General features: G+C 43.4%; 7 protein-coding genes, 2 non-coding genes and 1 pseudogene across 9 annotated transcripts in view; 4 read left to right on the forward strand and 6 right to left on the reverse strand.

The window, feature by feature from the left end:
• Positions 1 to 25368: 25368 nt before the first annotated feature.
• On the reverse strand, positions 25369 to 26559 carry LOC133914439 (transcription repressor OFP7-like). Its single transcript, XM_062357543.1, has one exon. It carries the CDS (start codon positions 26492 to 26494, stop codon positions 25643 to 25645), a length of 852 nt encoding a protein of 283 aa, XP_062213527.1. The 5' UTR covers positions 26495 to 26559; the 3' UTR covers positions 25369 to 25642.
• Positions 26560 to 35593: 9034 nt separating this feature from the next.
• On the reverse strand, positions 35594 to 35680 carry LOC133917227 (small nucleolar RNA R16). The gene has a single exon (XR_009909631.1). It is a non-coding gene; the product is annotated as a small nucleolar RNA R16 (small nucleolar RNA).
• A 49-nt stretch (positions 35681 to 35729) lies between these two features.
• On the reverse strand, positions 35730 to 35823 carry LOC133917229 (small nucleolar RNA R16). Its single transcript, XR_009909633.1, has one exon. It is a non-coding gene; the product is annotated as a small nucleolar RNA R16 (small nucleolar RNA).
• Positions 35824 to 37155: 1332 nt separating this feature from the next.
• Positions 37156 to 44852, forward strand: LOC133916678 (J domain-containing protein required for chloroplast accumulation response 1-like). Its single transcript, XM_062360462.1, is given in 9 exon segments — positions 37156 to 37961; positions 38323 to 38945; positions 39194 to 39516; positions 39672 to 39777; positions 40145 to 40230; positions 41209 to 41268; positions 41362 to 41439; positions 43963 to 44139; positions 44600 to 44852. Coding segments are annotated over 9 exon segments (1827 nt in total). The 5' UTR covers positions 37156 to 37626; the 3' UTR covers positions 44639 to 44852.
• Positions 44853 to 48191: 3339 nt separating this feature from the next.
• On the forward strand, positions 48192 to 52200 carry LOC133916679 (serine--tRNA ligase-like). Its single transcript, XM_062360464.1, has 10 exons — positions 48192 to 48447; positions 48537 to 48607; positions 48707 to 48874; positions 49172 to 49277; positions 50097 to 50290; positions 50814 to 50917; positions 51001 to 51184; positions 51273 to 51452; positions 51573 to 51794; positions 51879 to 52200. Exons 1-10 carry the CDS (start codon positions 48315 to 48317, stop codon positions 51891 to 51893), a joined length of 1377 nt encoding a protein of 458 aa, XP_062216448.1. The 5' UTR covers positions 48192 to 48314; the 3' UTR covers positions 51894 to 52200.
• Positions 52201 to 56770: 4570 nt separating this feature from the next.
• LOC133916680 (deSI-like protein At4g17486) lies at positions 56771 to 62626 on the forward strand. The gene is made up of 4 exons (XM_062360465.1): positions 56771 to 57050; positions 58304 to 58522; positions 61320 to 61607; positions 62132 to 62626. Exons 2-4 carry the CDS (start codon positions 58309 to 58311, stop codon positions 62365 to 62367), a joined length of 738 nt encoding a protein of 245 aa, XP_062216449.1. The 5' UTR covers positions 56771 to 57050; positions 58304 to 58308; the 3' UTR covers positions 62368 to 62626.
• Positions 62627 to 64139: 1513 nt separating this feature from the next.
• On the reverse strand, positions 64140 to 65638 carry LOC133916681 (homeobox-leucine zipper protein HOX12-like). Its single transcript, XM_062360466.1, has 3 exons — positions 65268 to 65638; positions 64827 to 65155; positions 64140 to 64702 (listed from the first exon to the last, which is right to left on the reverse strand). Exons 1-3 carry the CDS (start codon positions 65353 to 65355, stop codon positions 64427 to 64429), a joined length of 693 nt encoding a protein of 230 aa, XP_062216450.1. The 5' UTR covers positions 65356 to 65638; the 3' UTR covers positions 64140 to 64426.
• A 29292-nt stretch (positions 65639 to 94930) lies between these two features.
• Positions 94931 to 97439, reverse strand: LOC133914827 (uncharacterized; annotated as a pseudogene).
• Positions 97440 to 104331: 6892 nt separating this feature from the next.
• On the forward strand, positions 104332 to 107808 carry LOC133916682 (UPF0496 protein 1-like). The gene is made up of 2 exons (XM_062360467.1): positions 104332 to 106092; positions 107451 to 107808. Exon 1 carries the CDS (start codon positions 104933 to 104935, stop codon positions 106070 to 106072), a length of 1140 nt encoding a protein of 379 aa, XP_062216451.1. The 5' UTR covers positions 104332 to 104932; the 3' UTR covers positions 106073 to 106092; positions 107451 to 107808.
• A 35377-nt stretch (positions 107809 to 143185) lies between these two features.
• The window catches only part of LOC133914440 (protein SOB FIVE-LIKE 5-like), a 1404-nt gene continuing 410 nt past the window's right edge, over positions 143186 to 144179 (reverse strand). The window contains exons 1-4 of the mRNA XM_062357544.1: positions 144074 to 144179; positions 143876 to 143986; positions 143697 to 143765; positions 143186 to 143576 (exon numbers count right to left, since the gene is read on the reverse strand). The exon at positions 144074 to 144179 is cut by the window's right edge and continues 410 nt beyond it. Of these exons, the coding sequence (XP_062213528.1) occupies positions 143541 to 143576; positions 143697 to 143765; positions 143876 to 143986; positions 144074 to 144179 (322 nt within the window). The 3' untranslated portion in view covers positions 143186 to 143540. The remainder of the gene's footprint in view (positions 143577 to 143696; positions 143766 to 143875; positions 143987 to 144073) is intronic.

The following is a 144179-nucleotide window of genomic DNA, read 5'->3' on the forward strand; positions in this document are numbered from 1 at the left end:
TATGTCGCTATCGACAAATTCACTAAGTGGCCGGAGGCGGTCCCAGTCGTCAAGGTGACCAAAAACACGGCGCTCCAGTTTATCCGCGGCATCACCAGCCGCTTCGGTGTCCCCAATCGAATCATCACCGACAACGGCACCCAGTTCACTAGTGTCCTTGTTCGGGGACTATTGCGAAGATCTCGGCATCAAGCTTTGCTTCGCTTCCGTCGCTCATCCCCGGAGTAACGGGCAGGTCGAGCGCGCCAATGCGGAGATACTGAAGGGCCTCAAAACCCGGACCTATACCGTACTCGCTAAGCACGGAAAGGGATGGGTAGACGAGCTGCCAGCCGTGCTATGGGCCAATCGGACTACGCCAAGCCGCGCCACCGGGGAGACTCCGTTCTTCCTCGTCTACGGCGCCGAAGCAGTCCTCCCCTCCGAGCTCACTCTGGGCTCCCCTCGAGTGCATGCATACTCTGAGGGTGAGCAGGAGCATCAAAGGCGCGACGACGTGGACTACCTGGAAGAGCGCCGACGGCTTGCTGCTGTCCGAGCGGCTCGGTACCAGCAGAGTCTGCGGCGTTATCATCTGCGCCATGTCCGGGCCCGGTCTCTCGAGGTGGGGGACCTAGTTCTCCGACGCATCCAGTCGCGCGAAGGAATGAATAAGTTGTCCCCTGTGTGGGAAGGTCCCTTCACCGTGATCGCGGTCCCCCGGGCAGGTTCTTTCAGGTTGGCCACGGAGGAAGGACAGCCACTCCCGAATCCGTGGAACATCGAGCATCTTCGACGCTTCTACCCGTAGATTGTCGTGCTCGCGGTTCAGGTTAGCAAGGCCGGGGGCTTCTCCCTGCCCGAGCAGTATGAAGGCTTCGCCCCGTGGGGTAAGTCGCTGTCGCCCAACCTTGTAAATATTGCACATTAAGTTTTTCAATAAGCAATCGCTATGTCAAAATACTTTTTCTGGATTCCGCATGTTTAATCTGTCTGGTGAGGAACTCGGTTGTGCGAGAAAAAGTTCGCTCTCTCTTTTTCCCCGCTGACAAAAGAATCCCGATCGGTATGCATGCGAGCAGTCGCCGCTGACTTACGTCCGCCATGGTAGGCTGTGGTGTTCGGTGTCGTGACAGGCTCCCGGGCACTACCGAGTTTCGGGGTGCTCCGGGTAATCCCATCGCTCGAGCTACTCGAGTAGTCCGGAGCTCGGGCCCCCGGAGCGGGTTGTCGGTGCTCGGTCTGGTCTGTCATACCCGGGCGCCACCAAACCATAGGACCTCTGGGTTATGCCTCTGCCCGCTCTTGTCCGCCGGTTTGGGTGTTCGAGAGGTCTCGGGTCGAAAACAAGAGCAGTCTATAACAAGTACCGCACTGGCAGAGCGCACCAGACAAAGAAATCCTATTTTTTTTCTCTTAAGTCACAGGCTGGCGATCGCAAGCAGCTCGGCCGCGAGGGCTTTAATGCCCCGGCCTTTGGTCGGCCCTAAGGGTCCTCGGGTGGTCCTACCACTTAGGCTCGGGTGGTCGAGATCACCCGACCCTAGGAGCCTCGTATGCCTCTGGGCACTCGGGCACTCCGTTGAAAGAATCGAGTCCCCGGGCACCCGAGCTCAGAAGCACATCCCTCCTGGATCGATGAGCTGGAAGGCCGACAGCTGTCCGGTGAGTGGTTATATTCAGACAAGTCTGCTTTAAGTAAATTTATGTCCTCGAGTCACTCTCGGGGGCTCTCGCAGTTTAATCTGTTCGGCGAGGTGGCCTCCTCGCACGCAAAACCCTGCCGCGTGACTATTTTTTTCCCAGAACGACAGAACGGTTTGCAGAAAAGAGTAGCGTGCTCGCGATAACATCTGACCGAAGCCCTTCGTGGTGGTCGTGGTGTTCGGTCCGCTTTTAAGGACCCCGAGCACTACTGAGTCCTCGGGTGCCCTGGGTAATCCTATCGCTCGAGCTACTCGGGTAGTCCGGAGCTCAGGTCTCGGGGGCGGGCTGTCAGTGCTCGGCCTGGCCCGTTTAAAGCCCGGGCACCACCGGACCGCGAGGACTCTTGGTCACATTCTCGCCCGCACGCGTCTCCCTTCTACTAACTGAGTGGTCGCAAAGTGAAAAAGTGTTCATCAGGCACGGCGTGTTCCGCGCGGGATCAATCCATCTCCCGGACAAGGAAGTCTCTGTCTTTGTTCTTAACTTAGGCAATACGGATTCGTGAGAGCTTGAAGGCCGACTGTGCCAGTAGCAGCGATCAAAGACAACTTCGTCCTCGGGGACGGGAAGGTCGGGAACGGCCCGACTGAGTACTCCCCGGGACTTCGAAGCAAAACATCGAAAGAAGCATCAAACACATAGAGAAACTGGAGTTGCGAGCCCAGGGAAAAACAGCCATTTAATATTCACAGGATACTCCCAAGGCATTTTCTAAGGGTTCACTCCTACATCTACAAACAAAAGGAAAGAGGCTACAAAATATCTAGTCGGCGGCAGAAGCGTCGGCTGAATCCTCTGAGTCATCCCCGGGGGCTGGCGGCGGCGGCACCTCTCGCCTGAAGCCGGCCGCCACCTCAGCGGCGGTGCTCCGGACCGCTGCCCGGGCGACCTCCCCCTCAGCCTCGACCACTCCCTCCCGCGCCGGCTCCAGTGGGAAGTTCGGGTCCCTGCTTCGGTAGCAGGCCAGGACGTGCTCGGCCACGGCACGTGCCAAGCCACGTCCCTCCCGGGCAGCAAGTTCCTGGACTGCCCAGGGCAGGGTCTCGAGGCGCTCGCAGACCTGCTGTAGCCCCAACACTTGTCGTGCGGGGCCGTCGCCCTTCTTGTCGTCGACAAGCCGTCCAAGACCACCCTTCTCCACGGCCCGTCGCATCCGCCGGAGTATGTCCTCCAGCATATGCTCGAGGTTGACCCGCGAGACAAAGGCAGTCTCGATTTTCTCCTTGGCGGCCCGCAGCTGTGCCTCGAGTCCCTGGTCCCCGGCCGGACCGGGAGCACCGCCAACCACGGTGGGGACGGCAGCCTGCTTCATCTTGGCCACCATCTCGGACAGGCGCGTTCGCGCTCGGCCAGTTCCGCCTCGTGCTTCGCATTCTCCTCCGCCCTGGTAGCCGCGGTGGCCGTCGCAGCAGCAGCTTCGCCCTCTCGGCGACTCAGTTCGCCTTCTCGGCGACTCAACTCATTCTCCCGCCGGGCCAACACATCCTCCTCCTGGGCCACCGAATCCTCCCGGGCACCAAGATCCGACGCCGATAGCTCCTTGTCCACTTCCCGGACGGAGACGTCCTCCTCCCAGCGCTTGATTTCTTCTCTGATCTTCTGGAGATCGTCTTCCCAGCGCTGGAGATCGGCGCGCGTCTTCTCGGTCGCATCCTCCCGGCGGGCCAGCTCGGCTTGCCGCTCCTCCGCGGCCTGCTCCCGGGCTGCGACAGCCACCTCCCTCTCCTGCGCCTGCCCCATCCTGGCAAGGGCCTCGGCAGCTTGCTGCCTCGACGCCTCGGCCAAGCGGGCGGCGTCTTCTTGTTCCCGCGCGGCCTCTGCCCGCGCGGTCTTCAGAGTTTCTCGTTCCCGCACGGCTTCCGCGCGGATGTCTTCTAGGAGTTTCTGCTCCCGCGCGGCTGCCGCACGGTCCTCCTCCTGGGCGCCCGCCAGCTGCGCCTTCTCCAGTGCCAGGCGGGCGCACTCGGCTTCGAGCTCCCCCTCCTTGGCCTTCACCACTGCCCCCAGCTGCCCGACTGCTACTTGGACGCCTTTAATGGCGGCCAGGAAGGGATCGGCAGGCCGGCCGGGCACTGGGGGGGCCCAGGCTTCTCCGCAGGATGCCTCCAGGGGGGCCGAGCTCTCCGCCGGGCCTTGCGCCGCCATCCGCCCCGGGCTCTGCCTGACCGGGGTAGGCTCCGCCGGAGCCAAGGTTTCGGACAGCGACCGCATTCCCGCATCGGCCGCCCTGTCCGCCGGCCCCGGCAGAACATCCACCTCCACCATTATCCGCCCCGGACTCTCCGCGCCCGGGGTAGGTTCCGCCTCCGCCTCTCTCCCAGGGGCCACCACGTCAATTGGCATCTCCGCCGTTCCTATGCCGGCCTCCGCCGTTGCAGCGGGCAGGCTCGGCTCTGGCCCCGGCGCCTGCTCTCTCTCCGTCACAGCAGCGCCTGCAGCCGGCCTACGGGAGACAAGTGAAAGTTGTCAAAACTCAGTTCGGGCCGGAAATGCCCATGGAAAAGCAAGCAAGAAGACTCACCGATACCGCCATTTGGCCGCTGGGAGCCTGATGTCCGGGTCCGGCGCTGTCGGTCCTGACTCCTCCCGCCGCCTCTTCCGTTGGGGGCTCGGCTGAGCCCCTGCGCGGGGTGCGGGCGCCGTCGTGCGGGCCACGGGTGCCGCCGCACGGGTCTCGGTCTCCGCCGTGCGGGTCACGGGCGCCGATGTGGGCCCCATCCGCACCAGGCGCGGCTCCAGCACCGGAAATGCCGCCGCTGCCGTCGGCGATGGCGGAGAATCCGGCACTAGGATCAAGGCCCGGGGACGCTTTCCCCGATCTCCCGGCGCCAACTCCGCAACAACTTCAGTGGCGCCCTCCTCTCTGGTACGGCGGCTACCGCTTGAGGCGACCCCTTCACCAGCCTGCGCCGAGCTACCAGCGACCTCATCGCCAAGTAGTTCCTCCAGCCCGGGGAGTTCGGAGGCCTCAGGACTCCGGCTTCTTGGCCGGTCCACGGGCCCCTGGGCATCGAACTCCGGCAGCCCCGCCATAATGGCCACCCGGCTGGGGTTGGCACAGAGCGCCATCTCCGGCCACGGGAGTTCCGCCCGGCTCATATCCTCTGTTCCGGTGATCACCCTTGTCATCCCCCGTAGTTCCGCCGCCCCCAGATCCCAGCTCGCGCCAATCTGGGTCCTGGTGATGTCCTCCGGCCCGGTGTAGAACCAGCTCGGCCGGGCCCGTTCTCGCAGAGGCGCCAACCGATGACGCAGAAAATCCACCACCACCATGACTGAGGTCAGCCCGCCCTCGCGCAGTTCCAGAATGCGCTCCAGCACCGGCTTCAGTCTCGCATCTTCTGGTGGCGGTGCCTCCCACGTTGATCGCCGAGGTTCCGCCGCCTTCTCTGGCAATTCGAGGCGCTCGTGGGGGTCGATGTCGACGAAGAACCAGTCCCGTCGCCATTCCTCCCACTTGCTGCGCATCACCTGAGGAATATAATGGTCCCCCAGGCCTTCCCGGAGCCGAAGGTTGCAGCACCCCGCGACGTCCACCGTGGAGTGCCCCCTCTTCTTCCCCACCGGCCGAAGGACGAAGAAGTGGCGAAGCAGCGTCGCCGACGGCATCAACCCCACGAACATTTCGCAGAGATGCGCGAAGACCGCCAACGCCACGACGGAATTGGGGCTTAGATGCACCAGTTGAATGCCGTACGTCTCCAGCACTTGCAGAAAGAAGGCGGAGAACGGCGGCACCAACCCCGCTGCCACGAAGGAGGTGAAGAGGACGGTCCGCCCAGGGACGGTCGTCGCCGGCGTCAGAGTCGCCGGCCTCACCGCCACAGCACCCTCCTGACCCTCCGGCACCAGCAGCTTCCTAATCTTATCCGCCGCCTCCTCGTTCCTCAGACGAGACTCCGGCAAGATGCTGTCCGAAGTTTTGTCCCGTCGTCCTCCTCCAACCCTCGTCATCTCGGCAAGATGGGGGATGTTTTTTGGTGGTGAAAAGAGAGAGAAGGGAGAATGCTCCGGTCGCCTGGGAGTTTCCTGAGGGCTTCGGAGCACGAAGAAGGCAAGAGCACAAGTGCAAGAGAGCGTAAAAAGGGGAACGGACCGATCCGTTCCCCCTTTTATATCTCAAAATTTGAAAACTGCCGCCCGAACGGTTCGCTCGGCGAAGCGTCGCCTCGATCGGCGCAACTGTCAGGCGAATCCCCCGCCGATCGTGCGATGTCAGCGGTTGCCAGGCGTATTTTCCTCGATCTGCGCGGCAACCGCGCGTGCCGCCCGTATGGTTATCATACCCTTCGGAAGTTGTGTGGACACGCGTCCACTCATTTTCCCGTTGGAACATACTTGAGGTCTAGGTCCGCAAGGGCCACCCCTCGAAAGCTTGCCGCATGGCGTCCGCGCCAGCCTTGACCTCGGTCGCGACGAAGGGCCCATTCGCAGTCTCCGTCCCATCGGCTACCAACGGGCCCGGGGGCTACTGTCGGTGTATTTAGAACCAGGGGTCCCTAAGTCCCGAGGCCAGGCCGGCCATCCACCACATGTCACCACCCTGCAAGGTAGGTAGAAGCTAAGTCCCGGGAGAAGGTGCTCGGGGCCGCCGCTTCTGGTTCCCGAGCACCCTAGTTCCCCGATGATCCGCAGAGCCCAAATACCAAGAAGGAAGTGCTCGGGAGAGAGTGCTCGGGGCTGCACGTGGCAGCCCCCGAGGACTCGGTGCCCCGAAGGTCTCACCGAAGTGCTCGGGAGAGAGTGCTCGGGGCTGCACGTGGCAGCCCCCGAGGACTCGGTGCCCCGAAGGTCCCACCGAAGTGCTCGGGAGAGAGTGCTCGGGGCTGCACGTGGCAGCCCCCGAGGACTCGGTGCCCCGAAGGTCCCATCAAAGTGCTCGGGAGAGACTGCTCGGGGCTGCACGTGGCAGCCCCCGAGGACTCGGTGCCCCGAAGGTCCCACCGAAGTGCTCGGGAGAGAGTGCTCGGGGCTTCACGTGGCAGCCCCCGAGGACTCGGTGCCCCGAAGGTCCCACCGAAGTGCTCGGGAGAGAGTGCTCGGGGCTGCACGTGGCAGCCCCCGAGGACTCGGTGCCCCGAAGGTCCCACCGAAGTGCTCGGGAGAGAGTGCTCGGGGCTGCACGTGGCAGCCCCCGAGGACTCGGTGCCCCGAAGGTCCCACCGAAGTGCTCGGGAGAGAGTGCTCGGGGCTGCACGTGGCAGCCCCCGAGGACTCGGTGCCCCGAAGGTTCACGCAAGATCATTCAACGACCCGAAGTGTCCCGTCGTCAGGGTGTCATCCAGTCAAAGGCCTAATGCCGCATTTAATAGGCACACGCGGTCTGACATCCTGACATCCTGACATTCTCAGCTGCCCACGCCCCAGTGTCAGACCCTGCCATGCACTGGCAGGGGGCCGTGGGTCCATTAAATGCACGGGTCCCGTCCCGTTTCATCCAGGTGCCTCGGGATAACGTTGCCAGAATCGAAGCGCTCCGCCTGCCACCCTGCCCTGGCAGAAGAACAAGACAGGGTGGGCGCACTGGGCACCTCTGAGGCTGCCCGGTGGGCCCCTTTTAGGGCGCCCCGAGGCTTCCGCAGCGGCTGGTGGTCGAAGGCGCGCCGCATTTCTTCACCGCCCCTGTCACTTCGCCAAGATGAAATGATTACGCCTTTCTCCGTGGCACCTTGGCATTCGCGTCCCCTCTTTCCCATTCAGGATATGTTGAGGTCGGCGCGCCTATAAAAGGAAAGGATGGAGAACACTAAAAGAAGAGAGCAAGAGCCCCCGACCACAAGACGACCAAGAGACCAGACAACCAACAGTCTCCGGCGAACCAGGCCAAAGATAGATCGACAGACACTCGAACCATCTCAAGTTAAGCTAGAACAGAAGAGCCTCAAGCTCTTTGTAAACAGTTCTCCCCTTAGAACCAGATATCTCCTTGAAGAATCCCCTTCAAGGATAAATATAGCGCTCATACAGGAGTAGGGTGTTACGCCTCCGTGCGGCCCGAACCTGTCTAAAACCCGGCGTACCCACTTTTCCTTGCATTAGGGTGATCGTCTCCCACCAGCCATCGCATTTATTTCCGTTCCCGATTATTTCCCACACAAGCTTTTCCAGGATCATCCCCCCGGCCGAATCTCTAAAAAGGGGTCTCTCGGGATCCCTGCGACAGGAGTTCACTCTCCGACAGTGGGATGGCACGATTTGTGTGAGGATTCGGAGTTAGCAGGTCACTATAAATATTAGTTGTAATCTCTAATTTGTAAGTAAGACACGGAGTCGTGCAAGTCACAAGTTGAATATAGTCTAAAATTTCCTCTAGAGAGTTTTTGCCTTGTTTTATTGTTCTCATCGAGTTTCTGCTGTTTGACGTTCTATTTATTTCTCGTCGAGATACGCGAGTTCGTTCTCGCTGATTAGTACGCGACTCAGGACTAGCTAGGCGTTACTGATCGATCAGTGTGATCGAGAACAACACATACACAACGGATAGCTAGATTAGTCGTGGTTGAGCACGTACGACTGGTCGCTCGGGTGGTTGAGAAGCCTGATCGCTTATGTTATCGTGAATTCAGAGTGGTCACGCTCATGATTCAGTGATCGAACTCAACAAAATCTCTTCTCCTTTTCGGTCACAATCTATGAGATATCTCTTAACAAATTTTTTAGATTATGACTATTATAGTCAAATAAGTATGTACCTACAAACCTTCTGCAATTAGCCATAGATGCCATTATTTTCTCCGAAGCTTCTATTCTTCCGTCCTTCTACTCTGCCGGCCCTCTCCCGATCTATTCCAGCCATCCCCCCCCCCCCCCCTCGCCGGTGCCCCCTCCAGCATGCGCCCCCTCGCCGGCACCCCTCCGCTCCTCACCGACGTCGGCAGCCGACGGCCCATCAGCTAGCGCCCCTCCTACTGCCCCTCACCGACGCCGGCCCTTCCAGGTGACGATCTGACCTCTGACCTCCCGCCCCCCTCTCTCCTCCTCCTGATCTAAAGTAGTACTGTGTCCTCATGCTTGTATGGCTGCTTGCAAATGAAAACTTTTCTCCGACCACAAATTAAATTTCAGTAGAATCAAATTGCATTCCTACACATCTCTTTCTGTGTATATCTCTAGAAGCATGTTAATTTGGAGATATGCTTCCCATGTCGGATGCTTGTTTGGTATCACTGATGAACTTTAAAGATGCGGTTTAGTGTTGAACAGCATGATTTCTATGTACATGCAAGTATTAAAAACACCTATAGATAACCTTGCAGATAACTCATTGGAAGTTGTGTTTAACACTATCTGTAGATGACATAGACTATGCTTATAGCTAGCCCTACCTGTTTGACAAAAGTTCATCTTGCAATTTGCACAGTACTAGATGCGTGGCACAAGCTCCAGATTTTCTTTTACCGCAACAAATATACTACACTCTGTCACCAGATTTCTGAAAGGACATGCACCATGTGTTCTCGTGATCGGTAAACGGCAAATTAAATGTCGAAAAGTTTTTCACATGATCTCATCTGCAGGACTGCAAGCATATCATATTGCTGCAGTCCCAGTCTGTAGTGCAGTGCATGCGCCTGAGTTCTGAAGATTTCACATGCACTTGTCACAGTAACATTGGGTTTTGCTCTGCTTATTTCTATGCATCCCTAATTTCAGCGGAAATTAAAAGTTTTCATTGTCTTTCTGTAAATTTGTCATGTCAGTCTGTGAGTTTGCAGGGTAGATTTGAGGCAGGTTTAAATTTTCAAGTTCAGTCATTGTTACCTCTAGTTAATTGAACTAAATTGAACTATTTATGCCAGATTTTCTTGATTCATTTGGTTCCTCTGCCTCATACCTCGTGATTCATGAATGTTTGGTTGTGATAAATTATCTATGCATTTGTCTTGTCCATTGCACAAATCTGAAAGCTGTGTTTATAAAAGTAATACGGATAGAGATACGCAGAAAGGAGAAGCCAATCATGGCACACAGCTGGGTTTAATTTGCTTTCGCCATCAGCTGGGTTTTCTATTTTGCTGCATTGCTTGACATTTTTAATCTGGCATTTCATACACTATTGATCAAAGTGACATTCTATATTGATTTGCACTGTGTTTCTTCTATGTAGCTGTTCTCAGAAGTTGATGTGAAGCTAGTCTTCAAGGAAGTTTCATCTAATTTTTTACGAAGGCGCCTTGTAGGTATTGATTACTGTGTTAATAGAAGTATTCAATACCTTCATACTGTAATCTTTATATGAACTGTTGTATCAAGTGTTAATCGATGTATTCAATGCCCATCCTTTTATCTCTTCTTCTACTAGAATTGTTGCAGCAAGTGTGTAGGTTTTTTTCTTAAGTTTGACTAATGGACTCGCATTCTTGGTAGGTATCTTTTTTATCTTGTTGTTTTGCTTGTGTTTTTAGGCAACCGCTGTGAGCCGTTTTTGCTCACAACCTTTCTTCAACCTCCAGATCCTGCCCACCTCCCGCCTGCACAGTGACTGCTCTGCTCGCCTCGCTGCCCTGCTGTGCTCACTCCCTTGCCTCCCGCTCGCCTCCAGTCGACTCGGGCGGCGTTTTCGCTGCCAGATCCACGTCCACACCACCACCGCGCTAACTTGAATTCTCGCTCCTCCGCTCTACCACAGAATCCTAATCCTAACCTTGCACCACCGCCGCGCTAACCCGGGAATCGGCCACCGGTAACCGTAATCCTAACTCTGTCGCTGCTAACCCGTCGCTTAACACAAGTAAATTTGAGCATCTAAAATTTAGGAGGTGTGTGAAAGAAAAGGTCGAAAGAAGATATGGAAAAGGAAGGGATCAAACACCAGTAGGCCAAGAAGACTATTCACATCAGTCTCATAGATCTTGCAATCTGCATGTATTTTCCCTCCTTTCGAAATTTGATTAACAAGAACCTGTAGGGTTTATGTATATATACTAGTATATCCGAGGCATGATCTCTACGTATGCTTTGTTGATGATTTTGTACAGACGTGGAGAGATTTCAAGATCAGTAGAAGGCTAGTCTATTACATACATTAAAGAGCCAAGAAGTGGAGCAGTTCTAGGGGTTAAATCACTGCAGTTACTGTTCATATGGATTCCACGTATGTGTACATATATACACACACGTATATGTATTAGTATATATATGTATATATGTGTACATATATATGCATACATATATGTATATGTATATATATACATACACATAATTTTTCCCCGAAATTCTAGAAAAATACCAAAAGGAATAATAGTTATATTGATAAATCGGTTGAAATAATTTTGAATGCAAAGGAAAATATCTAAAACTCAAAAAAATATGAAACAAATTTAGTTAGGTTCGTATTATTATCATCTACATGTTAAAATTATACGTATGCATAAAAGTACAACTGTTTTCCCCATAATTAAATGAATGTGTTAAATATTGATAAATTTATAAATAAATATTGAGATGTTAAAAGATGGTGAATCTAATTTTTTTAGTCTTCTTTTGTCATGCTATGTACAACAACAAAAAAACAAGCGTGGCGTAGGCACGCCAATCTGCCTAGTATCTATCTACTTGCACTTCCTGTTGGTGAAGGCCTTGGGCCTGTAGGCACTCGGCGCTGGGGCTCGGCCGGAGTACCTAATCATTGTCGACACTGGCGTAGGAGGTGTCAGCGCCACACCACCCGCCGGGCATGAGTGGCATATCCCTCTTCCCCCTTAAGCGCACATGCATATAATTGGAATCAAATATGAAAAATGGTGAAAGAAAAGGTTAAATAAACATAAATATGCACTCAGAAAAACTAGGGGTATTATAAACATTACGCAGCCAAAGCAAATACCTAACCACCTCAGAATCTAGAATGCAAAACAACCCTCAGTTTTTTGGACCTCGATCTTTTACAATCCAACTTTTTAAAATCTACAATCTAAAAGTTATTTTTCAAAATCCAAAATTAAAATAAACATGCCCTTAGTCTCAAAGATTATGCGAGTACATCTTGCCTGCAATAGAAAGTTGGGATAGTATATTCAACGCATAGATGGGCGGAGCAAGTCCATATTTGGTCCTTAACTCTTGCCTCGATTTAAATTTTTTTCAAAAGGATGACAAAAGCATTGTCGATTTTTTCATACAAGAAGAGAATGGACTCAATTTATTAGTGAAACTAGACCTAAAAATCTCACAACTATGCGATTAATTGAGGGAAAACAGGCGAAAATCCACTATAGAACAAACAACTACGCCAAAAACAATAGCCCAAAAGGTCGATCCACCGACCACTTAGACACAACAACTGATAGAGATCGTAGTAAGTTATTATTGTCAAGCTTAAACAACAGCTCCGACCTCTTACGGCGAACCCACAACTACTACCTCAACCCATAGACTCTTCCGCGGGGGAAGAAATGTGCATCGAGTCATCGTTGTCGAGCCTTGTCGCACCCCGACGACATAGCATCACCAACTTCCCCAGTGCACAGCTAACCCAACCAAAAGCGGAGAGCAAACACAGTGAGACAAACAACATGACAAAAGAGATGTCCAAGCCCAGGTAGGCACAGAGAAGATACAGGGCTCCATAGGCGACGAGGGCTATCACCAATAGCCCCAAGTCTATCGACAAAAGACCACTACGACAAAGCCCCGGTAGCCGTGGACCAACGACCCAAGTAAGGCACATCCTCCCGGATCCAAGCCGACTCGCGCGGAATCGTCGAACCTAGCCGTCGATCGCCCACGACAGCCGCAAAACGATGGACTAAAGCCGCCTAATCCCGAAACGGTGGCGACCCTCCATGGAACACAGGCAACGTTGAAAGCTCGTTGTCACCGCCTTCTAGCCGAGGTGTGGACATCTCTGCGTCATTTGGTCACCACCGCAACATGTGAGCAGGCGCCTTGCCCATGTTATCGTCTGCCACCACGTCATCCAGCCACGAGGCACCGGATTCTGCCATGGAGGCATCAGATCCGTCACCACTGGAGACACCGTCAAGTGCATGTCTTGTTGAAGGGATAAAAGGGGGTATATGATGGGAGATAGGGGAGGGGAGGCTACATGGGATGCTGCTTGGCGCCACCATTGGTCGTCGCCCCCGGGCAACATGGAGGGAGGCTAAGTGGTGAAGGAGTCATCCCCCAAAGTTGGCACTCAGGACGACGTGGGGTCATGCGGTGTTTTTACTTGATTTAGCTTTCACCCTCAACTATTGTTCGGGTCAATTTACATCCCGCATCTTCTAATACCATCTAAATGTGGTCCCTGGTCCAGTTTTCTATCCTATGTGGTAGTGACGTTGTCGGCGTATCAGGAACCGGGGGTCCCCGAATCCCGAGACCGGGCCAGCCATCCGTCACATGGCGCCATCCCGCGGGGTCTCCCCTGCAAGATGAGAAAAGATCAAGTCCCGAGAGAAGGAGCTCGGGGTCACCGTCCGAGGCTCCCGAGCACCCCAGTTCCCCGATGATCCATGGAGCCAAAGTACCGGGAAGAAAGTGCTCAGGGAGGTGTGCGATCACCCTCGAGCACCCTAGTCCCCCGACGACCAGGAGAGCTAAGTTCCGGGAGAGAGTACTCGGGGCTGCGAGCGGCGGCTCCCGAGCACTCGGTTCCCCGAGGATCCGTATCCGAGGACTCGGGAGAGAGTGCTCGGGGAGGTGAACAATACCCCCGAGCACTCGGTTCCCCGAGGACTAGAAGGAGTGCTCGGGGAGGTGTACAGTACCCCCGAGCACTCGGTGCCCCGACGACCCAAAAAGGCCCCCGCGGGGCCCATCGCTGAGGCGTCAACTAGTCAAAGGCCCGAGACCGTATTTAATGAGCATGCGTGGCCTATCGCCTCCAACTACTCCCGCTGCGCTCAGCGTCAGTTCCTGTCATATTTTGGCAGAGAGGCGTGGGGTTATTAATTGCACGGGTCTCGTCCTGTGCCATCCGGCTCATCTCGGGATAACGGCGTAGGGACCAAGGCGTTCCGTCTGCCGCGCTGCTGTGGCAGGAGAACAAGACAGGGCGGGCACGCCAGTTTGCACTGCGGCTGCCCAGTGGGCCCTCTCCACGGCGCCCGTTGCCAGGGCATTTATGGTGACAGATGACTGGGCGTGCAACGTATTTTTTCACCCCCGGTCGCTTCACCCAGAGGAAATGATGACGCCTCTTCCATTTGTAGCACCTCGGAACTCGAGCCCCCTCCTTCCGTTCGGGGCATGTCGCGGCCGGGTGTACTTAGAGCAGCCGGCAGCACAGGAAAAGAGAGAGGGAAAAAAAGAGTAAGGGACAAAGGGAAAACAGAGACCAAGCGAAGAACACATCACGAGAGACATACGGTGAGGGAGGCTGAGCTCAGTTCCAGTCGAAGAAGGAGTCCCAAGTTCTTAGATAGATCAATATCCTTGTAACCAGCAACATCCTTGAGGGACTTCCTCAGGGCAGATATAGCATCCATACAGGAGTAGGGTATTACGCCCCCGTACGGCCTGAACCTGTATAAATTCCGGTGCATTTACTTCTTCTTGCACTAGACCACACCACCACCACCGGCCGTTGCATTCATTCCCATTTATTTCCCCGACGAACTTGTTCAGGATCATCCCCCGGCCGAATCTCTAAAAAGGGGTCTCTCGGGATCCCTGCGACTGGAGTTAATCCTCCGACAGATGTGGATACCCCTCTGAAAGTGCATCTAAGTCCCTTAAGTGGGTTTTGAATAATTGATGACAAACGATTAAGAGGCTAATGAGTTTAATGAGAATATGAACATGTATTAGTCCCATTAAAGATATTAAAAGTGTTGGTGTCCCTCAAAAAGAAAAGAGAAGCGGTATGTAGTTACTCAATAGATTTAAATTCATTTTATCTTTGAATTTGAATATATGTGTGCCAAAGAGGGATGTGTTTAGATTGATTTGAAGATGTCTCAGTACTGAAAGTACATATTTAGACTAAAGATGAGAGACACAAATCACCTCAAACACCAGGAAGTTCTAAATCTTTGTCTGTATCTGAATGTTCTGGACTAACCTGGATACTCTGGGTTGCCGGATTCTTCGAGTTTAGCTCCGACATGGGTGCTCGGTTTTGGTTTTTAAGCCAATCCAGATGCTCCAGGTTGACTCGGATGTTTTTGGTTGTTGGAGTCTCCGGATTTTACTCAGAGCAGGGGTGCTCGGTTAAGGTTTAAATGTTTTACCCGAAAGTTCCGTGTTGACCCAGATGTCTCGGGTTCTAGTGTTTCATCTGGATCATCTGAGTTGAGTTCCAGCCAAGGGTTCTCATTTACACGTTCAAGTGTCAACCCGGAGGTTCCGAGTTGAACCTAGAGCATCCGAGTTAGGTTAGAAAAACATGCAGATATTTCAGGGACCGCTATGCAGTAGCGCACACGACGCTAAATGATGCTTGTCTGATTTATGGGACGAAGATGTCTAAGTACATAGAAGACAAGGCGGAGAAAGCAAAGATGCATAGGATGAAGCTCATGGGAACTATGCAGCACAGATACAAAATTCTATGCAGAGACAAAGGAAGAAGAGGGGGCAAGTGTGAGAGAGTTATCCACAAGTGCACCATCTTCGATGAAAGGTGCTTTTGCACCTACTACAAGCCAATGCTACTGCATAAGTGAAAGGACAATGATGTCGCCTAGAGGGGGGTGAATAGGCGTTTTTACAAAAATTCAACCCTTTCTACCGTTGGCCTAAACTTGCAGCGGAATATAAACTAACGAGTTTTTCACAAGAGAAAAACCTAAATATGCTAGGCTCAACTAGTGCACAATCACCCTATATAAGTGTGGAAATTACAATCCTAAGGTGACAAAAATTACTCAATTCTAGCAAGAGATATGCAATAAAACTTAAATTGAAAAAGGCCAAAAGTACTGTTCATATGCCTGGAATTACTGTTCATCCGGAGTATCCGGTGTAGTCCGGATACTCCGGTGTGTACAGGTCCGGAAACTCCGGTAAAGGCCGGATTCTCCGGGTTCTGTACAGAACTGAGCCCGAAACTGAATATAAATGAAGAGTAGAGAGTTCTAGCTCAAACCAGGTGATATCGTGTGTTTCCGGAGATGATTCCAAGTAGATTCACGAAGAACCTACACTCAAATACACACAAACAAGTATATCGAGCAATATGCACAAAGATTTGAGCAAGAACTTAAAAGTAAGGAAACAAGAGAGGAGACGCAAAAATTTGTTTCCCGAAGTTCGGATTCACCACCGTGAATCCTACATCTCCGTTGAGGAAGCTCCAACGAGCCGGGTCTCTTTCAACCGCTTTCCTCTCCAAGCTCGGTCACACTTGAGCTCGGTTTTCACTAACTTGATCTCTTTCCTTCCGGAGGTGAGATCGACCTTCACAAACTTTCCGCGGCTCACCACAAGCACGGGAGCTCACCGGCGACACCTAGCCGGCTAGGAGGCTTCACCTCCAAGAGTAACAAACGCTTCGAGAACTTCTTGTCAAGAACTCAAGTGCTCAAGATTGGATTTTAGCTCACTTGCACTCAATCTTCCAATCTCTCAACCCAACTCACTTTTCTTCTCAAATCACACACTAGAATGGAGTGGGAGAGGTTCTTTAGGCTCTAGAAATGTGTTCTTTTCGTGCCCTTCCAGCAGCCCCAAAGGATGGGGTGAGTGGGGTATAAATAGCCCACTCCAAAGAACTAGCCGTTACTGTTTTTGACAGAACTGACCGGAGTATCCGGTGAACACCGGAGTATCCGGCCCTAAATCCAAATACGGCGTCAGAACGGTCACAGAATGTGTCAGAACTAGCCGTTACGCTCTTTTCTGGACTTTTACCGGAATATCCGGCCTACACCGGAGTCTCCGGTCGGCACTTAACCCAGAAAACAGCCCCGGAGACTTCCCGGAGTCTCCGGCCACTCCAGGTACCGGAGTATCCGAACTTCATCGGAGTCTCCGGCCTTTCCAGGTACCGGAGTATCCGACCTACACCGGAGTCTCCGGCCACAGCACAGCTGACCTCCGAAAAACGGCGATAACTTTTGATCCCGGAGTCCGATTTCGACGATTTTGGACTCTATGGAAAGCTTATTCAGAGGGCTACACATCCCAACTGAATTCATGACCTAAAACACATAGGATCAAATTAGGAACACTCCAAAACCTATTTTGGACACTTCCCCACTTTCCGCTCCGGACTCTTAACAACAAACTCTCACTTTGGGTTTGGTTGGGAACTCTTGAGCACTGAGACACGACAATTAGCTCACGTTGCATCCCTCTTAATAGTGCGGCATACCTATACTCAAATTCAAAGATAAAACTCGTTTGAACCACTTTGAGCATTTGAAAACTTTCAAGTACCGCTTCTTTTCTTTCAAACCTTGAGGGTTGCTAACTTCCATAAAATCTTCACTCCATCTCTTCTTGATTATATGATTTATGTGAATCATCCATTGCTTCCCATAGCCTCGCACGGTCCATCGGCGCAAAGCCTTCACTCGCTCTTCACCACCGCCTTGGTCCTTCGGCGCCAAGCCATTTGCTTGCCCTTCACCACGGATGGTCCATCGCAGCCGAGTCTTGCTTGCCCTTCACCGTCTTGCCATAGAAAACCACTTTGTATTCGACATCTTCAAGGAATTCACTTTTTCATATATGGAGTCCACTCTTGTTCTTCACTCTTGGCATATATGATTTCAATTCAACTTATGCATTTTTATGGATCCTAACCCCAACTCACTCTCAAGCATAAAGTACATGAGTTAGTCCATAAAACCTAAATGACAACATTTATACCTTAAGTTACTTGATCTCCACAAGTAACTTATTAGCCTTCATGCATATTATCAATCTTCATATAGAACCTAACCCCACTCATTCTTAAACACATAGCACACAGGTTAGTCCATAAAACTCTATTAATAAGTTATACCTTTAGTTACTTGATCTCCACAAGTAACTTAGCATTCAAGCTTATTGCTAATCTTATTGAGCTTCTTCTTCTTATGAGCATCACCAAGAGCTCCTTTATTTAGATGCATATTTCTCCTCCATGCATCACATCCGAGCATCACCTAGAGCTCGTTCATCTCGATGTACTTTCAATCTTCCCATTCACCTAGAGTTCATGCATGTCTCTTCACCTATGCTTCACCTATTGAACAACCTACTAACAATCTCAACAACATTGTTAGTCCATATGTATTGTCATTAATTACCAAAACCATACATAGGGGCTAGATGCACTTTCAATAAGCCATGCTCCGATTTGACCGCACACTGACAACTACGCAGCAAACACTAAGCATTAAACCATATCAGGCGAACCCATCCATGGCTACTTCATCTCCAACACACTCCCTTCCAAGGCTACCGGGTCAGGGTCAGGGTCCAGGTCCGGGTCCTACAAGGGTAAGGGCAAGATGGGCCCTTACGAGCTATGGTGCGACCGCCATGATAGATTCAAGCGTGACAAAGCGGAGCGAAAGAGAAATGAAGACCCTGAGCAGAAGGACCGCTTGCACAAGGCACGCATGCCGCGGTGCGACTGCGAAAAAATAGCACAACTGAAACCGATCATGCTTGCCACAGCCACTGACGCTTGGTTCCAATGTGGGGTAAGTGTGCATGACATCCTATCGGTATAGAGAATATCATCTAATTCAGTTGTTTCCCTCCAACAGTATAACATACCCAGGTGCACGTACGAGTGGTACGCGAACAAAGAAGAGTACGATGACATCCACTACGACTACGATAAGGCTGAGGCAATGGGGTGCGCAGATGTTGAACGACTGAAGAAGTGGCTAAAGGGACTCAATGAAGAGTGGTGGGATAAGTACCTAACTACATGCGGTAACATGCAGGTCTCCACATTGCGTTTGCGGCCTACCGGCAGTGCCGGGGCCTGTGGCAAGTGGAATGGCACAAGGGTACATGTGTAGCAAGCCATACCCCCATGGATGCAACTTCCAAGAGATCTGGGAATATCTAGACGAGAAGCCTCCATCTTTTCCACCAACCCAGTAAATATTGTCTTGTACCTGGCAGTCTGTCTTTCCATAATGCATGGTTCGCTTAGCGATGGAGTACTACATGTCGTTGTAATGTGTCGTAGATTGTGTGCGAGTAGGGTACGAGTCGGTGCATATTGCCTTACGTATTGTAGCCATAGATAGACAATAAATTGCTTACAATGACCCTTGTATGTGATGTACTTTAATTTCTTCAATAAAATGACCGGGATTTATCACTCTGCAATCACATTATTTCTAATCCCAATGATTTCATAGGATTCCCTGCCTTCCATGCAGAGACACTAATAACTCGTTGCTGAACTTTTACAGAATGAAATGACCACATCAAACATCATCTTTCACAGGGAATCTCTGTCAAGCATCAATGCTACAACTTTTTCAGCTTTCACAGGAAATCCTATGCTCCATCCCCCTGCCAAGCCCATGCACCCAGTCCATGCACCAGCCCCCAGCCACTATAAATAATCCCACCATCATCCATGTGTACATCACTCCTTCCCCAGCTCTCGCAACAGCAATGTTTTCCTCAGCTCCACCAAGCCCATCCAAAAAATATTGAGGATTTCCATCCCCCAGGGGGTTCAACTACCGATGTGCTTCTGTGGTGACTATTGTAGGCTTCGCGAGTCTCAGGACATCTCCTATACCTATGGCCTACGCTTCTTCATGTGTGCCAGTACGAGTACCCACCGGTACAGCGGCATAGATCACTCATGTGGCTTTTTCCATTTTATTTCATGCAATGTCTTACTAATCTCTCATCTTCTTTTGTTTGTCAAGTCGCCTCCACCTATCTGTGACTTCATGGAAAGGCTAGACATGGAGCAAGATGAGCACCAGAAGCGGTGGGTCGACATGAGCATGCGCTGGAGGAGGGAAGCGTACGAACGCCGGGAGTATGAACAACAGCAGAAGGAACTCCGGCTAAATCGTCAGGAGGAGGAGCGCATGAGACAGGCAGCAGCGGAGCGCGCAAAGCAGAGAGGGAAATGAAGCAGGAGAGAGCTCGTCGGGCTAAGGAGAAGGGCCTCGATGCCCTCAGAAAGGGAAAATATCTTAGGTGCACTCAGTAGAGAGCATCTACTGTAACTGACCTATTTTTATTCCCTAAGACATGTTAGGTATAGTAACGGCACACTATTAGATTAGTCTTCAGGCGTACCGTACGTGTCAATATTTGTTGTCACGATAAACTCTATGTTCCATAAAATATTTGTCATCGTATGTTACCTCCGTGCCGAGTTCTATGCTAAATATGCACTATTTTTCAAATTTTTGTCTAAACAAATTTATATGCACATATATAGATATTACAAATATTCCTATATATATGCACATATCGCTCATTCAGTGGGCAAGTACAAGATGTCGCCCGTTCACTGGGCGAGATCAGGTCTCGCCTGTTCAGCGAGCGAGAACTTCATCTCGCCTAGTGAACGGGCGAGATCTACCTCTCTCCGATTAATTAAATCGTATAAAAGCCGCAGACGCCTGGGCCTACAACATCTCGCCTATTGAACGGGTGAGATCTTATTCTTGCCTGTTGAACAGACGATGGTATGTTAGCTATGGATTTTTTAAACCATCGTGTATTTTGAAATTATTATAGAACAAAATATATTTAAAAAAACGATTGTTTCCGCGGGCACTGGGCCAACTGACACAAAATCCAACTGCCGACCCAGGGTGACGGACACGAAACGCGTCCTTTCGCGGGGCATTTAATGGTCACCCCCGAGACCCCATCCCTCTCAACCCATAACCGGCAAGGCCTCGGAGCATATGGACGAAGTAGGCCGCCGGCGTTACGTGGAAGCGGTCCCCCGAGGCCTGCTCGTGGTGCTGGCCCCGGCAGTGGCGGTGGCCATGGCGAATGGCCACGGAGAAGTAAGCCTGCTGACGCCGGCGGCGCGACCGCACCGTGTGCTCATCGTGCCCATCCTTGTCCGCCCCCAGCGCCTTGGTCTCCTGAAGAACGTCGGGCCTGCGGCTGCGGTTGCAAGACTCGCCTGTGCGCTCATCTGGGCGCTAGTGGTTATATTTTCGCCTTGAATGAGTGGGCTATGACTATGAGTGTGTTTGAATCTTTTGCCAATCTTGCTTTGTTACGCGAACAACAATCTACGCCCACTTGGGCTGTAGCTATGCCAATTGCGAATTCGACATGTGTAGTATTCTCCAGCAGTGTGGCGAATGTCTGTACGAGACCGAATCTTGTTGCTCTTTTCATGGAAGCTTTTAAAGGGATCAATGTGCTGAAACATGTTCAATCGATCAACGAAATATATAGTAATTTCTAGGATCTGTGTTAATTCCACATCTCGTTGATCGACCTGATTATTTTCCTGAGCATGTATGAGCGATAAATTTTCATCTACTTAAACTTGTCATGTGAGAAGTTTAATTTTCTCATCTCCAGTTATCACAGGCGTTGGTTTTTAGTGTGCCGTATATCACGATCAAGTATGGATAAACGATCTCTGGGAAAACATGGCAAGACAGGGATAAATGATGCACATTGCACCCTGAACTCAAGACGTACGCCAATGTTTGTAGGAACTTGGCCAGAACAGTGAACTGGCAGCATTCGGTCCACGCCGACCTGGACTCTTGGGCTTCTCAACCGGACCGGGGCGCTGGCCACCCTGCCCAGCCAACTCTCATCCACTCTCCAGCCGGCAGTGCCGCCGAAGCAAGCTGGTACCGAAAACCAAACTAAGCAGGAGTTGCAACACTCTGTGGGCATTTCCCAAGGGTTGAACACTAGAACAAACTTGAACCGCGTTTAGATGGATCGCTTTTTAGCCAGACCTTCACCAGGCAGTGCGTGTCATGCTCTTGCATGCTGCCCCCCCATGATACTCCCGAGACAAGCTGCTCCAACCATGATGATTCTGCCTCTTCCTGATGATGAGTCCCTCAAAATCAGGGGGCGCTCGCTTCGTCAGCAGCTTTCTGCCATCTCTAATTATGGAAGCATCCAAGGCCCTACAGAGTGGCGGCCATGTGGTGTAATCTCACGCATGGATGCAGGGTAAGGTCCTCTACTCCTGCACCTGCAGGGGCTAGTGGCTATAGCTTGCCACTTTTGCTATCATCTTCAAGCTTCAGCAATCAGAACATCTCAGCGTGAAGGCACTCAGTCACTAATGCAGGCCGGCAGGCTAAGTCCGCTACTCCAGTGAGATGGCAGTGTACTACTGTACTTACAATGTGTTAAAGATGTTTGATTTAGTACTGTAACTTAGTAGAGTGCTTCAATTAGCTGTTCACCCCATTTCTGCAAGAATGATTTTGGGTTTTGGTTTCCACAGAAAATTGAGTAGATACTTTTTCAATTGGCAAAATCCGGTTCACAGATATGTTTCCAGGAACGTGTTTCCGTTAGGCGACTAAAAATTGCCTAAGGTATGATCGACGGTACCAATGATGAACTAGGGATGGGGTTTTTCGATTAGGGGAGTTTTCTTTGCTGCTAGGGTTAGAGGGATGGTATGAGAGGTGGCTGCCTTGATGGCAGGTGGGGCACCACCAATCACAAGTGGCAGAGGGTGGTCGATGGACAGTGCTAACGGTGAGGAAGGAAAGAATGCAACCTAGTGACATTTGGTTGGCGTGGTGGTGTGGATCCGACGGCAAGAAACCATCAGAGACAGAAGGAGGTGGGCGGGGCATGGAAGCATGTCGCGGAGAGCAGGATTCGAAATATCATCGGTAACCGCTTGGTTATCGTGGTTACCAGGCGATATTTCAAATAAAATTTGACGCTCGGTTCGAACCGTATTTATAAAACGAGTGGTTACCGACTAAATTCAAATTTAAAATTAAAAAAATAAAATTTGATGAATTTCAATCAGCTTCTATCAAATTTTACCGTATTACTGTAAGTTACCGTCGTCGAGTGATTTTCGGAGGTAAAATGCATTTGTAAATTTTGGCGTCAAATATATGACGAGGTTGCCTGACATTGTGATCGTCCTTGATCAGCAAAAAGAGAGCAGGTGGGCGATGGGACCAAGAGAAACATGCAGGTGACGGTAGGAAGAAGAAAGGGCGATGAGCCTTAGGTGCAGATCGAATCGCTGTCATTTGTCGACGGTAAAAGGAGTTGATTTCAAGCAAATGATCATTAGCATCTCCCTTTCAAAAAAATATCACACTATAGTGACATCTACAATGAATTTTGCAGATATAGGAATACAATTCAATTGCCTTACATATAGAGACAACACCATCGAAATATTGTTTAGAACACGCGTCCAACATTAAGTAGGATATGTAATGAATTAAGCACGCAGATTCAGCTAGAGTAGTATTTATTCGGAGAGAGAACACGGAACAATCCCGGTACTACGTCCCTTTCTTAAAAAAAGAGGAACCACGGAAGATAGTCAATTGCAGACACAACAAAATTCGAATTCGAATTACCAAGATTTGGCCGTTACAAACATTCCGGTTATTCATTTACTGCATGAACACCGTCATGTGATCCGCATGCACTGACGCACACGGCACATATATTTCTGGTGAGGACAGACTAAATGATGACCTGTAGCACTAATTTAGTACAGTGTACAGCTATACTTTTTTTCTTGAGAAACCAAATGAGCAAGGATTTCAAACCGAATGATTCACTTACAAAGCTTGCCTGGACAGATTTGTACAATAGAACTGTACCATTTTGCTGGAGGTGAGTACTGCTATTCAAATTAATCCATGATGTTTCTGCTAGTACTGGTAAAAGGTTGTGCTAGAGGGAGAAGAGAATCCAAACTCCACTAGGTCAAGGTTCGCGTGAATAAAGACGCTTCGAGGTCTCCAAACGCGAACGCGCAAGGTGCCTACTAATCTCTGTAAATGTACGTCGCATCAAATCACATCGCATCAACTGTTTGCTTTCTTTCTGCACAGACTTTTTGGGCAATTGCATGATAAACGGATGTGAATGTTTCTCTTGAACAAATCCCAATTTCTTAATAAATCTATCTATTATATTATTATTTACGAGAAAAAATAAGTCATCACTCTGGCTTTAGAGCTTACAAAATTATCACGTTCATATAAAAAAAGAAAAAAATAGACCATTTATTATTATAAACATTTAACAATCTAGATTTAACCAAATAATCCATATCAAATACGATTAATACACAACTAAATTCGAAATTAAAAAATATGAAAAATTAACAATTCGATTTTCATACAATTTGAGAAACAAAATATTCAAATAAAGAGGCTAAATGAAATAAAATAAATAATATTTGAAACTGAGGTTAGAATAGAAAAAAGAAGATTCCATATCAAATATAGTCTTTGAAAAAAATCAGATTATTATAAGAGTCAAATACCTAAATAAAAAGTCTATATAAAATACAATTAATCAATAGCTAAAATTCATAATGAAAAATAATGCAATTACTAAGATTATAAATTAAGAAGTATCATGTAGTTAAAGGTCGTCGCATCAAGCAAGAAGTAGCCAATGCACAATACGTAGTTAGGATAAACATATTATGATTTTAGTTAGGTATTTGATAGTTGATTGAAATGTCCGATTTTGTTAGTTGATTAAAATGTGTACGAATCGAACTAATATATATATATATATATATATATATATATATATATATATATATATATATATATATATAGGACACCTATTCTATACTCCTAGGAGTATGTACTCCCACATGCAATATACCACCTAAACAAACACTTTATACTCTTTTATCATTTTTAGTATACTCTAATACTAATTCTAAGATACTCCAATATGAGTTGTAAGAAAAAAAATTCAATGTTAGCCTTTCATTTTTGCTATATACTCTTTTTTATACATAAAAGAAGTATATACGCAAATTATGATAAAAATCATGGAATTTCATAAAAATTTTCGTGGGATTTGTATTGTAGTATCTTATAATTACTAATGAAGTATATTTAAAGTGATAAAGAAGTATAACACACGTGTAAAAGTGGTATATGAGATGTGGGAGTACATACACCCAGGAGTACATACTAGTTTTCCTATATATATATATATATATATATATATACACACACACACGCATGCGATTCGAGTACAAGTTTAAAGCATAAATAATTCTCTCTTCTACTAATATATTTTTTATCTTTTCTTTTAATTTTATATGTTTTATAACTAAATAACATTGACCTCATACAAAAGTTAAAAGACTAATTTTTATTTAAAATTAATGTAGTAAAAATTACAATGAGACTAGTCACGTTATTAACGTAGACAACTAATTAAATAAAATGTAAATTAATGTAGGAGAAGACAAGACAGCAAATCGCCAAAACAAAAGAATATTTATTTTGAACTATGGGAACAAAAGAAAATTAAAACTACCATTCTGGTACTACAAGATAAGTAGGAGTACCTACTATAAAAAAAATTCACCTTGTTTTTTCTCCGTATGGAGCCTACTAGACCTAGTGCAAGTGCGCATCACTTCATGTTGTGTCGTACGGGCCATCGCTGCCCTGCGGTGATGGAAGAAAATGGCGGACCATATAAACCGACAACGAATTCAATTACTTTCTTCTCCAGCGTTTGTGGTCAGTCTGCACGAAATGGCAATGCTAGACGCGTACGTAAAAGTTCTACGGAAACAAGAATCCGTGAAGGATTCGAGGGAGCGGTTCACGATCTACTGGTAACATAAAGGAGAGAGTGCAGATGGATTGGCATCGAGAAATAGTGCCATACACTCACTCACTTACACCAGGTCACGTCACATCAGATCAGAGTAAGTCGTGATAGTCGTGACACCAATTTCCATAGCTGAAAAGACTAGCATGCAGGAGGCCGAAAGGAACCGGAGCCGTTAACCCAATTAAGAAACGTAATTTACAGACGCCTACATGTACATATAATCCCATTTTACAGAGTAAAACAAGAGTACGTTTGCCACTGATAAAGCTACGTTCTTCTACGGATGAGATACGGCTGCAGCCTTGCAGCTTGATGGGCCGTGGGAGTGGGACGGCGGGTTGGAGAAGACGGCCTCCCACACGTCGCCGAATGCCGCCACGATGTCGCGGCGGTGGCGCCGGTCGTTCAGCGCCAGGAAGCAGCGGAGCAGGCGCTCGAGGCCGTCGGCGTCGTAAATGCAGCGCGCCGCCACCATGTCCACCATGGACTGCCGGAAGTCGGCGCGGGGGTCATCGGAGCGCTTCACCACCGCGAAGCTCCCGGCCATGGCGACCTCCTCCCCCGCGGCGATGGCGCTGTTCGCGCTCGCGCCCGTCGACGAGGACTCCGTCGTGGTCGACGTCACCAGCGTCGAAGACTCCGCCCCGCCGCAGCCGCCGCCGCTGCGGCTGTACGCGTACGGCTCGTCGTCGTCGCTGCTGAACCATCCGCTGTCGCTGGACGACCAGCTCGCGGCCCTCCGGTGGAGTACCCTACGGCGTCGGCGAGAGCGCCGCACCCGCCGCCGCGCGTCGATCTTGAGGCGAGGCGTGTCTTCGCCGCCGTCGGTGGCGTAGGTGTTGGCGTTGGCGGCCTCGATGACGTGCCAGCGGGAGCTCTTCAGCCAGCGGTACGCCGGCGTGCCACGGGCCGGATGGAGGTCATCAGCTCCGCAGTCGACAGCGCAGCCTTCGGTGCCGCAGGCTGCCGGGGGCTGGGGCTGCCGCCGAGGGACGCGGCATGGGCTACACACGGCGCCCGCAGGGGCCGGGACGACGGGCAGGTGGTCGCTGGTGAGGAGGGTGGTCGCGGGGGTGACCGCGGCGGCGGCGGTCGGCGAGCGGCAGGAGTGGAAGAGGCGCTTGGCCATGGGAGGAGGAGGAGGAGGGAGGAGCAACGAAACGAAACGAGCTTGGCGGGGTGGTGGTGGCGATGGCCAGTGAGGTGGCGTAAATGAGGCGGGGGTTGGGTTGGCGCGTTTATATGGGGAAGCGTGTGAGGGTCGGGGTTGGAGGCCGGGGGAACCGGCAGCTGGGCCTGCTGGGTTGCTGCCTTCGGGGGTGCCCCGGCTGATCTGGGGTAGCGATTGTGATGGTTGTGGAGTGTCGTGCGCATTCTGCAGAAGGATTTTCCGTGCACGCCATGTTTCAGAGCCGTATGCTGGTTTTTTGTTGACACTAAGCAGCACGGCTTTGTTCTTTGTAAGTTTAATAACTCGGCATCAGTAGAACATCGTGAACATAAGAAATCACGAATGGCACTAGGCCATCCTCTTTTTTTCCCGAACGGTTGAGAGCAGCACTGCTCTTTCATTTAAGAAGAATGAGAATTACAATTTTCTAGTGTGATTTACATAGGAAAACCAAAAGCTCCTGAATCATCTATAAAGAAAGCCTAATCTATTTCCGGCAAACCACAAGCCACCTTCCTCAAACTGATTTCTTCCTCAAAACCGATTTAAGAAGAATGGGAATTACATTTTCATATTGTGTGATTTACATAGAAAATCCAAAAGCTCATAAACCATCAATAAAGGAAGCCTAATCTATCTCCGGCAAGTCAAGAGCCGCCTTCCTCAAACCGAATTGTTCCTTGATCAAAATCGAAACTTGGGCTGGCTGGAGGGTCTTCTGATAGGTAATTCTGAACATCTGGTCGTTTCAAAATTCGAAACTCTGCACCGTGGTGCATGGGCCCTTGATTCTCTTTCCGGATGCTACGTTGGAGTGCTGATGGACGGTCAAGGACTGATGGTCGACCTTGTGCTCAAACAAGACGTTTCCAAACATTGATGTATGTAAAAAAATAGCGAGCAGTGTTAGTTGAAGGGTTGATTGGCTCTAATGTCAAAACATGAAGTACATTGGTGTATGAGAAGCTTAAGATGATTACAAGTGAACTCCCCTTTTTGGTAAGGATTCTAGACTACTTGGATCATGGCAGTTGTCGAGAAAATCTTGGGTTCATTTGCTAAAGCATTTCCTTGTGACTGGGAAAATGAGTACATCGATTTAGGCAACCATGGTCCTGTGGTGCAGAGATGCCCGTCAACTGGAGTTCCCATGCTTCGATGCTTCTTCTCAGCTGGATTCGTTCACGACACCCAAAGTTTACGAGGCCTCTGCCCTGCTGACGGTGTTGGATAGCCTTGCTTTCGCAGTCTTGTGCTAGAATGTATATGCCATAAAAGATGCACCATAGTACAATTTATTGTGCTAGCATTATCTGGTACGATTATTCGAAACTACATCCGATGTTCTTCGCCCTTCTTTTTTAAGTGGGTTCCTATCACTTCCTCCTTGACGTTCTGCGTAATTCATTTCCATTTTCAGGCCACTGCTGCGACGGTATGTTCCATTGCAACTGGAAAACCTAAGCGTAACTTGACAGAGCAGTGACCATTCACCGCCTTGCTGTTGCAGGACATCGCTTCTGATGAGCAACCTCTACCACTCCACACTTCGTATAGGTAGGCCACGTGGGGCTCGCCCGAGGTCGTCGGGATGATGGCCACCCTGTGGGATGCTGGGGAGACGGCGACCATCATGAAAGATCACGGTGGTGGTGTTTCGGATGGTGAGATGGAAGTGCAGATGGGTGCTGAGTTCCACGGCCGCGACGCTGCGCCTTCATCGTCTTCGCGGCCTTTCGACCGTCCACGACTGCGAAGCTTGTTAATTCCTCTGCTATGATCTCTTTGAGTCTTTTACTGCGAAGACACCTCAGTCCTTTCAAAAGTGTCCATAGCTTTGTTTTCGATCGGGTTGATCACGGGTCCCATTCTGAGTCACCGACATTAAGCCCCAGATTTATCTATGGAAGACGACATAGGTTGAGTCTGGTGATATTTATCATAGGCTATCTGGATAGGATGAAAGAGATCTTCAGATGCCAATGTCAAGTTACGCTTGGCGTCTTATGCTGAAATTGATCTCGGACTCTCTCCCTAATGTATCCTAACTGACAATCGAGAGATGATAAGAGCACGCTTTTACTATCGTACTATGATCGGGAAGCAACCGATTCCTTGGTTACAGTCCCGTTCTACGCAACGCCACAAACTAAAAACAAAACAACAGAGCTCATGGGAGAGAGTTCTCATGTAGCTATCGCACGCCTCCACATACTAAAACCCTAGTCGGATTCAAAGGGTGCGCTGCAGTAGAGCGAAGACCGTCATCGAACTGTTTCAATAATCTTCGCCAAGCTCTCCCTCAAGCTGGCGACAAACGTCACAGACAATTTCTCGGCATCGACCCTCGTCACCGCGCACAAACAACGCCTACATCACCAATCCACTTCTTGGATCTAATGGCGTCACCGAACGGGTACACACCTCACGCTTTTACAATTAGAGTGTCTGATGTTAGAGCTAATCATTAGTGGTCAATAATGGCATCAGAGCCATTAGTCCTAACAAGACCCAATTAGACTTAATTAGTTTTGGATGACACCAATTTGTGAATAATTAGACTTAATCATCTTAATTAGTGGTAAATTGACTCTAATTGCTCTTGGTTTAAGTGTTTTTTTTATTTCGGATTAGATGAAATTGGGCCTAATTAGCTTCGGTTTAGATCTTTTAGTGTTCAATTATGTGTTTTCAAGATCAAATTAGGCTCGAATTAATGCGAATTAATGTTTTATGCTTCGGATTAGAGACGATTAATCTTGTTTAGTAACATTTATGCATGTATGTGTATGCTTGTGTGTTTTTTGGGTTAGTTTGGGGGCAAATCGACATGTGGAAGTGCTGAATTGAGCACTGGTAACATTTAGAAGGAGAGGAATAGGGGAAACCCCAAAACCCTAATGGAAATTCTAAAGAAAATACAAAATTTGCCAATCCGAACACTAAATCACAAATCAAAGCCCTAGACAAGAAGAAGAAGGGGATCTTATGCTTGTGCACTTATGTCATCATCGGATTCGCCTTCTCCTCCTCTGATGCGTGCGGATCTTCCTCAAAAGCTCATGCCTCCGTCTTGTGTGTGCACGTCGGAGCTTCGCCACCTAGCACTTCCTCTTGCCTCACGCGCCATCAACATGAGTGACACCATAGCTCCAACAGATGGACACGCACTCCGACAGGTAGATACCAACTGTAACGCCCCGGATTTCAACAAACCCGGAACGCTACCGACTCCTAACAAGAACCTAACAAATCCGAAAATTATAAGAATTTTTGATAGAGTTTCCTCCTGTATTTATTGCTTTTTAGCACAAACAAACTACATTCATCACAAACAGAAAATTTATAAACTGGAAGTAAACATAACAGTCTAAAACTTTTACCCGAAATAACTCACGGACTCGTTACATTACACCAAAAGCAGCCACAAGCTGCAAACTGACCAAAATAACCAAGTACGACACTAAAAGGTTTAGAATACAACTATAAAATGATTTAAGTGTGATCACTTGTCACTATATGATGCTATTTTTCATTCCGAATATGTCGTGAGCAGAGGTACCTAAAAATCAAATGAAATACAAGTATGAGTAAAAACACTCAACAAGTACAGATATGATACTGGAGGAACGGACGCATCAACATCGTCAATGAAGAACGGGAAATATTGGGTTTCCTTTTTCTTGAAAACAGCAAGAAGATAATAGTTTCCATCGATACGGAATGTCCTGAATTTTCTTTCCATTTACCGGTAAAATCGAGTAAGTGGGACCAGCACTCACTCATAGGATTATGAACATAAAAATCAAATTGCTTGGTAACACCGGATCATGAATGATAGATAAACATAAAACAACTTGAAATTGGAATATTGATATGAACTCATTCTTGAACTTGAACCATGTGAATATAGAAAAATTCAAATATTGAATAAACACAATAGAAAGGGATCGGCAAAACATTTGTCAAGCAAAGCAAGCCAATCATGGGTTCGTTATGCACTTGCCTTAATCGTGACGAGAAACTGGCTTTGCGCCGTTAACACCGACACTCTCAAAACCTGAACAACAAGATCGTGCTCAGAAGTTGTCCCAAAACGTCCATATGACTATACATTGGATGTCTGAACTACTCTTTCTAGCTGAATCTCAAAATCCCGATTCCATCATTTTTTTTCGGAGAACTCGACCAAGGTTCTGAGTTGCTCGTTGATCGAGCCGTAACTTTTATTCTACTTAACATATGACGACAGATAGATACATCTAGAGCATCTACGGGAAATATCGTACGTCTTTCGCTTTAAACACATAGCCGAAATTGGCTCCAGCCATTTCTAGCTTTCGGATGTTCTCTCGCTGCTAAACGATAACGCTTCCAACCAAACGTCCAACGACAAAATCAACCGTCCAAATATATTTACGAACAACTAGGGATTACGAATATGTTACCCTCGTGAATTACGAACTAACGACAGATCCGACGAAATACCCATAAAAATCCCCTTGTTTCTCTTTTTCCCTTTTTTCCTTTCCTTTTCCTTTTCTCTCTTTTTCTTTCCTTTCTTCTTTCCTTTCCTTCCTTTCTTTCTCTGTTGCCTGCTCCTACTCGGCAGCACGGCGGCAGCCGGAGGCAGCCGCTCTGATCGGTGCCGAGTGACTTTCCCTTGTGAATTCGCCTCTTTGCAGCTTCAGACCGCCACCTACTTATCTTTCAGCGCACGCAGAACGATGGTCTCTATTATCACTTTTTTATATAAAGAAATCCAGTTATCAACTTTGCCTCACCGTAATTTCTGAGCTTGGCAGTGTTAACACACGACAGTCCCGACTACGCGCACGTCGACCTGCTCCCTCGGCCGCAAATCATCGTCCCAGCTTTCGTAGCACGTACTACAAGTTCCTGTCCTAGAATAGGTCCCCTTGTGTACTGAAACCACCCGATGCGCCATCACCCAACCATCCAACCGTCCAGCGTCAGTTATTATTGTCGTACACGCAACACATCGCGTACAATTACTAAAAACGACACGGGATCGATGGATCCAAGTGGAGCTGGGGCGAGGAGTGGCGCGTCTCGCAATCTCCACGCACGACCAGCCTGCGCTGCGATCTTTTCGTTCCGTGCACATCACCGCGTCCAGAATCAGATAGCTCCGGCGTCTCATTTCGCCGTGCCCCGTGCGCGCGCGGTCACATGCGACGCGCGATGACCCTGACCGCCGAGCGAGGGCGCGGGAGTGGGCCGTGCCGGGTGCTGCTCCGCTAAGGGCGCGCCCCTAACCCCCGGGACCGCGGAAGCGACGGTGCGAGGGCGCGTGTGCGGCCGCTGCGCCACGCTGACGCCGAAGCGCTGCTGAGCACAGGCAGAGAGGCACACGCGCACGCGGAGGCGGAGGCGGAGGCGGCCCCGGTCCCTGACCCGTCGTCGCGGCGCGGGCTGCTTGTCCGCGCTCGCTCGTCGCGTGCGCGCCCATGTCAATGCGCCAGCGCGCTCGCGGTTCTCCAAGTGGGCACAGGGTTCGAGGTGGGCGAGCCTCCGGGTTTATCTGGTGGCTTGCTTCGTACGTACGTCGGGGGCCGGGGTCAATCCAGATTCCGGGCTGCGGCCGGAGAACCACCGTGCAATCGGACGCAGCGCGCCCATGCCGGATCACGACGTGGAAATTAGGAAACAACACTTTGTGGCGCGGTGTTTAGCAAATAGCACTCCAAACTTAAATATTCAGCAAATAGAACTCTAAGTACCATTTCAGTTAAGAAAATAACACCCCTCGTTCTTTTTCTCTTCTCCCATATTTTTTGGCCTTTTTCCATTTGTAAATGATCTAAATGCCCTTATTGCTCATCAGATAAATAAATATATACAAATAGAGCCACGAGACATTTTAGATAGAAAAATAGATATTTAGAGTTATATTTTAAGATTTAGTACATAACAGAAATATTTTGTACATAGTTTGTCTGTACTGCTACACTGTTAAAGTGAATCTATTAGGTACTAAATCTTAAAATGGAACTGTTAAATGTTTATTTCTCTATCTGAAATATCTTATGGCTCTATTTATACTGCTATTTGTATATATTTGTCTATCTAATAAGTAGTAAGGGTATTTGGGTCATTCACAAATGGAAAAAAGGGGCAAAAAAATGGGAGAAGAGAAAAAAAAAAGGACGAGTGCGATTTTCTGAATTAAAGTAGTTTTAGAGTGCTATTTACTAAATATTTGAGTTTTAAATGTTATTTGCTAAATACGGTTTAAAGAAGTGCTGTTTCCTCAATTTCCCCGATCACGAGTAGCGTACTCGTTTTTGTTTGGTTGGACCGCCCCTTTCAGTTGGAGAGTTTCGACATTACCTGCCGTGTCAATCCAGATCTATTAGCCCCGGACTGGCCGTGGCAGGTGGAGTACTTCCCTTCATTAAATTACTCCGTATTAGTTTACTTATCACTATTTTTTATTATAATAAATTTAACTAAATGTTTTTAAAAAGAGATTTATAAATACTTAAAATATATAATAATAATAAAGTTTATTTTATGATAAATCTAGTAATATAAAAACTTTAAGTGTCTATAAATTCTTTTTAACAAAACACACGATCAAACTGTTATAGTAAAAAATGTGACAAGTAAATAAAATAAAAGTAGTACAAGATGCAGCCGGACTGTAGCTATTGGACGTGTCTTGTTAGAAATCAGCCGGACTGTGGCTATTGGACGTGTCTTGTTAGAAATCAAGTGCGATGATTTTGAATCAGCGGAACGTTTAGGAAGCTTGACCTCGGGCGAATTGCAAAAATGCGAAGAATTCTAGAAGCAAGAATAGAGACGATCACACGGATTCTAGTACGAGCAAGATTGGTTGCTCATGTGCTCTAGCCTGATCTTTACGTGTGAGTCAAGCGCAGCTTAGCTAGGCTGAATGCATATAATGGCATTTTGTTTAATTATCTGTATTTATTTAATCTAATTAAGAAGAAATGATATTTGATTACTTGTATAAAAAGATAGTCTGATATAAAAGTGGATAAATAAATATTGTTATGATATTTATTTTGTGTAACTATACTTTTATAATCCTTAATTTATCTTATTAAGTCTTATTATTCTTTAAAAGATATCGATATCACTTAATACACACTAATCACGTATTAATAACATAATTAACAAAGGCAAGCTGAAAAATCCTTTTACATCACGGGAGCTAGGGCGAAGGAGATATATAGACAACTAAACACTGCTGCATATATCCCACGAAACAGGTTAAGTCATATGGAAGGAACCAATTAGGCCTGTGTTCACAGAAAGAAAAGGAACTTTTTATATTTATATATATTTTATTTTTTAGTATTTGTAAAAATAAAAGATTATTCTAAAATTTTGCATATTTAGACTACAAGAAAGGTGATAGTAAGACGTTAGCCTTTCTAACCGACAATATATTATGTGGCCTATAACGTAATATATCCAAAATTAAATACTCTTACTAATATGACGCCCATATCAACGAATCTTTTTCACACACACAAGCAGGTCTACTTTTTCACACATACACGTTCACGAGACGGACGTAGACTTTCCCAATCCAGCTCTAAATCGCACGGCAGTGCCACGCTTCTACGTTCCTGCGTTTTTGCTCTCGCCAAGCATAATTCGCTCCGCCAAATCTGCAGCTATCCAAGGCAAAAGAAAAAGGAAACCTTCGTGAACGATCGATTGCTGCTTGGCTGACAAAAAATGTGACAGCTGTTGAACGGCGATTGTTGGTTCGACGAAACGTTGACACTGACAGTCACGTTGGTTAAAAATTAAAAATTATGCTAGTGCTTTATAAGTTTTTATTCTTAGACCATCTCCAATAAATACTTTAAAATTTCATTTTCTATAGTACTATTATAATATCTTCTAATACTATTATAATATTCTTTATTTTTTTTTATTTCTAACAGCTGTATAGCGAGCAGAGGAGGGAGCAAAGTGTTGAAACAGTGTTACTGGTTGCTTTTTTCAGCGCTGCTGGGGATGGCCTTCGATAGGATAGATAATATTTTATATGTACTATATTTTAAAATATATGTATTTTTATAAATATTAAAATTGACAAAAAAATAAAAAAATCGAAAGAAGAGAGCCAGATTCGGTAGACACATAAATCTCGGAGTCAAAAAAATTGAAAGTTCCTGGGCTTCAATTTAAAACTACAGTTCGGGCCGCAAGTTTTGTTCCATGGCCTAGTTGAGTAAAAAGAAAGTACCCAAAAGAGCCCAAGCGAGCTGTACACGCGTCCTATGCCACTGGATATTTTTTAAGTCAGAATTAGACATAGACAGTGTCATATAATTATTTTTCATTCTTAATTCTATTTAACACTTTTTTCTTAAAAACGACGTGGAACAGATAGTCAAGTACATATCCATTAGTGGGATAGATGCAATTTGTTACTTCATTAGAATCCCCATACAACACATTAAATAATATAAAAATTTAATCAAATTAAATAATAAGATATAAAAATAAAATATTCAATATTATCTATCTACATATATATAACAACCTATTCATATATTAATATATTTTTTAAGTAAAATCGTAATAAATTTTCTTATAACACCTAACATTAGAATAGTTCATAAATCATCATATATTATCCTAGATTTTTTCTTGGGTTCAAAAATCAAATAGTGTAGAACAAGGATACTAATCAATCTCATATTTATTTCACAAACCCTTAGATAGTCAGACGTGCAATAAAAAAACAGCTTATCACAAAAACATAGTTCTAACAGTTCAAAGACTCGCCTTTTCCAGCACCTGATCTACTCATGGAGATGCATATATGTGTTGTGTAGATTTTGGTCTTACGTGAGTAATCTCGGTCCTGAGTCCGTGTCAAGGCCGTTCAGAATGTCAGATACCAACACTTCCACCTATACCAGTCCATTGTGTATTTTGATGTTACAGCCACAAAATCACTGCATAACACAACATTCAGAAACGAATAAAAAAATTTGCAGGTGCTGTCTTCAACAAATGGTAAACGTTGTCTGAAGCTTGTAAGGTGGCATCAGATAATAAGCGGAGTTTTTAGTCCACATATGTGATTCAGTGTTTAGCATAAGAATACTTTCTGCATCACTTGCCACCTTCAGCTCCATTCATATGAAGAAAACATAGATTTTGCGCGCGATTAGCACAAGGCATCAGATAATAAGCGGAGATTATCAGTCCACACATGGCAGTAATTCCATTGAGTGTGTAGGATAAAGATTTGTACATCACTTGCCGCGACAAAAAAAAAAGGATGATTCGTCAAATTTTAAAACCAAGAAACGAGCAAAGCTAAATCAGATAGATTTGTACGAAGAAATTTCGATTAAGTCATTTGACTCCAGAGCATTCTCCCCTCAGATTTCGGGTCCAATCGAAGACCGAACACCATCCAAGAAGGTAAGCAAGGCGCAAAGATAACATGTAAACCAAATTGTTCAGAGCTCAGATTGATGCGTAAACCAATCATAGACAACGATCTCAGATGTCCAGACATAGAAATAGTTAAGCATCTTCATCACAGCACCGACTCTTTGATAAACACAAATAGGTGAAAAAAGAAAGAATATAAACAGGGGGATGGAACGAGGTCATTTTGCTGCTTTCTCTCGGATGCCAACCCGAAGGATGGCATGGACCTGCAGACGAATCAACACGGCATCAGATTCAGACCGCCCGTCTGCTTAACTCTCTTCACAGAGAAAGATCGAACAGCGAAACATTAAGTTAAACAACAAAAGAGTGAGGGAAAGATCGGGGGAAAACGAGAGAGAAAGATTCCACAGCAATCACACTGAGGAAAAACAGAGGGCGCCGCGGAGAGGAGGCGGCGGCCGTGACTGCTGCTGGAGGGGGTGCCCGTATATAGAGGGAAAAGTAGGGTTTTACTCGATGGGCCGTTACCCTAACTGGCCTTCTTAGTGGATTCGGCCCAACTAGTCATGCGTTGCAGGAATTATAAAACTGGGCTCCCATTGTTGGAGCCTACTTGCAAATGGGCCTTGTACGGCATAACAAAATAAAAAGTGACACCTGCGCGGCGAACTTTTTTATCTATATATTTTTTAAATAAAAAAAACACAAATATATATATTTGAAAAATTGCAGATGAGAGAATACTCTATACCCATATAAAATTTTCAAGTTTTTTTCATAATTATTTCTATAGTGTTTTGAATTTTGAAGCATTGAAACATAATATTTTTATTTTAAAATGGAATATAGATGCATAGATTTGTAATGTTTCTAAATAGACGTATGTATTTGTAATTTTTATTTAAAATCAATAAAAATAAAAAATCCCTGCACCACTGTACAGCTAGATCATGGGGGCCCAACACCCGCCGTAGCTCTGTGGATTTGTCATGCAGCGCAACCGATGGAGCCACACCAAGCTGCCGTGGAGGAACGCGCGAAGGAGATCGGCGCCAGCGCTAGCGCCACCAACTCCAAGTCCCTGTCGTGGGCTCATGGCGGGCCCTGTAGCGGCGGCGACGGCGACGGCGGTGGAGTTGGATAACGGGAAGGGGAGGAGATGGAGCAGGACAGCGGCGTCGGCTGCACATGGGGGACGGGACGAGGACAGGGGAGGAGTGGGAGCGGGTGGTGCTGATGCGAACTGCCGTGGAGTGGCCTCAGGTTTCGGATGGCACATGCGGATGCCATATAGGATCTAGCCCCGCGGAACGGTTTCGACCTCCAAACTCGTCCCGTCGGGGTGAAATCCGCGGGGACCCAACCTGCCCACTGCCATCCGCGGCGCCACTCGCAGCCGCAGGCGGGGAGCCGGGGATCGTAATCAAAGCAGATGCGGTCACGTGTAAGCGATTGGCGCAACGGACAAGCAAATCCGGGCCGTCAATGGGGTCGGCCGAGCGAGCAGACGCCGCGGCGAAAACGCCAGCCATGCGAAATCCCCAGCGCCGCTCCCCGCCACAAACCCGCGCCCACGCTGTCGCCTCGGCCTCCCTCCAGTGTCACAGCGACCACCGCCTGCTCGACCACTCACCGCCGCCGCGAACACGCGTCCAAGGCGGGCCAGCATGCCGGCGCCGCGGAGGTCGCACCTCGACTTCGCCGACGTCTTCGGCGGCCCGCCCCGCCGCTCGTCGGGGAACGAGCACCGTTCGCGGCGCGGCTCGCTGGACAGCTCGTCGTTCGGCTCCGCGCCTAGAACGCGGAGCGGGGGAGCGGAGACGCCCGTGTTCGGGGACAGAGGGAGCTCCGACCGGAGGAGGCAGCTCGGGGAGGAGTTCTACAAGGACATATTCCCCGGGAGCGAGGCGGCATCGCCCAGGCGGGGTGGCGGCGCCGAGGATTGGGGGGACGTGTTCGGCGGACCGGCGTCGCCTGGCTCCACAACCCGCCCGCGATCGAGGTACTATTTAGCTTAGAACGAAGCGAATTTTTCAGCTAACTGAAATGAACAATCGTGCTAGCATATCAGAAAATGTGGGTGCTGTGATTATGAAATGCTTGCTTACGTTTGCATATCTCTGTCCCAAATCAAATCACTAATGACTGGATGGTTCTCTACTAACCGGAGATTATTTGCTTGGCAATCCATAAAATTTGCACCCAATCCATAAAATTTGCTTGATGTTCTTTTTTTCTTCTGCAAACCACATCTTTAGTTCCACTTTGGAATGTACAGAATGACATGCCAAATTCTAACATTTCGAATTTGAATACTGTTATGTGCACATTGGTCTGACTCTATCTATACCTGCTTCTTGCAGCTTCTCCATGAAGCTCAACAGAGGCACGGACAGTTCGATGCCTACTTCTCCCTCCCGGCAAACATCCAACAAAAATGATGATGTAACATCATATGCTTACAGCGTTCCAACTTCACCGAATTCACAAATGAACAACTATCTAGCCCAAGGGTCACCCCAACAAGATTCCAGGAAGAATCCCTTTTCATAGCATCGCTATCCATTCCTATCTAGGTTTCGTTCTCAAAGTGGAGAAAAGAAAAGCACCTCTAATTATGTCAGCTCTATGGACAGTGAATGTGAAGGAACTCCTGTTAGTTTGGAAAGTATCATGGCCAATAACAAGTTCCATTTTTCATTCTACAAGTGGGCCGGCAAAGGAGTCATATTAGTATTGCCAGCTATCACGCAAGAAAAGGCTGGAGATATTATTGGACTGAAAAGCTTTCCTCAAGTGGTGGTGCAAGGCATTGACCTAATTGACGAGGAAGACGGCATGCCGACTGCCACTGGAGCATCAAAGAGTCAGACAGACTATGAGGATTCCAAATCTGGAAAACATAGTACAAACTCAACAACCAAGGAAGGAGTTGTTCCTTTATTCTTTGATGACTATATGCAAGGTGATAATGCCGAAGAAGCAGGTGTTCTTTTATTCAGAATGCTGCACACATTTCATTAGTGACGTATTTTCAGCAGCTAAAAACACTGAACCTATCTGCTCTATGCATATTTTGTCCATTTGCATGGTTAGAAAGAGTAAAGTAACTAGATTTCCATTACTAAGCTAGAGTACTAAGTGCATTAAGCTTATCTAACTCCGGTGGTAGCAAAGGGCATACCCTTTTCCAAAGAAAATAGATGGATTCCATCTGATTTGATTTCTCTGCAGGAATGAAACATAGCACTGATTATACAAAGAATGATGCTTCATTAGCTAGCCCAAGCACTAAAAGTTCTCGATCACCTTCAGGAGAGAAAAGTCGTGGTAGCAGGGTAAAGGGGAAAGTGAAGGATTTCATGAAACTATTTAGCCCTGAGGGTTCACCAAAGTGCAAAGGAACACCAGAAATGCAGGACCAGACATCCACTGAGAAAAATGGAAGCAAACGTGAACTGCAAGATAAGTTTAGCATATTCAGTTCGGTGGCCAATGAGGATGTGAAAACAGCCCAAATGAACAATCAGAATGCATTTATCACAGCACCTTATCCAGTATGTCAAATCTGGATTATTTCTTACCTGGATAATTCTCTGAATATTAATTTATGAATTATATGCCTTTGAATGCTTGAGTACTACCTTCAACGAAATAGAGTGTTTAGCATTAGACAGATATACACGTTAGATTAATCTCTGGATTGTTTCAGATGAGTGAAGTTAAAGAGAGGATGGACAAACCAGTCCTGATAGCGAATAGTAAAATGGAAACAAAAAGGGATACAACTTCAGGAAGAAATGAAGCTGTTTCTAATGGTAAGTCCTGACAGGGAGGGAGGGAAGGAGGGAAGAAACAAAAATATTCATCTCGCTTTCTAGAAGAAACATTAAAATCACGTAATCATTATATTGATTATTCCTTCTGCAAAAGAAAGATCACAGCTATCTTTTATTAATGTTATGACGTTTACTGTAAACATTTGGAGACCTTGCTGCATAGGCTATTAGCTACAGTTGAGATTTGTGCAGAACCATGGTTTTGCAGATGGGACATAAGTAATCCAGAAATTAATTTCCAAGCACATGTTTTCGATGATTTTTCTATTTATTATTACAAAACTTGTGCTCTTGTTCCTGAGAACAAATCACAAATACAATATATCTTCTTTTTTCTGTTTGTCAGAGTCAACCCGTGGTGATACAAAAGGCAAAGTGGACAACACAATAGATCATGGGGAAAGACATGTTGAAGATCTTGATGGATGTGTGGTACATGCAAACTGCAAATTCTTTATATTATTGAGATTGAGTATTCTATTAGATAGCAGCAATTGGCAGATACAACTGTTAATATTGGTCTATCCATCAACCATTATTCGTACAACTTCTTTTCCGACCACAAACTGTTCCCATCAAATGTCCTACAGGGTCTTGAAAGTTGAAATTCAGCATTGGATTGGGTACTGCTAGGCGACTGACTGACTCATACGTGTTTCCAGCCAATTTCTGAGCAACATTTTGCTGAATGGGGCAGTGTGTTAGGGCTTTAGGGGCAAGCCCACGAGGTCACGAGTCATGACATGACTCCTGACAGCTAGGAACTGGCCTAATTTAATTGCTAAATAACCAATTATTTTAGTCCTCCATTATTTAGCTCAAAATGGCAAAATCATAACCATAGCCCCGCCTGGATGGTTTGACAAATTCTGATGCTGATCTTAAGTGAGTAAAACTGGTGTTTTTATATCCACTATAGTGGCATTTGGCATTTAGTTGCTGCACATCCGATACACAGTGCATTTTTGAGATTTAGCTGTTGCACCTCTGATACTGGCAAACTCTTTGTTTTGGAGAAAACACAGCTCCGGCACCTTGGTATCCACAAATGTGCCTCCGAGAGTCCAAATGTGCACTCTATAAGTGTCATTTACTATTGTATGAGGCAAATTGACTGAAGTGCAATGTGGCAAAGAATGACAAATACAAACCTACAGTCATACATGCAGTAATAAATCAGCATGGATATATGTATTTGATTTTAAAACCTAAGCTAACTTAGTGTTAGTTCATAGCTTAGAAGATAACCACATATAATATCCTTCAAACTTTGTAAACTGGAGACTAAAAGATGTAAGTGTGAAGGTTGCTCTTTGTCAGATGCATATTTTAACCTGTTTCCCTGTTATATGGAGAAGTTTCTTCTTGTTATGGTTTCTTTGCCTCACAAACGTATATTTCACCAACCAGGTTGAGCATTTATCTGAAGATCCCGTTCTTCATAATGATCAGGAAAAAGAGCAAATAAAGGTACTACATGGAGGACGAATTGGTGACCGCTACGTGTTTCTTGTTTCACATTTACATTCTATTTATCCAATTTTATTCCTTCCTTGAATGTAGATAGCTGAATCCAAAATTCGTGAATGGTCAAGGGGAAAAGAAGGAAATATTAGGTCATTGCTTTCTACACTACAATATGTAAGTGCCAGAGTATCAATCATATGTAATGTCATAGTGTATACTATTGCTAACTCTCAATTGTCAATAGGATATAACAGTGTTGAATATGATATGATAATGTTTTTATCCCATCTTTTGTCGTGACCAAATTTTGTTTATGTTCTTCCCTTCCTTCTTTAATGGTGAATAAGATCCGTCCATTTTTTATATATATGGAAGAAAAAATGTTGTCAGAATTTTTATTCTTGAATGTCTCCTTATGTAAGATGTTAAATATGTTAGGAATAGCAATGGAGACCCGGGGCCCATATATATACGCATTTACAGGTGGCAATATGCAAGAAACCTCTTATAGACTAGGGATATTACAAATATATATATATATATATATGTGTGTGTGTGTGTATATATATATGTGTGTGTGTGTGTGTGTGTGTGTATATATATGTATATATATATATATAAACCCCATCTCAAATTCATAAGGGATCAACCACGCTGAGTTTGGAGAGATAGAACTTGTGCTGAACTGTACTATGTGCCTTCGTGAAGAAATCAACCAACTGAAGCTCTGTAGGAACATACTGAAGAGCACTAATTTTATTATGTACATGTGTTCGTTTGTAAGAAGCATCAACACCAATATGCTTGGTGAGCTCATGCTTCACTGGATCCCGAGCAATACTGATGACACATGCACTGTCTGAGTAAAGGGAAGTAGGTGTAGGAGGAGAAACACTAAAATCCTCAAGTAACCACCATAACCAACTGAGCTCCGATGTCAATAATGTCATGGCTCGCAACTTGGCCTCTGAACTAGATAGAATGAGAAATCACAGCATGATTGTTAGTCTTTCAAGGAATGAGAGAGCCAAAAAAACACAGTAGGCAAAAATAGACTGGCGATTAGAAGGATCATTAGCCCAAGTAGCACTTGAGAAACAAACCAAAAATGGGTAGCACAACCTCTTGTCCATAAATAAGTTCATACGTTGTTATTTTAGTGGCACCATATCTAAATATACGATATGCCCATAAAGTCTCCGATAGAACCTTATGCCACCTTCTAGGATACTCATCTATCTTCTTCTTGACAAGCTTAATCAAAATCTTATTACTAAACTTGGCCTGACTATTAACATGATCATAACATAGAGATGAATTAAGAAGCTTAATTTTTAATTACTTAGCAAATTCATGTACCTGATGTGACATTAATGAAGTATCTTGATCCGTAGTTAAGGTTTACGGAATGATGAAGCTATGAACAATATGCTCTAATATAAAGTCAATCACCTCTTTATGGGTCATGTTCTTGATAGGAACATTTTCAGTCTATTTGGTAAAAATAATCAGTAGTCATCAAAATAAAACGATGACCTTTAGACGATAGATGATGTATTTAACCAATGGAATCCAAGCTCCATTCTTGTAACGCTATAGTTTGATAATAGGATGCATCATAGCAGCAGGAACTAACTAAATGTCACTTAACTTTTGACATGCTTCACACCCTTTATAATACCTGAAGCAATCATTAAGCAGAGTAGGCCAATAGAAACCAATTCTTTTCAATAACCACTTTATCTTGCATGCTGATTGATGTGTGACATATATAGCAATTTTTGTTTGATCCAAATTCAAGCACTTGAGAAACAAACCATCCATATTTCGGTGATATAGATCATTCAACAATGTATATTTGATGGCTTATCGCTGAATTTTTCTATCAATATTTTTGCTTGTATCCTTCAAAGATCACCGAGCACCGAAGACCTGAAACGTTGCTCGACGACATCTTGAAAAGTTACGAATGACGACGAGAGCGCAAAGGTGAGTGACAGTCAATGACAAAAGTGCAAAGATAGCGGCGAGCAATAGCGAGAGCGCGAGAAGCGACGGTTGACCACGAGAGCGCAAAGAAAGAATTGAGCTGTTGCAAATTTTTCTCTTTTTTGCTTTTTTTTAGATCTGTCCTGTTAGAACAGAGCCTCGCGTACCGAACGGCTCACGTAACAGAGATGGGTGAACAACTGCTCGGCTTGTGGTGAGACGAAGCAACCCGGCTGGCGGCGAGGTAGTGCGCTGGTGCGTCGGAGCGCAGCAGCGCCAGACCGGGAGGAGCACAACGGGCACAAGAGGCGGTGGACCTCGATTTCGCACGACGGATGGGGCGAGTAGATTCAAATCGAGCAGATCCGACACAGGTAGAGCTCACCGTAGGGGCGTGGGGAGGTGGGGAGAGCCGACAGGGGAGGCGATGTGGAGAAGTGGGGGAGCTGACGGGGGAGACGGCGTGGAGAGGTGGGGGAGACGACGTGAAAGAGACGGATGCTAGATCTAGACGAGTTGCGCGTCTAAGAAAAAACTTAAATCTAATACATGTTAGGAATACCAACTTGTATTCACTAGAGGCTCTAAACCAATATATATATATATATATATATATATATATATATATATATATATATATATATATATATGCTATAAATAATGTCTCCCACTACTTTATTTTTTAAAGAAAAACTTGTGCTTCTTTAGGTCCTATGGCCTCAGAGTGGATGGAAACCGATTCCTCTTGTTGATATCATCGAAGGAGCAGCAGTCAAGAAAGCTTACCAGAAAGCACTATTATGCCTTCATCCAGATAAGTTGCAGCAACGAGGAGCTGCCATGCATCAGAAGTATATAGCAGAGAAGGTTTTTGACATTCTACAGGTACACTGGATTTATCACAAGTACATTTCTGATTTACTTAGGAGTTGAATGGTGGACAAAGCTCATTTGAGATGCACAGCATTTGACAATGGAACTATGGAGGCACGCTACCTCCAGGCTCCATCTGATACCATTTAGTAACATTTTTGCTGAACTTCTGTGTCCGGGTTGTTTTCCTTATTGAGCAATATGTCGGTGGTCCTGAAAACCATATCAAATGCATTGTACATATACTATTTTTGATAGTTGCTAACCATCCAATTTTAAGTAGTAACATACTTATCTGGACGTTTTTCAGGTGTTATTATTTCCCGTGTTGCAATATTCCATTAGTCTAGTTGATTTTGTTGCACTAGCAATAGTCCAGTAGTCTATTTGTGCATTTCTAGTTGATGTTCTACAACGTTGATATCTTACGTTTCGACAAAAAACACTTACATAGTTTCTCTTATATCTGCAGGAATCATGGAAGGAATTCAATTCAGTCACTTTTGGATAACATTAGTAGCTTAATTTATCATTGCATTGGCCCTATGCTCTATCATACCGATACGGTGCTTCCCACTCCCAGTGTCCGATAGGCTTGGTTCCATGATTTTTTTTTACAGGTATATTGCCGGCCTAACCAGCAACACAACTAATCACACATTCGTCGTTTCGAACTTTCGATGCATCGGAACAAAACTTTAAAGCCTGGCAATCACATCACAATATGTACATAATTGTCACTTACTATTTTGATTCAATGTATAAAAAATACAAGGAGAATAAGAGAAACTCAACATCAACTTTTTTCAGTACATCAAAGAAAAAAATATACACCTTCACCTCGACTAGCAAATCTCAAGGGATCCTGTAATCGGTAATCCCATTTCACAAATTCAAGCTTCTGCATTCAGATCTCCATTTTGCAATGGCGCAAGGTCCATGAAAAGCCTGCACTAAGCACATCGGTTATTGATTGGAGCTGATATTGAAATTCAGCAGAAAAAAATATAAATACCCCCAATGTTAACCAGGAGGGCTTTGTCAAAATGACACACCAGAATAATCCGCGAATGGATTGAACATATTATCTTATATTTAGCCCAATTTGGTTAGTTTACAGTATGTACCAAATCAAGGCATGCCTAGCCGGACAAGGCCGCTTCAATATGAGAATGTTAATCACTTAAAATCATCTTAGATCACTATTAATCTTAAAATAGACATCTTAATTGTGAAAGCGTGAGTACATACCAACGTTCGGAGATATCATTATATGAAGGTATAGGGTGTGATCGTGTCGATGTAGTCATGGATGAGATTGATGTAGACTGTTGATGGAGCTCGCGTGTAGTCGATGTAGTGGTGGCCAGCTCGGTGAAGATGAAGGTGATGCGAAGGAGCTCGATGTAGTTGCAGTGGTGCTATGGTGTGGACGGTAGCGCTGTAGCGCCTAGACGAACGATCTAGAGTTTAGACGTGTAAGGGTGTGCGTTAGCTACGTAATATCGATAACTTATGAGTCTTGGCATAGCCCTTTTATATTATGACGTTGTGTGAACTCGCAACTAATGGATTAGTTGGCCCCTAATCAGGACGCATGAGAGGAAATAAACTCTTCATTTTTCTCAATCACATTAGGAAACACGTAAAAACATAAGACCAAGATCAATTCCAACAGAGAATCCCGGATGTGGTTACTTCCTACCTATCACGGATCAAAATTAAGATTTGCTCATGTGTGTTTCACCAATAACGAATTTTCTTTTAATAGTAGACAATGTTTCCGTTGATAACAATACGTTTGTAGTAACTTCGTCAATCTTTAAGCTCCGCATCTTCGATCTTCAATAGACGTTATATGAGTGTCTGCGTGTGTCTACAAGTTATATTGGTACTAAGGGCATATTTGTTTCAATTGAAGATTATGAAAAATAACTTATAAATTATAGATTATAAAAGATTGATTGTGAAATTTATAGAAGTTGATGGAATCTGAATTGTTATATTATTACCATCTAAATTGTGATAACGACATATTTGTTTCGATCATAATTCAGAATATGTATACCAATACAAACATAGTCTTAAAAAAAGGGGCTGCTAGCGCTTGGACTCCGATCCAGGCGCAATGTCAGACGATTACTTAAAATATTGTCAAAGAACTTCTGCAACATCTAAAAAATGCTTCTGCAACATCTAAAATCAACTTTGCAACATCGAAAAACATACACAAAAAAGTAATTAGCGAAACAAAAAAATTATCCATTTGAGTTAATTTTATCAGATAATGTGTGAAACATTATCGAAGAACTTATGCAACAAATTTCCATAACGTTTGAAACATTAAATTTGAACGTCTGAAATATTGAAGATGCGAAAAATATAGAAATTAATTTGAATAGATATTTTTTTTTGTCCAGATCTGTACACAAGAGATTCTAAGATGCGACATTTGAAAATAACTATGCAACAAATTTTTATAACATTTGAAACATTAAATTTGAATGTCTGGAATATTGAAGATACGAAAATATAAGAATTCACTCGAATGGATAATTTTTAGTCGGATCTGCACACAAAAAATTCCGAAATACAACATACGAAAATAACTATAGCAACAAATTTTCATAGCATCTAAAATATTGGAGATACGATAACCTAAAAATTAATTCAAATAGATTATATTTTTAGGTTCAAGTATATAGACCGACTTAACAAAATGTCCTATCACTTCGGACGTAGATATACAAGCATTTCCGTAAAAAAAAAAAACCCGCTTCAATCCGCCAAAGACTTTGCGTCCTTGGAATCCGGCACACTAGCCCAAACGCTAGCACAACCTAGCGCAAGGGGCATGTAAAATGGAGCTATTTTATTTTTATATTTTTTCGATTAAAAATTTAAATAAATAGATTTCTCGTGAAAAAAATTACAAAACCAGACGCCTACCGCTCTCTCAAAAGTGGTAAGAGCCTATCCGCTCTCTGAGAGGACGGTAAACAGTCCACGTACTCTTGCCATCCTGTTATGGGCAGGGTAGCTTACAGCTCTGGAAGCGGTAAGCAACATTACTTTAAAGTTTAATTTTCCTCCTCTTCCCTGTTTAAAATAGTGATGTTTTGTTGCCTAAAAATTCTAAAAATTTTTATACGTGTTACGTAATCCATGTGCAACCCATTTTAATTGAATTCACCTAAAAATACTGTATAGAATTTAAACTAAAATTCTCTAAAAAAGGCTACTTTTATAACTTTTAGTAATTGTTAGGGTCTCAAATAAATTTCTAAAAATCTGGTAAAATTCACTAATATTCTTCTTATGTGATGTGATAATTTTTAAAATTATTTTTAGCACTATTTTTATATGTTGATTTCAAATTAAGTTAAAAGAAGAATATCACATGAAATTATAAAAATACATATAAATGGTGCATTACAAATGAATCCACTTTTTTATCATATAATCTAGGGCTGAAAATAATTTTATAAATTATCACATCACATAAGAAGAATATTAGTGAATTTTACCAGATTTTTAGAAATTTATTTGATACACTAACAATTGCTACAAATTATAAAAATAGCCTTTTTAAAGAATTTTAGTTTAAATTCTGCACAGTATTTTGGTGAATTCAATTAAAATGGGTTGTACATGGATTATGCAACACGTAAAAAAAAATTTAAAATTTTTAGAGCAACAGAACATCACTATTTTGAATAGAGAATATAGGAGAAAAATTAAACTTCAAAGTACTGTTTACCGTGCTCATTGACTGTACCTTACCGCCCCTCAGAGGGTTGTAAGTTTACCTGCCCCTGAGAGGGCGGTAAGAGTCTGTGAAACTGCTTACCACCCTTTCAAGAGGTGGTTAGTTTCTTACCGTCCTCCGAGAGAATGGTAGACGTCTAGTTTTATAATTTTTCCCATGAGGAATCTATTTATTTAAATTTTTAATTAAAAAATATAAAATAAAAAAAACCATGGACATTGGGCAAGGGCATACTTAAGATTAGAATGCTAATTTTAGGGGGTTTTGTAGAAGATGTGCCAAGGACCTGCCCCGCCCTAAGGCTCGGTAACACTAGAGTTGTTCTCGTCCTAAATCTTGCGCGGTTGCGCCGCCGCTCGTTCTACCGCTCGACTTCCCCACTCGTCAAGTCCGCCGCCGCCCGCCGTCGCACGCGACGATGCTCGACATCAACCTCTTCCGCACCGACAAGGGCGGCAATCCGGAGCTCATCCGCGAGTCGCAGCGCAGCCGCTTCGCCCCCGTCGAGCTCGTCGACGAGGTCATCGCCCTCGACAGGGCATGGCGCGACAGTAAGAGTCTCCTCACCTCGTTACCCTAATCCCTTGAAATCCTTCCAGATCCCCGGCTCTCTGACCCCCTGGGAGTCTCGTCGTTGCAGGGCAGTTCGAGCTGGACAAGATCCGGCAAGAGCTCAACGCCACCAGCAAGAAGATCGGCAAGCTTAAGGCTGTACGTTCGTTCCGTCTCGATTTGCGTTGCTTTCGTTATCATTTTTTTTGGGGCGGGGGGGGGGGGGGCGTCGTGTGATGACCGTGTGTCTCTGTGCAGAGCAAGCAAGAAGATGAGGCAAAGAAACTGATGGAGACCACGGATGAGATCAAGAAGAGGTTAGCTGCCAAGGAAGTTGAGGTGCAGGAGGCCAAGAGCACCCTCGATGCCAAGCTCGTGACTATCGGCAACATCGTGCATGAGTCCGTCCCCGTTAGCGACGACGAGGTGCGCTACGAATTGAGGCAATCTCATTTTTGCCGAAGAATTTTTTTTTTTCAGCAATTGTTACACTGTAATGGGGAAGTCACAGAACTACTATCTCCACTCCAACCGTTATTCTCGCTCCCACCTCTTTATTGCGTTTAGGGCGCTATATCAATTCAAAAAACAACATTGCATTACTTTGATAAGCCAAGATTGCTCGTGAGCCTGCTTATTCTGATCCAATTCTAAAAATTGGAAGTCCCTCTAGCTGTTATAAAGTTCAGCTAAACTGATTTAGTAGTTATTTCCTTTCCGCAGGCAAACAATTCTATTGTACGTACATGGGGAGAGAGGAGAGTGGGAGAAAACTTGAAGAATCATGTGGATCTTTGCAGGATGCTCGACATTGTAGCTTCGGAGAAGGGTACATGCTCACGATTTTTCTATATTTCTCGAGTGCTCTCTCACGGCTAATATTGCTTGATTAAGACTGTTTCAAAGTTCAGACGATCACAAATATTTCTTTTCCTGCTGATTATTTTTGGAATAACTTGATTATCTTGTTCCTTGCTGCAATTCTTGTATGGCTGCATGTGATTTTGTGCTGCCTCCCGTAATGCAACAACCCTCTTAAGAACTTGGAGAATGTATAATGCTATGCATAATATAAATTTTATATTCAACTTATTTCTAATGATCAGCTCCGCTTTAACCAATTTCTATGTGCTTATGCTCTTTATTTGCTTCATAGCCATGATTAAGAACATTTTTGGAGCATATGGCTTTTTCAGATAAGGAAATGAAGTTGATAGTTGTCCTTGTAGTTGACATTTGGTCCTTGTATTCCTCCGCGTACTGTGTCTTGAACTTTGAACCATCCAAGTATCGAACTAAGTAGCAGAAAAGGAACCACCTTTTTTCTGTTTCGTTCTAAGAGCCTGTATCGACAAGGGGAATTTTGATCCAAAGCCTTAGGATTCCTTGACAAAAAATAACAACCCCTAAGTCTTAGGTTCCAAAGCCTCATCCAAACACCCCCTAAGTCGCAGACGTTATCTAAATAAGTACTCATATAATATCTCTCCACAGTCAAAAATAACAAGTTCGTCTTTTCAATGTGATATGACAGGCTATTGGGATCTATTAAATATGCACTTATGCATAAACCTATGATTTCTATTGTGTTTTGTTTCTCTTATTTTTTAGGCTGCCTCATAATATGTTGTGTATTCGATTTCTTCAGGTGCTGACGTGGCTGGTGGAAGGGGTTACTATTTGAAGAAAGAAGGTGTCCTCCTGAACCTGGCATTGATAAATTTCGGACTAGCTTTCCTGAGGAAACGAGGCTTTGAGCCAATGCAAACTCCCTTTTTCATGAGAAAGGAAACTATGGGAAAATGTGCCCAGTTGGCCCAGTTTGATGAGGAGCTTTACAAAGTAAGGCTGATGAAATATGCTCTACCTGCAAATCATGTGGTTACGGAGCAACTGTACCTACATTTGTTTGACTTTACATTGGTTAAATTATGCTTTTGTAGTTTTCTTTTTGGGAAAGTAACACATTATTTTGCTCTATCAATTTACCATCATGTGTTCACAACTTAGCAATAAGTTCACCTGGTTTATATGTTAGTTTTAGTTCTATACAAAAGAAATTGAATGATACATTTTGTCTTCTGGTAAATATCCTTCCAATTCTAAAGCTAATCCATGCTATTAAGAAAAATCTAATTTTTGCATTCCTGAGGGGTTTCGATATTTGCAACATCACTACTTATTTTGCATTTTCATCTCATCTATTGCATTTAGGTATCCCCATGGGTTTTCCAATTTTTTTAATTACTGTGGGTATGATGGTTACTCATAATTGTTTGATTAATTGGATGAATGTTTCAGTTGTGTTCTTTGATAAAAGAATATATTTTATTACAAGTTCCTGACCATCAGTTGTATTTGCCAGTTAACAGGTGATGGAGAAGAGAAGTATCTTATAGCGACATCGGAACAACCGTTGTGTGCTTATCATCTAGGTGACAGAATTTATCCAGCTGAACTGCCAATCAGGTGGGTAATTTCTAACTTCAGTTATTCTGTCTTTAGTTGACGTGCACTAGTAATTTGTTTGTAAATAAACAATGTACCTATAGATATGCTGGGTACTCCACCTGCTTCCGGAAAGAAGCTGGTTCGCATGGAAGGGACACAGCTGGCATCTTCAGAGTCCACCAGTTTGAAAAGATTGAACAGTTCTGTGTTACAAGCCCAAATGGCAATGATTCCTGGGAGATGCATGAAGAGATGGTTAAAAATTCAGAAGATTTCTATAAGGAGGTAAGCATTAGTGCTTTGTGAACCTTGCCGTCCTGGACTGTTGTCTTTACAGATCTGTATAAATAATTCTTTAATGTCCATCTTGCAGATTGGACTACCATATCAAGTAGTTTCCATTGTCTCTGGTGCTCTTAATGATGCTGCAGCTAAAAAATATGATTTAGAAGCTTGGTTCCCTGCATCAAAAACCTACAGAGAATTAGTGTCATGTTCAAACTGCACAGACTATCAAGCAAGGAGGCTTGGAATTGGCCACGGCCAGAAAAAGGCAAGATTTGGTTTCACTTGGATTCATGTAGATGTTTCATCACTCTGCTTCACCCTCACCCAATGTAGATCAAAATGTTTGACCAGTTAGTATCAATAACGATGTATGTCTGAAACACAGAATGATGAGCAGTCCAAGCAGTTTGTTCATATGCTAAACTCTACGTTGACTGCCACTGAGAGGACCCTTTGCTGTATTCTGGAGAACTACCAGAAGGAGGATGGTGTTGAAGTGCCAAAGGTGCTGCAGCCATACATGGGTGGAATAGAGTTCCTTCCTTTCAAGCAGCCTCTGGATGACAAACAAGCTGCCGACTACAAATCAAATAAGTCCAAATCAAAGGTCTTTCTCTGCCTCTTCTCTTCCCTTTTCCAAAGACAATGTTTTAATCCACAGTCTGATCCTTTTTGAGTCCTCTCCTGACAGGGAAATGCTGCTTGAGCTGGATGAGCGATGAGCAGAAATTCATGCTTTTGGGAACTGATGGATACATCCTTGCATTAATTTATGGGTCTTTCAGGATTTATAGCATGACTATGGTGCTGCAGTTTTGGTGTACCCATTTTTGTGTGTTATTAATCACATTGTCTGATCATGCACACTGATGTTGCATAGGATGTCTTGCGATTCAGGGTACTTGCGTAAAATTGACTAAAAAGGACTTTAGTTCTTTGGTTTTGTGCATTTGCCAAATCTTTAAGGATATGCATTATGCTAATGCATTGCGCATGCTACTGTTATTACTGCAGTTAATTCTTGTGGCGGCTTGTTATGGTCAATCGTGTCTTGATCCTGTGTATAAATAACTCTACTTGTTTTGTTGCGTCGCCACCAAACTGTGTATTATTCTCTGAAACCACCACCACCACTGCCTGAGGTGTTTACCGGCAAGTCTTTGCCGTGCCGTCTGGCAGCCGGTGGTGCCGGCGGCTAGCTGGGCCGATTCAAGCTGGCTGTTGTAATGTGTCGCAGACGGTTTGCTGCGTTGGTGGTTTGGTGTATTGGCTGAGCGATTTCTGAGGGGTCTCGCGTTACTGCCTTGGAGCAGCTCCAGTGTCGCAGTAAATCGAGCCGAGAGAGAGCAGGGCGGCGCGATTTACACACTGCGGGCACCGACGCATGGCAGAAGATTCTTCCGTTCGACGCCCGTGGTTCCAGCTCCCCACCACTGAAATGGTATAGACCGAGCTTCCCGCGAACTGCCTCCGCGCCGCGCATCGTCGTCCGAACTCCGGAGGGGAAGAGAAGAGGAGTTCTGATTTTTTTTTTTTATTATTTCCATTCGGGTCCGCTAACCGAACCAGCACTGGAGCCATCGAACGTAACGCCAGGTCCAAAATGAGTAGGCTTTTAAAAAACCTATAACTATTTTGTCAAAGTTAAAAAACTATAATGTTTAAGCTTATTTTAAAAATACAACTATTTTAGCATATATTACAAAAAATTATAATTTTCTCATAGTAAGCTCATCTGTCATCCTCTAATAATATATGACCTCACGACTAATCATCTTATTTCATGCTATAAATGATGACATGTAGATCTAAGGTGAGAAAATTATTGTTTTTTATAATATATATTAAAATAGTTATAGTTTTTTAAATAAACATAAGAAGTTGTAGATTACTATCATATATATTAAAATAATTATAGGTTTTCGAAATTTCCTCATCCAAAATCGAACATACTACGCTAGGGCCTAGGGATGCTGTTACGGCTGACCTGGGAACGTGTTGCAGTGGTGACTTTGGCAATTGGCATGCACTTGCTTTTGGATTCTAGCCCTTTACATGGCTACATGCAACGCAGCGCAGCGCGGGTGCTGCTTGGCTGAACTACTCCCATCTCCAACCATATTTCTTTCATTTCGTTTTTTTTCTGATTCTCTTCTCCGTTCTTATTTCCTTTATTTCCTCTCATCTTCAACAACTTCCATTCGAGGGGAATCGTAAAGGGAATGGAGAGATAATCCCGTTTAGGAGGAAATGACACTGGGAATCTCGTCGTGACAGAAACCGTGAAGAGAAACCATTGAAACGCTGAAGGAAACGAAAATCTCGTTGTGAAGGGAAATCTCAGCAGGTCAGAGGTTAGTGTCAACTAGCTGCTGAATGCTGTTGCCACGCTATTCAGTTTCAGGCTTTCACTGCTCAATGTGACTGTAGCCCTTGAATTCGTTGAACCGGCGAGCATTCAAACTGACCGCTTCCGCTATCTTGTTAGCTTGTGACAGCATTCAATCCTGAGAATATGATATGCCTGTACGTCACTTACATTTGGACTGCTTTACCTTGCTACTGAAATTAAAGCAGGCGTAACATATATAATCTGTATGCATATGAAACTTATGCTTTCCTGTCAATAAATTCTGCGATTGCACGGTTGATGAAGAATAAATAATCTATAATTATATATTTAATAGAAATACGGTATATCTTTACAACGGACATCCATCATACACGTGTTATTAATCCTGTATGGTAAGTTTTATAACCGTTATATGATAAATAAGACATGCTAATATTCTAATCAATTTGTTGTGTTTCACGCAAAAACTATCCACAGATTAAAAAGGAATTTTCTATATTGTTAGAAGTCATACATAAGAATGTTACATTTAGAAACTCCGAGTATAATACATCTCTTTAATCCAACTATATAAGAAAGGGAGAGGGCATATCCAGGGGATTCTGAGCCAGCCAATTGAATTCCAAGCAAGAGACCGAACAAGCAATACAGATAGTCAAATAGAAAGAGAGACAATCCATTGAAATCCACAACAACATCATATCATGACAAGATTCGTCTGATAAGAGCTTAAAAATTTAGAACATTAAAGAATTCACCGTGTTTCTTAGGTTAGACATTTTTTTTTTGAGATTAATCAAAGTGAAATAGGGTATATAATTATTATCCTAAGAGAAATCTAAACATGTATAAAATCGTATGCTCTCTTCTTCGATACTTACAATTGATGACCAAGTATCCCTACTGTATATTTATATAATCAACTTTATTCATCGTCGATAACAGTAAATAAACAAACAAACATGCTGTTTCTAAGTTCATTCCTGCACGGCATGTTAGGCATCGCTGCAGTGGTGTACTGGATCATCCTCTTGAGCATACAATGCGCACGCTCTCTCTAAAACGAACTTACAGGGCGCGCTCTCTCTAAAAAAAGCTTACAACACACTGTCAGCTTATGCTTTTTAGACATGTTACAGTCTTACAACCTAGGCTTTGTATTATCTTCCTTTTGCGAGGTTCTGTGGATCTATTTGTTTGCATAGCTACGAACGTACTTTGGAAGGTGAGACTGGTCAGGATGCATCACGAATTCAGGAGGTTCCCCAGATGCAAGGGAGAACACGGCAGGAAAATGGATGCATTCCCTTCCTAGATGCCAGGGTAAGCACTGTGTTACCGAAAACCCGTGTTCAAATTTTTTTGCCGAGTTGGATACTCACGTATACATGTTGGATTCTGATACCCGTGTCGGATTTTAAGTGTTATTTGGCGTGTCTCAAATTTTTTTACCGAATCGGATGCCCTAACACAAGTTGGACTCCGGCATCCGCACCTGTGTCCATATAACACAGGGTAAGCAAGGAAAATTTATAATTTGCCGATGGAGACAATGGACCATCTGACGATCTAGTGAATAACTGCCTTCACCAGGTTATTCAGGCCTGCGACATTACGGCACTTATCATGCACTTTGATAAGTAGCGGCAGGCAGTGTTAGTCGGACACCTGTGTTTAAATTTATTTGTCGAATCGGACATTTAGAATCCGAATCGAATTTGGACACCCGTGTCGGATTTCGAGTTGTATTTCGCGTGTTCAAATTTTCTTTATCGGATCGGACACCCGAGTTCGAGTCAGATTCCGACACCCGTATCTATGTCCAGGCAACAGGAAAAAAAATCACCCTATAATCAAGTTAGGAGAGATTGGGGCCATGGAGGATCAATACGCACTCATTAGAATCATGTGGAGGAAGGATAATTGATCGACATGTTGTTAGTTCTTTAACAGAAAAATGCTGAGCATAGTTCAGACAGGAAGGCTATAAACAAGAGCTGAAATCTGTTAATAAGTGTAGTGGCCGGATTTAATCTTTTGCTTAGGGGGTCCGAGAGGTAGGCAGGTGTGCTGGCCACGTTCCACGATCCCAATTATGATAACTCGTCATCAGTCAACAAGATGGCATTTTAGCGGAGAAAAATGGTATGCAGCTTTTCTAGACAAAATGAGTTTGGATGATTCTATTCTAAATGGTTGTGTTCCTGTTCCTGTTCCATACGAACTTGCAGTTCCTAGGTAAACGGCTTTTCAGTTCATCCATACGAGACATCATTTGTAGAACTGTACGATACTGCAATTTAGTCTTGAGAAATTGACTACAAGGTTTTATATATGCGATAAGTCGAATCAAGTCTAGGCCGAGTAATCACTCCAGTATTTTCTATCTTCTCAATGAAATAGGGCACAATCCCTGCAACCACTTACAAAAAAGAGGAATTAAAATATGCTCAATTGAAATTGCAATAGACTTTATTCGCTTTGAGATTGACAGCATTTTTGAAATTATTGTGCTTCACGTGGAACTAATTAGCCAGAGATTCCAAATGTTTTCCATGAATTTTCTTTTGAACAAAAAATGGGATCAGCTACCAGAGTCCCAGATGGCAATGGCATTCGCATCTCGTCTAAAGACAAAGAGACAATCAGTGCCAAGCTGGCCAATCGGCTTCAAGATCCTCTAACCTTTTCATGGGTAGCTTGTAGTAAGTTTCTAACATATGCGGTACTTCGACCTCAGAACATTTTCTTACTTCCCATTTCTTACAAAGTATGAACAGACCTATATACAAAAGTGCAGATAAGAGTTGCATGGAGATGCAGATAACATAGATTATTTTCTGCAAATCCTTTTGTAATTTTTTTACTAGTATAACTTTCCTTGGGAATTGTGAGTCTAGCTCAGTTAGTGGGGCCAAGTGGCAAGCTCAGAGTTCAACAGTATTTGAACCTGTATAATCTTTAAACAGTATTTGAACCTTCGACATAGCTTAGAACAGACTGAATTAGTTTTGCCTGAATGAAAAGATCGCATGTTCTTTTGACAAAACTTTGGAAATTCAAAATCATCATTCAAAGAGAAGAGGTTCCGGGCACTTTGCCCCCTGAAACCCGCCGAAGCACAGCTCTCGATGCCCATGGAGGCTGACCGTCTGTCCTCTCTCACTAGCCACTACTCCATCTGTCTGTCTGTCTCTCTCCTCTCCCATCGATGTACAAAATAAAACGCAGAGCTTTCAAAAAAGGGAGAGAAAAAGATTAGAATAAAAAAGACAAGGCGATAAATTACAAAACAACCCCACCCCAATGGGGCCCCTGTTCCACGGTGCTTTTCCCCAGCCATCACGAGACCTCCCTTCCCGAAACCAACCAACGCCATCACCACCAGTTACTACTGCTACGCCTCCAAGAATTCCTCCTCGGATTCCTTCCCCTTCTCCAGCTCCCCCTCCCGCAGGCGCCTGCACTGTTCTACCGCCTTATTCGCCCTCCGGCCTCATCTGTTCTTCGGTAAGCCGCTGCTCTTTTGACTCTTGGCTCCAATGCAGCAAGATCTTGGCTTGGATCTGCGCTCGCTTGGTTTCTTGGTTTTCTTGGCTTGTTTGATTCTCGGGCTGCTCGGTTCTTGATTCTGTAGATAGGGTCCGACGGGGGAATTATTGCTTTGCCTTTCGTGTCAACATCGGCTGTTCTCTTTCTCCCCATCTGGAACGAGTACGGCCGTGGAATTATTTCTGGGGTTCAGTTCAGTTTCGGTTTGGTAGGAGTACCAAACGTTGCTTTCGTAGCAATAGTGCAGCTTACCTGCTTGTACCGAAACTGTTCTCTGAAAGTCTTAATTCGTAGTAATGGAGTGGAATGGTACATGAATGGCAATTTGGTGCCTACCTTGCTGGTTGCATTCTTGAAAACGAATGCTCTTTTTTTTTCCTCCGATGTTTGCTAGACTGAATAAATATGCTGCATTGTCCACAACAAAAGTGTAAAAAAGCATTCTTTAACAGAGAGGGGAGATAGGATGTGGACTCTTGGTGGCGAAGTGAGAAATAGATCCGATCTGTCGACTCTCTTGTAGTCCAAAGCTGCACATTAGAGCTTTGAGTGAGACTAAGTACTGGCAGAAGTAAGAGAGTTCAAAGTTCAAACCATAGTGACAATCGCAGCTCTCCAAGCTCTTCTGTGAACATTGGGTAATGCATTGCGGGGACTGAATTGTGGTGCTGGATTTTGAAATCGCACCTGCAGTTTTCACCTGCCTGTATTAGTTACTATCCATTGTTCATTCTAAATCGAAGCTGACAGTTTCACATGAATATGCAAAGAATGAATTGTCTTCTTTGGGGAGTTTACTGTACGAATCCTATCCTCCTAGCATTTTCTAGTACTTTGAAGCTTTTCAATGTAGCTAAGGCATACAATTTGGTTTATAAGCTAGTAGCTAATACTTGGAGAGAAGATAATGAACTTTTTTCTTTCATTTTTCTGAAAACTACGTCTAAGAATGTAATAGGATATATACGAGGAACAATTTTTCTGATACACCTTTCTTTTAAAAGTTCCTGTAGTTAGCCTCTTCAAAATTCAACAAAACTTTAATATTCTCATTGTCATTCATGGGTAACTATTGTTAATCTACTTGCAAGAAAAGGATTTCAGGGAACAACTATGGCAGCATCATCCCATTTGATTGAGTTAATGCAATCAGTTCTAACGCTTGTTGAAGTAGATACTACCTATGTTGATAGTCACTTGATTATGTGTAGGGAATATGAAGTTAAGGACAAAGCGGCCTGAATGGAAGTCCCTCATGCCTCTACAACTGAGCAGGAAATCTACCATGCGTTTCTTTTTGTTTCCCAAAGTTGAGTCGGCTGTTCAATCGCCAGATGATACTCCAGTTTATCTTAATGTGTATGATTTGACACCCATGAATGGCTATATATATTGGGCAGGCCTTGGTATATTTCACTCCGGAATTGAAGGTTCTTCACTCTGTCATATGTATCTCTCTGTTTTTCCCATTTAATATATAATTGAATGCTGGTTATTTTTCTATGATTTCATCATTCAACTGATTCTCCTTGATTTTGAGAAAAATATAGAACTAGTTATCAAGTGGTGCAACCATCCCATATGATGCTATTGTTGCTATCTATATCTAGTACTTTGATTTATCTGTTAATTCACCCAAACTGTTCAAGAACATCTGGAGTTGTCCGGCACGTTAAAGCCAACTGTAAATCGTTGATGAACTGTAGTCCTTACATTCTCCTATGAAGTTACTTACTCAAGCAGATGTATTAGGAAAGCAATGTTGTAAAAATTGCGATAATATGAGCATATATATCCATATTCCATAAAAACCATAACAACAAGAGCATATCATTCGGATATCTTTACACATGATATATAAATAACATAACTGTAAAGCAACAGTAATAACAATAGACCTCATGTGTATCTCAAAGAACTCACAGCAAGCATAAATCATGAATGAAATTGCTCTCAGATTATGTATAACAATTGGCCCCAAGACATTAGATGTCCTGCTCCCTAATCGTTCAGTTGAACACATCATTGATTAGATAATTACCTAAGTTCTCAACTAGTACCAAAGCCTGGACACAAATCAAATCAACACCCTGGACAGTACTGCTGTGAAGATAGAGTGCACAGTGACTCAACAGAATAAGCCAACACAAGCCTGACAATAGAGAACAGAGCTGAGCTAACATCAATATTCAGAAACAGACTTAGTAAGCATCCTCCAAATAACAGCAGCACAGTACCAAGGATGAAAACCAGGTAGCCCTTGCCTCTAAGCCAACAACAGATATAATGCGATGAACAGGAACAGATCAAAACTATATCACCACACAAATGTCCAGGGCTACTAAACTCAGGCTCTGAATACTATTGTACTTAGGTAATTAGCCTAACCTCAGAACAACTAATCATGACAGAGCAATAGGTAGAAAGTAGCTCACTGTCCAGAGGAAGGTAGAGGAAAACTCACAGCGAAATTCGCTCAAAATCGTGAAGAAGAGAGGCTAGGCACGGCTCACAAGCCGCTGTCCCAGAAAACCTAGCACCCGCCATTGCTGGCAGTGTGAAGGAGATCGGAGATACAAAGCCAACCACACTGCGATCGGCACGTGTGGGCGAGCCTGGGCGTCACAGCACCGCCTCCCAACACCACCACCTTCCACCGGCGATGCACACAACCGAGCAAGAAGAAGGGCTCGGTGTCCAATCAAGCGCTAAAGAAGGGATCAACCAACAGAGAGAAAGATTTGTCACTTCTCCTTCCTGTTTTTCAACCGAGAGGAGACTTTCCAAAGATATAGAAGCCCCTTACCTCACGCACGCACATCGAGGATCGCTGCCACAATTGAATACGGTTTGGCCTTCCCGATCCTCCACGCCGCGCTGACTCATCCACCCGGTCCAAGCCCCATCCATCGGTCACCAAGAGGCCCTGCACCCCTACGGATGAGCATATCCGAGCGGAAGAGACGTGCGCAGCAGCAGGGAGCCGTTGCCACCCCTGAGAGCAGCATCAGCCGGATCCCCAAATGCCCCATCTCTCCCTAGGGCAGCAGCTCGGCCAAGAGATAGAGCAGCCGGCGGGCTTGGGCCGAAAGGAGGACTCACCCGGTTGGCCCAAATGAAAATTTCAACATTAGAATTCATTTAAGTGACAACAAGCAACATTTCTCTCAACAGGCATATTGGTCATTCCATGTTATTAATACTGCTTCTGGCCATTAGGACTTCTCATAGTAGTAATCTGACTATAGGCATTCATTTCCATCAGTATCGAAAGACAATCTCGTATGCCAATCCTAGATGAGCTGCATCGTGTAATTTTTGCTGGTGACACTGATATGATTAGCGGATATTGCTAGATTCACATAAGTATCATTTTACTGTATAGAAAAAGATAGAAGAGTTGGGGAGAAATATTATTCATTTATCCACTAGACTCGGAAGGTGATTGTCATATATCTTGACATTGGTGGTGCCATTTATAATATACTAAATGACTTCTATGTACCAAACACCTTTGTATCTCAGATCGCTAGTTTAAAAAGGTGAAATCAATAATTCTATTTGAAAAGACCCATGAGTGCATCTCATGGACCTTTGAAGTAGAGCTAGTCTAGTGTTATTAGGAAGGAGTGGTTGTTCTAGAAATTTTATTGGATTGGTACCCTTGAAATCTCTAGTCGATGCACATTTGGTGAAGGTGCCCACTTTGTGGCAACCATATCTAGGAAAGAAAAGAACCAGTGAAGGAGGTGGGAATAGGGGATGTGCACCAGTTTGGCAAGGTCCATGTGTAGCACTGATAGTGAGGGGTACTTAAGGTGGTAGAGTAGTATTAACAAGATCAGTCTGGGGAGAGGAAGTGGGGTGATTGGAAGAATCTAAAAGTTTATTAATATTTAATACCACTAGAACTTTCCATTCATTAAATTTACATCCACATGATCCATCAGGGTTACTAGGTCTTGTCTAGCTTTCCTAGTCATTGTTACAGGCAAGTTTTGGGGACTAGTTTTACTTTTGGTCCCTGACAGTGTCACATCATAATATGGAGTATTAAGTTATTTACAACAAAATGGATTGAGTTATGTGCAACACCATGTTTTACTTTTTATGCCATGTCCTTTTGTTTTTGGAGCGTATCGATGCTGGGTTACTCAATTGCATATAAGTTTTTCTTAAAAAAAAAAGATTTAAGAAGTTTTGGTTGCTTCTCTTTTTCATTTGCAGTTCATGGTGTTGAATATGCTTTTGGAGCACATGACTATCCCACAAGTGGAGTATTTGAGGTAGAACCTCGTCAATGCCCTGGTTTCAGATTCAGGAAATCGATATTTCTCGGTACAACGTGCTTAGATCCTGTCCAAGTTAGACGGTTCATGGAGCTACAGTCAGTAAACTACAATGGAGATACTTACCATCTTATCACGAAGAACTGCAACCACTTTTGCAAGGACATGTGTTACAAATTAACTGGAAACAAAATCCCCAAATGGGTAAACCGGCTCGCCAGAATAGGTACCATAACTTGTGCTAATGCTTAAACTAGACTTACTGGTTCAATTGTTCCACATAGCAAAGATAATTGCAATTTTAGTACAACTTAATGTGCATAGTCAGACTGCATTCAAAAGTTTAACAGTTATCTGCATCATGTTTGCTCAAAAATTATTATTTCCACTTTACTTTCTAGAAATGTAGTTTAGCCAGGTTTGAGATTTTCTTCTGGGTCATTCTGCAAAGCAGAAGTATTTTTTCCATCACATCATCTCCTAGTGTAACTCTGTAATGGCGCACCTGACTCCTGATGCGGTGGGCTGGTGGCAGCTGTGGTAAAGAGTCAGGGCGTCTCTGGTTTCATCCACAAAGGGCACTATTGCACTAAGTACTTTTTGCATTTAGCAGCGTGCCCAACTGAGACCATATTTTGCGGTCTAGTCCATATTAGCTCATTAAGTCCTAAACAAGACTCTTGTATCTGTGCATGAAATTCTTGTGGTTCTTATTATGAAGAGGCACTCATCTGTGGTTTTTCCCTGTAGGCGCAATTTGCAACTGCCTTCTCCCTGAGTCGCTCAAAATCTCTCCGGTCAGCCATGATCCGAATAGTCAGTCTGAAGATTCCGAGAAAAGGCGGCTGAGGAATCCATTTAGCTGTTTCTCTTCCATCTCAAGTCATAGAACGCTGTCCTCATCTTCTCCTTTCCCACCATCTCCTGTGAAAGAGTCTCCCCCATTGTTCATCGAGGAAGTCCAGCACCGCATCACTGAGAAATAGGTAGCCTGCCCCCCTGTGTAACTTCTGATATCAAGTATTGCTAATTCGTGCAGTGTCAACATCTGGATGGCACTACCGCGCTGTATCTTCTGTCCGGTATTTGTTTTTGCTCGGTAAAAGCCTGATGCCTGATGTTGTATCATGTAAAACCCATGACGTGTGTGTTGATTCACCTTGAAAGATTTGTTGGGTGAATGCCACTCGATTCTACCCGCCTCTGTACTCGTGATTTGTATATTAATCCATTATTCTTTCAGCCGTTGAAATCTTCACCCGGCTCGTTCTGGCAATGCTTTTACATATGATTTCTGCAGAGTAATACCTGTAAACTGCAAAAGCTCAGTTGGTTCAGTTTCTGGGTCTGCATCTCAATCATACAAGTGCATAATTTTGTGACGGCGGGGCCAAAGTTGATTGGATGGTAGCACTGATATGGGTGACGAAATTCCGATGCCCGTTTCATTCTCATAGTACACTTCCAGGAGGGGAGAACACCGGATAAGAATGCCCAAATGCCTCCAGGATAAGCAAAGGTAGTAGTGGTACCAGTACTAGTCCCTTGGGTGTTCTCTGCTCTGCATGGCTGCATCCCGCCACACCTGTCGCCTGTCAGCCACTGCAGCGGGCGCGAGGCGAGGGGCGTGCCGCTGCATAAAGCCGGCGCTGGCGACGGCTCCTCGTGCTTGTGCACGGAAGGACAGCGTCGTTCCGAGAGATACGTGCGTGCTGTGCTGTGCTGCCTGAGAAAACCAATGGTTTCTGCGCGTGCGAACGAACGGTCGCCGTCGTGCAACAGACGATTGGGTTGGGTTGGGTTGGGTTTTGCTCGGGGGTTCGCATCTTCGTCGACGTGCCGTATGACGGGGTCCGGGAAAGAAAGCAAAGGAAGGGCGGGCGCGCTTTTGACCAGGTCATCTCGTCTCATCTTTGCAGGCTTATCTCCGAAGCGAAAGGCTTGAAGTGATGGATGGTTTTGATGCAATCATTAGCTACGGATAATGCTCTCCAACCATCTGTATTAGCTATAAGTATGTCCGTATCATTTTTTTTTCTACGTGGAGAATAGAATAAATGAAGGGAGATAAAAGTAGCTACTGGCAGTTAGTTTATAGGAGCATTCAAACTTTATTACTTACTATATATCATAGTACATGCGGATCTACATTAAATTAGGATAGGCGTATGCAAACTTTATCACTTATTAGGCGTATGCAAACTTTATCACTTATTATATATCATATCATATGTGGAACTACATTAAATTAGGAGATCCGTTAAAGGGGTTATCTGTTATGATAAATACAGATGATATAGATAAATCTTATAATTAGTAGCTAACTATATTGATGGAGGTGCTCTAATTTTTCAGAAAGTGATGCATGGCTTTGATGCAATCATTAGCTACGGATAATGCTCTCCTAATTTTCCAGACGACACATCACTTGTAGTTTGTTTTCATCACAGGTAGGCCGTTACTACGCCTCATCCAGAGAGTTATAAGCGTCAATCTTTTGTGTGCTGCTGCTCAACATTAGTAAGAATGTAGTTTGTTTTCATCACTCGTATTTTCTGCCTTTTTAGAGGAACATTAGTATTTAGCTAGCAGAGCAGAGAATTCATGACGGATGTCTATGTAAGATCAAGTGGCTACCCTGTACGGGCACGTTGTGGAACAGCCCAGAATTCAAATGGAGCCCAGACAATTGGGCCATTGCCAACTCTACATTTCAGAGCTCAGATTTCAGAGAAAGAATCCTCAGTGGAGACAGAAGACACCAAAACATGTACTACATACATTTGATGATTCCGATTACCCCCAATATTACATCACGGCGATCATCAGTCCATGATAAGCACTTGCGTGATAATCCACACATATTCACAGAGATTACCAATTACTAATCTACATGGCTTAACAAGTTACTGAATAGACTTAATTTTCGTTAGGACACCGAATGGCAGACATACTAATAGACCGACTTGGTAGTAATTACTACTGCTGCTGCTACATACCCTGCAAACTGATGAACACGAAAACAACTTGTTAATACTCCTGCTCTCAGTTGAAATGATCGTAGGCTTCGCCGAAGTAGCCGGGTGCCAAGTCCATCATGTTCATGTAGCTGTTGTATGCGTACTCGCTCATGTAGGGGAGGTCGGCGGCCTCCTCCTCCACGCCGAACTGACCCACCAGCGCCGCCGAGTGGTACGTCACCGTTGAGAAGGACGACGAGCTCGGGCTGCTGCTGTCTGCGCCGCCGGGTGCGGCCGCCGCCACCATGAGCTTCCTCTTCTCCTCCTCGGCCTCCGCCAGCCTATCCTTCAGCTTCAACAGCTGCACGACGAAGCAAATCACGCACGCATGAAGTTAGCAGCAGCCAAGAAACGAAACACGAGCGCGGCAATAATTCACCATCACGCACAGAGTCAGTCATGTAGATGTGGTGCCGTTTAATTACCTCGGTCTCGAGGTGGCAGTTCTGGAGGACGACGGCGTCGTGCGCGGCGCGGAGCTTGGAGAACTCCTCCTCCATGAGCTTGCTCTTGTGGCGGGCGCGGCGGTTCTGGAACCAGACGGCGACCTGCTTGGCGTCGAGGCCCAGGTCGGCGGCGAGCTGCACCTTTCGTGGCGTCTCCAGCTTCCGCTCCTTCCTGAAGCTCAACTCCAGGAACCGCGCCTGCTCGTCGCTCAGCCGCCGCTTCTTGGCCTGCTCGTCCCCGCCATCCCCCTCCGCCACCGGCCGCGCCTTCCGCCTTCGCCGTTGCCGAGCCTTCTTCTGCTCACCACCTACCGACCACCCACGCAAGAACCAACACCACATGCACATTGCTGTGAGCTCCCCATCTTTTGCACCTTCAGGTAGATCGATCGATTACTTTCTACGAGATGAACTACTCACCGGAGCCGGAGGTGGCGGCCTCCGCGAAGCTCTCGCTTGGGAACGCGAACGACGGGAACATCAGCCTCTCGTCCTGCTCGCGGCCCATCTTTCAGCTAACTCAAGAGCACACTCGATCTTAAACCGCAGAAACAAGAAGAGCTACAGCTGTTGCTGTGTAGACTAATGCTCACTTTGATCGGCTTTGATGGATGAGCTCTCTAGTTTGGATATTTCTGTAGGCGCAGTGTTGCGTTGTCTGTGTCCCAGTCTCTGATCTCGGAGTCCGGCCGGGTGATTTATAGGCGGCCGGGAGAGGCGACCGAGATGAGTCTAGGGCCTTGGGAGTAGTCGATAAATTCTGGTGCGGAGATGCGAGAAAGCGGCGTGTCACTGAGAGTGCTTTGCTTGTGCTAGCCAGTGTAGTTTTGGATAACTGGAAAAGGAAACGGGAGTTGGTAATCGGTAAAGCGATCGAGCTTAATTGCCAGCTAACTCACCATCTTCTGATTAAGAGAGCAGTGCCGCCTTTTGGCGACAGGGACGCGCGCACGCACTGGACGGCGACGCCCGGCCCGGCCCGGCCCGGATCGGTCGATTTTTGTGGCGCAAACTGTGAATCCCTGCAGGTTTTTCACCACCTACCTTTTCTGCCGATGGCTGCGACTAGCGCTGCCGCACGCCTACCCCTACTCGGATCGGTCGATTTTGTGACGGAAACTGTGAATCCCTGCGGGTTTTTCACCACCACCTACCTTTTCTGCCGATGGCTGCGACTAGCGATGCCGCACGCCTACCCCTACTCGGATCGGATACTACGTCGGACGCGGATAGTGTCGGATTGGATACTGTGTTGGATATGGATATAGATACGAATAGTTTTGTTTATGAATATGGATTGAATAGGTGATGAGTTAGATACATAAAATGTTAGTCACGAATATTTAGATATTAAGTAAAAATAACAATTATATATATATCATATATATTATGATTATTCGAACATTTTATGTATTTAAAACTTAACTACTTAAAAGTTCAACAAGCAAATCAGTAATATACTTATATAGAAGGAGTTATGTTAGAGCGAAATCAAATAAATTATGAATGCTTCATATGCTAGCTGAAGTTTTTACTAATTATTTAAACATATTAATAACTTTAAATAAAAAATATCAACTAAAAACTTGTAGATCTCATTGAGAGCTATAATTCTTATATAAAGATCGTCTCATCCAACTCCGTATAGAAAAATCAGAAGTTTCGAAAGATAAACTCAAATAGGTGTCAGATAATCTTCGAATATATCCGATTTTATTCTCGGATATCTGACGGATACATGATTTCCTATATCTAAATCCGATATCCAATATAATTATTTAAGATCTGATCCAATCCGATATGACTAATTTCTTTCAAATATATCATATCTAATTATAATCTAAAGCGATTCGGACGATAAGAGTGGACCCAAAAAATCCTTTCTTCTGCACCCCTACTTACCCGAAAACAAAATTGACAAGTCCGCAGCTGCGCGTGCCGGAAAGGTTGAAACATGCAACTTAATTGTCCAAAAAAAAAAAATTTATCCCTCTGCTCGTTGAAACGCTGCGATCAAACTAAAGCTCGTTAGGGAGATCGGTTTATTTAATCTAAATATGTTAAATAAACGATTTTTGTATGTAGTACGTGCACCGTAACTCGTGTAGATATATGTGTCATGTCAAAGAGAAGCAGCTGGTTGAAACTGAGAGTTTCGGATGCGCAAGTTACCCTCGGAGCGCATGACATACTTGTCGGCTTCGGGCCCCAAAGCAATCGACGTCAACTGCATGTGTTCTTGCGCTGTACCTTTCTTACAAAAGAAAACGAGAAGGTAATTTCCATTTCCTAATTGCTACTAGAAGGCACACAAGTACAAGTGGATAGATAGGAGCTAGCGAGCACGTGAAGCATTTCCGGCCGTCGTGTAAATATTTGACCGGGACGTGCTTGTTCGCGTGGGGATGGACGGATGGACGAGAGGAGGTTTCTTGTGCTCTCTTCTCTCTCTCTCTCTCTACGAATGCTTTATAGCTACCTTACTCGTTGCAGCTGGTATGTCCCTGTCTCTCCTTGAGTTTGATGCACGCACGATTTCAAAGATAGTCTGACCAGCGCTTTCCATTTTTTTTAACACGGGGATACCCATTTCATTAAGTAACCGAACCATAGAACCGTTTAGCGTCTTACATCCAACACCGAAAGGATAGAACGAGAAACAACAGTTTAGTCAGACATACTATGATTACAAGTTCGAAAAGGCTAAGCAAACAGACACCAGAAACAGTATCTGAATACGAGCAGGAACTTCTACATTTGGAAGCAGATAGGCAAGCAGTTCTTCAGTGAGCCTCATCCTCCTCCGAAGGTCGCTGCTTATCCTCCTCCATCTGATCCTCAGAGATTGTCACCTGATTGCTTGGGAGAAATTAGAACATGAAGTCTGTTGTTGTGCAGCAAGAACACTCATCACAATGTTTAACAGTCTTTGTGTCTCCGGTATCAGTTTCTCTTTACTTATGCCCTTCAGCAGACCTGCCTAAATTTTTATGAAAGAACTAGCATGAAAGATTATCTCACTAGTATTATGAATTAACTTCTTTTTTCCAATTACACGTTATCATATTGTCCTTAGTTAGAAGAGCTTTTTGCTCTAATAACCATAGAAACACCTTGATTTTCAAAGAAATCTTCGCTTTCCAAATATGCTAAAATGAGATGGTAGGAGAGCCTTTCACTAACCATCTATACATTAATCTAACAGTAAAAGCCCCACTCTTCTCAAAGGTCCAAATAATCACATCATCAGAATCACTCAACTGGACTAGTGTTATCAAAACCTTAACAAAGTCCCACTGGGAGTGTGGTTCATTGGTCAACCATCTTTTAAAGGACAAATTCAAATTTCTATCATGTACAGTTCTAACAAGAATACCAGTATCATTACAGATTCTATAAAGAACTAGAAACATATCGCATAAAGGTTTGGCAACAATCCGAACATCTTCCCAAAACCTAGAATTCCTCCCATTTTGCACTCCGATGCTCCTACCTTGCAAGTAGAAATGTCTAATTTTGAGAAGATCATACCAATACGGGGAATCCTCTTGTTTGTGTTTAACATTAGATAAGATAGAAGGATGTAGGTATTTCATCTTTACAATTTGATGCCACATTTCTTATTTTTTATCGAGCTTCCACCACCATTTACATAGAAGAGCAACATTCATTTTAGCCAAAAAAATTTATGCTCAAACCTCTTTTCTTCTTTGGTTTACAAACAATATCCCATTTAACAAGATGATATCTTTTCTTAGTCCACCCCCTTGCCAGAGTAACCTTCTTCTAGCCTTATCAATGTTGTGCATCACAATTTTAGGTAACAAATACATAGACATATGATAAATTGCACTACCACATAAACAACAATAGCAGGCACAACATCATAGACAATTACTTGAAAGTCATCTCTGATAAATTACGTGCAGACGATTGACAGGAAAAGTATCTGTGATATTACTGGCCATCTAGGAGAGCGAGAACACACATACTATTTTACTAAAAGGCCGTCTGTGTGTTGATGGCTCCTAGACACAGACGGTTTCCTAAAAAATTATATGTGTGTTGTTGAACGACACATACGACTCTGTATGAAAAACCGTCTGTGTCTATAGTATATATTTGAAAATTCATAAAATATTTATACTAAGTTAGATGAAGAAACTTTTTATATTAAAATTATAGTTTCGACAAGATCTACAACTTTATAGTTTATAACCTTTTCATTTGAAGTTATTTAAGTGCCCAAATAATTGTCCAAAGTTTGGATGGGTCAAAAGGATAAAATACCATATTGCTATTAGTAATGATGCACAGGAGGTGAGATGGTAAGGAAGCTAAAAATAGGGTAGTTGGGTAACAGCTAGATTTAGACCTTTAGCTTATAAATACCATCTTACTCAGCTCACTTTGATCTTTTGCAACCCAGAGGAACCTATACATTGTGTGTATCATCAAGAAGCAAGAGATAACACTTACATGATTTGCAAAGTCCCTAATTAGAAGATTAAAGGCATCATTAGTGCTTAGAGAGTAGCAAGTATATATCTAACTATAGTTTAGGCTTGATCTTGGTCAAATAAAAATATTGGTTTGTTACTCTTGGTGGTTGGCAACACCTAGCCGATCTTAGGTGATTGAAGTTATCTCGGTGAGCTCTTAGAGTTCTTGTGGGAGCCCAAAGTGCGATGTACTTGGTTTGATGTCCGTCAATTCGGAGATGGAGAAGTGACAATCATAAGGGAACACTTGAGTCTTGGTGACTTAAAGGAGAGCGATATCTTTGGTTGCTTTAACGAGAACTAAGGGGGAGTATCAACTCATCGATACCTCGAGAAAAATCGATGTCCTCTTATTCATCTTTCTACTTTTCACATTTACATTGAACATTTACATTCTTGCAAGCTTTAATTTTGTAATTTGCTTAGTGTATTTGCTTGCTTGTTCGTATAGTTGTATTATATTTTATCTAGGATAATATTTCTACTTATTTTAGTTTTTGGTAGATGTATTTTTAATTAGAATCTAATTCACCTCCCCCTCTTGGGTCATTCGATCATTTCATCTCTCAGATCTCATTTCAACTTAATGACCTAAGCAACCTCGACTTGTATCACCGGTCACCACCGCTCAAGAATCTAGAGATTGATGCTCTTGGAACGAAGCAGTAAGAGGAACCTAAGGACAGGGGATGGTTTCTGATCTGAACGAGAATCGAATCCCATAGCCTGCTAGGAACGACCACCATTCGTGCGACCAAAGCAGCTACGCACCATCGTGCGCCCATCACCCCGACCATATCTGCTAGATCCAAACCCATCCCTACGATTCCCCCAACCTTGACAGCCCACTATGACGACGTAGCAAACTTGTATCTAGGTGGAGGAGATACTACCACTTGGAAGAACAATCTCGCATCTCTAAGCTGATGAAGAAGACAAGAAATTAGAGGTACAGAAATGGCTAAGCAACTTCCCAAGAGTAGGATTGAGCGGGGGGAGATTTAGGGTTAGCCAAGGTTATAGGTGCAGCAATTCCAACCTCCCAGGATGGAAACCCAAAACTGCCCTCACCCTGGGTCCCGGAACTACCCTGCATCGGCGTGAGCCACTTGTCCCGCTTGTAGCCTCCGAGATGCTTCCCATGGCGGGCTCGACCCCCACGCGTGCGGTGCACGCACGCCCCAAAATTCCAGGGAATATTCAAGCATTTCTCCACGGCGCTTCGCACACCCCCACATCGTGCGAGTGCAACCGAGTAAAAGGCACGAGCCTGAAAGCTTTGCGAGTGACAGAAAACCGTTTCGCAATTGAACTATATATGTCATGCCAATTGGTAGCTAGTAGTTTGGCACGCAGGTATTCTCCTGTTTCAAAAAACTCTCAAGTAGCGGACCAATACTGGTACTGCTCGTGCTGATGATATGCATGCATGTGGTCAAATCCAAGTAATTATGTAACTACTCTGCTGGTGGAGTTTAACAGGTTACCGGTACATGGAGGACCAAGAGGAGTGAACAACTGGCTAACTGCAAGGACGAATGAAGTCTCAGCTCGGTCCTCGGCCAGTCTGCTTCGACGACCTGCTGAGCGACTTAGTACTCGTTTGATAGGTTGTGTCTTTTGAGATTTTAATTAGTTGAAAAAGTGGTTGTGATTGGTAAATTTTGATTATTGATTTTTATAATAAAATTTTAACTTCTTAACATATACAAAAGCTAAAAAAGTCAATCAAAATATGATTCTCAACTTTTAGTTTATTTCAGTAACACTCGCTTCATTAGTCAGGCTAAAATAAAAAAAATGGGGACAAAAACCAACTATTTAAATAACTTCTGGCTTTAAAAAAAAAAATCTATCGAAACCGGAGGTTAAAAAGAGCTGGTAGAATCCGTCCCCTTCTTCATCAGAAAGGCACTGGGTTAGGTACGTGAATCGGCTGCACATGCAGCTAGACTACGGTTCATCATTTGAGGACTCCATCTCGCAAGCGCCTGCCTGAGACGTCTACTGTTTATATATCTTGCACGGGAACGACGACCGAGAAAGTTTTCACAAAATACTTTCCTTGCAAACATGCCCGCCGACGAGTACCGTATCACTGCTGCGTGTCCACACGAACACGTACAACTGCTTTTCCGCGTGGTTTATTATTTTTTGTAAGGATGCGTTGTTCATCGAGACTCCGTCCACACCGGCCCATGCACGTACGTACTGGGCACGGCCGCTACAAGGAGCACGTACGTACAGTGTGGATTTTTTTTTAAGGATCTAGGTTTTTATTCTAGGATATCAGTTTTTTTACCCTGTAGAGACTAGGTAGTGTGTGATGGTCCGAGGTAGTGTGTCGTGATGGTCCGAGGTGCTAAGAGCCTTGTCGTTTCCTCAGTCTCTATGTATATGTGCTTATCCGTTTGGTGATATGTCAATGTAGCCCTGCTGTGTTGTCGGGACAAAAAATCTACTCTCGTTGGTATGTTTTTTTTAACCAAATATTTGGGCTAGCTCTGGACTATTTGTTTTGCTAATAGGTATCTGTCAAGTCTAGCTAAATGCCATATTGATGATGCGAAGTTCTCTTTAGAGATGCGTATTGCTTATCAGTTTAGTCAACCTTTAATTCACTGTTATTCTCTTTTGGTTGAGTGATAGATTTCGACGTGCAGACATTCGCGGCGTGTCTGCAAGGAGTGGCCAGGGTGGTGCACGACAACGACACAATGACCTGAGCAGGATATGAGGGTTTTGTGGCTTTGTTAGTTGTTACCCATACACGATCCTGTTAAAAAGCTAACTAGTGATGGATAGTAACTCTTATCAGTAGATTTATTAGTAATGGATCTTAAAAAATGGACTCTTTAGTAATAGATGATAATAATTAAAAAGCTCATTAATTAGTGATGGATGCTATTTATTACTCTGAACATCTAATATGGACTCGTTAGTGACGGGTCTAGATTTAACTTGTTACTTATGACTGTACATCAGTAACGAGTCGAGTCTAGATTCATCATCAGTGGTGGGTGTGTTTAGAAAAAAAAAGGAAACTCTTTGCACTTGAGGAATGAACCACCATCGCCCTCCCCCTTCACTCCCTGCGGTGGCTCCTGTGGTCGCTCTCACTCGTGTAATTTTTTGGGATTCGAATCGGCGACCTCCCCTCATATGAAGCGTCCTTGCCATATCACATCATAGTCTTATTTGATGAATATTTCAAAATTTATTATTTTAATATTTTCTGCTCAAATGTTTAGACGATTATTGAGGCATCCATATGGCTTTAAATGAAAAAGTTATTAACGTCGAGTTCTATAATGTTCATATAAAGTTTATCTTCATCCGACTTCGTATGAGAAAGTTAATGTCTAATATGCGTAGTGTTCAGTAAAACATCCACAACTTCTGCATACAGAGTTTAATTTTGACGTTCGACCTCTACTTTTAAAGCTAAGGAGGAGACGCATTCGGAAAAAATATAGGTGTTTACACTTGTAACTTTCTTGACCCCAAAAAGGCTTGGAAGTCTCTTGACATTACCTTTGAAGTTTTTGATGAAAAATTGAACTTCTCCAATTTGCTCGAATTTTTTGAGTGAATTGCACAAAACTATAAATACGTGTCATTTGTAACACAAAACTACAAGTATTGTGCCTAGTAACACAAAACTGCAAAATACTGTGCACTAATTTCACACAAACCCGATTTTAATTTGATTCACCAAAAAATAATCTTATTCTTCTCCAAAAATCCTAGAACTTTTTTATGTGTTCCAGAATCCATGTGCAATCCATTCTAATTGGATTTATCCAAAAAAAATTCTGTGTATAATTTAAACTTAAATTATCTAAAAATGCAACTTTTATAACTCTTAACAATTGTTAGTGCCTTAAATAAAATCCCAAAAATATGGGAAAATTCACTAATATTCTTGTTATATGATAGACTAATTTCTAAAATTATTTTCAGCTCTAGCTTATATGATGAAAAGGTGAGTTCCTTTGTAAAGTTTATTTATATATTTTAAAAAACTCACTTTTTCATCATACAACCTAGAGAAATAAATAATTTTAGAAATAAATCCATCATATAAGAAGAATATTAGTGAATTTTTCTATATTTTAGAATTTTATTTGAGGCACTAACAATTGTTATGAGTTATAAAAGTAGTCTTTTTAGAGAATTTTAGTTTAAATGCTACACATGTTTTTTAGGTGAATCTAATTAAAATGGGTTGTACATTGATTATGGAAAATATACAAAAAGTTCTAGGTGTTTAGAGAAATGTAAGACCATTTTTTTGGATGAATCTAATTAAAATCGGGTTTTGTGTGAAATTAGTGCACAATACTTGTAGTTTTATGTTAATAAGCATAATACTTGTAGTTTTATGTTATAAATAGCACAATACTTATAATTTTGCGCAATTCACTCAAATTTTTTAGAGACATAATACTATATCTGAAAGTTAGTGCTGCATAGACATTTCATCAATCTGAGTTACAAAACTCACGATAAAAATCTTTTGATTTGCAGTTTTAAACTTTTTTGGCCCTATGTGTGGCTTTTTCAATCATTCATAGTATTTTTATATTAGATCCAGCAATTTAGCTTGTGGTCAAGTGTGTGGTTTACTTTGATATTTTTTACATATTTATTTTTGTGTCTATATGGTTTCAAATAAAAAAGTGATCAACTATAAAGTTTTAGATCTCGTTAAGAGCTATAATTTTCATATAAAATGTCTTCATCCAACCCCATATAAAAAAGTTATGAAATTTTAAAATAAGCTACATTTAATCGTCTGTGACGGGTTATATATATCACCCGTCACTAATGACTCAATCATCAGTGACGGGTATAGCTATTATCCGTCACTAATGACTCTATTCAAACTTTGAGTAGCTTTTTGATACTGGTCGAAATGAACAGGGGTTGGTCGGAAGATGTCCACTGGCCGTGATTTTAATTCGATCAGCTGAGGCTCATTAGTGACAGGTTTAGATGAGTCACTAATGACTCTATTCAGATTTTAAGTAGCTTTTTTATACAAGTCGGAAGAAAGAGTGGTTGGTCGGAAGATACTCACTGGTCATAGTTTTGATTTGACCAGCTGAGAGTCATTAGTGACGGTGTAGCTATCACCCGTCACTGATGAGTTTATCACGTGATCTCTACCTGTCACTAATGATATGTTATTAGTGAAAAACTTTTATGTGAGCCGTTACTGTGATTTTTAATGAGTAATTTCCTCCCCATTACAGGTCTTGACTGGGTCTGAGTCTGGGATCACATTAATAATAAGTCTTCATTAGACCCGTTCCTAATATATCATTAGTGACCATTTCTGAGCATCGCTAATATGATGTCTTCTATGATGAGTGATAGATTTACTGTTATTCTCTTTTGGTTAAGTGATAGATTTTGACGTGCAGACATTCGCAGCGTGTGTGCAAGGAGTGGAAAGGGTGGTGCGCGACAACGACACAATGACCCGAGCAGGATAGGAGGGTTTTGTGCCTTCGTTAGGTTTTACCAATACACGACACAATAAGCAGAGAGCGACCAAAAAAACCCTCAAGTTTCTTAATTGAGATACAAACTGATTCAGAGTCCTGCAAACGTGGTACAAATCCTTTTGCGCGCAACTCCTCCACCAAACAAACAAAACTTTCATTTCTTTGGGTGATCGTATTCGTACGTGGCAGGTTAGTTCTCAACATACAATGCAAGATCCTCGCTCGAGACATTTCATAGCGTAAACTTGTTTTTTAACCCACAACAAAATGCCAACATCTTTGTTAATCTTCAGTTTCCCGAAATCACCTAAATTCCTAAGAACACGTTCTATCTTCATGCACCAGCAGTAAAATTTCCATTAACCATAAACCCTTCATCACCATTTCGAGCAGCGGCAATATTCGACATCTTGACAACAGGTCCCCAGGTTTTCATCTCACCTCGCGTATTGTTTTATTCTTTAAGTATTTTTTCTTAGCAATTGTTGCCACGTCTCATCTTCATTTATAAGTTTAAATAACCATTTACTAAAAAAACACTTGTTTTTTTATCAAGATTTTGGATGCCTAGCCGCCCTATTCTTTAGGTCTACATAAGATTCTCTATTTCATCAGACGATATTTTTTCTTGTGCTTATCACTTTGCCAAAAAAAATCTTGATATATATTAATCCAATTTATTAAGAACCCCACAAGGAATTCCAAAGAATAACAACATGTACATCACAACGTTACTTAAAATTGAATTAATCAGAACTAGACATCCCCCAACAGACAAAAGTTTTCCTTTCCAGCTACTCATTTTATTTTGGAATCTATCCTCTATTATTCGCTAATCTTTATTGCTTATCTTCCTGTTATGCATAGGGATGCTAAGATATCTAAAGGGGTAGTTCCCCATCTCGCACCCAAAAAGTTGTGAATATTGCTTCTCAAATTCTTTAGCCTCCCCATAACAGAATAATTCACTTTTATAAAAATTATTTTTCAAGCCAAAAAGTTGCTCAAATGTAAAAAAAGAAGCTTCGTGTTCTTAACTCGATCAATATCATGTTCTATAAAAAGCATCATGTTATTTGCATATTATAGTATGGATAGTCCATTGTCAATTAAGTGAGGGACCACACCATGTATCTGACTTGCCTCTTTGGTTCTGCTAATTAGAACGACCAACATATGTTCCACAATATTGAAGAGAATAAGTGATAGGAGATCACCCTGTCTCAGACTTTTTTTATCTGGAAATATCTTCCTATATCATTATTAACCTTGACTGCAACACTCCCCCTGTTACAAACTACTCAATCCATGATTACCAAACATGAGAGAATCTCTTCATTATTAAAGTTTGTTACAGAAAAGAACATTTGACTTTATCATAAACTTTCTCGAAATCTAGTTTAAGAATCATCCCATTAAATTATTTTTCCTATGCATACCATGAATGGTTTCGTGTAGTATTGTTATCCCTTCCATAATATTCCTTCCTAGCATAAGCGTTGTTTGAGAAGGTCTAACTATTTTCTGTGATACGCTAATAATTATATTTATAACAACTTTAGTGAAGATTTTCAGGTGGTATATTGGTTTGCATTGTTGTATTTGTGTAGCATCCTTAATTTTTGGAAGTAATATAATTATTCCAAAATTAAGTCTGAAAAGAGGAAGAACACCCTTATGAAAAAATTTCAAATGAGGCAATCAAATCAGCCTTGATTACTTCAGAGAAACTTGATAGAATTTTGCTAGGAACCCATCTAGATCTGATGCTTTATTGTGTTCTATTTGGAATATCGTCTCTTTGACTTCTTTTTTAGAAAAGCTTTCTACAAGCAAAAATTCTCTATATTAGAGACCTGAGGTATCTCCCCCCTATGAGTCTCAAGCATCAAAAACTGATTACTCACAGGTGGTGTAAAGAGATCTCTGTAATATACAGTGATATGCTCTTTAATTTCATCGTGTCTGATTAAAGTTCGACCATCATGTTCTATTTGAGATATATGAGTTTTACGGTATTTGTCGTTAGCAATTAGCTGAAAATACCTCATATTTCTATCACTCTCAAAGAGTTTGTCGGAGTATTGAGTAAGGAGGATGTCAGAGTATTGAGTAAGGGGGTGCCCTAGCTAATGGATCCCATGAGAGATATGCCGCACTTCGAGAGCCTAACTGACAGGCAGGGCAGAACATTCAGAGCCAATGCGTCACGGCAACTTAAGGAAAACTATCTAAACACTCCGAACAGAGGCCCGGACTAGATGATCCAAAAACCACAAGGCCCTGTATAATCTTTTGGCCATTGGCAAGGCCATCAGCAGTGGTTGGAACATTTTTTAATCATGGAAAGGATTGGTTACAGACAGGACGATTACATCTAGTCGAACTAACTATCCTGTTACGTATCTATTCTTTCCCTCCTGACTCATGTGGCTGACGCATGGTTGGTAGAAAGATTCCACCTGACTCTTGTAAGGCGTGGAGATCCACCAGCTCTAAGAGTTCAGAGGTATGTGGACCCCTACTTACCCTCGAACGAGTCAAGGAACCTCTTATACTTTTTCTTGGGGCAATAGTTGGTCGCCCCGGGAATTGGACGATGGCATGCATACGGGCCAAGCAGGATGGCCGGTACGAAGACCCTGCTAGAGCTACTAATCGGCGTCGGCGAACCCACCAGACTCTTTTTCTGCTCCTCCTCTGCCTTCTTCTCTTCGTCGATCTCCTTCTGTAGAAGGTCCCAGTCAATCTCCTCCTCATCGTCGGATATGTCTATAACCTCCCCCAAGGCGGCTGCTCATACCATTGATCGGACGGGAATGGCAAGGGGAGGCCCTCTCTGCAGTGAGGGAACCACGAGGGTGGCCGGCTGCAACTGTCCGAGCAAGTCCTTGAGATTGTCTGCCCTTGGGGGCAACACCGCCAGTGGAGCCGGCGTCGAAGGTGGCTCAGATCTTGCCAATTCTCCAAACCCATCGACCTTCCCGACGAAGGATGGGAGGAGGACGCTATGATCTTCAGGGAAAGTTGTCTTCTTGCTTTGCAAATGGCATTGATGGGTGGCCAGCTGGGTGAACTCCTACTTTTATAGCTCAGCCAACCATTGATTCACGCCTAGGGTGGAAGGCGAAAACATTGTGGCCACACCTCGGTCAAACCCGGGTGAACGTGGCAGTGCCTGGGCACCAACACCCTAGTTTTTTTATATACATTCCATCATAGACACCTTGCTCCAGGAAGTACCGAGTAATCTCAACCGACACGGCATCCGAACTGCTCAAAGTCCAAAGAGGCATGCACGAGGAACCGAAAGCCCCTCGGGCCTGGCAACATTCAATATTTCTCTCTTCCTCTTAGGACGCTTAACCTCCCCACGTGATGTGAAGTTCAGAGTCAAACTCTAAAAGCTAAATAACGTCAGCGACCACTCTATGGGTGGACTATGTGCCCTCGGGGTCTAAGTGGTGCGATCAGGAAGGACCACGACCACGGGGGAGCTTTAGGGCTACTGTTAGAGTATTGAGTAAGGGCTTGTCAGAGTATTGAGTAAGGGGCATCTTAGCTAACGTGCCCCATGAGGGATATGCCGATTAACGGAGAATATTTTTTGAACCCTGGACCATCACACCACCAGGTTTAAGCTCGCACGACCAGCCTCCTTGCGATATTATGAGATCCCGTGATCAGCTCTTACTGGTCGCAAGGCCGGTCCTTACCTACCTATCTAATCGTATTTATTGCTTCTACTCAAGTGCTTTCCTTCCCTAGATATCTCATCAAGTGAACAAAGTAATGGCCAGCGCGGTTAGGTACTGCCTCGTCCCGTAGCATTAAATGCTACGGATGGGACCTTATGGACCGGTGTAGTACCGTACGATTGACGAGATAGTGTCTGCAAAATGACCAGGTAAGTGAACGGTTTTGCAGGTAGACTCACGCGGCATAGGGACAGGACGGCTTAGTAGACGATCTTACAGTACACGATGATGGGATATGCTGGGCGACCAGGGGAGATAGGCGTGGAGGCGTTCCACAATTGGGACAGGGAGTTAAAGCTCTCAGGATAAGTTGGATTCATCCGATTCTTTAGGATATGATCCAAGTGTAGAATATCTAGTTAGATATAGGTGTCTAATCGGGATCCACTTGTAAGTTCTCCCTCTCTTTGGTATATAATGAGAGGACTATATTTGTAAAGGGAGTATCGGTAACCGATTCACAAACACTCATAACAAAATATACATGACATAGGTTTGTTTTCTTTCGTGAGGTCTGAATCTGGATAAACCCAGTATTCTTGAGTTCAACACACACCGATGAACACACACCTTAAACGTTGTTCATGCACCCTTCAATCGGTACACCTTGAAATTATTGTCAGAGATCAATCCTCGGTAGAGTTATTTCATTTTAGAGTGATAGAACCATGCTATCTCTTCTCTCGGCATTTAGGCTAAACTTGCTTTGAAGAATAGTAACATATCATCTTCTTGCTTAAATAAAAATATATTTTCATCTTCCTGCCTAATTCATCTATCTTCTTAGAAATATACGAGAGAATCAATATAGATGTGAAAAATGAACTGTCAAAATAAAATAGATGGTGCTTAGGCAATACGTTACGGAGTTGTCGGATGCTTGCCCTGCCTCTGCCTAGTCGTGCGCGCGGCGTGGGCCGCGTAGGCGGTTGAAAGATGAGGCAAAGGCAAGCGGAGGCAGGCGCCAAAGTGCGGGAGGACCCAACCTTGCCTCGGTCTCACGCACATGGGATACCTCGAACGTGTCACAGCCCCTCGCGCGAGTGCGCGACCCCGGGCCCGGGGCCGTGCGCTCACCGCGCCGCCACGCGTCGTTCCTCCGCGCGCCATGAGGACGTTCCAGCCCGCCCATGCGATGGAAAAGCCTGCGCTGCGCACCAGGGCAGGCAAAAGCCAGAGCTATCTATCTTATCCGTAGCCAGCTTTTGAGCGAAAGCGACCGCGCCGGGATGGATGTCCTGGCACTCGCCACTCTGCACCGCTGGGCGCCACCGCGCCAGGGCGTGCACAGGACATGCAGTCACGCAGCGGAGCGCCAAGGGGCGGGCCAAAAGCCAATCGCCGAATCGCTGCCTTGCCGCCTGCCTGCCCCCGACAACGCGCGCGTACAACTGCTTCAGGCCCGAGCGCGGGTGGAGAGCAACTCGGATGCACCACGAAAAGCCGGCCAGCGCGTCTTAATTGGATGTCTGACCGGCAGGTCGTACGTGCGATGACAAGTGCGCCAAATGGCAGTGGCCTAGCTACGCACGCATAGATGGGGGGGACCCCGGCCCCGGCCAACCAATTGGGCTGCTGCTGCTGCTGCTTCTCTCTCATCCCATGGTGTAGTACTATAGTATTCTAGAGACCACATGAGATGAACACAGCTAGGTATGGACGACGAACATTTAGATGGCCGATGGGTGAATGGACAGCTAGGTATCGCCATGGCGTAGCCGCTCGGCCTTTCCATTTCTCGGAAAGAACAAGCATGGATAAGAGATAGCCCTACCTGGTGAACTGGTTATGCTGTTGCGTCAGGCATGCAGGGGAGGAAGGCTCGCGGGGTGGTCGGGTTCCTGAGGTGACGGTGTAGGGTGATCAGGCGCGCGTAGGAGCGTAGCGTAGAAGGGACGAAGCTTGAGCCACTTCATTAGTATCTAGCAACGTTTACAAAATTATATGATCGGTACATGTGGCGGTACCGTTGCCGCGTCGCTAGTTGCTCCGGTGAATAAGCGCACTACTTCGCCTTTCGGTCGGTCAGCTGAGGTAGCAGTTGCCGGTGGCTTGGCGCTTGGCTAGCTTGACTTTGGGGTACCTAGATATATAGCCATGTCGAACAAGTGCTTCAATCCCATGCTTTTTTCCAAAGGGAAAATATGGAAGATATATACTGATCCAAGGATGAAAATTAAAGGTTACCGCCACATGATTACTCCGATGCTTCACACCTCTCTTGATTGCCACTGTCATGGTACAAATTAGTGTCCTAGCTCCTCAATACAAAAACACGCTTCCTAGTTTTCGGTGACTGTTTTTTCACTTCATTTCAGCCCACGTCTTCTTCTTCCCTGGCGAGTTAGTGGCTGGGGTTTTCGAGGACGCTGGTGCCTGTTCTCTGGGCTTAGAAGGAGGCCCAGGGCAGCAAGCTGGTCCGACGATGGTGGCGGACGTAGTCACATGGCGATAAGGTGGCGAGGACACTACTGGCCGCAGGTAATGATGGATCGCTGGTTGGGAAATGTCAGGCATGGTCAACGGCAACATTGGGTTAGCGTGGGGGTGGCTGGCGGCAACGGAGATGCCGTCGAAGATGGAGTATGTGAGCGGGGTGAGGGAGTGTGTCGTGTTGAAGCAGAGAGGAAGAAATCGTCGGTTTGGAGGAAGAAATAGAGAAAGAGGAAGAAGAAGATGAATATTGGCATCTGATTTTGGACCATTCTATTCGAATCTGCCAGTTGCTCTTGGTTGACAAAAGCTAGGCCTATTTTCAGCAATTAAAGGATAGCATCACCGATACAAAAATTCTGGCTTGATCCCTGGACATCTATGAAACTACTTAAATTCTTATGTGCTCCGTGTATATATATATATATATATATATATATATATATATATATATATATATATATATATATATATATATATATATATATATATATATATATATATATATATATAACTAAAAAAGCTGGTATGGGACTTTTTTGTCTCTTACACTTTCTTTGGAATCGAGTGATAAAAATTATCTCTCGCAACCCCAGTTAGAAATCTCCTGCCACAAGCTATACGGCTACAACCGTGTGAGACCAGCTATAAGAATAGAACTATGAGAGACTGTAAGTATCTCCCAAGGATTTAATGCGAATCGGTCCAAGATAATGTTAGAGAAGAGTACACTCTAAAAGTAAAACAATATAGAATTATGAGGATACCAATAAGCTAAGCTTCTCTCATACAATTTGACCCCACCACTCACGAAAAATAAATGTGCTTCATCTCCGGCGTGGATGAAGTATCTAGGATCTAATTTCGTTACTACAGAAAAGATCATCTACACCCTCTCTTTATTACCGGTTCACAGGGTCCAACTACTAATCAATCAGTGAGCTATTGAGAATCAGTAGTGATAAGCACTATCACTAACGATTTTTATTCAAACCGGCAGTGATATAACATTGTCGATTCATATAACAGACTGGTATTGCTCTTATATTATCACTATAGGTTGGTTATAAGAACCATCATTGTTGTACTGCCGGTTGATGTCATGAAATGGCGGTGATATGCCATAGAATATAATGGTTTTGTCCCCGAGTCTGAACAGAACTCTGTTCTGCTCGGCGCGTGGCGGCTCTTTGCGGCGAGCTTGCGCGGCAAGGCTTCAAAATTTGGTGGAGTCTACGTGACCTAGGTACTCCAAGGTTAGTAAGTTTATCTACATTTTATTTGTATTTAGATTTAGTTGCTAGATCGTTCTAAATTTTAGAAATCAATGCTTGTTCTATAATAAATTTTGAAGGAGCTAGAGCTCCAAACGACTTAGTGAATTTAAGCTAATCGATTTTAGGTATACATTATTTATGTAAGTAGGTTCTTCTACATTTTATTTGTATTTAAATTTATTTGTTAGATTACTCTACATTTTGAAAATAGGTGCTTGTTCCATGATGATGGATTTTGAAGGACCTAGAGCTCCAATTACTTAGTGAATTAAGATAATCGATATTGGGTGAGAAACCAAGTTGACATGTGCCTTGATTTATCTTGTGTGATGAGTTATTGATGTTTGTGTGGTTTATGTTGGTTAGTATATGCATGGTTATATATTGCAATGTTGATTTTATCTAACCAAAGTTGAAAAGAATTGGAGTTTGTATCAGTATCACGGTGCAGGAAGCTTGCACTTACCGAATAGTTCGGTGTGAGGGTTTTTTTGACCTCACCGGATAGTCTGGTATGTGGTAGATGTGAGCACTGGAGTTTTTCAATGTAGAGGCAGAGAAAAATGTATTCACCAGAAGATCCGGTGTGGGTGAGAGTTAGCACCAGACTAATTTTTTCAGAGAAATATGCAAATGTGAAAGTCTGGTACGGTAGCTTCACTGGATGGTCCGATGTGTGCACAGGTGATCACCAGAGGCTTCACCAGACAAATATTTCCAGAGAGATTGAAAAACTAAATTATAGTGATGATGTACTCACCGGATGGTTTGATAATGGGCATGTGAACACCGAAGAGTATCACTGGAGCCTTTCAGTTCTGAGGCAAATGTTGATGTGTTCACCGGATTGTCCGGTGTTAGGATTTTATGACCATCGGACTAATTTTTCTAGAGAGGAATGAAAATCGGGTCCCGGTGGAGTTGTACTCACCGGATGGTCCGTGTTGCACTGGTGTGAACGCTGGACCATTCGATGTTCATATTTTTGTTACATCTGATCTTATTCAAATTGATTTCGATTTGGACTAACATGTGGTGATGTTATATGGTTCTGGAGATGCATATTTGCTAGTCTCATGATGTGCAGGTGATGGATGCAACTTGGCGGTCGACGACGGGTGATCGAGGCTAAGCGGGATGCTTGGTGCCGGACGATCAAGGAGACCGGACGGAGTTAATGATGATCCTAGCGGTATACGTGGAGGTCAAGCAAGGCAAGAGATGAAGGTTGATGAAAGCGGTGTGTTGACAAAGTCAAGCGAAGTGGTTGTTGGTGCAAGTGACAAAACGAAACGAGGGATCGGGAGCGGGAGAGACTTACCAGTGGTCAAGATTGCAAGACAGATGACACGCATCAACATCGGAAGACTTGCTTGAGGTCAAAGCAAGCAGCTGTGGGTCACACCTTAAGAAGAGTGCGAGTCGGCTTCCCAGTTTAGCCACAAAACCGCGGGAGGATGGAGTACATGTGGCATCATCGTGAAGCTTGCATCGAGGCAAAGTTATGTCGTGAAGACGTCACGGTCGTCCGATAGATGGAGGAGAAAATGGATCATAATACCCCTAGTGGTAGATAGGAATGTACTACAAGAGAGAGATATTTTGAAAACAGTCAAGGAAACTTAGAGGTTAAGTTTCCTAGGTTATAAATAGAGGAGTTTGGCTAGTTGGGATTCCGCTCACTTGAGCCATCCATATGAGAGCCTTGTGCTAAAGTTTTAGAGGAGGGAGAAAATTGCTTAGCCTATGTAATAGGTGAGAGTTTTGATAGATAAATTCTTGTATTCTGTCAAAAATAGGACTTAGATCTTTGAGTAATGAAGTTTAAGTTTTTGCATATGTTTAAATTCTCCTCCTTCTAGTTTCCTTTTATTGTTCCCGTTGCAAGTTTGCGAGTTCTTAGTGTTTTGTTGTTGATTTTTGTTTTTCTTTTTAAGCTGAAATTTTATCATCTTGGGAAGTTATTTTTCTTGATGTTAAAGGCATAGAATTCACATACACATGTATATATGATGGAGTCTTGCATTTTCTTGCCTCTAGATCTTCATCTCGGAGAGTTTACTTGCTTGTTAATCTTGTATCTGTTTCATTGATCTTCAAAGTTATGAGTTGTTGGGCACAGAGATATATGGAACGTTTTTTAATAGAACCTATAGTTCATATTCCATCTATAGAGTTATACTTTCTTGAAACTTTCCATCTTGCTTTGTCTCTCTGAGTATTTTTCTTCCGCTCAAGGTTTGAGTGCGTTGGGTGATTAAAAATAGGAGAATGTCATCTATTTCGTAAGAAATTGTTGAGACGCCTTTGTTGTCCTACATTAGGTTTTCATATTCTAGGTATGATTTTATTTATCATTATTTATCATTATAGTCTATTATATTGATAATAATTAATTAAATTGATTGTTATTTCGTATTAACGCAATGGATTTATAATAATTGATAAAATTGCAAATGAATTGAATATGGATGTACGATGCTGTCCATAGCGACCTAGAGTTTTTTAACGGCATGGAAGCTTTTTTTAGCGTTGCCGCGACGTACAAGTCAATTAATTGTGATGACTATATATGTTGTTCATGCAATTATTGCAAGAATGAGAAACAGCTTCTAAGCATAGAGCAAATCCTTGCATATTTTTTTCATAGGGGTTTCATGTCTGGCTATACACGTTGAACCAAACACGGTAAAGATGAGGAATTTGAACGTGAAGGATTTTGACCAAACACGACAGAGATATTTAGGTCTAATTGTTATCTTAAAAAAAGCTTGATGTATTTATTAAGGATATGCTTTTGTATTAATTAATGATATGTTGTTTCGTATTAATTAATATTGAAGGATCTAAATTCTTCAGTATAAATGCTATTTAAATAAACTATATGAATACTGTAAAGAAATACTGTACAAAATATTAAGAGCATGCTTTAATGTTAATACTATGATTTATTAAACTACACGAACAAACTTAAAAAATACATCTAAATATATCCGTCTATTGTTTTATAGCACCAACAATAATACCTTGTATCACTGCTGACCATATACTATAACCAGCGGTGATACTTTTGAGTATAAATTCAGTGCCCCCAACCCCTAGCCGTAAGACCCAAAGTTTCCAACTCCAGCTATTGCCTCGACGCTCGCCATGGTGCTCCGCAGCCCTGATGCCCACCGCCCTAGTGCTCTGCCACCCGCTGCCCATCTACTACCTCAGTTGCCTCTCCTTTGCCTTAAGGATTCCGGGTTCGTCATATTCTTTTTTGGGCTTCGGACGAGCTGTAGTATGTAGTCTGAAAAATATGTAGTTTGTAGTCTAAAAAAACATATAGTTTGTAGTCTGAAAAATATGTAGTTTGAAAAAACATGTATCCAACATTTGTCATTTGGTAAAATGTGAAGAAACATGTAGTCTTTATGTGCTCATCAAGGTAGTCAGAACTTATTCCAAGTTGGAACAAGAAAAGAAAATGACTCTTTATATGACATTTTCGTATATGTATCTTTATATGACCAAGGTTCAAAAAATCGTTCGAAACCCGAAATGCGGAGTTCACCGAATTCCCGATATTCCTGATATTGGGAAATTCAGCGAGAATTCGACTGAATTCACTTCATCAAACTAGTTTGACCACGGCAAAACAAACCAAATTGGACATTTAATAACCGGATGATTTCACCAATTAATCATTCGGTTTCGTCGATATTCGACCACATTTTGCTTGTGGTCAAAACCACTCGAATTTCATCAAGACCCGTTCGGTTTTATCGAATTTCAATAAAGTTAAAAAAAACCATAAAATTAGTTGAACCTTGTAAAATCTATAACTAATTCATCTAAGCTTAAAATAAAGTAAAACAATTTTTTTTGGTTTCCATGTAACATGTTCTACACGATAAAAGTATTTATAATCATAAAAATTTGAATATTTTCTATGAGAAAATGTATTTGCTAAACCTAGTTAAATGCTTAGTTAATTCTTTGCTAATCCAAAAATCATGAAACCAATTTTTTTATTCTTCTCACATGATCCTATGTCTTTTAAAAATACACTCATGAATAACTATTTTAACATGCAGGACTGTGTAAATGTATTGCAAATGGATTAATTCATAACTAACCCATTATACCTCCAAAATTAGTGAAACCACTTTTATTAGTTTACTTATACTATTATTTATGTATGAAAAATAATGGTATACATGAAAATATTAATTATAATGCTGTTTCTTAACATGTTCTCTTTATGATTGTAAATTTTGTAAAAATCATGGAGAAATTAAAATAACCCTAAATAAAGTGAAACTAATTTTATTGATTCTATTAAGGTATACCCTACACATAAAAAATATGTGTTTGCATGTTAATAGTTTCCTTAACCTGAACCCTACTAAATAAGTTGCACGCTTTTTCTTTTTATTTTCCAACTTCCTCTTCATGAAATATGATGCAAAGGATATTATTTTTGAAAAAAAAATCACAGAAGGTCTTAGAATTGCCTATAGTATCTTTAGATTTTTGTTATTTTTTTATTTTTGAATTTTTTGAACTCAAATTTGAAAACTAGTTAAATTCAGAATTCGGTGTGGACCGAATTGTCCGATTTTCAATTAATTTTCAAATCCTGTATATGACATGTTTGAGAAAAATTAACACAAAATGCTTCACTGACGTTAAAAATATATAACATTATTGTCTTTTGGAGATCTATTGTGAATTATATATCAAAACGGTTGCGAAGAACATTGTGGTGTCAATCCTTAGTCTTAGTTTTCAAAAATGTTTTTTTTTCTATCATGAAGAAGTCCATTAGATGGAAATTAATTTGTATGTAGGAATAGCACCTCTAGAATCAAATCACCCCTCCTTGGACCAGGGTGCAGCCTCGAATGGAGATGGACACGCAAACATGGAACATACGAGAAATGAGAGCCCAAGAAGTGACGATAGCTCGAGTAAGTACCTCAACTTGGATCACCTAGATGATATAGAGGCTCAGATTGAAGTTTAGACAAAGGTTCAGAACTTGACTGATGGTACATGGTCAGACTCACAAAGAGACCACAAACACAATTTCAACCTATAATGGACTTGCTAAATAGGTTAAGTCAATCATTTCGTTATTTGCTCAAGTAATCTTCCATTCGATTGAATCTAAGTCTAGTAATATTATTCATAATCATGCACGGGGCATTCGCATGATACTATAAGGACATTGTTCGACTCCGTCCATACCAGAAGACATTTACTGTCCCAATCAACTTTCCGATACATACATAATATTCATGTCTCAAATTCCTACTGAATGACTAGTTGCTTACCACTAATATTTCATATCTTCTTTCAATGCAACAGGACAACAAACTTATGTGGCTTCGATGTATGTGAGTTCATGCACACATTCACCAGTGACAGGGTGCTCCAAGATGGTGTAGAGGCATGTAAATATATATTGATTTGAGCTTCTCAATTTCTACACATGTTTTGTAGGATTGTTTTCTTCAATTCTTCTAATGAGGTAATCAAGTTGAACATAAGTAAACTTCTGCAACATCACCTCAACGCCTTTAAAAAACAACTTTATCGAGTTTATCAATATGAAGTAATAAGTCCAAAAGATGAGTTTTATAACCTGACATATAAAGCACTTCATGCAATGAGCACTCGGGACTTACCGAGTTCGACAACTTCGGGTAGCAAGAGAGGTTGAAACGCTTATTTGTTTCACTTGCATGAATGTTTCAAGTAAACTGTGAAATTTTTAAAACAAATTATGAGTTAGAGAGTTTAAGCTATTTGTCCTAACCAACTAAGAACATTTGTGAATGACAAGTTAATCGTGTATGTATATATGTGATTTGTAAATAAAATGTGTTGAAGTACAAGCATATGTGATAAATTGTGTATGCATATGTGATATTTTCTTAATATGCGGTTACTGACAACAACTATACTAGGGGGGGGGGGTGTGAAATTATCACTGCCAGTTCATATAATAGACCGGCAATGATAATCCAACTATCATTATCGGTTAATTACATGAACCGGCAGTGATACTTGTACTATCACCGCCGGTCCATTATATGAATGGACATTGATAATCATGGATTATCACTATCACTTGATCACCACCGGTTCAAAAATCGGTAGTAATGACATTTTTGAATTAGCAGTAATGACCTTTTCTGTAATAGTGTTTTGTGTTCTGGTAATTAATGGCAACACTTATTTATGGACTAACTTGTTTAATTGGGATATCAGAAAGGTTAGTCCTTGAATTGATGAAAGAGTCAGAAGATGCATATGTGAAGGATACATGAAGATGACTAGCTTAAGACAAATATATGAAATGGGATATTTTCTTTTTGCTGGTCAATGATGATTAGAGGAGAAAATGTCCAGATTGTTAATAATATATATTGTACTATTAAAAGGGATTGATGTTTATTTACTTGAGGTATCTATAGTTGTCATTTACTCAAACTTGCAATGCATTCTAGATGAAAGATTAGTTTGAGAGGGTGGGAAACTTTTCCCTATATATTCTATGTGATCAATGTATGGCAGTCTGACTGCCAGAGGTGACGGTTTGATCGTCATTTGTGCAGAGTGGACAAAGTCAATGAACCCTTGGGTGGTTTGATAGCCAAATGGGCAGAATTAAATTGTCCTGTGTGTTTAAATCCATTGTTGTGTTTAAATTTGTAAGTGAATATATGATTCAAATTCAATATGTGTTTAAATTTGATTGTTTTAACTTCATTATTGTGTTCAAAATTTGACACCAAGTGAATGTATTACACACATGTTAAAATGAATATATTCAGAGCCCTGGAATGAAACACAAGCTAGCTCAGTTGGTAGGAGAGTTGGGTCACAGATACGAGGTTGTGAGTTTGACTTACGGGCGGCACACTGGCAAAAATAGTGAGAAAATAGGGAGAAAAAAATAGTGGATGATTGTGGAGATACATGAATGGTCTGGCAATTGTCCCTTTTTATTTTTTTGATAAATTTTAATCCTTTTTTGTCTTCTTTTTCAGGCTTTGGAACTAAGTATTCTAGACTTATTGTGTTTGACGGTTCCAGTGTCAAACCATGTGAGATAAATAATCAATTGTTATCTATGACGATAGAACTGTGACAGCTGGAAAACCGTGTGAGATACGATTTCCTAATCATGAGAGATGAGCCTGCCTGTGATAGTAACAATACTACTGTTGTACATCTATGAAAGGAACATTTCTTTATTTGCTCCTGATTAAATATTGCTGGATTGCGCGACACAAAAGACAAGTTTATCTCCATCAGTGCGTGTCCTACTGCAATGCTTATTTTTGGAATGCACGTCCACAATTGGAACTCCTCATGTTCCAGTTTCGGTTAGAGGATAAGGCAGGCGTAGATATGACGCTTGTACTGTGGTTCGTTGTCGAGACTACAGCAGCTCAGCTAGCTACGAAGTTGCTGTCCTCCATTGATTGCCACACTAGCTTCCTGCGACTTGTCAGTAATGGGAGCAGTTGAACGGCTACGCCAAGTACCGTCCAGAAATCTTCAGATCGAAGTCCCGGCCGGGGAGATGCATGCATGTACTGAAAGGGTATGCTGGGTACGTAAGACTGAGAGGAACGGCCGGACGGGACGATCCTATCTCCAATTATATGAGTAAGCCATACATGGGCAGCCGCAGCCTGCATGGTTGCATTCTGCTATTGCTGAAGAATTAGATTATTTGGACACAATCAGACATCATGTGATGTTTAGCTACACGTTCTGCTGTAAAGTGATATTGCATGTTGCGCAAATGATATGATTAGCTTCGTAATTACTTTAACGTTGCTTCTTTAGTCCATTCTTAATCACAGTACCTTGTTGCCTTGAATGAAAAAAGGTTCCACTTTTACAGAGTGTAGGCTAAAGGAGGCTTGCATGCAATTAACGGAGAGAGAAAATATTGAAACGTGAGGTGTACATGAAGCCTGATGCATTAGTAATAGCGGAACCAGAAAAAAAATAATCGAATGTTCTGATTAGACTATAGATCCGAGTGTCTCATTTGTTAGATTAGATGTATCATATGAGATTGGTACATATATACGATAAATCACTGAAAAAAGAAAATCATTTATAGTGTGATTGGTTGTCCGTATAGATCATATATACTGGCTGAGGGGTAGCAGACTTAGGAGATATATTTGTTAAAAAGAAGAGTATTTAGCCGGTTGTATTTGTCTAGATAGACTAAACTGAGTTTCTATTTTGTTAATTGAATCTGATATTGTATGAGCGGAAAGAGATGAGATTATGATTGGTTAATCGTATGAAGGTGATTTTGTAACATGACAAGTGCATCCGTCTGTATGAACTGATGTAACAGCTTGTATATATCGAAACAGGCTACAGAGGAAAACTCGAATCGATCTTACCTCCTGAGTCAAGCTTTAGACGGACATTTGCATCCGTCAAAACCAAACTATAACAATGCATTCCATCAAACCAAACTGAAACAATATATACGAACAACTAAACTTATTTATCCATACGTACAACCATCACCCCTAATATCATATACATCCTCTACCTGTAAGTGGGTCCACCCCAGTGCATCAGCATACCAGCCTATACTTTAGAGTGAAGAATCACCGTATACTCTTTCCTCTCTGATAGGACGACGACACGCACAAGGACAAACGCGCAAAGAGATAGAGAGAGATTCCCCACACACACTAGTGCAAATCTAGACCGCCTCGCTTTAACAATCAGATTAGAGTGCTAATTTATTGTTACTACGTGGTAGTACGAACTAGCTTTGGACCTATCTGGCCTGCGCTGCGCCGGCCTGACGCCCTGACCTGGCCGCGGGTACGGCTCGCCGGCTCTTCACGTGCATCCATGATCCAACCCAGCCCCTGTAGTCACCAACCTCGCTGAGGTAGCCAATCAGGCGCCCCCATGCCCGGAGATCGGATAAGGATCATCATCACATCGATTAGCATTCATTAGGGTATGGCCAATTGCATGGTTAGTTCCTTGATCTTCAGAGTTTCACTTGTTACGCATCCAGCTTTTGACTCCTCGACAAATTTCGCTTTTACTCTTTTCATTTTACTGACTACTCACGTACTATTCCTGGCTTGGATTCTGCTTATTAACCCAAACATTATGCGGAGATCGACGGTTTTTGCCGGGTAGTATCAAAGAAAACATTGGTAAAAGTTTGGAATAAGATGCCAAGCGGAGAGCACATTAACCTGGATCACATGTCTAGCTAGCAAAGCACTAATACATCTTTTATTAAAATATCTATAGTTACTGCAGAAGATCTGTGTCATCCTTTAACACCACACATAAACACCATCAGTTGACAATATATATATTAGTTTTGAAAATCGCAGGTCGCCGTCGATTAGTTGGAGAGGTGGCTGCTTTCGCTTTGGGCTTAAACTAGGCAGTGCCATCCTTACCTCAGACACCTCCCCTCCCTGTTCCCCCATCTCCAACTTGTGGAATCCTGACGCCATTAACTAATCACTCATCTTAATCAACCATGGTGTGGGTGTGACCACCAATCCTAATCTCCTCGGGACACGGGCTACCCTCCTTTGATTAGCGGCCTAATGAAGCTGTGGTAGGAGCAATGATCTAAGCTAGCTAGGCCCCTCCTTTGACAAAGATCAGATCTGCATGTTTTTTAATGGCGGAGATCTCCGCGGCCACGCCCGGATTGGGTGCGCGGCGTCGTCTGCGCCGGGGAGGACGACACCGACGTGCTGCATGCGAAACCGGACGCCCCTGTGAATACGTAAACAGCCGGTCGACAAGACGACAACAGCAGCAAGAAACGCCTCGAAGCGCGTACGCGGATTCGCTCATCTCCTCGCCTTTGCGTGATCCGCTCGATCACAGGCAAGGCAGCTCGGTTAAACTAGGGGAGGCAGTGGCGCTGCTAGTACCGATGGTACGACCGCCCTCGTCGTTACGCGCGCATGCAGCTAATTTCGCTCCTGCCGTAACTGACTTGATCGTCAGCTTTCCGACGTGTTACAGTCGTCGTAGGGCGTCAGTTGGCCAAGATATTGAGAGGAATAGTCAGGCTGCCCTCCTTTGATCTCACACTTCATTCTTCACTCTCACTTTATACGTATTCACATGGGCGAAGTTAGGAATTAGATATAGGAGGGGCCAATTAAATGGAGTATGATTTTTTTCTAACTACTATTTTATGATTTTTTTCGTTTATTTTTTAAATACGAATCTCAACACGTGATAATCCATACATCTACATGTACTTAGTAGAATTTTCGTGTTCTACACTTTATATATTAGGTTTGATATTGCAAGGGGAAACAAAGAAGAAGGAAATTAAAAATAACTCTGATGATCAATCATGTTGTTGAAGCTAGAAAACCATGTTCTTGATCCATCCAGTTCCTCATTGTTGATTAGCATTGAGAGCCATGGCTTCTGGCTACGAGGTCCTCGGTCCTCCACTCTCCGAGCAACACGTCGAACAATGTCAGGACAAAGGCTAGCGCCGCTGTGGCAACAAGTGTAAACTCGAGGCTTTCTTTTTAACAGCAGCACTAATGCCAAGTTAAACCGGAATCGTGGCCCGGCTTTCCCCGAAAGGCGCCAAGTTTTGTGCCACGTTTTGAGGAGACGGGGAGTGGATGGCAAGCAAGCTTCACCCCCAAGGCAGTACACTTGGCAGGCTTCAGTCCATGGCGCCTGCATGGTTTCTTAAGGATCCTCCTTTCCCATGCCAACACCTTCACCACACTTAAACTCTAAACTAATCCCAGTTGCATGGTAAATGCTTCACCACCAGCCACAGAAGCAAAGGATGGCATACTAGCTAGGGTCGGCGACCTTGGAACATTCGGACAAATTAAAGCGAAAGGCTGATCGTAGCTAATACTATTGGACTTTTGTTTCTAGTTTTTCTAAAAAATTGTATTTTTAGTTTTTCTGAAAAGCTATTTTTAGATTTTAGTTGTTGGGTTTTACAATAACTTTTTAGCTTTTTAGCACACTACTTCTCATAAAAACTACTTTTAATTAGCTTCTCAGCTTCTAGTTCATTTTCTTATAAACAAGCTTCTAACTTCTCCAGAAATCACTTTTCAGCAAACCCGTTTGTTTTGATTTTTGGCTTCTAGGCTTCTGACAGAAGCAGAAGCCAGAAGCAAATTGAAACAAACAGACCCTAAGTTAATGTTTGTTTTCTTCTTTTGGTTTTACTTCTACTGTTGTCAGAAATCAGAACAAACGGGTTCTAAAGAAGTGGTTTTTGAAAAAGCAAAAATCTACTTCTGAGAAAAATAAAATAAAGCTACAAGCTCATTAGCTCACTAAGAGACATTTGCGTGAGAATCTATATACTGATAAGCTAAAGAATTATTATAAAAATCACAAACTATTTTCAAAAATAACTTTTCAAACAAACAAAAATATAGTTTTCTAAAAAACCCAAAAACAAAAAATCAAACAAACAAGCCCTAAACAACTTACGGTGACACCACAAAGCTCACACAGGTGCTGCTCTAGCATGACGTGGACGCACATAGCTGACTTGGCTTCTCCCGGTAGGCGACACCTGCACGGTGTGGGGGTGAGCAGGGCGGCCCGGCGCAGTGCGCATTCCGAGGCGGCCTCGAGGAGGGTGATCAATTGTTTAAATGATGGAGGTTACATAGGACCAAGTGTTAGGGATAAACAAAGGTTTTTATGAGTGAGGTTTAAGGAGAACACGATTGCACGGCCATGGCGAGGCGAAACGTGGCCATCGTGCTGTGATTAGCTGTCCAATTAACCGTATTGCGCGTTTGAAAGGTGGGAGAACTTTCTTGCCATCACTTTGTTTTTTGCGGGCTCACTTCTCAAGGGAAAACTTTTGTCGTGTGATTTGCTATATATAGAAGGCAAGTGTGTGACATATGGGCTGACGCATCATAACCATGTCAACACAACTTGTGTGTCAATGGGTATGCAAATACAAAGTGAAACAACAGTAGGTACTTGTACTAATAGGTTTATGCAAAGATAAACTATATATTTTTTAAAAAAAAGGTAAGATCAACCATAAAAATGCGTAAGTATCAGCGGAGAGAAAGGAAGATTAGTAACTTGATATTCGCATTCCCCTATACTCAATCATATCCACTCACCGTTTTAATGGACACCCGCAAATTGTTCTTGGAATAAGAAACTTATGTTAGGTAATCAGATGCAAGGATCTTTTGTTGGAGAACAAAAGAAAAGCCATGAATCGGAAAACTACCAGAACATTGTATTGCATTGTTTGTACATACATACTACCAGATACCATACATTCAGAAAACCACAAAATAGGACGCACTCTACATCAAGGCCAATCAGTGCACATTCTGCATGCTAATATGCTACATGGGAGAAAGCACGCCACACCAGAAAGTCGCACAATTTTATATACAATGTATACACTACTTACTGAGTGACACTCCAATGTACTGTCAAACTGTCATAACTATCACAGACAAAAACAAGCACACCTGGAAGGTAGGAATCATATGGTTCTAGAGTCCTGATATAATTCAGGCTGTCTCCAGTGGTTAACTACATCTCTCTGATATATGAATCCTCTGAAGATGGTGAGCGCAACCGTCTTTCTGGCAAACCTGAAATATGGTCGTTTTCATTGGCCTTGCGCTGGCTGCAAGCCTGAAATCTGAAGCAGCATGATATATGGTCGCCAACGATCCCGGAAACTTGCATGAAGGAGTAGATCGCTGTAGGACCAACACATTGGAAGCCTCGGTGCATCAATTCCTTGCTTATAGCTTCAGCTTTGGGCGTCTTGGTAGGTACTTGGCGAGCATAGCGGAAGCTGTTTGTGATGGGTCTGTGGTTCACAAAGCTTCAACAGTAGTTGCTAAACGATCCAAACTCCTGAACTACCTACAGGTATGCATTGCAGATGTTTAACATATCAAATACAGAATTTATTGAACAGATGATGCATAGCAGCTGTTTGATTAAATCATGGTAAACTGCAAATCATGTGTAGGAGAAGTAAGCCCATGTACTATCTGATGCAAAGCCCATATTTCACATTATTCAGATTCTCAAAGGGTAGAAGCTGTGGCCCATATCGAAAACGGGTCTTGAGCTTTTACTTAATGGATAGGAAATGGCTAGGCTTATTTCTTATTTTTCATTTTTATTTGAAAAGAAGCTTGGCTGTTGTCGCTGAATAGCGATGGAGAAAAAACAGGCTGACTTTAGCCAAATCAATAACCCTTAGAATTTATTGAAACCATTAAGCAAACGGTCGAAGTTCTTATGTTGCGAAGTTATTGAAACCATTTTATCCGTTAGTTTTGTTAAGTGCCAAATAGGACACAGAAAAATAACGGCATTCAGCCTGATGAAAAGCGCAATATGAAGATTCACCATTTCAGTGTGCTCACTCTCAGAGATAAACTCAGCAACACAGTTGATGCGAATACAAATAACTGCAAGAATTCAGATTTTGTGCCTTGTGCATTTGCTTGGCATTTGTTACAACAGCCCGTATCTAGTGCTTCGACAACACTCTTCCACTCGACGGCTTTATCTTCTTCTCCGTGAACTCAGATACGGATGTGAAGTTGAAACCATCAAACATCTCCATAGTACAATGCTGAAGTATCAGTATACATTCTAACGCCTCTTGTATGAACAGTGTAACAATTGTCGAAAGCGCACCTGAATTCCTCCCTCTTGTTCAAAATAGCAGGCCAGGTAAGTTTAGGGATGCCAACGGGAAATTCCCCGTCGGGGAATAGTTCCCCATCCCTGTCCCCGCGCGGGGAACGGGGACCCGACGGGGTCCCCGTCCCCGCTACAGCTCTCATGTAGCAACAAGCCATGCTCTGGATCGCCTCTGCCCCGTAGCCCATGCATCTAGGCCAACTCCCGTGTTGGGCCGCACCACCAGTCTCAGCCTGCTTCTGCTCCCGCATGGGCCTCGCGCCAAAACCAGCTGCTCGGCCGCCAGCCAAACGCCACCAGGCCACCCGCCCTGCTCCGCTCCTGTGCCTGGGCTGGCAGCCTCGGCTGTAGTTGGGCCACAGCCCTACGAGGAAACGGGGACAGGGGATGGGGAACCGTCCCCGTCCCCGCCATACCCGACGGGGGGGATTTTTCTTCCATTAAACCCCTCGTGGGGGGGGGGGGGAATTGACCCCATCCCCATCCCCTAATACGGGAATTCCCGTCGGGGAACGGGGATCGAGGCCCCATTGACATCCCTAGGTAAGTTCAGTTAGGGCTTGCGATAACGTAAGCAGCTCGAATAGCTTTAGGTCATTATGAACTGGAACTCCCCATTCCTCGTCATGGATTGCCACATAGAAGGGGCCTGAAGAAATGAAGGTATCAGCAAAAGCTTGAGACTAGTTGAGAATTGCAGAAGCCAAAAGTGAACTCTTATTTGGATCAGAGAGGAGGTCATGGTATGGGTATGGCCGGTGCCCATGCATTATCATCTCTTAGAGATAGCCGTGAGAATTATTCTTTTTAATACGATATCCAAACTGTGATGTTGTATGTTTTTCCTTCCATCTTGCCTCGACCTTTGAGTTGGTTGGCCTATAGGGGCAATTAACTCTTTGCCACTCTTACCAGTGGCACATTCTCAAATGACATCTTATTGAAAAACTTTGACAAATTGCCACTCGGGCCCACTTGATTGTTGAAACTTTGCCACATTCGTTGACATGGTGGCATCTTAGAGAAATATTCCTTTCTGTGATGTGGCGATGAGGGAAAAATGTCGTTTATGCCCTTCTTCATCTTCATGTGCTTCTCTCCTTCTCTTGGGCTAAGGCTAACAGGCAGCGGCTTACGACAGTAGGCATGCTTCGAATGCTAGCACTAGTGCCCCAACGACGCGTTGGCAGTGGCTTACGGCAGCAGGCATGCTTCGGATGCTAGCACTGGTGCCCCAGCGATGCGCGCCTGTGCGCATCCACATCATCCATGTGCCAAACGCAGTCAAAAAGCTAAGAAACCAATCAGCCCATGCTCCACTTCGGTTGACGCGCCGGTCTCCCATATGCTCACTAGCGACGGGCATGACCATCGATGCCCAGCTTGCTCAAGGGCCGCCCCTCTGGCCGCCTCAACTACCTTCTTGCCGCGCTTCGTCCCTCCCACATCGGCCCCCTCGCCCTCCCCGTCCACCGCAACAAAGGCGACGACAGCGGCTGTGGCCTTGGCCAAGGCTTCCTCACGGTCAGCGACGTGGTGTCCCTTGCGCTCCTTGTGATCTGGAGCAACAAGGTGGTTGTAGCCGTCACCATCGCCTCCTTCTCTCTCTTCTTGCTTGAATTTGTGAGGTCATCCTCACTCCCTTGGCGGTTGTGACCAGTGGCGACCAACATGCCGCTTTATTTGGACGGCTACGGGTGCATCTCTCTGATTCGGGAGGTTGAGGCAGAGACAAAGCCGGGAAGGCCGAGCTGCTCGGATTCCGACATGGGAAACGAGGCCTCCATCTTGGCCATCGAAGAAAGGAGCCATCAAACAGATTCCTTTGCCGAGGAGGACAACAAAGCAGGAATCTAGTTTCTAGCTCTAGTTCTAGTCGCGGGGAACCTCCTAGCTGTGGCAATCATGATGATATGTCCCGCATTCCTTAGCTCAGTTCAAAGATTGCCTTGTTGAGGCGGTGGCTTGTAGTTGCAGGGGCAGTGATTGGAGCTTTCCTTGTCGTAGGAACCTTCCAAGATCGTTGTAAATTAGTGCACCAAAAAAGAAGAAAAGATACATGTTTGTCGCTAGGGCGAGTTCCGTGAGCTTAGTGAGCCACATAGCATAAGGAGCCGTGACAGCGCAATCGGGCAGTAGGAGAATGCCATCGCATGGTCGTTTACAGAGAAGAAGGGGAAGTGAGAAGAAGATGGGTATTTCAGTCAATTTGCCCCATGTCTGGAGGAATATTCCTCTAAGATGCTACTACGTCAGCGAAAGTAGTAAAGTTTCAACAATTTAGTGGACCCGAGTGGCAACTTGTCAAAGTTTTTCGATAGGATAATATTTGAAAATGTGCCACCAGTAAGAGTGGTCAAGAGTTAATTGCCCAAGCATATAGACATGCATGTTGTAAGCATCGTTGATGCATCTTCTTTTCTATTTAATATAAATGCCATATAGTGGCTTTAAAAAAATATTGATGTAACGATAAGAGTTAATAATTTTTTTTTATCGAAAAAGTTGAGAATTGCAGGCCTATACTTGCATAAAATTGAAAATTCAGGTGTTTCTTATTGCAGCTCTTTCTGCACCGAAGGGGAGATAGATGCGTAACAGATACATTGAAAGCAACTGTAGCTGCAGAATAGTTCACCAGTACGCATGAGTTTTCCTTGCCAGGAAATTTTGTCCCGAGTGTTCCAGCAAGAAACCTCTTTACGAACATATGATAACCTAACCGTTCGAATGTCGCCGATCCATTGCGGTTTATAGTCTAACTGTTTTGACACGAGGAAAATGTTAGAGCTGGATGAGTACTCTGTCATGTGTCCAGAATTCTTGTTTGTTCGATGCCGTGTCGTGTTACAAACAATGGCGTGTCAGGTCCTGATCCAGTCATGTTTGCCTCGATAGTTTTTCGGACAGATCGAACACATGCCGAAGTGGCTTTTTAATAGATCCCTTCGATCATGTATACTTTATATTTTGATCAACATCTGACCAGCATTCCGTTGTGGGAGCGCGAAGCCGGGATCGAGGATTTCGTCAACTGGGAGTTTGATTAGGATTTGCTATATCTTGCAAGTTGGGAGGCCTTTTTGAGCGTAGCTATTTTTTGAAATGTTTTTTTCTTATGTTGAAAGAGTTTTTTACTCATATATCCAATATTTAGCTATTGAGACTGATTTTAAATATTTGTTGGAGTTGCCCTTAGGTCCTGATCAAGTTCTATTTGCCTCGATAGTTTTTTTCCCCGATAGAACACATGTCTGTGTGGCTTGTCAATAAATCTATTCAGTCATAAATACTTGATATTTTGATCTAAATCTGATTAAAATTTTAAAACTTTAATCATCAATAACTTTCAAAAAATATTTAGTTTGAAAATATAAAAATCATACTTATATATTTATCTTCAAAAGTACTTTCATAATATTATAGTTTTGTTAGATATTATAACTATATTATAATAAAAAACAGCTATCAAAGTTTCACGTTGGAAACTGTAAAAAATAAAAAAACGTCATCAATTTTTACTGGGGGAGTAATTGTTAACAAGCGGCCAGGTCAGCACAAATCGAAGTCTATCTGCTCTGTTCTGAACGCATCTCGACGCTTATCTGGTTACCAAACTTAGCTCTTCTTCATGCCACGCGGAACACGAGATAGTACTAATATTTCTCGTGGGCCTCGTCAGCACCCAAGAGCCGGCCCCGTGTTTCGCCGCCATGCGCGCGCGCCAACACACACACACACTCTCAAGGTTGAAACGATCACACGAAAAACAACAATCCATCTCTCACGATTGGTGCAGATCTTGGAGGCATGCACGTCCTCGATCGAGACGGCATGCGTCAAACATGCATGATTGCACCAGAAAATCGTTGGGGGACGCACGCAATTCTCTCTCTGGAAGAAAATAAATGTGCATCTATCAGGCGATGGCATAGCTAGCACGCTTTATAGAAAAATCCTCGCGAGTTTCTAATCCATAACGTCTATTGGTTAACGTGTATAGAAGAAAAGGACAAGAATACGTATCGTATTAGAAGTAGATTAAATAATTTGGTCTTATAAACTTTTCTTGTAGCTAGCACATCTGTACGGGGTATGCAAGCTAAGAACCCTCTATCGATATGATGATATGATCGATCATCCACGCATGGTGTAGCAAGGCAAGCAAGGGGAAACCGTTAAGCGAGCGTGTTTGCCGAAACGGGTGCACCGAAAGCTCGCAAGCCTCCTCCAGCGATCGAGCAGCTACCGTGTGCCGTCACTCAACACGTGTTCATCAGCTAGCTGCGGGTCCATGGATTGCTGGTTGATATATATCGATCGACGTCATATACTTCTTGAACCTTTCTCCATTTCTCTATCCTTTGTAGTCGAATGTTAGATATTTAAATGATGGTTCCGATACTTGTTAATAGAAATGGGTTTTCTCGTATTAGAAAGAAAATAAGAGTGAATTACATAAAACTATAAATATTATATTATTTGTAACACAAAACTACAAATATTATGTCTAGTAACACAAAACTACAAATATTGTACACTAATTTCACACAAAACTCGATTTTCATTAGATTCACTTAAAAAATAGTTTTATATTTCTTCAAAAATCATAATTTTTTTTATTTCATAATCCATGTGCAACCATTTTAATTGGATTCACTCAAAAAAATATGTGTAAACTTTAAACTAAAATTCTCCCAAAAACTACATTTATAACTCCTAATAATTGTTAGTGCCTCAAATAAAATCCCAAAAATATAGAAAAATTAACTAATATTCTTCTTATATGATGGAATAATTTCTAAAATTATTTATATCCCTAGGTTATATGGTTAAAAAGTGAGTTCTTTTGTAATGTTTTATTTATATGCTCTATTTATATACTTATAAATGAACTCACTTTTTTATCATATAATCTAGTACTGAAAATAATTTTAGAAATTAGTCCATCATATAAGAAGAATATTAGTGATTTTTTTCTATATTTTAGGATTTTATTTGAGGCACTAACAGTTTTTAGAGTTATAAAATTAGTTTTTTAAAGATTTTTAGTTAAATTCTACACAGACTTTTTTATGAATTCAAATTAAATAGGTTGCAAATTGATTATGAAAAAGGTACAATTTTTTTTTAGAATTTTTAGAAAAATATAAAATCATTTTTAAATAAATCTAATTAAAATTAGATTTTATATAAAATTAATGCATTACGTTACTTAGATACGATACTTACAATTTTATGTTATAAATAATATAATACTTATAGTTTTATATAATTAACTCAAAATATATCGATGGCGTGAGGACAACGTGAGACCGTCGTCTCTGTCAGGTGATCAAGTGGTCAACACGGGAGCAGAATCGATCAGATCTCGATCAGATCCACACCACCTGGCCGCCTGGTACATCTCGCTCGAATTAAACTACGCAGCGTGGAATGTAGCAGATGACTGGTATATCCGTGACGCCTCCATGACACGCACATCTCGTGAAGCGACGCATAAGCCAGTATGGGCGTGTCGTGTGTATCCTAGGTAGGTTAGTCAAATGCTAGCTCAATCAGTTAGCTAGTTGTCACAAGAATCCACTCCGATCTAGCTCTGCCCATTTGCTCTGTCAAAAACTCGCGTCAGTCCTTCGGTAGATGTTGAGCGACCCGTGCATTGCCGAGCTAATAAAAAGGATGCGAACAAAAAATGGAACAGATCTAATAAAATATCAACAGCATAGACGCGGGTCCACGTGTCAGCGTCGTAGGGGAAAGGAAGTATAGTTATGTCCGCACAACACGGAAATAAATTATATAAGATTAAATCCCACCCTTAGATCTTTGTCTCTTTATGATATATACTTACCTTCTATGAGTGTATATAGTAAGGATGAAAATCTCGGATAGATCTTTCTCCCAAAGATGTTATAGAATTTATTTCGGCTCAACGTCCTTTTCGCTCAACTCCGAAGATTCCTCGGAAACCACGTTGGTCTCGCCCATCCCGTCCGGCCGGCCGCGCCGGCTTTCTTTTTTCTGGTTCGGCTGCTGTTTCCTCTTTCAGCTGTTCACTTGTCAAACCGCCTTTTGCTTAGGACCCCGATTGCCAGAGCTCTGGCTTTTAGCTCCTCAGATTTTTTACTGTATCTTATAATAAGATGGTTTAAGCTATTATTTTTCTTTTAGCTCTTCAGATTTTTTATATTGTAGATTATAATAAAATAATTTAAGTTATTAATTTTAATCTAAAATAGAAATAATGTGGCTCATCTAACCATCAATAGTGTCCTCACAACTTTAACTTCACAAATTTTGAAACTAGAATAACTACGTCTAATTTTTTTTTAAGCTATAGTTCTATCAAACATACAATTAATCTTGCTACTATTTCGTCTTAAAAAACATTACGCTTTCTTCCTAATCGCAGCTGCATAAACATTACGCTTTCTTCCTAATCGCAGCTGCATATTTTAATGGCCATTACCCTTGTAATGCTGAAGCCGTCATGGTCGTGCAAAGCTTCACACAAACTCACAAAGGAAACGGATAAAAGTTATTGATGCTTGGCGATCACACAAAGAAAATAAATAACGGCCGCACTTAGGCTGATGCATCATGAATGCATAAAGTCTGGGATCCTGTATCCGCTAGATTGGATAAGAGTCCAGTCCTGTGCAAATAGGATTTCTTTAAGATGTGGACATTGTGGGTGAGTAACTCATAATCCAACCTCACACGTTTTGTGGTTAATCATGCATAATGCGGCTAAGTTAGTGGGAAATGATAACCTTATTAAAAACTGATTTGCAGAATTCAGACACTACAGATATCAGTTTAAGCTCAGAAACTTTGCACTGCAAGAGTTTCACCAGAACGTACAAACTCAACATGTCAGCAAAGCTAAGAAACTTGACCAGAAGCTCACCAGAAAAGCACATGATTTTGTAACAGAAGTTGGTTAGCAAATTCTTTTCAAGTCGGCATTTGCTTTTCCGCTTTTTGCTGTGACCCGACAAAGTTGCCGAACACACACACTCTTTCTCTCTTCCCCCGCCCCCCTTTGCTTGCTTGCTTGCTTCCCCCAGGCACCAAACTCATCTAGCGCTTCCATCCGAGGTTTACAAATCCGTTTGAGATTAAAAACAGAGGCATAGCGATTTTCTAAAATTCATAAATATCGAAAAATTTGGTCAAAATTTGACGAGAGTTTAGCTAAATTTATTCGGTCAAATTTATAAATCAGAGACAAAACTCGGATGAATTGACCATTTGTTAACCAACCGAAGGTTGCCGAAAACCAATCTAATTCTACCAAAAACCGCCGTGCTTCCCGTATTTTGTTTGTCAATGAAAACCGCTCGAATTGCATAGAAAACCATTCGGTTTTATCTAAATTCAATAAAGTTCAAGAAAAAAACTTCAATCTTGTAAAATCGATAACTAATTCATTTGAGTTTCAAATCAAGTGAAATAATTTTTTTTCCTTGTAATATGATCTACATGATAAAAGTATTTATACTCATAAAAAAGTTGTACATTTTCTATGAGAAAATATACTTGCTAAACCTAGTTAAATACATAGTTAATTCTTTGCTAATAAAAATCATGAAACCAATTTTTTTAGTCTTCTTATATGATCCTATATCTTTTAAAAATACATGAAATCATGAAATAGTTATTGTAACATACAAGATTGAGTAAATGTGTTGCAGCTAGATTAATTCATAACTAACCCATCATACCTCCTGAATTAGTGAAACCACTTTTATTAGTTTACTTATATTATGCTTTATGTAGGAAAAATAATGGTAGATATGAAAATTTTAATTACAGTGTTGTTTCTTAACATGTTCAATTTATGCTTGCAAACTTTGTAAAAATCATACATAAATTAATATAACTCTAAATGAAGTGAAACCAATTTTATAGCTCATCTTAAGTTACACCCTACACAAGAAAATATGATTTTATATGTTAAACTTTTCCTTAACATGAGTTAATAAATGAGTTGCATGTTAACTTTTCTTTTTTCAATTTTTCTTTTTATAAAATATGATGCAAATGATATTATTTTTGATTTTTTTCATAGAAGTTTTTAGAATTGTCTTTAGTATTTTAAAGATTTTTTGTGATTTTTAATTTTGAATTTAAATTAAAAAACTAATCGATTTTAGAATTCGATGTGAACCTAATTGACGGAATATCACGAATTTTGACCGAATATCGACGAATTTTGGAACCCTGCTCCGTCCACCTTGTGTGTGAGAGAGAAAGGGAAAGAGGTAGCAAGAACACGCGCAATTGCTGAGTTACTACACACATCGCAGCAGTGCACACCACGTCCACAGACGCGCGATGGAGTGAGAAGCATTGGGTTGCTTCCGGCGATGGCCATTGCCAACCCCGCCCCATCTCCTTCGTCATACGTACAAGCCATCCCAGCTTCACCCCTCCACCTCCTCCTCGCCTGACGACATCCGCACCGCGGTGCTCCACAAAACCCACCCCAAATCCCCTGCATCCCGGCCCCTGCATTCTCCTTGCTTCCCCGAAACCTCGCGCTTGGTCCGACGCAACGCGCCTTCGATCCCTGAGATAAAGCTCGCGGTTTTCTGTCTGTCCCGCCAAATCCAGTTCTTCGATTTCCCTGGGCTGTCGGGATTTCTCTGTTGTTTTGGTTCTTGGGAAACCCTTAGGTTGCTAGGATTTGTGGGTTCTACCAATGATCGCTGGTTTGATCCGTCCTAGTTGCACAAGCGTTACCTGATTTGGTCCTAAAATACATCGTTTCCTGATTTGATCCGTCCACAGAAAAAACTGGCCTTTTTGGGGGGTTTCTGATTCGAGTGCATCACCTATCCATCTTTGCTTCCGGCAATGGGGAACAACAGCAGCGGCTGCAGCAACAGGCGTCCGGCGAGCCTGGAGTCGGCGCTGCCGCCTGAGGCGGTGCCGGAGGAGCTGAGCTCGTACGAGGCGGCGTGCCGGTCGGACCCGGAGCTGCGCACGTTCGACACGACGCTGCTGCGGCGCACGAGCCACGCCATCTCGACGCTGGCGGTGGGCGTGGAGGTGCGGTCGCTGTCGCTGGACTCCCTCCGCGAGGTCACCGGCTGCCTCCTCGACATGAACCAGGAGGTGGTGCGCGTCATCTTGGACTGCAAGAAGGACATCTGGAAGAGCCCCGAGTTGTTCGACCTCGTCGAGGACTACTTCGAGAGCAGCCTCCACACCCTCGACTTCTGCACCGCACTCGACAAGTGCCTCAAGCGCGCCCGCGACTCCCAGCTTCTCCTCCACGTCGCGCTCCAGCGCTTCGACGACGAGGAGGACAACGCCGCCGCCGCCGCACCCTCCGCGCGGTACGCGCGCACGCTGCACGAGCTGCGCCAGTTCAAGGCGGCCGGGGACCCCTTCACGGAAGAGTTCTTCGTCGCCTTCCAGGCCGTGTACCGGCAGCAGCTGGCCATGCTGGAGAAGCTGCAGCAGCGCAAGCACGGGCTAGACAAGAAGGTCAAGGCAATCAAGGCGTGGCGCCGCGTGTCAAGCATCATCTTCGCGACCACGTTCGCGGCCGTGCTCATCTGCTCGGTGGTTGCCGCGGCCATCGCTGCCCCGCCCATCGCGGCGGCATTGGCCGCAGCTGCTTCCGTCCCCGTGGGGTCTATGGGGAAGTGGATTGATTCATTGCTGAAAGGGTATCAGGACGCGCTCCGTGGACAGAAGGAGGTGGTGAGCGCAATGCAGGTCGGGACGTTCATTGCCATCAAGGATTTGGACAGTATCAGGGTCCTCATCAACCGAGTGGAGCTGGAGATCAGCTCAATGATCGACTTCGTGGAGTTTGCAGAGCGGGATGAGGAAGCGGTCAAATTCGGTGTCGAGGAGATCACGAAGAAGCTGGAAAACTTCATGAAGAGTGTTGAGGATCTTGGGGAGCAGGCGGACCGGTGTAGTCGGGATATCCGTCGGGCAAGGACCGTCGTGCTGCAAAGGATCATCCGACATCCAAACTGAAAAAAATGAAGAATGTTAAGGTATGGATGGCTCAAGATGTAGTCGTGTACTCTTGATGATGTTGTGATGGAATGTACATAAGAGATGTGCCTTGTAGAAAGTGTGAACGAGTCAAATTGATATCATTATCATTTAATTGACCGCATCTGTACTTGTCATATTTGATTCTCTTTTTAGGGTACTGTACAAGATTATCGGTTGTGTCGCTACAATTTCACCACATGTTTTACTTTTATCAATTCTAGATATAAGCAAATATATTACAAAACTCTAGTTAGTATTTGTTACTAGTGCACGCATTATGTGAGTCATGGTCATGATCCACACAGGTCATTTCAATTAGCACTTAACAATCATGCGATTGTACTTAACATCCACTTCTCTTGAAGCATTCAAATGTCCAAATTTCTCAAGCCTCTTGACAAAAGAAAAACCAAAGGTCGTTGTCTAGACTCCATGGCCGTTGCCGTATTCTAGACGTGTAGGTGTTCTCGCTGTTGTTTTCTCAAGTCATCTATGCTCCAATCTTTCCAAATCTAATCTTGGTTTGTTAGAACCATATGAGCCCATACTCAGAACTCCGATTAAGAAAAAATGGAACCACCTGCAATATACAAAATAAACTTGGTAGCTTAATACAGACTTCTTTTCCCCTACATGGATAAAAGTAAGTAAACATGGATTAATTCTAACTCCCACATGATAAAAAAAGTAAAAAATCTAGTGAAGAAAATAATCTTATTTGACCGCTATACATCGCTAACATCAGGAAATAGAATAATCGTGAATTCCACCTTTACTGAAAATAATCCTATTTAATAGCACTGGAAGTCGGAACATCTGCATTCGTTCTGTTTTCTATCACATCCCAATGCATCTCATCTTGTCCCAGATGTCACGAATATCGAGTCAGAGGTGGAGTGAGCAATCTAGCGCGCAAATGACTATATGAGTATGTGGCATGAAAACTGGCGACTGTTTTATAATCTGTTACATTTGTCTGTTTAGATTACCCCCATTTTCAGCAAAGTAGTAATTGTGACAACTGTAGTTCTGAAGGACTGCTCTAGCGTTTCTTTCAGTAATGTCCAAGCACGTTGTATACTTAGAGTAGCAAATTCACCTTGTGTGGTCACTTATCTCCTCATATGACCACATGTAGTTCATTGTCGCTTTTATCTTATCATTCATACCTGGATTCGAATTGCCTTTTCTTACGAATGGCTTGAAATTTTCACATCATGCAAAACTTATTCAGCTGTTCCTTTGATATCACCACACTCCATTATCTTCAGCATACAATGTGCATTCTCCTTTGAAATTATTGATTGACAAGGAAAGCTTTCAACTCTCATCATGTTTCTCATGGTTTTTGCAGGGATTCGTTGATAGTGATGCACAAGGAAAGGTCTGTAGCTTAGACAAGCAAGCAAGAGAAGTTCCGGTTGTCCTAAAGCAACAAATCATGCTCGCCGAGTTATGTGAAGAATCACCATTCCGAACATATCTATCCCCTGTCCAAATATCTGATGTTTATCATTGTGACCGGCATGGTTCTTCTTTCATGTTCTTATTTTTAGGACATCACTGTACTTGCCTCTGGGTCGTACCGATGTATCTCTCGCTTAATAATCGCCGTGGGAAATGCTCCGTTTGTGTGCTGGGAGTATCTGTACCTGTTTGCTTCAACTCTGAAATTCACGGTTCTAATATGTTCAACAAATACAGTTCTAACTTGTGCACCCTTTCTGAAGTAAGGGCTAATCTGTAGTAACAATTGGTTTCGATCATTCTGTAGCTGGATAGAGTTCTTATGGATACTGTTGATCTTATTTCTAGGTGCTTGTGTTGTGTTTTCTGTGGGATTCCATAAGTAAAGTGATGGACCATGAGAGTTCTAAACGCTCCCAAGCATGGGATCCATCTTCAGCCTCCCCGGTCTTGCGTGCCTCCCAACGGCGGTGGCCTCGTCGTAGTCGTCAATCTGTTCCCTTCCTCCTTCACGTCGTCAACTGCTGACTTGCTGTGGCGTGCAGGAGAGCAGAGAGAGAGGAGAGAAACATTTTTATTTATTTCATGGAGTCAGGCTTAAGCATTGTAGGGGTTCTCCATCAGACACAGCTTGTTGCATTTTTTTTTGCACAATGTATTTGTGGTCTGGACCTATTTCCTTCAGCCCCCGTTTGGTTCTTCGAATTGGGCCAATAATCCCTGAATTGGAATTAGGCCCCAGTGAATACTAGTGTTTGGTTGCACTGAGAATAAAAAATGGAATTTAGGTCCAATTCGTGCTAGATTTTGGCACAACTAAACTGCAAGCCGCTCAATACTGAGCCCAAGAGGTCTGGATCGACTTGAAATGGCTTGTCCTCTCTAAAAAAGAAAAAAAAGATTGCTCTTCGTGGTTGCGACGAACCCAACCTTGAGCATCATCGGTGAGCTCGACCTCACCGTTCGCCCCCGACCGAAAAAATCAACCTCACCACCTGTCGAGGAATTGGATCTTCCTGTCCTCCGGCGACCCGTTCCAATCTCCAGTGGCTTCTCTCCGGCGACTCCTCCCTCATCTTCTTTAATTCCAGCGCCTACACCTCGTCTTCTTCAATGTCGTCGCTGCTGTTCGTCGAGCCGCACGCCAAGGAGGTGAACCCGCTGGTCACGAGACCCTACAGCTAATGGCCGGTCTCTACTTCTGCGTCCAAATCCATCACAGGAATTATCTAAGACCTCATCAGCGCTGTAGATCTCGCCGTAGCGCCACTCCCCAAGATCTCTGGCAACCCCCTAGAGACACTCCCCATGGCTGTCGTCGAGGTCGAGCTCCAAGGCCAGAGAAGCGTGCGCGACCGGTGTGGGTGGCTGATCGGCGGTGAGGGTCGGGCGGCTAGATCCCTAGGTTGCTCGAAGCTCGTAGGAGGTTGAGCTCCACCACTATCACACGGTCGATTGTTGCTGCTTGTTCTTCAATTTCGCAAGTTTAGCAACCAAATATAATTTGGAATTGATTTGATTTTATTTCCATCTCCAAAGATTCACTTGCCAGCCAAACAACATCATTGAATTGGTGCCCATTTTCGTTTGCGCATCTATTTGGATTTGAGGCCCAAGCCAATTTAATTCTTCCAATTTTGAGAACCAAACAGACCCTTAGTGTCTATCTCTAGGAAAATAATCTTATGAAATCTGATCTTACGATCTATTTACTTTTTTGTTTCCTTACACATGATTTCCTTTAGTTTCACCATAAATTTTATGATAATTCTTGCTACATGTCATGCTATGAACTGAGTCCAGGCTGCAAATATATACACCAGATAGAATTAATTTCCCCATCTCCGTCCCATCGTGTCACATCTCACCTCATACCTTTAGTCCTTAGGTCACCGCCCCACTTGCGCAGGGCGGGACTGTGGGGTTCCCACACTAGGAAGAGCTCGCGGTGGGAAGAGAGGAGCAGGGCAAGCTGACCCAGCCTGCGAGTTGTGTGCCGGCTCGGATCCGGCGTGCTAGCGTAGGAAGTAGGAAGGTAAAAGTTCATATTACCTCTCTCAACTATCGCTTGAATTTGTCCCTCCCTTCGGAACCGCAAAACCAGATACCCCACCTCCTCAAACTATTCAAACCGGTGCAATTTATCTCCTTAACTGGTTTTTGGTGGTGATTTTGTCCTAGGTGGAAATGACGTGATGGTGGGACCCACATGTTAGATGACATCTCATCATCTTGTTCCTCCCTCTTCTCTCTCCCTGTCGTTTTCCCGTGCATGTGACTCAGAGAGAGAGGAGGAGACGCCTCATCCCCCGCCGTCGTCTCCCACCTCGCCGCCGGTGCTGACCCCACCCTCCTCGACCACCTCATTAGACTTAGGTGCAGGTTCCTGGCACTCTCGGGCAAGAACAACACCAGCAAGCTGGATTGTGGCCATGCTCCCGTGAAGCCACTACCCTATGAGCGTACGGTGCATGCCAGCTATATTGGAGATGTCGCGCCCCAAGGACGGGAGCTCGGTCTGGGAAGTGGCGCTAAGGTCACTTTGCGCCGGATGAGCAGGAGGATGACGAGAGGAGGAGGTCGCTTCGTCATCAGAGTAGGACTTACCATCGTTGGGGATGTTGTCACTGAGCATGTCCGCGATGTCGTGGTAGCGCCGAAGCATGAGGAGCACGCACGCTCGGAGCTCCTGTGCTGCCTCCACTAGCGGCGACATGTCCTCCACCTGTGTCATCCCCTCCCTTGGCGTCCTTGCTCCCTACCACAACTGCCAACCACTACGCTCACGGGTGAATGAGAGGGCGTCAGACGGGGGTGGCCGGTGGTAGAAGAAGATGATAATCGTGCCGACAATGCTCAGGCTCAGCCGGGCAAACCACGGTGACTCAGGCTCTGATATTTTGCAGAGAGAGAGGAGGGAGATGAGCGGCTCCAATCGAGCTCTTGGGCTCAGGAACATGATGAGCGATGGTGCCGTGGGTGTTTGGCCGTCGGAAAGGGGAGAGCAGACCAGGGCATCTCAGAGTCCTCGCTCAACTATTGCTCAAATCTGTCCCCACTGTGGAACCGCAAAACCAGATAACCCACCTCCTTCAACTATTCAAACCAGTGCAATTTACCTCCTTAACTGGTTTTTTATGGTGATTTCTTCCTACGTGGTGTTGGTGTGATGGTGGGACCCACATGTTAGATGACATCTTATCATCTTGTTCCTCCCTCTCCTCTCTCCCTGTCTTCTACCGGTGGATGCAGCTTAGAGAGAGGAGGAGATGCATCGTCTGCCACCTCCTCACTATCGGTGCCGACCCCACCCTCCTTGACCACCTCAGCCAGCTCAGGTGCAGGTTCCTAGCGCTCCTGGGCAAGCACAACGCTGGCACGTTGGGCTAGGGCCACACTCCCGCGACGCCGCTGCCCTATGAGTGTGCGGTGCGCGCTGGTTATATCGGACAGGTCACGCCCCGGGGATAGGAGCTCGGTCTGGGAGGCAGCACCGAGGTTGCCGAAACCAGATGAGTAGGAGGACGACAAGAATAAGGAGGAGGTAGCTTCTTCATCGGAGTAGGACTTACCGTAGTTGGGGATGTAGTCACTAAGCATGTCTGTGACGTCGCGGTAGCACCGAAGCATGAGGAGCACGCACGATCGGAGCTCCAGCGCCTCCTTCACCCATGGTGACATATCCTCCATCCGCGTCATCCCCTCTCTTAGTGTCCTTGCTCCCGACCACAACCGTCAACCACTGTGCTCATGGGCGAGCGAGAGGGCACCATACGGGGTGTCCTGAGGTAGAAGAAGATGATAATAATAGGGCTGACAATGCTCAGTCTCAGCCTGGAAAATCACGATGACTCAGGCTCTGATATTTTGCAGAGAGAGAGAGAGAGAGAGAGAGAGAGAGAGAGAGAGAGAGAGAGAGAGAGAGAGAGAGAGAGAGAGAGAGAGTAAAGAGATGAGCGACTCCAATCGAGCTCTAGGGCTCGGGAACATGGCAAGCGGCGACGCCGTTGGTGTTTGTCCGTCGAAGAGGGGAGAGAGACCAGGGCATCTCGAGCCAATTGAGCTTGGTCGAAGCAGCTAGAGGCTAGGGTGACACTGGTCTCATGCTTGGATTAGGTCTAGATGCTACCCATTGGTCTGGTGATGGAGCTCTATGGCCGGAACAGACATGGCATGACGCCACAACATCTTGGTGCATGAGGGCTTGAATTGGGAGCTTAGCTAGCTAGCAGTGATACCTAAGATGGTGTAGACAGAGGGGATTGGAGCGAGGTCTTACTGTTGGCAAGAAATTGGAGAAGGCGGCAGAGGCAGCCTAGATTGGGCATTTCAGGCTCGACGCAAATCGAGGCCAGGTGAGGTGTAGGCAAAATGGAACTAGGGGAGTGCGGCGGTCACGGTGGTGTGCCCGGATCGAGGAATGGAGCTTCGAGGAGTGGTGACGGCTGTAGCCAGAGTTCGGGAAGAAAGCGGGAGTGGCGACAGAGGCAGAAAGGGTGGGCGCGTGGTCGAGAGTGAGGACGCGTGGTCGGGAGCGTGCCATCTGATTGGAATGTCTATGTTTACAATAACTCATACACGTGTCATCTGACTTGTGGGTCCCATCATCATGTCAGCGCCATGTAGGACAAAACCACCATTAAAACCAATTCAGGAGGTAAATTGCATTAGTTTGAAGAGTTAGAGGATGTGGGATATCTGGTTTTGTGATTTGGGAGAAAAATAGATTCAAGCAATATTTGAAGGAGGCAATATGTATCGTTTTCAAGTAGGGAAGCGTCGTGCAGGCGGGCCGTCAACGCAGAGAGCTGGGCCACGCGGTCAAGTTGGGATGGGCGGGCAACACTCCATGACAAGAGTCCACGTTAGCTGGGCAGGCGCACGAGTCGGCTGTGGGAGCGGATGTGGGGCATGTGTTCAATTAGATCGGCCCGTTAGAATTTCATTACCCAAGGATGATCTGGGCTGGGTCGGGTGGCATGAGGCACTAAATTTTTCCAATTTTTGTACAACCCCAACTAATATTAGCACACTTTTTATCGTGCATAGAAGCAAACGGTTCCCTACATGTTAGCCCATGGTCTGTTGTTCAACTAACTGGATCAGTTTTGATCTGATGGAGATATTTGGATCGTACATGTTCTTGGCTAACTCGTTCGATCCCTTGCTCACGACAGAAGCCGCTCCATGCCGTGCTCCATCCAGAACCTTAGAACCGACATGCTACGTGCACAATCAGGGCACCCTTCTGTTCGAACTGCACTGCACGCCCTAGCCTACCCTTGACCTCAGGCCCAAACCCTACCACAACGTGACACGCCTTGAACCCGTTACCCGAGCCTCATGGCGTGTTAGTGCCAACTCATACTCGAGGCTTTTCTTTTTTGCTGATTGACTCCTAGGGCTCTGATATTTTGCAGACAGAGAGGACGGAGAGAGAGAGGAAGGAGATGAGTGGCTCCAATCGGGCTCTATGGCTCGGGAACACAACGAGCGATGGCACTGTAAGTGTTCGGCCATTTGAGAGGGGAGAGAATACCAGAGCATCTCGAGTCAATTGAGCTTGTCCGAAGAACTACTCTAAAACTACTCTAAAGTGCAGAAAAGTTAAATAGAACAAAACGTAGGTGTAATAGTTGGGATTGACTAAGTTGTTTTTTGCAGTCGGCCGCCACCCTCAACTATTTATAAAGAGGACTTGGTCTAGGTCCTAGGGAATTAAAGTAGGACTCTATTCCAACCCTAAACACGCCCTGTTCAGCCAAAAATAAAATCCAAACAGATCTTCAAATCTAAAACGACTCGGATTTTGTGTGAACACCGAATGTTCCGGTGATAACAATTTTCTGAACACCAGACCCTCCGGCGAGTTTAATTTAGCTAGAACCCTAAACTGCATCTTAACGTACATAGGATGTTCTGATGGCCGAAATGAACTCACCGGAGGCTTTACCAGATGGTTTTCCAGAGAGTCAATTTTTGACAAAAAATTCCATTTGCACTCACTGGATAATCCGGCGTCCATCAAATACCTCATTGGATTGTTTTTTTTTCCAGAGAGCATGTTTTGCTGCATGAAATCTCCTTTGTTCACACCGGATAGTCTGGCGTCCGCGGGATGCACCGTCGGACTAATTTGTCCAGAGAGCATATTTTTGGCACAAACTTGAGCTACGTTGATCGGATAGTCCGACGTTCACTTCATACGACACCGGACTATTTTTCAGAGATTATATGTTTTGTCAATAATTAACTTAACTCACCGAATAGTCTGGCGACTACAAATTCTCCGCACCGGATTATTCGATGTTCACAAAAAACCTGTGTCGTGATATCAACACATGCCCCCTGTTTTTTTGGTAAAGTTTGCGTACCGAAAAACACTCTTATGGTGTGTTCAATATATGTTGATTGATTTGTTTGGTGTTAATGTATTAATGAGATTTTCTTTCTTTTATTTTCCTTGAGTTTTTCTGTGCATCAAAAATCATGTTTTATATACATAGCATCTTGTTTTAAATTTTAGAAAATTCGTCTTAGCTAAAGTTATAAAAATTTAACCATATACACCTTATTGTCTGTAGTATTTTGATAATTTTGGTAGAATTTTTAGAGTGCATCTAAACAGGTTTTTGAAAATCAAAGTTTTATTAGCTAAAAATAGATGCGTATTTTGCGGGCCACATTTTGTTTCTTTGCATATTTACTTTCGTTTTCCCAACTCAAATCGACTGCCACAGCACGAGAAGCTTCGGCCATCATCGTCGTTCTCACCATGCCGCTCCCTATGCCCTTCATCAGCCAAGGACGAACGCCACGCCGAGCTTTACTCATCGACGTCCTGCACAGTGCCGCCTCCCGTACGCTTGTCCTCCTCATCCTCATCCACTTCTCAGTAGCCAATTGAGCACACAAGAAACTAGCTAGCAGCCACGCTCTCTCTGTCTCGCTCTCTTCCACCCGCGCACAGAGAACAGTACCACGCCATCTCCTCCCACGGCTGAGCTTGCTTGCGGTCGCCTTCCTCTGAGTCCGTTGCATCTTCACCGAGCGCTGTGCATGATGGCCTTAGCAGCGCTAGAGTCGACCTGCGCCGGGTGAGACCGCGTCGGTGCAACCGCCGCTGGTCAAGGAGCGCCCAAACGGGACTCCCTCGCTGAGCTAAAGTCACCACTGCCACGGTTCAAAAATGCGACAATTATCGATGAAAAATCACGGTTACCGACCTTCTCGGTGCGGTTCGGTTTCAATAGTCGAGCGATTACCTAATTTGAATTCAAAAAATTCAAACCGATTTAAAAAAAATCAAAAAATCCAAAAAAAATCCGATAAAAAGCTAGAGATAATTTCAAGAGTATATGTGAAAACCAAACTTTAAACAAATCTCGTTTGGACATCCAAATTGACGGGCAAACTTCGGATATCTTTTAAATGGGCTGTTTTGTGTACTGGGCCGAATGTACAGTAGAGCCCGGCCCGTTTTCGGCCCATGGTCAAGTTGATAAGAATGCGTCAGTTTTGAGCTATCTGTGCACTGCAGACTTTCCCCACCCCACCTCTTGTAGCACCACACGTGGCGCCTATGACCACCCGACCTAATCCGGTGAGCTCCGGCGCAAATCTGGCGAGAAAGCTTCGGTAATCGAGAGAGGGTGGGTGGTTACCGATCGCATTGGAGTGGTAACCAAAGGTATGCCTCAGCGTGTCGCCTGCTATCATCGTAGCTCGGTAACCGTCGGCCAAGCTTCGGTAACCGCTGCAACCGCTTCGATTTTTACTACTTATCGGTCGGTAATCGATGTTATATGGTCGATAGTGATAGATTGCGTGGTATTTCGATGATGTACTGCGTGATGAGTTCGGTTGTGGACTGTTTAGTAGTTTTTTTGTGTAAAATGCTCGCTAAGCGGTGTTACAAGGGCAATAGTTCGTTGTGTAGTCGATTAGTAACATGTAACGTTTGATTCGCTAGGTTATGGACCTTATTACATTGAATTGTTCGTGTACATGCGAATGTTGGTAATATTCGTGCTAGATTATCGACCATTTACTATCGATTTTAGGTGCAAATGGTGCTAATATTCATTCAAATAAGTTTATTAGTTGGCTAACCATTGATAATTTTTGTTCAATTGAATTGACTAGCGATTTGAACATGTGTGGAGATATTTATTAGTAGGCTAACCATCAAGATTTCTTCTTCGAACAGAGAAATTGCAAACTAAACGATGACAGATAAAGATGTGGTGTGGTAACATGGGGACAATTTGGCCCCGAGTTTTAGGTGCAATTATTGCAATAAGGAAAAGAGAGGTGGTGGTGCCACAAGGATGAAAGAATATTTGGTAGGGTGTGGATCGAATGTTGTACGTTGTGATAGGGTGCCTCCAGATGTACGTGATTATTTCAGACATGAGCTCGATAGGGCAAGAGATAAGAGGAAGGGAAATGCTGACGAGAGGGTTCGGAGGCAAGAATCAGCTAGAGTTCAAGTAGATTTGACAAGCGACAATGAGGACACGGAAGAGGAACAAGTGCAATGTGCCATGGCTCAATCGCAGAATGCATGATCTAGCCAACGGGACCTACATGAATGCCGGTAATACACTCGTACCACTTGCTATCTTATTTGTGTTGATGCTTGTGTTTCTAGTACTAATGCTTCGATTATCAACTTGCAGCGGCCGCTTTGAACCCCCTCATGCATTACGCGTATGGCACGGGTCCAACCTTGTTCGAAGATCTCCGTGAGGCATTTGAGAGGATGACAGATGTTACTACTACCGTGGAAGCACTTATTGAGGCTGAAACATATCGTTCTTAGGTCCTCTAGCTGCACGGATGGCTTGTGACGACATGACTCATCTTGGTATGAAAACTTTTACATATCTATCCGTTGCATCATTTTATCTACTTTTTTGAGTCTCATATCACTTTACCTAGTTGCAGCACAATGGTGGTCTATGTTTGGTTCATCTACACCTACACTATCAATGTTTGACAGACGCCTAGTGTCACAGTGCGTTTCATCTAGTGGGTGTGAGAGGAACTGGAGTACATTTGCTTTCATCCACACCGAAGTTCGCAACCGATTAAGCTACAAGAAGCTCCATAAGTTGGTATATGTCAACTATAACCTGAGAATACAGAACAACTTGGATGCAGGTATCAGGTCGACTGTTGATGATGATCCATTTCACTGGCTTATGGAGCTCACATTGAACGAGGATAACAATCCGCTCCGGGACTGGATGGAGATCGGGAGATCAAATGCAGCCCCTGAGCTTGACGAGGAGGACACTGATAGCGACGTACCCCTGCCTACTCACTTGGTGACAGACACAGCGAACACACCTGACTTACAACAATGGGCTTCTACAGTGGTTGGTGACACACACACGGGAAAGAGGAAGAAGCAAATGACGCATACAAAGAAGAGAAAGACGACTAAGGGCAGGGGCAAAAGACAAGTGCAAAGTGATGAGAGCACAGATAGAGACCCAAAGAGCCCAACTTACCAAGAATCGAATGACAGCAGCTCAAAGACTGACAGCGGTGATGATGATGGTCAGGGCGGTGATGTTCCTCCATGCCAATCCTCTGTCGTTCCTCCCATGCAATTCGCTGGTGAGAGTCAGTTTTCGCATGCCACATAGGATCAGGACCACGGTGCCCCATCCTCACCAAGGCATATAATACATGGTGGCCACGATGGACCACAAGATAGTGCGAGCTATTCCAGCAGCTATGGCATGGAGAGTAGTTCTGGATCGTATCCGTACCACTATCCTATCCTCGATGCTCAGTCAGAGCCTCCTATTCAATGCGTCTATGAGTGGCAAGACCTTGAGTTTTATGCCATTTTGCAAGGACAATGGTCAACCACGTCTGCATGGACAGGGCAAACATGGGCTGAATTTAAGGCAGAGTTGCTATCGATACGATGGCTAATGCTAATGTCCACGGATGAGTACAATATGGCCGAATGTAATCGCTCTCCAAGCTGGTGGTTCTAAAGGTGATGCAAATTTACTTTTTGCAACTACTTTATTTCCATACCATTTAGGTTGTACGTGACGTGGATACCATGGTAAGTACTGAAGGATGGGATGTAATTGCGTTTTTAGCTTTACTACGGACAATTCGATATATATTTATTAATTTCAGGTGCTGCATATGTAATATACGCATATATTTGAAGCAACAGTTATATGTTCATGCTTGAATTGATATTACTATCTGTTTGTTGCCTTCGAAACTTCCAAAATATAGCAAAGGTCATGCTAAAATTTTATATGATATTACAAAACATATCATGGTACTATACTATTTTTTCCATGATTTATTGGTCAATTTTTTGTTTCTTATGATTTTCCTACATAATTATTGATAATGCGTCCATACATCTTGGTAATCGCTTAAAATCATTCGGTTATCGTAGCAATACGGACGGTTTTTGATCCCTCGGTTACCGACCAAACCGCTCGATTTATCGAGCAAATCGCTCGGTAACCGGTCCAAACCAAACGGGCAAAATTACGATTTTTCCTCAAATTTCAAATTTTGCCAATTAAATTTTTCTGAATTTTTTTGAATTTTTGCCAGATAACTACAGTAACTGCGATAACTCGGTTACCGCCGGAGCTCGGTAACCGGTTGGTAAGCCGAACCTTGGCCGCTGCCCTCCCTGGCTGCCTGCGCTGCGCTGCTTGTCGTCGGCGGACCGCGCTGGCCATGTCCATCCCCTCGCAACAAGCGGAGCCACGCCTATTTGGGGAAGCAGCGCCTGCCACTCCTGTCGTCTGTTGTCTCCGTCACCCGATGTGCATCCAGGAAACCGTCGTCCACCCCCCGCGTGGCGCCGCGAGAAGCTACTGTCCAGCGGCCCGGTGCCGTCATCGTTAACAGTGTGGCCACCCTGCACTGTAAGCACCGGCGTGGTGCGCTGCCGGCTTGGGCAACCGTGCAACCCGGAGCCTCCCAGCGTGGTTCATCGCCGAACTTCTTATTGCTGACCAGCACCGACGCGTCAACGCCACCAGACCCTTCTCCAGCTCCAACGAGCAACTCCAAAGCTGCTCATCCCCGTGGCCTAATCACTGGACCTGCACGCAGCCTCATCTTTCTTAGCCCTACGGTGAGCTTCGAATTGCATTTCAGAAGCCAGCTAATAGTCCGGTCTAACTGTTGTGCTACTGTTCATTCTTTGCTCAAAATGACTAACACTTGTATAATTCGTAGTAAAATAAATACAACTCAGAAAAATATGAAACCAAGTTTGTTAGTTTCGTTTTATCGTACTCCACATGTTAAAAATAATAGAACTCATGCAATACTTTCTGACAATTAATTAATTAATTGAATGTGTTTCAGTTTATTCAAATCACAGTTAATTAATGCAATATTCTAAAAATGTGAAACCACTTTTATTAGCTTTATCTTGCCAAGAACTAAAGTATAAAAATGCAAGTTTTCATGAAAATTTCAGATTAAGTTTTGTAATGATTTAAATGTGATCAATCTTGTTTAATTCACCATTTAATCATGGAATTTCTAAAGTCTAAGAAAAATGTTGTCCAGCATGTTAGATGAGTTTGTCAATTATTTTATCACATGTTTTGGTCTCACATTGTTAACTTCTAAAAATCTTTGTTGGTGTAACTTTACACAAGAAAAATACATTTCACTCATACACCGATTAACACGATTCTTATTAAAAAAAATCATCTAAAATCATGTTCTTTATTTTCATGCAGAAATATTTTGTGTTCATTGCTGTGGATTTTCTTGGATGGATTTATTTGCATCTTTCGGTGTTTATCGATCGAGTATTTGGCGTGTACGTAAGTGCGATCAACGATGAATGATAGAGATCAGACATATCACAAAGGTTGGAGGCAAGCAATTCCTTGACCATTTTAGGCCCAGTGTTTAAATTTACTTTATGCATTGATTATGAAAATTTATTATGTATGCATAGATGTTTTATAAACTGCTATTTGGGATGGTAGTCATGACCTAATTGAATCAATATGTCTACTCGTTTTGAACTTGTTAACCTTACAATTGTTAACCTAGGCTTTAGGTTGACATGATAATATCACTTGGGTAGAACCGTACTAAGGTGCGATAGATATGATTAGCCCCAATGTCTACGATAAATTATTTGGTTGTCACACTATCACTTAGGACATGGAAAGATAAATAGTTAAGTCTTTGTTTCAATAAACTTGAGTTGTTGTTTAGACGAGGGTAGGTTTATGTCAATGCGTCTCACAGAAGAGTGTATAGGTGGAGACCTGCTCGTGTTATATGAGGACTGGTACCTTGTACCCGGAACTAAGGGAAACAGTACAACCACATGTGCTGGTATGGATGACGGTCCTAGCTTATTAACCCAGATAATTCTACCCATGCTTCTTGGGAGTTTGATGTGTATGTGCGGGTAATCCACGAGGTGGGTGTATCCGAAGGGACTCCCATGGCTATATGCGTGGGATCAAAGTTTACCGATACAATGATTAATACCCTCTGGACTAGTGGGACCGCCTCTGGGGTACTTAGTCGGAGGGAATAATATTAATCGGGAGGAGCAAGGGTTAGGATTAAATGGTGTAACGGGTTTGTCATGACACCCTATGTACACCCAACGTGTAGTGTACAGTATCGACGGATACCACCAAATGGAAGTCCATGTCTTGTGGGTAAAGTGTACAAACTCTGCAGAGTAATAAATTTATTTGAATAGCCGAGCTCACGGTCAAGAGCCCCTTAGGAAATGCTGCATGGTTTAGATTATTTGTTTTGGGATGTCGGGTTTCACTTGTAGGCACTAGTGTAAGTATTGTGTATGTCTAGATGGAGGATCGATCTTCATGGTCTGTGGTAGACATGAAGCTATTGTTGTTTGTTTATTTGCACTATCATTTACTTTTTGCTCTCTTTAAATTACGTTGTGAATCTATTATATTGTGTACTTTCTAAATTGTCAATGCATTTATGCAAAACTAGATATGTTGGCCATCCTTCAATTCAACCTGCATTATTGTATCATTGCAACATATATAGCTTGCCTCCTAAAGTCGTTTATTCAAAAATAATGCCAGGAAATCATGTAAGCGATGATATCGGGTCTTTCTAGGATTCAACTCCCAGTCGGTTGCCTGTGGGCGGGTTTGAGGCACACCCGCTGGATATTTGAATCTATTTCATTGTATTTTTCCATTGCATACCCTTTTATATTGTAGACCGGTTGGTCATAATGTTGTAAATTTAATCTAATTAAACATATTCATCTTGTTAAATGTATAGATGTGATATCACTGTTGTAATCGTGTGTACTTGCTACTGATAATGGGACAAGTACAGTGGAAACATGGAGTTTCGGGTAATCTAATTACTTGTGGCGTTACAGCACCCAAGGTACACACCAACCCCATGACGGACATGGAGGACGCACCATAGTAGGAGGCTCCCACATCATAGACATTGGTGGCCCAAAAGGAGGAAACAAAGCTGCTGTAATATTATTATCCCATTGCCTCTTACTCCCTTCAAACTCACGTTTTGGTGGTGATCTCGAACATTTAAGAGTATTTGGCTGGTTGCCTCCTTTTTGGCCGGTCTTGCCACTCTCATATTTTTCCAAAAGTACACTAAATGTAGGTTTTTGCCTTTCAAGCTTCTCAGTGGATTTGCTCTTGCTTTCATTGACCTTCCAATTATCAACCTCTGGACTTTTAGGCTTGATCATATTTGGCCTCACATTATCCTCACTAATGATCACATTCTTGCCTTTAGTAGATTCGGCTTGAGATGGCCAAATCAAGATTTTCTTCCCCTCAAAGTACATCATGTTGATAGGGAATGAATCATTATCAAGCTTCATCTTAGAATTTTTAGCAAACTTCAATCGACCTTCATTAACGACCTATTGAACCTGTCGACGTAAGACATTGCAATCATTAGTAGCGTAAGAATACGAATTATGCCATTTACAATATGCATGCTTCTTAACCTCCTCAAGTGGTGGAATGACATGATTAGGAGACAAACTAATTTGCTTTTCTTGTAACAAGTGCTCAAATATTATATCACACTTAGTGACATTAAATGTAAACTTCATCTCTTCTTGTCGATTCTTTTGTGGAGTCGGCTTTAAAGCGGAGCATACAAATAGCTTAGACTTAGACTTCCATACCCGTTCAGCTACACACATGTCTACACTATTATCATCCGATGAATCATCCTCATTTTCAACTACATTAACACCCGGATGATCCATTTGTGTTTTTCACTTGCTCTTTGGCACGGCTTTCTTGAGCCAGAGCCCGTTGTAAAACTTGGTTCACATATGAAAATTTTTACCCTTCTAACATCTCTTTGATGTGTGATGCAAAATAGCAAAAGCTAATTCAACTAGATCCCTATCAGAGAGAGTTACAATAAAACATCGGTTCTTAATATCTCTAAACCTCCTAAAGTATTAAGAAACAGGTTTATTATATTTTGTGTAACCGATGTCAAGTGAATTAACCTCAACTCTATGTCTCCAGTATGGAAATATTCATGATTTTTTTTGCTCAGTTATGCCCATGTACGAATAGAGTTAGGCACAAGCGAAGTAAATCAAGTAAATGCACCGTCAGAAAGTGACAAAGAAAATAAGTGTAATCTTAAAGCATCACTACCACTGTCTTCACCACATTGCGCAAGAAATTTTTCTATGTGTTTCATTGTGGTTCTACCATCCTCCTCATTGAACTTAACAAAATCAGAAACTTTAAACCCCCGAGGATATGAAATTGTGTCATAATAATCAGGGTATGATTTTTGATAAACATGTTATTTACCTTTAAGTGCTACCTCAAAATGTTCCTTCAAAATATTAGTCATTTTCTCTTTGATGCTTTTAGGCCCCAAAAGCGTTTCGGCCATGGGCCGATTGGATGACACATTAGCATATGATCACGGCCTAAAAGGTTGTGGTTGCGGCATATCATGAGAGTGTGAAACTATTTGCTGCATATGTGGAGTATTTTGTGAAGGCACATTAAAATAAGTATTCGGCTATGGACCATAAGGTATGCTGGTACCTTGTTTGGGCATAGGAGGTGTGCTATGCCACGGTGTTGTAGGGACCTAATGGTATGGTTGCTGAAAGTTCATTTGCTTGGTCATTAGCTGCGTGTGGAACCAAACTAGTTATGCTAGATAAAGTGCTTGGAACCGAAAAAACAAAGAAAGAGACCTCTGATTTGCTAGTACTTTGTGTATTAAATGGAAGTGCCATCATGTTGGCCAAACCCAAATTGGCTCAGCTATGGGTTTGTTGCATCGACATATTTTATTGTGTAGACAAAGGTGTTACAAATTATGCCGATGAATCTAAGGGTTATTGCTGAATTTTGCTACTGTCATTAGAATCCAAGGTGTTAGCATCATGCAATTGGGGCTATTTTTTGTATCTTTTTTCATCTTGCAATTCAATAAACAAAGCTGTAACATGACTAGATAGCACAAAATCTAGACTTTTGATCAATGTTTCAGAATTATTAAACATAGCAGCACCAACAGATTGATCAACTATATGTGCAATGTGTTCTTGTAAATCATGAGTTGAATCACTTACATTGGTCTTTATCTCAGGCTTAGCATGGACGATTGACATCGGATCACCATTCTTGATGATGCCTTGACATGTTTTATGATAACATGCAAGCATCATCTTCTCCGCCTCCTACTTTTGAGGCTCAATAGCTTGTCGATCCTCCTCGAAAAGCTCTTCAAGCGTCGGTGCGATAATGTTGTCAGGGTGAATTTCAGCCTCCTTGCTGTCCATTGCCGAACAGTAGTGCAAAGGGAGCTGGCGTCGAAACCCTAGGTGTGGATGTTGATGTAGAACCATCGTTCCCTAGTGAAGTCGCCAATTTATGTTGGGCGAGGAATTTGGAAATCCCACACAACACAAGGATCCGTCCTAGATAACTATCACTTTTCACAGCGACACGCGACTTGTTTACGAGCAAATTAGCAAAGGATTTCGACCGACAACCTTGGGTGTCACCGACAGGTCGATTAACAAGCAAATCGACAAAAAACTACTACCCAAATTGTGGGGATTCGAAGTAGCAACAAAGAACTAGTCTAAAGCTACCATAAAGTGCAGAAAAGTAAAGTAAAACGAAAAGTAGATACAATAGTTGCGATTGACTGAGTTGTTGTTTGTAATCAGCCACCACGCTCAACTATTTATAAGGGAGACATGATCTTGGCCTTAGAAATCAAAGTAGGACTTTATCCCAACCCTAAACACGCCCTGCTCAGCCAAAAACGTGAAAGAAATCCAAATAGATCTTTGAATCTAAACCAACTCGGATTTGGTTCGAACACCGGATGTTTCTGTGAGAATAAATTTCTGAATATTAGACCTTCCGGCGAGTTTAATTCGACTGAAACTCTAAACTATGTCTTAACATACACCGGATGTTCCGATGGCTAAAATAAACTCATCGGAGGCTTCACTAGATGGTTTTTCAGAGAGTCAAATTTCGACAAAAAATCTCATTTACACACGCCGGATAATCCGGAGTCCATCAAATACCTCACCAGACTGTTTTTCCAGAGAGCATGTTTTTCTATATGAAATCTTCTTTGTTCACATCGGATAGTCTGACGTCTGCCAGATGCACTGCCCGACTAATTTATCCAGAGAGCATGTTTTCAACATAAACTTGAGCTACACGTTGACTGGATATTTTTTCAATAATTAACCTAACTCACCAGATGATCTGGTGGCTACAAATTCTTCAATAGCATTTCGCGGTGGCGCGCTCGTATGACCGTGCACGCCCCTGTTTGTTTGAGTTTTGAACTGAAGCATGTCACAAGCTGAGGTCAACCTTACGCCGCTCTAGTTTGATGGATTACTCTTTGGTCCTGCACGAGGGATAATATATGAAGCCTAACTAACACCATCTCCGAATGCAAGAATCCATGAACTCAAACTCATTTTTGGCTCAAGTTGCATAGCACTGCGGCCACTCGTTGCCTCTGCATTGTTGTCGAGCCAACGCTGTCATGGCATACTGATCTGTGCAAACGCTATGCAGGATATGCGAAGTCGTCTTTGCACCAGTGAGACACTGTGGGGAAGCCTCATGCAATGATGGTGGTCAGATCAGGAAATTATGACATGCTATGGCGCCTTCAAATTCCACTTTCCAAGAGGCGCAGAGTCATCAAGACGCTATCAGCTCAACTCAAACGAGACCTGCCAACAGTGCCACTGTCAATTCAAGAACCTACAGATGTTTCAGAACGCTGCCGATCCAATGTGATCTGCACCAAAACGGGTACAGCAACATGTGCTGCTCTTTTTTATGCAAGAAAGCACCAAAAGCAAAACTACAGCTAGAATTACTGCAGCCTCCTGGTCGAGCAATCGCCCGGTTGATTCCAATCCATCTAACCGAGTGACCGACCAACCTTTTCAGGTATTAAAGGGAAGCATTGCGTGCACTGTACTGATATATTTCTGGACCCAGGATGACTTATCTGCAATCGATGGACATGTGGGCACTCAGAATCGGATAATGGGATCCGGAACCAGGGAGGTTTTGATTCCATCCCTATACCCCGGATATAAAATTTGTTAGATAGAGATAGACGGTTAAAGGGTATGAATAGGTGATTTATAAATTTTTAGTGAAATAGATAATCTATTTTTTTCACTCAACGCTGCTTAAAAACGTATAAACGGAAGTATAAATTTTAGAGAGATAAATCGAGAAAGAAAGTTCCAAGATAACGTGATCCTACGGATAGAATATGAACTATAGGCTTTATTCAAAACTATTTTATGTGTCTTTATACACAAAAACTTAAAAGTTGAATGAATAACAAAGAAAAAAGAAAATTACCGAAAGAAGCAACTCTCCAGTCTAGAGGCAAGGGGATTCAAGACCCTCTCAAAAAAAATTCTTAAAAACTCTCACTTATTATATAGGTTAAGCAGTTATCTTTCTCTCATCTAAAACCCTAGCACTAGGATCTCAAATGAGTAACACAAAAGGCTTAAGTGGCTGATTCAAATCCTCTCATAACCCTACCTCTCTTTTTATAGCCTATGTTTCCTATCTTTTACCAAAATACCCTTATCTTATGATACACTTATACTTACCACCGAGAATATTTTAGTTCATTTCTTACTTCGTTCATCGAATGGTCGCGACACCTTCACGACTTAGCTTCGCTTCGACGCAATCTTCATGATAGTGCCATATACTCATCCAATCCTCCCATGGTTTTGAGGTCCAACCGTGAAACCTTCTGCACGCTTCTCAAAATATGACTCACCACTTACTTACACCTTAATAAAGCGCTATGATGTCGACACGTATACTTCATCTTGTAATCCTGCATGGCCGACAAGTCTCTCCCACTTCCAATCCCTCGGGCCGTCTTGTCATTTACACCGGCATTCCTTTCGTTTGACTTTATCAACACGACGTCTTCATCCTTCGTTTCAACTAGAGCTGGGACTTTGGGCCCTTTTTTTTGGGCCGACCCGAACCCGGCACGGCCCGGTGGAGCCGAAGCCCGACCCGGCCCGGGCACTATTGGGCCGGGCTGACCCGGCCCGAATTATGGGCCGGGCCGGGCCTTGATATGAGGCCCAATGGGCGCTCCGGCCCGGTACAAAAAATGGGCCGGGCCTGGGCTGGCCCGGTACGAAAAAAGCCCAGTTCGTCATATACAATCTGTAAACTGAGTTGTGAATATGTGATATGGTGATATCAAATAAAACAAAGAAAATTAGCTCTGCTCATCACATCTCTTAGGCTATTTTCCTGCATGTCAGAAAAAAATAGTAATGCACTCATAATATATTGAACATTGAGGTAAACAAGAATATGCAAGGTTCAGTACCATAGATTTGAATTAGAGGTTGTAAGTTAAAAAGCTAAATAGTTTATGATTATACATATCCCTGTAGGATCAAGAACTGTAGTAATTTACAACACGAGCATAGGAATCTCTCAATCAAACTTCACAAGCAAACATTACTACTAAGCTACAAGCAAACGTGACATTAGGAATACGAGGCATACAACCAGGTGAGCTAGTGGACATAAAGTGAGATAATGAAGTGACTCATCGAGTGACACAATGAAGTGACTCATCGACTTTAACTTTATGCTGTGAGCCTGTGACTCGCAGAGTGACACAAAGTGCCAAAACAAAGCAACGGGCAAGAGCAGAGTAAACGGCTACTTCTTTGCTTCTATTTAATCTTCCAGTCTGATCTAAATTTTTCTATCACACCGAGTCACCAAACATAGAACAACCATGCTGCCTCGTTCAAAGTCATGTGTTGTTCGGAGCAAGCGCGCTAGAGCCGTCCAACGCTCCATTAGCCCCCCTCCAGCTCTCGACCCTCGCCAATTGTCCCCGAGCATGGAAGATTATGGCATGGACGACCGTCACATGGATGGTCTCGAGGGGTATGAGGACGACCATACCGACGCAAATCAGATGGAGCCTGATGATGTGAATCATACCTCTGTTGGTAGCACGTCCACCTCGATCGGACGGCGATCAGAAGCGTGGAAGCACATGAAGTTGGTTGAGGAAATACGGGGTGGTGAGAAGGTATGTATCGCAATTTGCAATTATTGTAGTCGTGAATTATCTGCGTCTACAACAGCAGGTACCGCACATTTGAATCGACATTGGAAACGGTGTCGGGAAAAGATTGCTGCAGCTGCGCGGATAGCTGGACAACCTGTACAGACACAAATTACCTTTGCGCCTGACGGTTCGGTAAGCACATGGATATTTGATCCTTCAGTAGCTCGTCAAGAAATTGCTAAATATATAGTTTCTGAGGATCTACCAATTAGAATGGGGGAAAGCCTAAGTTTTGAGAGAATGATCCAACATGGTTTTTGTCCACAATATCAACATGTCTCTAGAAAAACTACTAAGAATGACATTTTAAAATTGTTTCATACTCAATTAGATGCTTTGAAACAAAACTTCCATAATATGACCTACTCATTTGCTTTAACATCTGATATTTGGACTTCATCACATCAAAGAACATCATATCTTAGCGTTGTCGCACATTATGTAGACAACAACTATAACCTAAATAAAAGAATAATAGGGTTTAGAATCATTGATGAGTCACATACAGGAGAAGCCATTGCCGCACGTGTGCTAGAGGTTGTTAAGGAATTTAAAATAGAAAATAGGATTATTTCTATAACTTTGGACAATGCATCAGCCAACTCAAAAGCAATGGAGGACCTAGAACCTCACATACAGAGCTACATTGGTGGGTATGTTCTCCACCAAAGATGTATGTGTCATATCATCAATATCATGGTGCAGGCAGGTATGACAATGGTAAGTAGATATTTGAACAATATTCGTGGTGCCATCCGTCTTATCTCTACTTCGCCTACAATATTTAGTAGTTTCAAGGACTACTGCAAGGCTCAAGGTAAGAAGCCAAGAAAATTCGGACTTGACATGAAAGTGCGCTGGAATTCAACATATACTATGTTGAAGCAAGTGAAAGGTTACGAAGGAATTATTACTATTTTCGTAAATGCTCAGAATGCTGGTTTACTACTTACAGAAACTGATTGGTACATTGCTACACGTTTACGACTTTTTCTAAAACCCTTTTACAAGGCAACAGTGCAGTTGTCCGGTCTTTATTATCCTACATCTTGCTTAGTGCTAGAGTGGCTCTGGAGAATTGCATACACATTTAATGAAAATAAGGATGACAATGTTTTAAATCCCATTGTTGAACAAATGAAAGATAAATATCTAAAATATTTCTCTGCTATCCCACATCTATATTGTTTTGCTGTTATATTTGACCCGCGTAAAAAGTTGGGTGGTTTAGAGCTTGCTTTGCAGGAAATAGGTGACTTGCTCAACCTTGATTTCTCGGATGCCTACAATCATGTCAAAGAAGAAGTATTTCGGGTTTTCCAGTTATACCAGGGCAAATTTGGATGTAGCCCTCCGGTCCCGAAGTCTACACAGCAACACAAAGCAAGCAAGTCGAGTGCGGCTAATTTATGGAACAAGATCAAAGGCAAGGGATTCGCATCATCATCTCAGCAGACAACTAGGTTATCTTGGAATCCCATAGCAGAGCTTAACCACTACCTTGAGCAAGATCTTTACACCCATGATCCAATGCTTACGGACAACAACACTGTCAACCTTCTTGCATGGTGGAAAGATAAAGAGCGATTCTTCCCTGTGTTGTCACACTTTGCACGGGATGTTCTCCTAGTTCCAGTGTCGACCGTCTCGTCGGAAGCGACATTCAGCATGGTGGGGAGAATTATTGAAGAGAGGAGATCATCGCTCACTACTGAAATGGTAGAGGCAATCACCTGCCTCAAAGACTGGGAGAGGGCGAACGCTGGCACACAACATCAGCTTGAGGATTTGGAGATCGCAGGGGCATTAGCGGACCTCGAGAACCTTAATCTAGATGATAATGAGTAAATTATGTGTGTAACGATATATTGTACTCTTTTCCTTACCGGAGGAACTCCATATTGGAGTGTAAGGTTTTTAACGAGGCAATCACATTGTAACACATTATTTTATAAGAAAATTTCTCTTTTTTCCTCCAAAAATATTTGATGCATCTATTTTATGTATTATATTTTTTCGCCGTATTCCACCGTAAAATTTCGCATCGCTCCTCGCGCCATTGCACCGTTTCTCGCGCCATTGCACCTGCATCCGCGCTGACACACGGCTCTGTCGCGTCAACACGCGGCGCGCGCCGGCGCCAACGCTCGGTTCCATGCCTCCGTCCCGCGCCAAACGCGCATCCCGCGTTGACACACAGCGCCCGCGCCCAGACTCTGTGCTATCCCGCGCCAACGCCTGCTCCTGCGCTGACACGCGGCGCCAGCACCCGCGCAGCCTTGCCAGCTCCCACCGACACCCTCACACGCGCTGACACACGGCGCCTGCGCCAGGTCTCTGCGCCGTCCCGCGCCAGCGCCCGCTCCTGTGCCGACACGCGGCGCCAGCACCCGCGTTGTCCCGCACGACCGCGCCAACTCCCACCGATGCTGTCCGACACGCGGCGTCGCCCGTGAGCTCGCGCCAGCACGCCCTCACGTGCACTGTGGTGTACCAGTGCCGGGCCTGTGCCAGCCCGGCCCGACGAGGCCCATCGGGCATGCGTGCCGGGTCTGGGCCTAACTGACGGTTGCTTGGGCCAGCCCGACCCGGCCCGAACAGTATCTTGGGCCATTCTAGCACGGCCCGGAAGGCCCGAAACCCGAAGGGGCCGGGTCGGGCTGGCTCTAGTTTCAACACGCCGTCTCCATCATTCGTTTCATGCTTTGCTTGATCTCTATGTGTACAGCTAGGATCACCCTTGACTTCGTTCAACCCCTTTAATCGTCCCGTATCAAGCACCCGCTTAGCCCCGATCACCCGCTGGCGATCGCCAAGTTGCATCCATCTCCTGCATACCATGAGATAAGCAAACATATTTCTCCAACTCCAACTCCAATTAGTCCATAATCAAAATACGCAAACCAAGCTCAAGCAGTACAAAACTCAATAAACCAAATCGACAGCCTTGTCAATCACTCATCACATATAAACCAAGACATATTTTAACTTGTTTTCTCAATATTCTCCTTGATGAGTGCATTGACAACACCTCAAAGTACAAATATGTTGGTTTGAAGAAGATAGGCTCATCCAAGTGACAAAAACTCAAGAAATAGCAAAAATATATCACTTCGTATAAGACAATCCAAAAACTTTAAAATAGTAATAACACTCAAAAACACAAAATCAAATGCTCCCCTTGATAAATGAATATTTTTCATTTATGCAAGATTTTTGTTTGATTTGGTGCAAATTTTTTATTTCCCCTCTTTTTCATTCATTTTTCCCATTTATCAATGCAAACATCAAATATAAAATATTATGCAATACATGAATATACAATCCTAATAAACTTTTACAAGTATACCATAAAGTATTTGTAAAAGCTAGAAATGTCAAAGGACTATGAAAAATAGAAGATAGAGCTCACAAATGCACAAAAGCTCAAAAAGAAACAGTGACATAAAACATGAAGCTGTACAAGCTAAATCCAAAGAATTAGTTGACATATTTAATTTCTCATAGCCGAATCACGTTCAAAACAACCGTCACATAAGCATCCACTCATACCAAGACAATACAAGCATTAAGAACTAGACAACTTCAATCTCAAACTAGGCAAACAAGCATTCATGACAATAGACTTTGCCAACACTCGTATATAAAATTAAGACTTAGTTAGATCAAGTGATTTGAAATAAAATTGAGCAATCAGTCACATTTCTTTTATTTTTATCCTCAAGTTATCTCTTATTCAAGCAGCATATCGTGCGACTGGGTACAGCAAACAGCTTAAGGCTTCAAGACAACCGTATTGGATCACATTTTAGCACAATATATTTAATTTTACAAGATTATTCACATTTTCATAAAGAATCAAGTTTTCATATGATCAAGTCAAGTAGTGCCTTTGCGACATGAGGAACACATGTTCCCTCAAGGTTCTATTATAAGCTAGATAATAGATAAAGACAGAAAACATAGTACAATGTTCCCTAATCCACTCACTTGAACCAATAAGCCTAAAGCAAGATATTCATCAAACTAGCTTTAACATAAGCATCGACTAAATCAAATATATTACGAACATGGTGATCAAGAATGTAGCGTTTCATAGTCCCCATGATTCATAAAATTGCTAAATTTCATTTTAAAGAAAGCAAACGTGCTTGAAATGTTTCATACCAAAGCATCAACAAGAGCCTAAGATTAAAAACTTGCTCTATACAACTACTTAACTTAGTCTAAATTTAAGTCTAGCAACCAAAAATGCTAAAGATATACAAATGAAAGCTCAACTACTATGATTATCTTACATGATGCGATGCAATGCAAATGCAATAAAAGTAAGATAAAGTATACACAAAAGCAACTCCCCCTTACACAATACCATAGGGATGGTACACAGCAAACTCTCTCCTCAAATAGGCAAATCTGGTAGCATATGAAAATATCAGCTAGCTAGTGTTGGGTATCAATGTATTTTAAGTCTATATTCCCTTTCTCATCATGATCCCTTAGAAAGTGGAATGTCACATTTATGTGTTTGGTTCTAGAATGATGGACGATTATTAGCTAATCTTATGATAGTGATGTTATCACACAAAAATGACACACTATTAAAATCTAACCTAAATTCTCTCAAAGTAGCAATCATCCATAAAATCTGTGAGCAATAGCTAGCAGCAGCTACATATTCAGTTTCAGCAGTAGACTACGCAACGCTAGACTGCTTGCAAGAAGACCAACACACAAGAGCAGTGCCTAAGAAATGACACGTATCAGAAGTACTCTTTCTATCAATTCTACACCCAGAAAAATCTACATCGAAAAAACCTCGTAGAGCAAGCGAAGAGGAAGCAAAAAACAAGAGTCAATACTAAAGAGTGTGCTTGAGGTACCTCACAATGCGGTTCAACATTTGGTAGTGAGACGTCATTGGTGAAGCTTGGAAGCGTGTGCAGAGGCAGACGACAAAGTGGATATTCGGTCTTATCACTGTCAGGTACATAAGGGAGCCAGTCATGCTCCTAAACTTCTGTCGGTCCACCGCTTTGCTATCTTCATCCGGATCAAGCACAATTGAGATAGCCATCGATATTGACAAGGGCTTCGCATCACTTTTTCAGCAGCTCTTTGGTGTACTTCGTCTGGTGGACAAATGTACCCTGCTTGATTTTCTTGATTTGAAGTCTAAGGAAGAAGTTGAGCTCGCCCATCATCGACATCTCGAACTCTCTACTCATAGTTTCTGCAAATTTGGTCATAGATGCATGAGAAGAGCTACAAAAAATGATATCATCCATGTAAATCTGAACAAGTAGCAAACCTTTGCCATGCCTGAGAGTGAATAAAGTTTTATCAATCAACCTCATGATATACCCATGCTCTAACAAGAAAGACATAAGCCAATCATACCAAGTCTTTCTTAAGCCAAAATAAAGCTTTCTAAAGCTTGTATACTTTATGTGGGTATTTGGTGTGTTCAAAGCCTGAGGGTTACTTGACATAGACCTCTTCCTATATGAAACCATTTAGAACACACTCTTGACATCCATTTGATACAACTTTAAACCCTGGGATACCGCAAAAGTAAGAAGAATCCTAATGGCTTCTATACTAGATACCAGTGCAAAGGTCTCTCCGAAGTCTATCCCCTCTATTTGATTTGAACCCTGAGCTAGTAGTCTAGCCTTATTTCTCACTACAGACTCATCCCCTTGTTTGTTTTTAAAACCCATTTTGTGCATATAGTGTGAACATTGGGAGGTGGCTCTACAAGGACCTAAACTTGGTTTTTCTCAAAGTTTTCTAACTTTTCAAGCATGGCATTGACCCAATTTGAATCAGATTGGCTCTACAAGGACCTAAACTTGGTTTCTCTCAAAGTTTTCTAACTTTTCAAGCATGGCATTGACCAATTTGAATCAGATTAAGCATGTCCAACATTATGGAGCTCCAAAGAAGCAACGAATGCAGAATTAGTAAAATGAGCATAAGAAGCGGACTTGGACCACCTCTCATCGAGATTTTCGATCATCATGTATGGGGTATGTCACCACTGAATGTGTTGAGGGGCCTCACACCATGAGAGAACCTCCCCCTCAAACACAACTGGTGCAGGCTCGAGAGCAGCTGAAGTGGATGTACAGGCTACAGGACTCTCTGCAAGAGTAGAAGTAGGAGTCAGCTTTAGAGCAGGTGTCATTGAGGGAAGTAGTGGATCATCCTCGTCATCACCGAGAGCTGGAAGGTCACCATCTACGAAGATGCTCTTGCTCATCTCCTGATCGTTTGCACACTCAAATATAGAACTGGCATAGGGGGTCGTTTCATCAAAAGTCACATCACATGATTCTGTGATGGTATTAGTGTCAAAATTATAGAACTTGTAAGCATGACTATGAAGAGAATATTCCAAGAAAATGTCATCGAAAGAACGCGACTTGAACTTGTTAAGATTACCATGTTTTAGAATGAAACACCAACAACTGAAAACTCTTAAATGTGAAACCTTTGGCTTTCTCTCAAAGTGCAACTCATAAGACGTTAAATTTAAAATCGAGCGCAAGAAAATCCGATTTGAGATGTAGCATGTTATGCTAATATCCTCAGCCCAAAACTTCTTAGGAGTCCTATGCTCATCGAGCATCGTCATAGCCATCTTCACCAAAGTATTGTTCTTTCTTTCAATTACGCCATTCTACTGAGCAACGCGTAGGGTAGAAAATTGATGTTCAATGCCATATTCAAGGTAGAAAGCATCAAAGAGATAATTATTAAACTCAGTGCCATTATAACTGCGAATTGCTTTCAATGCGCCTAGGAGTTATTTGAACAACCTCAAAGCTAAGCTTCGAAAGTGTGAGAACACTTCATCCTTGCATGCAAGAAAGAAGACTCAAGAGTAGAGAGAGTAATTGTTAACAATAACAAGTACATACCACTTTTCACCCGCAGAACGGACCCAGGAAGGACCAACGGTGTCCATATAGAGAAGTTCTACCGGTCGTTCAGTCATCACCATATTGACTAGTGGGTGAGGAGCAGCAATCATCTTGCCATGCTGACAAGGAGCACAAAAAGGTCCTTCTCAAACTTGAGCTTAGGAAATTCTCGGATCAAACCTAGAGCACTCAAACGAGTAAGCAAATCAAAGCTCGTGTGCCTTAGTCTCCTATGCCACATCCAAAGCTCAGAAGAAGGTTGGACAATTAAACACTGAGAAGAACCAGAAGACTCAAAAAAATCAGCTCCACCCCTCCCAACTTGAGAAATCTTGCAAATAAAAGCGTCAGAAAAATTAAGAACTCGAGAAGTATCGCACTTAAAGCGCACTTCCAAGTCCTCACCAAGCAACTGAGATACAGAAATCAAGTTGTATCCCATATGCTCAACTAAAATCGTATCTTTGAGAGTGAAACTCTCAGTTACCTTTAACGTTCCTTTGGCCTTCACTCTACTTTTCCGATCATCTCCGAATGTGATATACTTGTGATACTTTGTTGGGGTGAGGATGAACAACTATGATGAATCTCCAGTCATGCGGCGCGAACAACCAGAGTCGATGAGCCACTTGTTCTCCAGGCCTCCATCTGCCACCTACATATGAGAAGAATAGAATGTGGATGACTCAGTACTAGGGTTAGTCAAAAACCTCTTGAGAATCTAGTATTGGGTCATCCGTGCTGGAGCAAAAATACTAGTGCATGCAACTTAACACCAACATGCTGGGGGCGAGTACCATGATGAGAAAAATGTGGTTCGCCTAAGCGCTGTGGCTCAAAGCCTCTTACACGTGGACCAAAACCATATGAGTCGTGGTAAAATCCATGCCAGGCAATGCCTCTAGAGGAGAACTGAAGAGTGTCAGAAACTCGTGAGCGAGAGTGAGAAAAAGGCTCATGTACACCAAAAAAGGGACGATACATATCCTTGGTACTACACTCCCACTCACACCGCTCATCTCTCCTATGGCGAAAGTAAAATCTAACTAGGTGGACCTCTCTCTGATAGTAAGTGCACACATATCGTCTCTCAGGGATCAATCTAGGTTTTGTCATGGGGGCTTTCTTTTTAGGCTGAGGAGCTTTCTTGTTCTGTGTCTTTGGAAGCTCTCTCTTCTTGATTTGTGGTATGTGCTTGTTCTTTTCTGGCATAGGCTGTGCAGCATTGATCTTGGCTTTCTCAGACTCTAGGATAGTGGGTGTGGTGAAAACAGTCTTATCAGGACTGGTGTAAGCAACTCTCTTAAAGTCTAAACCCAAAGCTAATCTAGCCTTATTGGCACACATCTTGGTCTTGGCCAATATCCTTGCCTTATGAGCACTTCTCCATAAGAGAAAGGAAATATTCATTTTTAGTTAAAAGCTTTTGAACTTGACCTCTAACACAGTTGAGCTTGTCCTAAAAGATTATGCAGGTGGAACAGTTCGGCTGCACATCTTTCGAACATCCAGCACTCTCCAACCTAAATTGTAGCTCCTTAAGGCCCTTATCTTTCAGTTCAACATCCTTTGTAAGCAAAAGAGAGTAGACCTAGACTCCTCAAAGAGCTTCCTCTCGGCACTCTCAAACCGACTGGCAACTTGAGCATGTACATTTTGAAGCTCAGCAAGTTCAGCCATGATAATCAAACAACTCTCACACTCTTCAATATCAGGTCTAGACCTAAGCAATGCATGTTCAGTAGACACAAAATCATACTTAGGCCTAAGATCATTCAACTCATACAAAAAATTTTTAAGTAACATATCCTAACTAACAAGAGCATCATTCAAGGTATCGACTTGGATGGAAAGCTGGTCGTAGGAATGCAATATCTTAGAAGGATCAAGCTCGGAGTCGTTGTCATTATCATTATCATCCACCATGAAACAGAGGCCGGTGAAGTCCTTGACTTTCTTCTTACTCTTTACTTGCGGTTCCTATTCCTCTGAGCTCTCCTCCTCACTTGAAAAGGTGTCAGTGTCGCCGATTGCCACCATGAAGAAGCTTGATTGCTCTCTCATGGTCAGAATATGGCAAAACACTAATGGATCTAAGGTTGCTAATAATTCCATCAAAACGAGCAAACATAGCATCCAAAGACTCTTCAAGATTCTGTATGAACATATGGTATTCCTGGTTGTACATACTCTGGCGCCTGGCCTTGATCTGGTTAGTGCCCTCATGAAAGACACTAAGAGAGACTAGATCTCGCTAGCAGTACAGAGGTGTTGAACTCTGTCAAACTCATTACGACTCAGGCTAGTGAATAATATATTACGAGCCTTGTTATTGGTATCATATTGTTCAATCTGGCTAGAGAAAAATGAGAAACAAGAGTCACATAGTTGGAGTTCATAATCTCCCATATTTCACTTCTTTGGCTTAGAAGATAATCCTCCATGAGCACATTCCAGTACAAAAATTTTCGACCGTCGAAGAACGGAATTTTTCCACTTCACTCTATTGTCGCCTAAGGATCACAAAGCTGGTTAAGGTCAATAAGTGATCAAATTGGCTCTGATACAAATTGTAGGACCGAGATAGGTAACTAGAGGAGGATGAATAGTCACCTTACAAATTTCTTACAAAATAGATGATATACTCTTTGTTCACCTAACGCTTCTAAAAAATACACAAACGGAAGCATCAACTTTAGAGAGATAAAGCGAGAAAGAAAGTTACAAGACAATATGACTCTATTGATGGAATATGAACTATAGGCTCTATTTAAGATAATTTTATATGTCTTTGTGCATAAAAACTTGAAACTTGAATGAATAACAAAGCAAAAAGATAGTCACCGAAAGAAACAACTCTCCAAGTTGATGGTCTAGAGGCAAGTTGATTCAAGACACTCTCAAATACATGATTATATGAATGTTTATGTCTCTAGCAATAAGAAGAATTACTTCACAAAGGTGAAAAAATTACAGCTCAAAAAGAAGAAGAAAATCACAACCGAAAAAGAAAAACTTGCAAACTTGCAAGTGAACCAATAGAGAGAGACTAAAAAGAGGAGAATTCAAGTATATGAAAAAACATAAACTTCATTACTCATAGAGGCCTACCCTATTTTAAGAGGATTATAAAGATTTTTCTCATAAAAACTCTCACCTATTACATAAGCTAACCACTCATCTTTTTCTCCTTTAAAATTCTAGCACTAGACTCTCAAATAGGTGGCACAAAAAGCTCAAGTGGTTGGTTCAAACTATCTCATAGCCCTCCTCATCTATTTATATGACTAGAACACTTGATTCATAAGATTCCTAACTTATTACCAAAATACCACTCCCTTGCCTACCACCAAGGGTATTTTAGTCAATTTCTTGCTCTGTCCATCGAACAACAGTGGTGCCTTCACGATTTAGCTTCGTCTTAACGTAAGCTTCACGATTGTGCCACATACTTCTCCAATCCTTCCACAGTTTTGAGTTCCAACCGTGAAACCCTCTACACGCTTCTCAAAACGTAACTCGTTACTAGCTTACACCTTAAGCCAGCGCTCTGATGTCGACATGTGTGATCCGTCTTGTGATTCTGGCCGTCGACAAGTCTCTCCCGCTCCCGATCTCTTGAGCCACCTTATCACTTGCACTGACATAATATCTCTTTCGCTTGATTTTATTAACACACCGTATTCATCCTCCGTTTCATGCTTTGTTTGACCTCCACATGTACAATTAGGATCACCATTAATTCTATCCGGCCTCCTTGATCGTCCGGCACCAAGCACCGGCTTAGCCTGATCACCCATCGACTACCACCATATTACATCTGTTACCAGCACACCATGAGACATGTAGACATATTTTTCTTCAACTCCAACTCCAATTAATCTATAATCAAAATATTCAAACAAAGCTTAAATAATCTACAAACTAAATCGACAATCTTACCGATCACTCGTTATATATAAATTAAAATATATTTTAACTTGTTTCTAAATGTTGCTGTCACTCACCATGATTGGCAGTTAGGCAGGTATTGCATCTTCCCATGCTCTGTGCTCTGCTCACTGTTCATCTCCATACATGTGTGCGTGCATCTTGAGTGGGCATGAAATGATTATGTCCACGATTCGGATAGGATTGGGAATTGACACAACACAAAAGGTAGGGCTAGATGCAGCTATATTGTCCCTGCAGCAGTTCACAAAACTGTCTCCAAGACCCTGTGATTCAAGTGGTTGGGAGTCTTGATCGTGCAGGAAATTCAATCGACTGGCGAGTGGGGAGCACTCACACTGGACGCTCCATAGTTTCAGTCACTTTCCAGACCCTTATCTTGGGTCTCAACGCTCGAATATTGCCGCAACTCCAACAGTAGAACTGCTCAGAGTATCTGTCATGCGAGGCAGAATTAATGGAAACAAATTTTATAAGATTTTTCTATAAAAGATATTCGTGAGACTATGATCTAATCATATATCCTCTGATCCAACGGTTAACTTGAAGAGGAGAGAGAAGTGACATATGTCATCATATAGAAAAAAGTCTTTCGTAGGATCCAATCCTATAAAATTTACTTTCAGAATCAACAGCATGGTACAAAGCTAAAAAACAGATGCATCCGTACCTATCCATATTTGCGTTGCTACCGTGCTGGTTTTCCGCTTCTTGGAGACACGGATTGAAGATAAAGAGGGGCGGAGCTAATATTGCACGATTGGGGTGAGGAGAGACAACTTTAAATTAGTTCTACAAACTATTAAATTGATCTTTATAAAAATATAATTTCCTCTTAATATTGATTAATATATTTTTATTTTTAGAAAAACATAATACATGTGTTGCAATGAATCCATATTTCATAATCAATCTAAAACATATTTTTTTCTTATTTATACACAAATTCGCTCATAGTAGCAAATGTATGATATTTTCTATAATAAATAATGATATCTATCCATTCAACATCTTGATGTTTTTTTTTCTAATTGATATTGGTCTACCATAGAAGTTGCTAAAAAATATATATAATAGGAAATAAATAGAGCTCGTGTCGATAAAGAGTAGAACAATATAACATAAATCATAGTCATTAAGGACAACTATTTTAAAATTAATAAAGTTTGGTAAGAAAAAACGCTTTGTTACTGTATTCACAATAACAATATGTAGTAAATTATACTTTGTTACATATAATACTTAAAATATATTTAAAAATATAATATTCAGAACATATATAATAGATATAATGAGTTTATATAACAATTAACTCTTAAGTTATTTAGTGTGTCTATATAATATATACGGGGGACTACGTAAGCATGGGGGGCCTGGCCCCTTGCTGCCCCCTGTCTCCGTCCCTTTTGGCTGTCATATTCTAGTGCCTGGCTGGCTGCTATGAATGCAACTTACCCCCAGGATGGATTCAAGCTGGGGGACAGCCTTGGATGTGCAACGCATTGTAAATTGGAAGCATTGGCGGGAATGTGGCAGGAATCTTATCGCACTGTGCATGGGATGTCTTGGTCCATCCTTTGGAACTCCAGTTCCTCTCCTGTTCTTCTTTTTCACTCTTTCTAGATTTCTGGACCAGACAATTTCATTTCAACTGTATATATGTATGGTGCAGCAATGAACTGTAAAAATCAAGTTTCTGTTCCAAGATGAACCTGTAGCTCCACCGATTGAATGAAAACAACAGCTGGGACTAGGATACACAAAAACCTTTGTCAGTGCATGTACGATCCAGGTCTCAAGGCGCTGCCTTTACACAGAAACCCCTATTCATTTGCATTAACCATACGCTGCCAGATACTCAGAAGTCGAGTTGACTCCTGCTGTGATCGGCGGCAGCAGCATATGGCGAGGCACGATGTCACTTGAATACTCCTACGTACGCCGCGCTCGTATAAATGAGGCAATTCAACGCCCAACAGTGTGTATGCTGGTAGTATAAATACTCCTATCACGCGTCCATAGATGCACTCTCGGTAGTAGGTGCAGCACTGGTGGGTACTGTATGCAGGCTGTGTTGTGTGCCTCCTGCCGCTTGAGCGCGGGCACCAGCGTTGGCGGAGTAAATGAAGGAGTGAACTAGTAATAACCGTGTCCTCAGATTCACGGACAGCGCTGCTGCCTCCGGCGCCAACTGAAACTGTGCGACGAGACCAGCGGCTTTTATTTACCGTGCCACTCCTTTGTGGCGCCACTCCAAGATACTCCAGCATTTTGCTTTCGCAGTCCCTGTAGGCGGCTGCTACCTTGTTTCCTTCAAATAGCAACCCTAGCAGCGAAAGGTGGATGGAAATGTGCAGCAGCAGCTGAAAGGAATCAAAAGGATTTCAAACGACGCACAGATCCCGGTGACGCGGTACGGCTCGAGATCGATCATGACTGCTGGCGCGCCATCATCGCCAGCGAGACCAGTGCAGCCGGCCTAGCTGTTGCACGTATCATACGCGCGATGTGAACAATCCTGCCCCATCCTTTCTGACCCAACAGGGTCGGCATCCCCCATTGTGGAAACCGCCACTTCAAACCCCTGACGCCACTGTGATACGCCCTGCACATTGCCACATTAAGAAGCCACTCATCTCGTCACTCGCTGCCTCGCTTGCTAGCCTTAGCCCATTTTTAACAAAAACTCTAAAAATTCACACCCTATAACACTATTATAGTATTTTCTAACACTATTACAGCATCTTTTATTTTTTTCATCTCCAACAGACATCATATTTTCTAACTTTTATTACTCTCCTCTTCCTCCGGGACCCATGTGCATAGGCATGCTACAGTAGGTAGCAAATTTGCCGGATACTTCGTCCCGGCCGTATTACTGTAGCAGCAGAAAAGTTGATTTGGGGCATCTGTTGGAGAGGGATACGGTGTGAAGGAAGAGGTATTTTACTGTAGTAGGAAGAAAAGGTACAGATGCTATCTCTGTTGGAGTTGGCTTTAGGCCACGCACCCTGGTTCTGAGAGTGACCATGCGTACGAGCACATCACGGAAATGGCAGTAGGGCACCCTTCGGCTCTTCCTCCCCGTTCGAACTGCTTGCTGCTCTCGATTATTTATCTCTGCATGCACTCGGCCGTCCTTCTGGGCAAACCAGAAAGAGAGAAAGAGGGGGAGGAGAAAGGAAAAGAAAACAAACAAAGGATCATCAGTCACCATACCAATGCAATGCTTTGAAGGCCACCATGTTCCCATATATACTTATAAATGACAAAACTGTAAATATACTCCCTCAGTAACAGGATATCGGATGGAATAGCGGCAGCAGAGCTGCAGAAAGTATGTTCTGAACAGTAGGAGCAAGCACAACGAAGGATGCTTTCCACTTGCTGCAATGCTAATGCCGCACTGCAATTTTCATCTCAGGTAAACGTGCCATGGCATCACGAGAGGTGCTGGTAAATATCGCTTGTTCGGTGGGGCTGCATTGGTTTCGCGAAAGAAAATGGTGACGCTCCCTCTGGCCGGAGCCTGCCGGGACGGACGGCTGACGAGACACGAGGGCGGTGGGATTTGCCTCGGCGCCGGGCGTCGCGGCAGGTGGCGACACACGGATTGAACCGAGCGCTTGACCCGCTGGCAACGGCCAATGAGGCGCGCGGGAGGGCTCGCCGAGTGCAGAGTGCAGTTACGCAGCCCCGGGGCTTTCGCCGGTTTGTTTCTTACTGGAACCGTGCGCTAGGGCAATGGACCCGGCGCGGACACAAGTACTTGCCGCGCACATGCCGTTTCGCCGCTTTAAAGAATTCGCCAGAGAGATCTTGTGCTTGAGCAGTACGCGCCCTGAGCTACAAACTCCCTCGCCATGCTGGCTGGCTGGCTGCTAGCACTGAAGCCTCGTCGCTTCCAACTTGGCATCTGTGGGGCCTCGCCCGCATTTTGAATACTATGAATCGTGCCGCTTCCTTTTGGTAGGATCACACACGACAAGGGCATGCATGGCCACTAGCCAGGGCAATTAAAAAAAAACGCTGCACGGATTAAAGAAAAAAGATAGCACGAATGAAATCTGAAATCTTTGTTGTTTAGTGGAGTAGCAGCAGCAGCTTAGAGGTCCAGCGTCGTGTAAGCTATCCAGGCTGGTCCTAAGGTTATTTCGAGGATAATGGCAGTGGCACTCTCGCAGGTTGGTTGGCAGGTATTCATGGCGCGAGTTGCTCTGAATCTTCTGTTGCAAATATCTAGAAGAGAGCGGCAGACAATTCTAGATTTTTTTGAATAATATTAATTTATTTGGAAAATACAAAAAATATTATTTAAAATGAAAAAGTTATAAAAAATAAGTGTCAGTCAACCCTTCAATTATCGACTAGGGTGTTATAGGCAATTAGAGTGCTCATTTGGAGCACACTTGGAGGTGAGTAGAGCTCCTATCGGCGTCGACAGGTCTGTGTCTTGCGGATGATATGAAAAAAGCATAACTTTTTTATATTATTTTGAATGGAGATAATTTTTATAAAAAAATGTATCTATCAATGATATCTACAATTTCATAGTTGAACACCATTTTCTTTTGAATCTGTTAAATGTCTAAAAAATGGATAGATAAATTAGATCTAAAATTTCTAGCAACTTTTGGGCAAATAGTTGTAGATGTCGTCGATAGGTGCAATTTAAATATAAAGATTATCTTTATTTAAGATCATATGAAAAAATAATGATTTTTTTCTTTAAATATCATATGTATGAGGTCTTTGAGGTTCGATTCACTAGACATATCGGCTATCTAACTGTCGATATGCTATCCGATTGTTGATAATGGAATAGTCATCACTCCAATTACCGACTAAGTCAATAATGGTAATGTCGATTCTATAGTTTTCTAAGTTAAATAATATTTTGCATTTTTTTGATAAAATAATAGTATTTAAAAAAAAATCGGACGATTCTATCGGCTCAAGATCATGTGCTGGTAGCCCGGGGCGGTTGAGGTCAACGTTTGTGAAACAGGGGCAGGCGTCACACGAAAAAGATAGTAGCATACTAGTACTGGATCACATTCACAGTGACAAAGCAGTAGCGTATGACTGCGAGGTGCAAAAGAGATTTCACGTTCGCGCGCTTGTTTTGCCTCAGGTTGTTGTTTCCCACTGCAATGACATGCTAACAAGTGGGATACTAACTACAGATTGGGAGGAACAGGGGTAGAGTCACAGTGAAACACAGAAGGGAGAGAGATGACAAAACAGATGGGGATTAATGGAAAGATCTCTTAAGAAATCTGAAGGCTTTCAAACACACTCTAGCTGCCCATTTCCTCTTGCTCCCAAGAACAGAGCAGAGCGGAGCATGCCATGAACATCCTTCGAAAAACCAGCATCAGCAAGAGCTCCTCGGCACTCAACAGTCACCACCTCTTCTTCTCAACCCCATCTATGCACACCTGCAAGAATAGCATACAGACCATTTTGTTTTGGTAAGACTACGTATAAATCAGTACGAGAATTTATGACTCTGTTTGTCTGAACAAGAAACAGAGCAGCATGTTGGAAGGAATGCTCACTTGTCTGGTGGGCATCGGCTTGACAGGCGCCGGGGAGTACTGCATTTGCAGGTAGCCGCCCAAAGGAGACTGCAAAAATAGGAAAAATGCACAAGCAAATTTGTCACGGCCATAAGCACAAACGAAGAGCGTGACACATTCACCAAATTCGAGCTTGACTGTTGTGAACAGTGGCAGACCTTGAAGCCCGACGTGGCGGAGAAGGCGCAGGAGAAGTCGGCCGCATTGCCGATCTCCATCATCGGGGCATCCGCGTTGCCGTAGCCATTGGCCTCTCCCGAGCTCATCGCCTGCAAATAGCAAACGCGCATGAGCAACCATGGCAAGGGAGGAAGGAAACAAGAAGCGCACGTGCAGGGCATGGACACGCCACGTACCTTGGAGTAGCTGAAGAAGGCCGGCGAGCTGGCCGTGTCTTCGAGCAGAGCCGCGGCGGCTGCCCTCTTGCTCTGCCGCCTCGCCGCGGCGGCCTCCTCCCGCCTC

This window comes from Phragmites australis, chromosome 4 (assembly GCF_958298935.1).
Source record: "Phragmites australis chromosome 4, lpPhrAust1.1, whole genome shotgun sequence".
Lineage (NCBI taxonomy): Eukaryota > Viridiplantae > Streptophyta > Magnoliopsida > Poales > Poaceae > Phragmites > Phragmites australis.

Bases quoted from the DNA above. Each gene is read 5' to 3' on its own strand.
- LOC133916681 (XM_062360466.1), bottom strand. From the start codon at position 65,355: ATGGGCCGCGAGCAGGACGAGAGGCTGATGTTCCCGTCGTTCGCGTTC. The intron at 65,156-65,267 runs GTGAGTAGTTCA...GGTGGTCGGTAG, and splicing joins GGCCGCCACCTCCGGCTCCG to GTGGTGAGCAGAAGAAGGCT. The intron at 64,703-64,826 runs GTAATTAAACGG...TTCGTCGTGCAG, and splicing joins ACTGCCACCTCGAGACCGAG to CTGTTGAAGCTGAAGGATAG.
- LOC133916679 (XM_062360464.1), top strand. From the start codon at position 48,315: ATGCTCGACATCAACCTCTTCCGCACCGACAAGGGCGGCAATCCGGAG. The intron at 48,448-48,536 runs GTAAGAGTCTCC...TCGTCGTTGCAG, and splicing joins CGACAGGGCATGGCGCGACA to GGCAGTTCGAGCTGGACAAG. The intron at 49,278-50,096 runs GTACATGCTCAC...CGATTTCTTCAG, and splicing joins CATTGTAGCTTCGGAGAAGG to GTGCTGACGTGGCTGGTGGA.
- LOC133914439 (XM_062357543.1), bottom strand. From the start codon at position 26,494: ATGGCCAAGCGCCTCTTCCACTCCTGCCGCTCGCCGACCGCCGCCGCC.
- LOC133916682 (XM_062360467.1), top strand. From the start codon at position 104,933: ATGGGGAACAACAGCAGCGGCTGCAGCAACAGGCGTCCGGCGAGCCTG.
- LOC133916680 (XM_062360465.1), top strand. From the start codon at position 58,309: ATGAAGTTAAGGACAAAGCGGCCTGAATGGAAGTCCCTCATGCCTCTA. The intron at 58,523-61,319 runs GTTCTTCACTCT...TTTCATTTGCAG, and splicing joins ATTTCACTCCGGAATTGAAG to TTCATGGTGTTGAATATGCT. The intron at 61,608-62,131 runs GTACCATAACTT...TTTTCCCTGTAG, and splicing joins AAACCGGCTCGCCAGAATAG to GCGCAATTTGCAACTGCCTT.